This window comes from Scyliorhinus canicula, chromosome 17 (assembly GCF_902713615.1).
Source record: "Scyliorhinus canicula chromosome 17, sScyCan1.1, whole genome shotgun sequence".
NCBI lineage: Eukaryota > Metazoa > Chordata > Chondrichthyes > Carcharhiniformes > Scyliorhinidae > Scyliorhinus > Scyliorhinus canicula.
In genome coordinates this window covers 114,024,479-114,143,058 of record NC_052162.1, presented here as the reverse complement: position 1 = coordinate 114,143,058, position 118,580 = coordinate 114,024,479, and the positions used below count along the sequence as shown (strand labels likewise).

General features: G+C 46.8%; 6 protein-coding genes and 1 pseudogene across 13 annotated transcripts in view; 5 read left to right on the top strand and 2 right to left on the bottom strand.

Annotated features, from left to right (window-relative positions):
• The window catches only part of LOC119952145 (zinc finger protein 721-like), a 33,024-nt gene extending 30,357 nt beyond the window's left edge, over positions 1–2,667 (bottom strand). The window contains exon 1 of the mRNA XM_038775734.1: positions 900–2,667. Coding sequence (XP_038631662.1) covers positions 900–2,329 — 1,430 coding nt within the window. The 5' untranslated portion in view covers positions 2,330–2,667. The remainder of the gene's footprint in view (positions 1–899) is intronic.
• A 14,421-nt stretch (positions 2,668–17,088) lies between these two features.
• Positions 17,089–18,341, top strand: LOC119952207 (zinc finger protein 239-like). Its single transcript, XM_038775839.1, has one exon. It carries the CDS (start codon positions 17,278–17,280, stop codon positions 18,049–18,051), a length of 774 nt encoding a protein of 257 aa, XP_038631767.1. The 5' UTR covers positions 17,089–17,277; the 3' UTR covers positions 18,052–18,341.
• Positions 18,342–34,388: 16,047 nt separating this feature from the next.
• Positions 34,389–64,310, top strand: LOC119952150 (oocyte zinc finger protein XlCOF6-like). Its single transcript, XM_038775740.1, has 4 exons — positions 34,389–34,422; positions 41,234–42,634; positions 57,992–58,005; positions 63,245–64,310. Exons 2-4 carry the CDS (start codon positions 41,584–41,586, stop codon positions 64,280–64,282), a joined length of 2,103 nt encoding a protein of 700 aa, XP_038631668.1. The 5' UTR covers positions 34,389–34,422; positions 41,234–41,583; the 3' UTR covers positions 64,283–64,310.
• Positions 64,311–76,670: 12,360 nt separating this feature from the next.
• LOC119951536 lies at positions 76,671–100,875 on the bottom strand (annotated as a pseudogene).
• LOC119952230 (josephin-2-like) lies at positions 83,164–90,155 on the top strand. 2 transcript variants are annotated; one of them, XM_038775881.1, is made up of 2 exons: positions 83,164–83,501; positions 89,163–90,155. In XM_038775881.1, exon 2 carries the CDS (start codon positions 89,406–89,408, stop codon positions 89,979–89,981), a length of 576 nt encoding a protein of 191 aa, XP_038631809.1. In that variant the 5' UTR covers positions 83,164–83,501; positions 89,163–89,405; the 3' UTR covers positions 89,982–90,155. The 2 variants fall into 2 exon arrangements, with proteins under 2 accessions (XP_038631809.1, XP_038631810.1); XM_038775882.1 differs by lacking the exon at positions 83,164–83,501 and adding an exon at positions 83,506–83,597.
• Positions 100,876–100,879: 4 nt separating the features above from the next.
• On the top strand, positions 100,880–111,699 carry LOC119952210 (gastrula zinc finger protein XlCGF8.2DB-like). Of its 7 annotated transcripts, none has more exons than XR_005457779.1 (2): positions 100,880–101,238; positions 102,408–102,684. XR_005457779.1 is itself a non-coding variant. In XM_038775848.1 (2 exons), exon 2 carries the CDS (start codon positions 110,813–110,815, stop codon positions 111,569–111,571), a length of 759 nt encoding a protein of 252 aa, XP_038631776.1. In that variant the 5' UTR covers positions 100,880–101,238; positions 110,450–110,812; the 3' UTR covers positions 111,572–111,699. The 7 variants fall into 7 exon arrangements, 6 of the variants coding, with proteins under 6 accessions (XP_038631776.1, XP_038631778.1, XP_038631777.1 ...); XM_038775848.1 differs by lacking the exon at positions 102,408–102,684 and adding an exon at positions 110,450–111,699; XM_038775850.1 differs by lacking the exons at positions 100,880–101,238; positions 102,408–102,684 and adding exons at positions 106,085–106,179; positions 110,450–111,699.
• LOC119952236 (zinc finger protein 239-like) lies at positions 102,942–104,391 on the top strand (the record flags this gene model as incomplete). Its single annotated transcript, XM_038775889.1, has 1 exon — positions 102,942–104,391. A coding segment is annotated over one exon (600 nt), but the record flags the coding sequence as incomplete, so codon positions are not given.
• Positions 111,700–118,580: the final 6,881 nt, after the last annotated feature.

Genomic DNA, 118,580 nt, shown 5'->3' with positions numbered 1-118,580 from the left:
CGAGGAAGGAGAGCTTCCATGAGGATAGGCAACGATATCCACAAGGTATAGTTATTTCACAAGTGGGGTGCACCACAACAGATATCGGTTCATGGCGATCTTGGGTCTATTTTTCATCCAGGGGGGCCTGTTGTGGGAAAATATCGGGGCCCATGTTTTTCTATATATATATTTATTCACATGTCCATTCACATCTCCGTTTAATCACAGGATAAATGTACAAACGCACAAAGGCAAGTCATACCTCACTAGAAAATAGGACGGGTTAATTCAGACATCCTGGCAGGCAGCAATCAACACAGGCCATCTACACCCACAATGGCAAAAGTCTGAAAAACCCATTTGAATTAGCAAAACAATCAGGGAAACTGCACGGAGACAGACAGACTGCTCAGAAATCCATAAAGATGGTTATCTCCGGATGAACATAGATGGGAGGCTGTTAACACCACATCACAGTTAGAACAACCCTTTGAAATGCTAAATAGGGGCCAGAAATTGTCCGGAGATGCAATTATCAGGTCTGTTTATAACAATTCTGTAGCTAATGTGATTATACGAACCATCCAGTATTCAATAAACAAATCAATGTTAATATTAAGTTTACATATGTCCAACTATCTGTAGTCAGTAAAAACAAGTAACATATCAATAAGACATCGGACAGTACAATGTACAATGGGGGAGAGGCACAGACCTCGTTGGGATCTGCCGCATTCAGGCCCAAGCCTTGTAGTCCACATACATGTGAAACAAAGACCTTCCTTAAAGTCACCACAATCTCCAGGACTCAACGTTAATTCCCTCCAACACCAACTGTCAGAATGAGCAAAATGCCGTCCTGGATGTAACTGAAGCAGAAAACGGTAACAGCAACACAATCCAACCCCTGGAATCACTTGTGAAGTTGTTCGTGTCTGAGTAAGAGCCAGGAAACAGAGAATTCCTTCCCACACACAGAGCAGGTGAACGGCCTCTTCCAAAAGTGAACTTGCTGGTGTCTCTGCAGGGTGGATGAGTATCTGAATCCTTTCCCACACATGGAGCAGATGAATTGCTTCTCCCCAGTGTGAGCCCGCTGGTGTTTCTTCAGGCTGGATAATTGAATAAATCCCTTCCCACACTTAGAGCAGCTGAACGGACTCTTCCCAGTGTGAACTCGTTGGTGTCTCTGCAGTTTGATTGATTCACTGAATCCCTTCCCACACTGAGAGCAGCTGAACGGCCTTTCCCCAGTGTGAACTCGCTGGTGTGTCTGCAGGTTGGATAACTGAGTGAATCTCTTCTCACACTGAGAGCAGGTGAACGGCTTCTCCCCAGTGTGAATTCGCTGGTGTGTCTGCAGGCTGGAGGAATGACTGAATCCCTTCCCACACTGAGAGCAGGTGAACGGTTTCTCCCCAGTGTGAACACGCTGGTGTTTCTTCAGGCTGGATAACTCAGTGAATCCCTTCCCACACTGAGAGCAGGTGAACGGCCTTTCCCCAGTGTGAACTCGCTGGTGTGTCTGCAGGTTGAATAACAAAGTGAATCCCTTCCCACACTGAGAGCAGGTGAACGGCTTCTCCCCAGTATGAACTCGCTGGTGTGTCCGCAGGTTGGAGGAATCACTGAATCCCTTCCCACACTGGGAGCAGGTGAATGGTTTCTCCCCAGTGTGAACTCGCAGGTGTTTCTTCAGGCTGGATAACTCAGTGAATCCCTTCTCACACTGAGAGCAGGTGGAACGGCTTCTCCCCAGTGTGAATTCGATGGTGTGTCCGCAGTGTGACTGAATCTCTGAATCCCTTCCCACACTGAGAGCAGCTGAACGGCCTTTCCCCCAGTGTGAACTTGCTGGGTGTGTCCGCAGGTTGGATAACTGAGTGAATCTCTTTTTCACACTGAGAGCAGGTGAATGGCCTCTCCCCAGTGTGAACTCGCTGGTGTATCTGCAGGTTGGAGGAATCACCGAATCCCTTCCACACTGAGAGCAGGTGAACGGTTGCTCCCCAGTGTGAATTCGCTGGTGTTTCTTCAGGCCGGACAACTGAACGAATCGCTTCTCACACACAGAGCAGGTGAATGGCCTCTCCCCAGTGTGAACTCGCTGGTGTGTCTGCAGGTTGGAGGAATCACCGAATCCCTTCCCACACTGAGAGCAGGTGAACGGTTTCTCCCCAGTGTGAATTCGCTGGTGTGTTTTCAGGCCATATAACTGAACAAATTCCTTCCCACAACATGAAGCAGCGAACGGCCTCTCCCCAGTGTGAACGCATTGATGACGCTCCAGCTTCGATCGGGCACTGAATCTCTTCCCACAATCCCCACATTTCCACGGTTTCTGCATGTTTTGGGTCTCCTTGTGTCACTCCAGGTTGGACAATTGAAACCTTACCCACACACAGAACACGTGTACAGTCCCTCCCCGCTGTGAATGGTGCAATGTTTTTTTCAGGCTGTGTAACTGGTTGAAGCTCTTTCCACAGTCAGTGCTCTGGAACACTCTCACCTGCTTGTGTGTCCCAAGGAATCAAGTGATTCTGTCAGATCAAGACGTGACATTTGAGATTTCTGTCTGTAATTCCTCCTCTTCTAATATCCTGGAAAAACAATTTACAAAAGTCATCACTGTCAGTACAGGATAGAAATTCAGAACAGACAATTCTAGTTTCTCTGGAACATTCTTTCCTCTCTTATTCCCCAGAAGGTGTAAATCTCCATCCCACACACTCTCCCTCCATTCTCACTCTGCTGTATCTAATATTCACCCTCCCAATTCTCCTGAAGGTGCTGATTCAGGCTGATTGACCGATCCCTGCTCACTGCTTCCTGGCCGATATTAATTTACTGTCTCCTTAAACGTCAGCCACCTCCTGGGGAAACCAGAACCTTTCATTGTTTGAGAGCCTGAATCAGCCAATAGGAATCATTCTGCTCTGCGATGACGTCTCTGCATTGCAGTGCGCAGGCTCGGCGCAGGAGCCCCGCTGGGTCCCCACTCATTGTTGTGCCTCCTCGAGACAACGTTTCCAGGCAACCGGCTGACGTCTCCGGGCAGGGCGAGAAGACTCTCGCCCACCACCCTTCCCCCGCCGGGGCAAGCGACTGCGCATGTCCATGGGAGAGGGGGGGACTGAGCATGTGCGAGGGTGTGCCCACCACCTGACCGTCCAGCATTGGTGTTGACCAATGGAAAGAGCTGGACGACCGGAAGGACTCTGGTCCTGCAGCCAATGAGAGTGATTGTAGATTGAGCTTCACGTAGACTGAAACCTCCTCCTGTCTCCAACATCTGAGTAAAACACTGTATTTTCTCCCCCTTTCCATTTATTTTCTCATTCTCACCTTCAATTGGTCACTTGCAGCAACTGAAGGGAAACGAAGTGAATCCAGGGAGGGTGCAGACTCTGGAAAGCTTGGCCCAGGTCTCTCTCTCTCTCTCTCGTCCGTTGCTCCTTCAGCTTGACGCATTTATTTGTCTGTCCAAAATGATAGTCTCTTTCCTCATGTTCACAATTAAAGTGCTGGTTTCCCCAGGAGATGGCTGACATTTAAGGTGACAGTAAATTAATATTGGACAAAGATAATAATCATAATAATAATCTTTATTATTGTCACAAGTAGGCTTACATTATCACTGTAAGTTACTGTGGAAAGCCCCTAGTCGCCACAGTTCGGTGCCTGTTCGGGTACACTGAAGGAGAATTCAGAATGTCCAATTCACCCAACAAGCACGTCTTTCGGGACTGGTGAGAGGAATCCGGAGCACCCGGAGGAAACCCACACAGACATGGCGAGAAAGTGCAGACTCCACACAGACAGTGACCCAAGCTGGGAATCAAACCTGGGACCCTGGCGCTGAGAAGCACAGTGCTAAACACTGTGCTACTGTGCCACCCTGTATGATATGTCTAGTGTTGTTATATGGTGTACATTCGACATATTATTCAGGGTTCTGTAATAAAGCACATTTATTGTTATTTCCAGCTGTTTAATATAGTATAATAACTCCGTTATATATTTCCAATCATTGTTCCATCAGGTGGTTGTTAGACTCTGGCTTTCTCTTCTACAGGGACCAGTGTAGGGCGAGGGTCAGTGAATATTTTTACGGATGAGTTGGATAGATTTGTGATTGAAGAAGGTTATGGGGAACAGGTGGGAAAATGGAAAGAAAGCTGAGATGAGGAGGGATTTCTTCACTCGAGGATGTTGTGAAGCTTTGGAATTCTATACCCCAGAGGACTGTGGAGCCTCCATCAGCAAGTATTCCCAAGACAAAAATTGATAGGTTTCTGTTATAACCTGCCTGCTTACCATTGGCTGGGGACTAATGACAATCCCACAATCCTGTGGGAGTATGAGCTTCCCCAATGAGGGGGGCGGAGAAATCATTAGCAGACTCCCTGCATAAATAGAGCTGGCCAATTTGGAACCAGGGAGAGAGAGGAGTGAGCAGCAAGGGAAGTTGCTGCTGCTGCTGCTGCTGCTGCTGTTGTTGTTGTGTATATATATGTTATTGTAAATAAATTTTATTTCTTTGTATCCTGAAAACTCGTGCTGGATTCTTAATGGCCCTCACAAAAGTTTCTATATATTGAAGATATCAAAGAATATGGGGGATAGTGTGGGAAAATGGTGCTGAGGTAGATCGGTCAATGATCTCATTGAATGGTTGAGCAGGCTCGATGGGCCGAATGGCTGACTGCAACTCCGATTTGTTATGGTTTCTGTGTCCAGGACAGGAGCATGGATCTGTTAATCAGCCTGAATCAGCACCTTCAGGAGAATTGGGAGGGTGAATATTAGATACAGCAGAGTGAGAATGGAGGGAGAGTGTGTGGGATGGAGATTTACAGCTTTTGGGGAATGAGAGAGGAAAGAATGTTCCATTGTAAGTAGCGTTGTCTGTTCTGAATTTCGATCTTATGCTGACTGCAATGTCTTTTCCAAACAGTTTTACAGGATATTAGAAGAGGAGGAATTACAGACAGTTATCTCAAACATGTCTCGGTCTCACAGACTCACTCAATACATCGGGTCCTAAATGTCATTGGTCTTTGAATCCAGAAGGAGAATGTTTTACCGATCTGTTGACTTCAAAAGATTTTAACCATCAGTGTGACTGGAAAAGCACCGAGACACACACACACCCGAATGAGAGTGTTCCAGAGCACTGACGGTGGAAAGAGCTTTAACCAGTTATGCAGCCTGAAAAACATCACACCATTCACAGCAGGGAGAGACCGTACATGTGTTCTGTGTGTGGACGAGGCTTCAACTGATCGGAAAACCTGGAGAGACACAAGGAGTAACAAAACATGAAGAAGCCTTGGAAATGTGGGGACTGTGGGAAGGGATACAGAGTCCCATCTGTGCTGGAAACTCATCGACACATTCTCACTGGGGAGAGGCCGTTCACCTGCTCTGTGTGTGGGAAGGGATTCACTCATTTAGTCTGTCTGCAGTCACACCAGCGAGTTCGCACGAGGGAAACACTGTTCACTTGCTCTGTGTGGGAAAGGATTCAGTGATTCATCCAACCACCAGAGACACCAGCGAGTTCACACTGGGGTGAAGCCATTCACCTGCCCTTAGTGTGGGAAGGGATTTACTCAGTCATGCAACTTACAGATACACCAGCGAGTTCACACTGGGGAGAGGCCGTTCACCTGCCCTCAGTGTTGGAAGGGATTCATGTGATTATCCAGCCTGCAGTCACACCAGCGAATTCATACTGGGGAGAAGCGGTTCACCTGTGTTCAGTGTGGGAAGGGATTCAGTGATTCACCCACCCTGCAGACACATCAGCGAGTTCATACTGGGGAGAGGCCGTTCACCTGCTCTCACTGTGGGAAGGGATTCCCTGTTATCCAACCTGCAGAAGCATCAGCGAGTTCACACTGGGGAAAGGCCGCTCAGCTGCTCTCAGTGTGGGAAGGGATTCACTCCCTGCTGAGACACCAACAAGTTCACAAGTGATTACGGAGGCTGGATTCTGCTGTTCTTGTTTCTGCTTCAATTACAGCCAGGACGGCATTTGTTTCATTCTGACAGTTTCGGACATGAACTTCAAATTGCTAAAGGGCTGGTAGCAATGCTAAGCTTCCTTCTCAATGGTGCAGTAGTTTCTCTGGCACAGACATAATATATATTTTTAAAGTATGCCACCAACCTCTCTATTCCTGACTCACCATCCTGTAGTAACACTGCCCCTGCACCCAGGTCCCTAGTACCTGTGGCTATTCCAAAGGGTTTCGAAAAATCAGGTTTGCTTACCAGCACGACCCTCAGTTTTACAAACGCTGTTTGGCATCTGCTAAACATACCATTTTTGCTTGTTTCCACAATACATTTGTCAAAAATACCGCTGTGGTACTGAAGTCAAATACAAACTTTCTATAGAACCAGCACATGCCTAGGAACCTCATAATCTCCCGTTTTGTTTTGGGAATGGGGAAATCTAGTAACATCCTTACCTTGGCTCTTCTGGGCACCACTCACCCCTGTCCCACTACTTGCCCCAGCTTTGGCAAACTGGCTTTTGGCCAAAGTGATGACTAAATCGGCCAACTGCAGTTGTTTAAATGACCCCTCAAAGTGTCCTACATGCTCCTTCTGTGTGTCACTGTAAACTACCACGTTGTCCAAATAGACTACGCAGTTAGGCACGGGAGCAGTCACTTGGTACATCAGTCGCTGAAGTATAATTGGTGTGTTTTTAAATCAAAATGGCAATACTTTACACTGATATACTCCCCTTGGAGTCACAAAGGCAGATATCTCTTTAACCCTTGGGAGGTTTAAGGAACCTGCCAATAGCCCTTTAACAGGTTGATTTTTGAAAGGAGTGAGGCACTGCCTATCCTATCAATACAGTCCTCCAACCTGGGAATCGGATACAAATCCATTTCGTTGGTGGCATTTGTCTTCCACTAGTCTGTCCAGAACCGGTTGTCCCATCCGGCTTAGGTACAAACATGGCCGGCGACCATCAGCTATTCTACTCGGCTCAATTAAATGATTCTCCAACATGTGTTGGATTTCCGCTTCTATCTGAGCTGCTTTCTGTGGGTTCAGTCGATATGGATGGTGTTTTATTGTCACCCACACCTCCATCATGTTCAGTTAATGTAGTGCACCCCCCGTGTGTCCCGACCAATCTTCCTGTGTAGGATCCTTATGAGACCTTTGTGTTGCTCTCCTAAGTCTGCCACCTCAGTATCTAACTGTTCTGGTATTAGCGTATTTGTTAGTTGTACCACAGGAGGGTCGTTCTATCCCTCTAGAATGGAATCCTATATGTGGGCCCCACACTTCAGGAAAGATGTGAAGTTCACAGAGAGGGTGCAGAGGAGATTTATGAGAATGGCAGCAGGGATGAGGGATTTCAGTGAGTTGGAGAGACTGCAGCACCTGAATTTGTTCTTTTCAATCATAGATTCATTAGAATGGAGAAGGAGGCCATTCAGCCCATCGAATGTGATATGGGGAAGAAAGTGTTAATATGATTGGGATGCGTTGTAAAGTGGGTTATATTTATGAAAGCTGTGTCTCTCACTGTATTTTCCACCAGAACCATTAACCTGCACATCTGCCACTTGTTTTTTCATTCATGAGATGTGGGCATCGCTGGCTGAGCCGCATTTGTTGCCCATCCCTAATTGCCCTTGAACTGAGTGGCTGCAGTTAAGAGGCAACTACATTGCTGTGGGTCTGAAGTCCCAAGTAGGCCAAACTAGGTCAGCATGGCAGATTTCCTTCTCTTTTTAAAAAAAAATAATTTTTATTCAAATTTTCACAAAAAAGAAAACAATAACAGAAAATTCTAAGAACAATAAAAAACAGAACCCCCCCTCCCCCCGCCGTAAATACAAAAGAGAAGAAATTAACACCCGTCATTGGCAAAAAACAGACATTCAACCCAAAACAAAAACAAAAGAGACAACCCCCTCCCCCCCCCCCCCCCACCGGGTTGCTGCTGCTGCTGACCTTTTATTTTTACCGTTCTGCCAGGAGATCTAGGAATGGTTGCCATCTCCTGAACAACTCCTGCACTGATCCCCCCTTAGGGCAAAGTTCACCCTCTCCAATTTAATAAACCCCACCATATCATTGACCACGCTTGGGGGCCTCGCATCCTTCCACTGAAGAAGAATCCTCCGCCGGGCTACTAGGGATGTAAAGGCCAGAATGCTGGCCTCTTTCGCCTCCTGCACTCCCGGCTCCACTGCAACCCCAAATATTGCGAGTCCGCAGACTGGATTGACCCTGGATCCTACCACCCTCGATACCGTCCTTGCTACACCCTTCCAAAATTACCCCAGCGCTGGGCATGCCCAGAACATGTGGACATGGTTTGCTGGGTTCCCTGAGCACCTAATACACCTGTCCTCGGTCCCAAAAAAACGGCTCATCCTTGTCCCGGTCATATGAGCCCTATGCAGTACCTTAAACTGTATGAGGCTAAGCCTCGCACACAAAGAGGAGGAGTTCACCCTTTCTAGGGCATCCGCCCACGTCCCCTCCTCAATCTCCTCATCCAGCTCCTCCTCCCATTTATCTTTCAGCTCCTCCACCGAGGCCTCGTCTACCTCCTGCATCACCTGGTACACTTCCGAGATCCTCCCCTCTCCAACCCATACCCCCGAGAGCACCCTGTCCTGGACCCCACGCGGCAGCAGCAGGGGGAACCCCGCCACCTGCCGCCTGACAAACGCCGTTACTTACATGTACCTAAAGGTGTTCCCCGGGGGGAGCCTGAACTTCCCTTCCAGTTCACCCAGGCTCGCAAACTTCCCTTCTATGAACAGGTCCCCCAGCCTCCTGACACCTGCCCTGTGCCAACTCAGGAACCCACCATCAATTCTCCCCGGCACAAACCAGTGGTTCCCCCATATTGGGGACCCCATCGAGGCCCCCACCTCCCCCCTGTGCCGCCTCCATTGCCCCCAAATCTTGAGGGTAGCTGCCACCACCGGGCTCGTGGTATACCTCGTCGGAGGGAGCGGCAGCGGCGCCGTTGCAAGCGCTTCCAGGCTCGTACCCACACAGGATGCCATCTCCAGCCTCTTCCATGCCGCCCCCTCCCCGTCCATTACCCACTTGCACCATCGCTCCGTTGGCAGCCCAATAATACCCACAGAGGTTGGGCAACGCCAGCCCCCCCCCCCCCCCCCCCCCATCCCTGCCCCGCTCCAAGAACACCCGTCTCCCCTTGGAGTCCCGTGTGCCCACACAAACCCCGTAATGCTCCTGTTAACCCGCCTGAAAAAGGCATTCAAAATAAGGATGGGGAGGCACTGGAACAGGAACAGAAACCTCGGGAGCACCATAGATTTCCTTCTCTAAAGGACATTCGTGAACCAGATGGATCTTTACAACAATTAACAATTCCTTCATGGTCATCGATGACTTTTAATTCCAAATTTCAAATGAATTCAAATTTCACCATCTGCCGAACCTGGATTCCCACTGCATTACCCTGGGTCTCTGGAACTACTGTTTCCAAAATGTTTTGAGAGGGTGAAGTTCCTGTAGCTGATCAGCCTGAGCTGTTTCGCGTTGTCAGCTGACTAGCTGCAATTGTACTGTGTATAAATGTGTGTTCTTGTAACTACTCCTTGAGATGCTTGAGTTCACTGAAGCATTCCCCTGCATGTTTGTAATAAAGATTCAGCCAGCATTATCACATCGATGGATCAGCACCGAAGAGATCCAACTGGATGGAATTTTTCAGGCCAAGGCGAGGCTAGTGTCTCGGGGAATTGAAGAACCCTTAGGAGATAAAGAGGTCAGAGTGGACTCGCCCACAGTGGGGAAGGTCATTCTGAAATTTCTTTGGCCCTTTCGGGATGTTTTCTCGGGAATGTGAGCCAAGAAACATAAAAGCTGTGTTTGTGCTGGGGGATCGTCTCAAGGGGGCAGTGTTTCTGCAACCTCCTAAAAATGTGCCAGATGTAAAAGGAAGACTTTGGAAGTTAAATAAGTTTGTCGATGTTTTGAACGATGTTTCAGAGTGTATGGTACTTCTCAGATCAGTTTTGTTGAAGTCGGGTTAACTCTAGCTGAAGGCAGAAGCTGCCGTGCTTTATTGGTACCATGGCAGGAAACTCTCAGGCATCTTTATGATGCATGTTGATGGCTGCCTATGTGGTGGTACTAGTGAGTTCCAAAACAATGTTACTGACAGGATCATAGATCATAGAATTTACAGTGCAGAAGGAGGCCATTTGGCCCATTGAGTCTGCACCGGCTCCTGGAAAGAGCACCCCACCCAAAGTTAACACCTCCACCCTATCCCAGTAACCCCACCCAACACTAAGGGCAATTTTGGACACTAAGGGCAATTTATCATGTCCAATCCACCTAACTTGCACACCTTTGGACTGTGGGAGGAAACCGGAGCACCCGGAGGAAACCCACGCACACACGGGGAGGATGTGCAAACTCCGCACAGACAGTGACCCAAGCCGGAATCGAACCTGGGACCCTGGAGCTATGAAGCGATTGTGCTATCCGCAATGCTTCCGTGCTGCCCACTTTTTAAGATGTGGAGATGCCGGCGTTACCTGAAGAAGGAGCCGTGCTCCGAAAGCTCGTGTTTGAAACAAACCTGTTGGACTTTAACCTGGTGTTGTAAGACTTCGCACTTTTTAAGAGGCAATCACATTGTGGGTCTGGAGTCACTTGTAGAGACTAGACATCAGAACAACATTTAAGATTTGGAGTCAGACTTCTGGGACCTTTAAGTAAATTGGATTGGAAATCAGACAGTGTGTCACAGTCAATGGGGCCGGGGCCTCACAGAAAGATGAAGATGTTTCCAAAGCTGGGACTGAGCAGCTGCAAAGTTGAATTGGCCAATTGGATTGGCTGGGCCCACAGGCAAGGCCGGACTCAAGTTTTGATGTCTTCGAGCTGAGTTCTGTAATGAAACGTCCAAAGGTCGAGGACATTTAACGGGTGAAGAAAACATTAAAAAATACAAGATGAAGAAATGTGTGCTGAAATTTCCACCTTTGGGTGAGCTGAAGAATATAAAATGGATTGTTTTTAGTGATGCCTCTCACTGGTAAGAGCCTGTCTCAGTGTCTGTACACTGAGTGATGTTTAAACATCTCTTTCAGCAGAACAGACAAACATTTCTCATTCTAGACTCAAAGGTTGATGATGTTCAGCTTCGATGAATCGAGTGACTCTCACATCTTGACGTGATATTTGGTGAGAAATTTCTGTCTGTAAATCCTCCCCTTCTAATATCCTGTAAAAGGAGTTTACAAAAGCCATCACTGTTAGTGCAGGATACCCAAATGGAATGTGAAATTCGATCCTATTGTAAGATCTGGGTTTGGCTCCAATCTCAATTGTAATCCTCAAATCAATTACACGTCAGAATTTGTTGTGAAAGTTCCCTGAAAGGAACCTGCAGCTCCTGACTAGTTACAGACCATTCTGGGTACAAGAATGTTGTCACAGAATTTATTAAATTAATTATACAAAATCACAATAATTAACAAAGTCAGTGGATCAGTCAGTTCACTCTGGATCGCCAACTCTCGACTTCCGGGTCACTGTGGTGATGTCTCTTGTTCTGTTGACTGAAGTCTATCCTCTTACTTCATGTTGTGTTGTGTACCGAGCTCCAGAGAATTGTAGCTCATTAACCCTTTCCAGCAATTACCTCTACGCTTGATCGGGAGTAGCCTGTGGTTCTGATTGGCCCAAGAAGCCCATGATCAGTCCCTGATTGGTTAAATGGGGCACGATCAATGTCTGATTGGTCTCTAAAGGATATCGGTGACCTTGCTGATGTGTGATGTCACTTTCTCATTGTAATGTCACTTCCTCATGATTAATATTCGTCAGGCTCACCGTCCTAACTGATACCATAGAACCACTGAATCCTTACAGTGCTGAAAGAGGACATTCAGCCCATCAAGTCTCCACCGACCATCTAAAAGAACACCCTATCTAGGCCCACTCCCCACCCTATCCCCATAACCCCACCTAACCTGCACATCTTTGGACTGTTGGAGGAAACTGGAGCACCCGGAAAAAACCCATGCAGACACAGGGACAATGTGCAAACTTATCACAGACAGTAACACAAGCCAGACTTGAACCTGGGTCCCTGGTGCTGTAAAGAGGCTGTGCTAACCATTATGCCATCAGAGCACTGACTGAGAAAACATCGCACAATGGGGAAAGACTATACCCATGTTTTGTGTGTTGTTATGGGCCAGGGTTTAGAGAACACCAAAGTATATCATAGAGTTCGCCTGACCTACACCTTTTATTAGATTCTGGTTATGAGGAGCACAAGGGCCCACTTTCCAGGTGTTATGCAACGAAGATCTTTAAACAAAACAATGTTTATTCTATGAATTCAGTTTACATTTTATAAACTCACAGTAAACATCTTATCAACTACCAAAACAAATACTGCCCCAAAGATAGAGTACTCTATAGGCAACCCTTAATAACTTTCCTAACAACATCCATAAGCCAAACACCCTTTTTTCCGACAAAACTGTAGGTTTGAATTCCTTACAGAAAACAGGTATTACTTTGAAGTTATCAAGTGGTCTGGAGACATTCTTTAGCATGCAGAGAGACTAAAACGACACCTTCTTTGTTTGAATGCAACTCCCAACTGAAAACAAAACCAAAAAACTCAGAGCCACAAAACAGCTACCTGCTCAAAACGAAAGTAAAAGACAGAATCACAGCCCAGCTCCACCCACACAGTGACATCACTGCAGCCATTTGATAAAATTCACTTTTCTTAAAGGTACCCTCACATGACAGTGTGGACGTGGCTTCAGTGAATTGCTCACCTTGAGAGATACAAAGAGACACAACATGAAGAAACCATGGAAATGTTGGGACTGTGGGAAGGGATTCAGATTCCGTGTGTTGGAAATTCATCAATGCATTCACACTGAGGAGAGGTCGTTCACCCGCTCTCAATTTGGAAAGGGATTCACTGAAGATTTATCTGGGTGATTCTCACAGAAGGAACTGTTAAGGTATGAGGGCCAAGGTGTCTGTCGTAGATTGGGAACTTGCAATAAAGGTATGATGATGGACAGGCAATCGCAACCATTTAAGGAATCATTACATATTATCATCAAATATAGATTCCTTTAAGGGACGAAAATCCAACAGGAAAAGTGATGCAACCGTGACTAACAAGAATTTAAAAAAAAAAATTTAGATTACCCAATTATTTTTTCCAATTAAGGGGCAATTTAGCGTGGCCAATCCACCTACTCTGTACATTTTTGGGTTGTGGGGGCGAAACCCACGCAGACACGGGGAGAATGTGCAAACTCCACACAGACAGTGACCCAGAGCCGGGATCGAACCTGGGACCTCAGCGCCGTGAGGCGGTTGTGCTAACCACTAGGCCACCGTGCTGCCCCCTGACAAGAAAAATTAAAGATTCCATTAGATCAAAGGAAGAAGTTCATAAAGTGGCCAAAATAGTAGTAATGCCCAGCGTGAACATGTTGGTGCGTCAGCAGGATGGATGACAGAGTGAATCTCTTCCCACACACACCAAGCATATAAATGGCCTCTCCACCAGTGTGAACTTGCTGATGTATCCGCAGGGTAGACGTTTCACTGAATCCCTTCCCACACTGAGAGCAGCACCGATGAGATTCCAGCTCTGATGGACATCTGCATCCCTTCCCATAGTCCCCACATTTCCACCGCTTCCCCATGTATTTGGTCTCCTTCTGTCTCTCCAGGTTGGACAATCAGTTGAAGGCTCATCCACACACAGAACAACCACTATGAATGGTGTGGTTTTTTTCAGGCTGTGTAACTGGTTAAAGCTCTTTCCACAGTTAGTGCTCTGGAACACTCTCACTCGGGTGTGTGTGTGTCTCAGTGCTTTTCCAGTCACTTTGATGTTTAAAATCTTTTGAAGCCAACAGATCGGGCAAACACTTCTCCTTCTAGATTCAAAGAATTGAGTGTCAGACAGAGAAGTGACATTTGGGATTTCTGTCTGTAATTCCTCACCGTCTAATATCCTGGAACAATTTACAAAAGTCATCCAGTCAGTACATGACAGAAATACATAAACAGCCAATTCTAGTGTCTATGGAACATTTTTCCTCACTCATTCCCCAAAATCTGTAACTCTCCTTCCCACACACGCTCCCTCCATTCTCACTCTGCTGTATCTAATATTCACCCTCCCAATTCTCTTGAAGGTGCTGATTCAGGCTGATTGACAGATCCCTGCTCACTGCTTCCTGTCCTGGACACAGAGATCATAACAAATAGGAACTGCAGCCAGCCATTTGGTCCATCGAACCTGCTCAACCATTCAATGAGATCATTAGCCGATCTCCCTCAGAACTACTTTCCCACACTATCCCCCATATCCCTACCTATCTTCACAACCAATCAATCTGTGCCTTGATAACTGAGGCTTCACAGTCCTCTGGGGTAAAGAATTCCAAAGCTTAATCACATCATTGAATGAAGAAAAGCAAATTCCTACAGATCCTGGAATCTGAAACGAAAGAGAAAATGCTGAAAAATCTCAGCAAGTCTAGCAGCATCTGTAGGGAGAGAAAAGAGCTAATGTTTTGAGTCCGATGACTCTTTGTCAAAGCTGGCAAAGACAATTGAGTGAAGAAATCACTCATCTTAGCTTTCTCTCCATTTTCCTACCTGTTCCCCATAACGCTTCGCTCACATGTCAATCAGAAATCTGTCCAACTTTTCCTTGAATATATTCAGTGACCCCCCAGATTCCACTGGTCCCTTTGGAAGAGAAATCCAGAGATGAACAACCCTCTGAGGGAAGAGATGACTGGAAATATATAACATAGCTACAGCACAATATTACACAACTGGAAATAATAATGACTGTACTTTATTACAGAACCATAAATAATATATCTAATCTGTACCATCTAACACTTTTTTAAAATTAAGTTACGTGATGTCGGTGTCATTGGTTAGGCAAGCACATATTGCCCATTCCTAGTTCCCTTCAGAAAGTAGTGGTGAGTTGCCTTCCTAAACCACTGCAGTCCTTGAGTGTAGGTACACTCACTGTGTTGTTAGGGAGGGAGTTCCGGGCTGTTGCCCCAGCGACATTAAAGGATGGCGATATACTTCCAAATCAGATCTCGACATATCTCTGTTCGATGTTAATTGACTGTCCCCTTAAATGTCAGCCATCTCCTGGGGAAACGAGCCATTTAATTGTGGACATTGGGAAATAGGCCATCATTTTAGCCAGACAAATAAATGTGTCAAGCTGAGGGGGCAAAGGATGTCAATGTCTTTAAGAGAGAGAGAGACCTGGGCCAAGCTTTCCAGAGTCTGCACCCTCCCTGGATTCACTTCCTTTCCCTTCAGTTGCTGCAAGTAACCAATTGAAGGTCAGAATGAGAAAATAAATGGAAAGGGGGAGAAAAGCAAGTGTTTTACTCACAGATGGTGGAGACAGGAGGAAGTTTCAATCATTGTGAAGCTCCATCTTCATTCACTCAAAGTCCTCGCCATGATTGACTGCAGGACCAGCGTCTTCCGGTCCTCCCATTGGGCAAGACCTCAGCAGGAAGGTCAAGGGGTGGGTCCTCCTTGCACATGCGCAGCTTCCCCTCTCCTTTGGACATGCGCAGTCTCGAGCGGGGATAAAGGGAAATCACCGAGTGGCTTCTCGCTCTGGCCAGAGCGTCAGCCGGTTGCCTGGAAACCTTATCTCGAGCAGGTGTCAAGGGCGGCGACCCCGTGTCCGTGCGCCGGGCCTGCGCAGGTGACCCCGAAGAAGTCACCGCGAAACAGTGGTTCCTATTGGCTGATTCCGGCAGGGCTATCCTGTGACGTCACAAATCGGAAGTAGGACAATGAGTAACAGTTTAAAAGTTCCTCCTCTGGCAACATTTGGGAGGAATCAATGTTTCCCTTTTCCATTTCTTTTCTCATTCTGGGAGGATATTGGTGACTTGCAGCAACTGAAGGGAAAATAGGTGAATCCAGTCTGTATATTTTTAGTCCAGTAATATAGACATATGTCTGGCAGCCTGCAAGAAGATTTTCAGCTCTGTGTCCATGAAAGGAAGCAGTGAGCATGGATCTGTCAATCAGCACCTTCAGGAGAATTGGGACGATTAATATTAGAGACAGCAGAGTGAGAATGGAGAGAGAGTGTGTGGGATGGAGACTTACAGCTTTGGGGAATGAGAGAGGAAAATTGTTCCATAGAAACTAACATTTTTCTCAGTTTCTTTTCTGTACTGACAGTGATGACTTTTGTAAATCCATTTTACAGGATACTGGTAAGGGAGAATTTCAGACTGAAATCTCAAACCAGATGTCACATCAAGATCTGACAGTCACGCAATTTTTGCATGGTGAATATTATCCACCTTTGAAAGAAATCGCAAATGTCACGTCTGGGATCTGTCAGAGTCACTCGATTCCTTGGGACCTGAATTATCGGCCTTTGAATCTGGAAGGAGAAATGTTTGTCTGATCTGTCAGCTTCAAAGATTTTAAACATCAGTGTGACTGGAAAAGCACCGAGACACACACACACACACCCGAGTGAGAGTGTTGCAGAACACAAACTTTGAGGGGGGCACGGTAGCACAGTGGTTAGCACGGTTGCTTCACAACTCCAGGGTCCCAGGTTTGATTCCTGGCTTGGGTCACTATCTGTACGGAGTCTGCATGTTCTCCCCGTGTCTGCGTGGGTTTCCTCCGGGTGCTCCGGTTTCCTCCCACAGCCCAAAGATGTGCAAGTTAGGTGGATTGGCCATACTAAATACAGGGGCTGGTTTAGCAAACTGGGCTAAATCACTGGCTTTAGGGGCCTCACGGTAGCATGGTGGTTAGCATCAATGCTTCACAGCTCCAGGGTCCCAGGTTCGATTCCCGGCTGGGTCACTGTCTGTGTGGAGTCTGCACGTCCTCCCCGTGTGTGCGTGGGTTTCCTCCGGGTGCTCCGGTTTCCTCCCACAGTCCAAAAGATGTGCGGGTTAGGTGGATTGGCCATGCTAAATTGCCCGTAGTGTAAGGTTAATGGGGGGGATTGTTGGGTTACGGGTATACGGGTTACGTGGGTTTAAGTAGGGTGATCATTGCTCGGCACAACATCGAGGGCCGAAGGGCCTGTTCTGTGCTGTACTGTTCTATGTTCTATGTTCTAAAAGAACTTTAAACAGTCTGAAAAACATTGCACCATTCACAGTGGGAAGCGACTGTACCAGTCTTGTGTGTGTGGAGAAGGCTTAAACCGATCATCAAATTTGGAGAGGCATGGACATCTGCACCATGGAGAAACCTTGGAAATGTGGAGACTGTGGGAAGGGATTCAATTTCCCGTCAAAGCTGGAAATCCATCAACGCAGTCACACTGGGGAGAGGCCATTCAACTGCTCTCAATGTGGGAAGGGATTTCGTCAGTTATCCCACCTGCTGACACACCAGCGTGTTCACACTGGGGAGAAGCCGTTCACTTGCTCGGAGTGTGGAAAGGGATTCAGTGACATATCCACCCTGCAGCGACACCAGCGAGTCCACACTGGGGAGAGACCGTTCATCTGCTCTGAGTGTGGGAAGAGATTCATTCAGTCATCCCACCTACTGGAACACCAACGGGTTCACACTGGGGAAAGGCCGTTCACTTGCTCTGTGTGTGGAAAGGGATTCAGTAATTCATCTCACATGCTGACACATCAGCGAGTTCACACCGGGGAGAGGTCATTCACTTGCACTGTTTGTGGGAAAGCATTCTCTCGGTTATTCCACTTGCTGACACATCAGCGCGTTCACAGTGGGGAAAAGCCATTCACCTGCTCTCAGTGTGGGAGGGGATTCAGTGATTCATCCAATCTGCTGACACACCGACGAGTTCACACTGAGGAGAGACCATTCATCTGCTCCATGTGTGGAAAGCGTTTCAATCATTCAACAACTATGATGAGACACCAGCGAGTTCACACCGGTGAGAGACCGTTCCCCTGCTCCATGTGTGGGAAGAGATTCACTCTGTTATGTAACCTGCAGAGACACCAGCACATTCACGAGTGATGACAGGGGTGGATTCTGTTGTTATTGCTGCTGTTAATCACATCTAGTACTGAACTATGTTCATTCTGACACTTGGTGCAGTGGGAGGGTCGCAGGGTTTCTTTCTGCTGGACTGGCCGGTCTCATGACTTTGCTTCCTGTAGGCTGATGCTCTTTGAGCCTGGGAGAGCACATTTCCACTGAAATGATCCACAGAAGCTGATGAAGGACATTTATTTTATCCTGGATAATAAATAGTGTTGTTCCCACCACTACAGGTAGATCTAAAATAAATACATTTGTCTCTGTTCCATTGAGTCTACAGCACAGGGCCAGGTCAGTCGGCTCAATTGGTCTCTGTCAGTATTAATGCTCCACATGAGCCAAAGCCCACCCCTTTCCATCTCCCCCATCATAGAACATAGAACATAGAACGATACAGCGCAGTACAGGCCCTTCGGCCCTCGATGTTGCACGACATGGAAAAAATCTAAAGGCCATCTAACCTACACTATGCCTTTATCATCCATATGCTTATCCAATAAATTTTTAAATGCCCTCAATGTTGGCGTTTTCACTACTGTTGCAGGTAGGGCATTCCACGGCCTCACCACTCTTTGCGTAAAAAACCCACCTCTGACCTCTGTCCTATATCTATTACCCCTCAATTTAAGGCTATGTCCCCTCGTGCTAGCCACCTCCATCCGCGGGAGAAGGCTCTCGCTGTCCACCCTATCTAACCCTCTGATCATTTTGTATGCCTCTATTAAGTCACCTCTTAACCTTCTTCTCTCTAACGAAAACAACCTCAAGTCCATCAGCCTTTCCTCATAAGATTTTCCCTCCATACCAGGCAACATCCTGGTAAATCTCCTCTGCACCCGTTCCAAAGCTTCCACATCCTTCCTATAATGAGGCGACCAGAACTGTACGCAATACTCCAAATGCGGCCGTACTAGAGTTTTGTACAACTGCAACATGACCTCATGGCTCCGGAACTCAATCCCTCTACCAATAAAGGCCAACACACCATAGGCCTTCTTCACAACCCTATCAACCTGGGTGGCAACTTTCAGGGATCTATGTACATGGACACCGAGATCCCTCTGCTCATCCACACTACCAAGAATTTTACCATTAGCCAAATAGTCCGCATTTCTGTTATTCTTTCCAAAGTGAATCACCTCACACTTCTCCACATTAAACTCCATTTGCCACCTCTCAGCCCAGCTCTGCAGCTTATCTATGTCCCTCTGTAACCTGCAACATCCTTCCGCACTGTCTACAACTCCACCGACTTTAGTGTCGTCTGCAAATTTACTCACCCATCCTTCTGCGCCCTCCTCTAGGTCATTTATAAAAATGACAAACAGCAACGGCCCCAGAACAGATCCTTGTGGTACGCCACTCGTAACTGAACTCCATTCTGAACATTTCCCATCAACTACCACTCTCTGTCTTCTTTCAACTAGCCAATTTCTGATCCACATCTCTAAATCACCCTCAATCCCCAGCCTCCGTATTTTCTGCAATAGCCGACCGTGGGGAACCTTATCAAACGCTTTACTGAAATCCATATACACCACATCAACTGCTCTACCGTCGTCTACCTGTTCAGTCACCTTCTCAAAGAACTCGATAAGGTTTGTGAGGCATGACCTACCCTTCACAAAACCATGCTGACTGTCCCTAATCATATTATTCCTATCTAGATGATTATAAATCGTATATTTTATAATCCTCTCCAAGACTTTACCCACCACAGACGTTAGGCTCACCGGCCTATAGTTACCGGGGTTATCTCTACTCCCCTTCTTGAACAAAGGGACCACATTTGCTATCCTCCAGTCCTCTGGCACTATTCCTGTAGCCAATGATGACCTAAAAATCAAAGCCAAAGGCTCAGCAATCTCTTCCCTGGCTTCCCAGAGAATCCTAGGATAAATCCCATCCGGCCCCGGGGACTTATCTATTTTCACCTTGTCCAGAATTGCCAACACTTCTTCCCTACGCACCTCAATGCCATCTATTCTAATAGCCTGGGTCTCAGCATTCTCCTCCACAATATTATCTTTTTCTTGAGTGAATACTGACGAAAAGTATTCATTTAGTATCTCGCTTATCTCCTCAGCCTCCACACACAACTTCCCACCACTGTCCTTGACTGGCCCTACTCTTACCCTAATCATTCTTTTATTCCTGACATACCTATAGAAAGCTTTTGGGTTTTCCTTGATCCTACCTGCCAAAGACTTCTCATGTCCCCTCCTTGCTCGTCTCAGCTCTCTCTTTAGATCCTTCCTCGCTTCCTTGTAACTATCAAGCGCCCCAACTGAAACTTCATGCCTCATCTTCACATAGGCCTCCTTCTTCCTCTTAACAAGAGATTCCACTTCTTTGGTAAACCACGGTTCCCTCGCTCGACCCCTTCCTCCCTGCCTGACTGGTACGTACTTATCAAGAACATGCAATAGCTGTTCCTTGAACAAGCTCCACATATCCAGTGTGCCCAACCCTTGCAGCCTACTTCCCCAACCAACACATCCTAAGTCATGTCTAATGGCATCATAATTGCCCTTCCCCCAGCTATAACTCTTGCCCTGCGGGGTATACTTATCCCTTTCCATCACTAACGTAAAGGTCACCGAATTGTGGTCACTGTTTCCAAAGTGTTCACCTACCTCCAGATCTAACACCTGGCCTGGTTCATTACCCAAAACCAAATCCAATGTGGCCTCGCCTCTTGTTGGCCTGTCAACATATTGTGTCAGGAAACCCTCCTGCACACATTGTACAAAGAATGACCCATCTAATGTACTAGAACTATATCTTTTCCAGTCAATATTTGGAAAGTTAAAGTCTCCCATAACAACTACCCTGTCACTTTCGCTCTTTTCCAGAATCATCTTCGCCATCCTTTCCTCTACATCCCTAGAACTATTAGGTGGCCTATAGAAAACTCCCAACAGGGTGACCTCTCCTTTCCTGTTTCTAACCTCAGCCCATACTACCTCAGAAGAAGAGTCCCCATCTAGCATCCTTTCCGCCACCGTAATACTGTCCTTGACTAGCAGCGCCACACCTCCCCCTCTTTTGCCCCCTTCTCTGAGCTTACTAAAACACCTAAACCCCGGAACCTGCAACAACCATTCCTGTCCCTGCTCTATCCATGTCTCTGAAATGGCCACAACATCGAAGTCCCAGGTACCAACCCATGCTGCCAGTTCCCCTACCTTATTTCGTATACTCCTGGCATTGAAGTAGACACACTTCAAACCACCTACCTGAACACTGGCTCCCTCCTGCGAAGTCAAATCTGTGCTCCTGACCTCTATACTCTCAATCTCCCGTACCCCAAAACTACAATCCAGGTTCCCATGCCCCTGCTGAATTAGTTTAAACCCCCCCAAAGAGCACTAACAAATCTCCCCCCCAAGATATTGGTGCCCCTCAGGTTCAGATGTAGACCATCCTGTCTATAGAGGTCCCGCCTTCCCCAGAAAGAGCCCCAGTTATCCAGAAATCTGAATCCCTCCCGCCTGCACCATCCCTGTAGCCACGTGTTTAATTTCTCTCTCTCCCTATTCCTCATCTCACTATCACGTGGCACGGGCAACAACCCAGAGATAACAACTCTGTTTGTTCTCGCTCTGAGCTTCCATCCTAGCTCCCTAAAGGCCTGCCTGACATCCTTGTCCCCTTTCCTACCTATGTCGTTAGTGCCAATGTGGACTACGACTTGGGGCTGCTCCCCCTCCCCCTTAAGGACCCGGAAAACACGATCCGAGACATCACGTACCCTTGCACCTGGGAGGCAACATACCAAACGTGAGTCTCTCTCGCTCCCACAAAATCTCCTATCTGTGCCCCTGACTATTGAGTCACCAATTACTAATGTTCTACTCCTTTCCCCCCTTCCCTTCTGAGCAACAGGGACAGACTCCGTGCCAGAGGCCCGTACCCCATGGCTTACCTGTGGTAAGTCGTCCCCCCCACAAGTATCCAAAACGGTATACTTGTTACTCAGGGGAATGACCACAGGGGGTCCCTGCACTGACTGCTTCTTCCCAGTCCCTCTTACAGTTACCCATCTATCTCCAGTCTTTGGTGTAACTACTTCCCTGAAGCTCCTATCTATGACCCCCTCTGCCTCCCGAATGATCCGAAGTTCATCCAGCTCAAGCTCCAGGTCCCTAACACGGTTTTTGAGGAGCTGGAGTTGGGTGCACTTCCCACAGATGAAATCAGCAGGGACACTGACGGCGTCCCTCACCTCAAACATTCTGCAGGAGGAGCATTGTACTGCCTTCCCTGACATCACCTCTAGATTTAAAAAAAAACAAGAAAAAGAAAAAGAAAGTAAGAGCTTACCTGATATTACCTCAAACCCTGCTCCCGCTGAAAGGTAAGCAAATTTAAAGGCACTCACTCACCTTTACGACAGGCCCCTGCTCCCGCTTCCCAACCACCGTGGGGTGGGGGGGTTGGTTAGAGGAGGAGGTAGGGTGGGAAACACTCACAAAGTGTTTCGGGTTTAACTGTCACTTGCCAACAGCCTCTCCACAAACCACCTTCAACTTAGGCTGACCGCACTGCACGTATGCAAATTTCCACAGAACAGCTGATCAGTAGCTCTGCTCTGCTGCCCTCTGCTGGATGATCATCATCTCCTTCTATTCCTTTCTCCCTCATGTCTGTATCTAGCTTCCCCTTCAATGTATTCATGCTGTTCACCTCAACCACTCACTGTGGGAATGAGTTCCACATTCTCACCACTCACTGGGTAAAGAGGTTTCTCATCAAATCCTATTGGATTATGGAACCCCTGAAAATGGGTCGAAAATACATGCAGCATTTGAAACAAAAGGGTGAATCGTCAGCACTGATAAAGGTTAATGTCCTGATAGACATTACAGCAACTTAGTCAAAAGGTGACGAAGGCTGACATCTAAATGTTGAAAAGCTGTTGACAAATCGGAATGGCAGGAAGCTGAGAAAAGGTGACAGGATTGTAATAATAATCTTTATTAGTTTTGCAAGTAGGCTCAAATTAACACTGCAATAAAGTTACTGTGAAAATCCCCTTGTCGCCTGTTCAGGAACACTGAGGGAGAATTCAGAATGTCCAAGTCACCTAATAAGTACATCTTTCAGGATTTGTGGGAGGAAACCAGAGCACCCGGAGGAAACCCATGCAGACATGGGGAGAACGTGCAGACTCCGCACAGACAGTGACCCAAGCCAGGAATCGAACAACAGTGCGTGCCACCCATATCGCTGCTATTAATGCTAATCGCTTATTGTCATGAGTAGGCTTCAATGAAGTTACTGTGAAAAGTCCCGAGTCGCCACATTCTGGCACCTGTTCGGGGAGGCTGGTACGGGAATTGAACCCGCGCTGCTGGCCTTGTTCTGCATTACAAACCAGCTGTGTAGCCTACTGTCCTAAACCAGCCCCTATTAAGGGTGGCGTTAGTTCAGTACTGAGAGATCACCTTAGCTTGAAAGATCAGGATGTGGATTCAGTTTGGGTCATGATAAGAAATATTAAACATGTGAGGTCTCTTGTGGGAATACTTAATGGCCCTTCTAAGAGTGGGTACACTGTAGGTAGAGTGTATAGGAAGTAATACATGAGGCCTGATGATTGTCGTACGTTTCTTTCAAGGGTGGTGTTAATCTACATAGAATCATAGAATTTACAGTGCAGAAGAAGGCCATTTGTCCCATTGAGTCTGCACCAGCCCTTAGAAAGAGCACCCTACCTATGCCCACACCTCCACCCTATCCATACACCTCCACCCTAACCCCGTAACCCAACCTGACCTTTTTTGGACACTATGGGCAATTTAGCATGGCCAATTGACCTACCCTGCACGTCTTTGGACATACATGGGAGAATCTGATTCGCAAAACTTATCTGGAAAATGGGTTCACAGAGTCTTTCTGGAAAGTAGTGACATAGTGGTATTGTCGCTGGACTCGCATTCGAGAGACTAGAGTCATGCTCTGGAGACCCGGGTCTGAATACCACCGTGGTGGATGGTAACATTTGAATTCAATAAAAAAAGCTGGAATTAAACGTCTAAAGATAACTATGACGCCATTGTTGATTGTTGTAAAAACCTATCTGGTTCACTAATGTCCGTTAGGGAAGGAAATCTGTCATCCTTACCTGGTCTGGCCTCCATGTGAGTCCGGATCCACGGCAATGTGGTTGACTCTTTTTTAAATTTAAAGTGCCCAATTCTTTTTTTCCCAATTAAGGGGCAATTTAGCACGGCCAATCCACCTACTCTGCACATCTTTGTGTTGTGGGGGTGAGACCCACGCAGATACAGGGAGAATATGCAAATTGCACATGGACAGTGACCCAGGCCATGATCAAAACCCGGGTCCTCAGCGCCGTGAGGCAGCAGAGCTAACCACTGTGTCGCTGTGGCACCCATGTGATTGACTCTTAAATGGCCTCAGGATTGGGAAACAGATGCAGGCTCAGCCAGTGATGCCCACATCCCATGAACAATTAAAAAAACATTTCTGTGAGCCTACATTCTTGAACCAACCAGGGAGCTGGTCATCCTAGACCTGGTAATGTGAAACAAGACAGGATTAATCAATATCCTAATGGTGATGGAGCCTTTACGTAACAATGATCATAATGATCATGAATTGCACATTCAGTTTGAAAGTGACAAGCATCGGTCTAAGGCCAGTGTTTCAAACGTAAATCAAAGTATCTCGAAGGTTCTGAAGGGAGAGCTGGCTCAGGTGAACTGGGAAACTGGGTTAAAAGTTAGAACACCAGTGTTGCAGTGGCTGACTCTCAATAACTCTCAGCAAAGATTTATCCCAGTGAGGAAAAGCTTTTTGAGAAGAATGCATCATCCGTGGTTAAATAAGGAAGTCAAGAATTGGATTAAATTGGAAGAAACACCATCCAAATCTGCAAAGGTTCATGTTCACTTAAAGGCTGGAAAACGCTTACCCAGAGATCAGAGGCTGAATGCCCTTGACTGCTGAGGTGTTCCCGGACTGGAAGTGAACATTCCTGCCTGGTAAACTTTCTCCAAGGCGGCCTTCAGGACGCGTGACAACGCAGAATCGTCGAACAAAAACTTATAGCCGAGTTCCGCACACGCGAATACGGCCTCAACCGGGACCTTGGATTCATTTAAAAAAAAACATTTTATTAGAGTATTTGTAGTTTTTATAATCCTGACGATAACAGCGACATAAACACGATACATGAAACATTTCCATCCCCATGCTGATCTTCGCACCCCCAACAATGAAACAATAGCCAACCCCAAACCCCCCCCCCCTTCTAGATTTGTGCCTCTACTGGCATTTTAATTTTCTCTGAGAAAGTCGACGAACGGCTGCCACCTCCGGATGAACACTGACATTAACCCTCTCAGGGTGAACTTTATTTTCCCGACACTGAGAAACCCAGCCATGTCACTAACCCAGGTCTCTAGTTTTGGGGACTTCGAGTCTCTCCACATTAACAGAATCAGTCTCTGGCTACTGATGTGTTAGGCAGGCTGGGTCGACGTGGACTGCACTTGATGCAGTGTAGCGAGAGACAGACCTCCAACACTGGATAAGATGCAACACGATTTTATTTAACGCCTTAACTACTATACATGTTTAACTGTGGGTTAACACTATGCTGACTGAACTGGAGACCTAGTACTAGCCTGACCAGACTTACTAGCTACCGCATGGTGTTTGCACTGGCTAACGCTCACAAGCTTTGACTGTCTCAGAAGCTGGGTCCAGAGAGCGCGGGAAACCTAGTGCCCTCTGGCTTTATAGTGGTAGTGTTCTGTCTGGTGATTGGCTGCTCTGTTCTGTGTGTTTACTGGTCATCCTGTGTGTCAATCACTGCCTGTCTGCACTCCATTATATACATGGATGTATATTATGACAGCTACCAGGGAGGCAAAGGCCAAAACGTCAGCATCTCTTGCCCTCTGGACTCCCGGCTCTTCCGACACTCCAAAGATCGCCACCTCTGAAATTCTCATTACATTCACCCCCAACCGTCTGGCCTGGGCTTGCAAAATCCTACCAACTGTCCTGGTTTGAGACAATTCACATCTGAATCTGTGTGAATCTGTGATTATTCCTCTCTCCAGTTGCTCTGTTTGGACCTGGAAAGACTTAATTACCTGCAAACACTCACATTCAAAGTATCGTCCTGCATCATTGACTTTGTCCAAATATGGGTTTCTGGAACCCACCACTTCATTCACCCGAGGAAGGAGCTGCGCTCTGAAAGCTAGTGATTCAAAACAAACCTGTTGGACTTTAGCCTAGTGTCATAAGATTTCATGCTGTGCCTGCCCCTCCATTGGTTCTCCAATCCCTACTCGTCTCTCCCATGCCTCCCCTTTCCTGCCCACCCCACCCCCTGCGAAAAGCTTAGTTTTTCTCAAAAAAGTCAATGAACGGCTGCCACCTCCGAGCAAACCCCTGCAACATACCACACGAGGCAAATTACATTTTTTCGAGTCTGAGAAACCCTGCCATGTTGCTAACCCACACCCCCGGCTTCGGGGGCTCCGAGTCCCTCCAACCGAGTAAGATCCATCTCTGGGCCACCAGGGAGGTAAAGGCCAGGCCGTCGGCTTCTCTCATCTCCTGGGCTCCCGGGTCTTTCGTCATACCGAAGATCACCACCTCTGGATTCGGAACCACTGTGAGGCAGCACGGCAGCACAATGGGTAGCATTGTTACTTCACAGCGCCAGGGTCCCAGGTTCGATTCCGGCTTGGGTCACTGTCTGTGTGGAGTCGGCACGTTCTCCCTGTGTCTGCGTGGGTTTCCTCCTGGGTGCTCCGGTTTCCACCCACAAGTCCCGAAAATCGTGCTGTTAGGTGAATTGATCATTCTGAATTCTCCCTCAGTGTACCTGAACAGGCACTGGACTAGGGACTTTTCACAGTAACTTCATTGCAGTGTTAATGAAAGCCTACTTGTGACAATAAAGATTATTATTATAACCGTGCCGCCCATAAAGGAAAGAATAGCCCGTATGGGGATCAAACCCACGACCTTGGCGTTATTAACACCATGCTCTAATCAACTGAGCTAATCGGCCAGCTGCTGAGTATGTTAATAGCTGGGATCAGTTGGGAGTGTTTAATTTCTGTTTTAAAGATTATTGGAAAAATAAATCCTAGACAATAAAGGAATTGGAATAACTCACCTTTGTTGTAATTAACTGGAATATATCAATTTGGTTTCCACCTACATTCTAGCGAAAGTCAGGAAAGTGTAGATGAGATGAATGCGTTGTTCACTTTCTCTTGCCAATATTTCTATCCTTTGATGATTAACTTTTTTTTTCAAGCAAATCACAATTGAAAGCCCCAGACCTGACTGGAAATATCAACACCGTAACAGGGAAATAAGCAAAGATCTCGGGACCAACACACCCTTGGATCTTGTGATGAGATGATCTGAGAGTCACGGATGTGTAGCATGCTGTACGGACACTGGAGGGAGTGTGTGGATGGGGATTATTACATGTTCTGCAATTTATACGTGGAAGTTCACGGTGAAATGGACTGAAGACCGGGCCCCAAACACACACAGCTACTGGAGACACAGCAGGAGATGAAATGGTTAATGTGGCCAGGGGATTGAGACACCATTGTGACATCATCAAGACATTGACACACACTCCAGAGAGAAACTGACTTTAAAACAATCAGGATAGAATTAAACACACTGGACATGGGCAAAGTGGGAGTGAAATTAAAGCAATAATGGGACAATGAAGGGCTTGGGAGAAATAATACTGAGTAAGAACTGTCCACAAGTTGGATAGAGGTAAAGAGAGAATCTTTTACATCCATGTTTGATATGTTGCTTGAAGCATCTGTCCTAATGTGCCAGGAACTTGGAACTCACTGCGCTCCTTCAGGAGAAGAAAATATCAAGTACATGTTGTCCCAGGTGGAGCCAGAACAGAACGGAAAAATAACTGAGTGAGGGGTTGGAGAGATAGTTCTCTCCCTCCAGGTTGGACAATAAGATTCCTGGGGGGCTCCCTACTTTGGGTTTTGTTGCTAATGAGTGAACATTAAATTAAATTCTATGACTGGCTGTGGATTTATTTTGAATTTGATTGTTACATTTCTCCTGTTTTTATTCCTGTTGTGATTACGCTCTGGGTAGGGATGGCTGACAGGTGACAGGATGGGATATTGTGGTTTGGGTCTTCACTGACCAAATGTTTTATTGATCTGAAAGGTGTAAAAGGGACTAAACTCCAGCAGAAATCGAGCCGTGCTGAGAACAGACGACTTGCTGAGTGGGAACAGGGAGATAAACAGCTCCCAGAGGACAGAGAAAACAAGAGTGCCTGGAATCCTAGACAACACCTGGGTGTCAAGGCCACCATGTTTTCGCTGCTTGGCATGGGATGCTGACGGGGACGGAGCGTGGGGAAGACAATTGTTTGAGAGTTTGACGTGGCTTGGGCGGGTACAGATGGTTCAATGACAGGCTTTGTAATTGGTCTGTTCAAATGTTAGCTCAGCAATGATTGGGTTAAATCAGTCTCCATAGCCTTTGTGATGTAATAAAGTATAAGAAGGGATTCCCTGAGCACAGAGATTTGTTGAGGTTTTACATATTCCACTGACTGGGACCATGGCATCTGGGGCAGAGCAGGGAGCATTTACCTGGAGATGGTGCTTCTACCCAGAGTGTAATGGGAATGCTGCTGCACTTTGATATTACTGCTCAGACACAGGAACAGGCCATTCGGCCCCTCAAGCCCACTCCACCATTCAATAAGATCAGGGCTGATCTGATTGTGGTCTTAACTCCACTTTCCTTCCTCCACCCTTTCACTCCCTCGTCAATCGAGAATCTTTCACTCCCTCGTCAATCGAGAATCTATCAAATTCAATCTGAAAACATATTCACTGATCCTGCCTCCAGCACTCTCTGGAGAAAGAGAGATTCACAGACCCACGGCCCTCAGGAGTAAAATAATATTCTCATCCGTGTCTTAAATGGGACACCTCTAATCTTTAAGCTGTGTCCCCTAATTCTAGTCTCTCCTACAAGGGGAAACATTCTCTCAGCAATCTCTCTGTCAGTTCCACTCATGATCTGATTGAAACACACGAGATCCTCTCTCATTCTTCTAAACTGCAATGGATACAGGCCCAACCTGTCAAACCTTTCCTCAGAGGATAACCCCATCATTCCAGGAATCCGGGGAGTCAACCTCCTCTGAACCGCTTCTAATGCAATTATCCCATTTCTGAAATAAGGAGACCCAAACTGTACACAGTGCTCTAAATATGGTCTCACCAAGGCCCTGTACAACTGCAGCAAAACATCCCGACTTTTATATTCCAGTCCCTTTGCCATACACATAATATTCCATTGTGCTTCCCAAGTGATTTCAACTCACTCGATAAAGCCTGATTAAACTGTTTAAGGACTCGATCGAGCCGCTGGCTGTACCTATAAACTAACTTATTGTGATTCTTGTACAATGACACCCAGATCCTTCTGTACCTCATCGTTCTGCAATGTCTCACCATTTAAATGATATTGTTTTATTTAATCCTTCCTGCCAAAGTGGACAATTCACATTTTCCCACGTTATCCTCCATCTGTCAAGTTTTTGTCCATTCGCTTAACGTCCTTTGCAGACTCCTTATGTCCACTTCACAAATTACTTTCTGAACTTTCTTTGGATCATCAGAAAACTTAGCCGCCATACATTCAATCCCATCACCCAACTCATTAATAGATTGTAAATAGTTGAAGGCCCAGCACTGATCCCTGTGTCACTCCACTTGTCACATCTCACCAACCCAGAAATTACCCATTTATACCCCCTCTCTGCTTCCTGTTAGCTAACCAATCCTCTATCCATGCTGATATGTTAAACCCCCCCCCCCCCCCCCCCCCCCCCACCACCATGAGCTCCTATTTTGTGCAGTGACCTTTGATGTGGCCCCTTGGAAAATACCTTCTGAAAATCTAGATAAACCACATCTCCAGGTTCCCCTTTATTGACATTCCGTGTTACTTCCTCAAAGAGCCTGGATCAAATTAGTTCATCCCGGAATCTCATTTTGAAACATTGTGTGTCAAAATAAAAATCAAATCTCCACCCCTCTGGCTCCTTTACTAATTACCTTGGAGGGGCTCAGTCTCTGTTAAAGAGCCTGCCAACCCCTCTCACCCACTTTCCCCAAAGTGAATGAATTTAATCAGAAAAAGACAAAAAAAACAAATATTTTTAATGAAACAAGTTTATTAATGAAACAGAACATGGGTTAAAAAAAATCAGAAAATGACTTGAGGATCAAAGACAACCAGAGTAAAAGAATAACCAGAATAAAAACATGTTCACAATGTTCTAGACCCAAATGTTTCTCTTCAGCTTCCCGTATCCTGCTCCTGTGACTCCCACATTGGACACAGGAGCACTGAACCTGGGGGTCACGTCCCCATCAGCCCCAGTTACCCCACCGCCGAACCCTGATTGGTTGGGGATCCATTTTCCAGTCAGTCCTTCAGCACCTTCCTGTCTCTTTATTAGTGTCACACCCGTGGCAATTTCCCAACTGGAGCGCAGGTCCCAGCTAAATTCAGCCCTCCGCTCCATTGCCTGCCTGTCATTGACACGAGCAATAGAGACAGAAAGGTGCCGGAGGCTCAAATGGGAAGTCAAAACTTGTGGATTACGATCTCTGTAAAGATCAGTAACGAAGGGCAGCATGGTAGCATGGTGGTTAGCATAAATGTGTCACAGTCCCAGGTTCGATTCCCAGCTGGGTCACTGTCTGTGCGGAGTCTGCACGTCCTCCCCGTGTGTGCGTGGGTTTCCTCCGGGTGCTCCGGTTTCCTCCCACAGTCGAAAGATGTGCGGGTTAGGTGGATTGGCTATGCTAAATTGCCCTTAGTGTCCTAAAAAATAAGGTTAATGGGGGGGGGGGGGGGTTGTTGGGTTACTGGTATAGGGTGGATACGTTGACTTGAGTAGGGTGATCATTGCTCGGCACAACATCGAGGGCCGAAAGGCCTTGTTCTGTGCTGTACTGTTCTATATCTATAATATTTAAAATTCAAATTCCCAGTCAACAAATTAAAGGATCACATGACAAGAAGTCTTTATGACTTTTGCTGCAACAAACAAAATAGAATCAGCGTTAACTAACCACTATTTTTGAAGGAACCCTACAAAGTATAAAATATAACTTTTCCCTTTTACACAATCTAAAATCACTCCACAATTATTCTCTACTCTACCCTGGAAGTTGAAACTTAATTCTCTCAGAACCAGTCCAAAGTGATTATTCATTCCAGAGGTTTCCGTTCTTTTCTTTTCCCAATCTGCAGGCTTTAACCCCAGAACTGTCTTTCACAGTGAATGATTGACGAGCTATATTCTAATTCCTCATCATCAGTTTCTTGGTCCGCCTTTGCTGAATTCTAAAGAAGTTCCCAATCCTCAGGTTACTACACTCTTACCCACTTTCTGAACCTCTTCCTTTGAACTAATGTGAATCTTAAACTTTGCTTGCCACGTTTCCATCACATTTCCTGTGGATTTTTATTTCTAAAAGGAATTTATATTTGATGTAAATATGTAATAATATTTTAAATGCCAGCAATTGTCTATCTATTGTCACACTTTTTACTATAAGTTCCCAATGTGTCACAACTTGTCCCTCATACCTTGACAGTTGCCTTCTTTGAGAAACACCCAGATAAATTAAACAAAAGAATCATGTAACCACCATAGCCCATCTTCATGGCAATGTGGCTGCTTTGGAGGTTTCCAATCAGGAATGGGAACAAAATAACTTCCAACATCCAAATACCCTTTCAGTCTCTGGTCCTCGTGAAACTTGGAACCAGGTATTCACAACAAGGCCCAAAGAGCATCAGCCCACAGGAGGCAAAGTCGTGAGACCGGCCAGTCCAGCAGAAGGAAACCCTCCCACCATCCCCATTGACCAACTGACAGAATGAACACAATGCAGTCCTGGCTGTAATTAAGAGCAGAAATATTAACAACAGAATCCAACCCCTTGTTCACTTGTGAACTTGTTGATGTCTCAGCAGGTGCGATGAAACACAAAATCCCTTCCCACATTGAGAGCAGATGAAAGGCCTCTCCCCAGAGTGAACTCGTTGGTGGCTCCGTAGGTGGGATGGATGACTGAATTCCTTCCCACATTGAGAGCAGGCGAACGGCTTCTCCCCAGTGTGAACTCGCTGGTGTGTCTGCAGGCTGGATAACCGAGAGAATCCCTTCCCACAGTCAGAGCAGGTGAACGGCCTCTCCCCAGTGTGAACTCGCTGGTGAGAGATCAGTTCTCGAGAGCTTTTGAAGCCACTCCCACAGTCAGAGCATTTAAAGGGTCTCTCATTGGTGTGAGTGACACTGTGTCTCCGCAGGTTAAACAACTGAGTGAAACCCTTCCCACACACAGAGCAGGTGAACGGCCTCTCCCCGGTGTGACTGTGTCGATGGGTTTCAAGCACAGATGGGAACCTAAATCCCTTTCCACAGTCCCCACATTTCCACCGTTTCTCCATGTTGCTGGTGTCCTTGTGTCTCTCCAAGTCGGACAATCAGTTAAAGTCTCACACAGGATACAGGAACTTTCTCTCCCCGCTGTGAATGGTGTGATGTTTTTTCAGGTTGTGTATCTGGTTGAAGCTCTTTCCACAGTCAGTGCTCTGGAACACTCTCACTCGGGTGTGTGTGTGTCTCGGTGCTTTTCCAGTCACACTGATGTTTAAAATCTCTTGAAGCCGACAGAACAGACAAACGTTTGTTATTCTAGATTGACAGGCCAATGATATTCAGAACCCAATGAATCGAATTACTCTGTCAGATGTTGATGCAATGTTTCGTTTTGAGATTTCTGTCTGTAAACCTTCCTCTTCTAATATCCTGTAAAAGGAGTTTACAAAATGCCATCACCGTCAGTATAGGATAGAAATTCAGAACAGACAATTGTAGTTTCTCTGGAACATTTTTTCCTCTCTCATTCCCCAAAAGGTGTAAATCTCCATCCCACACACTCTCCCTCCATTCTCACTCTGCTGTATCTAATATTCACCCTCCCAATTCACCTGAAGGTGTTGATTCAGGCTGATTGACAGATCCCTGCTCACTGCTTCCTGTCCTGGACAGGTACCTGAAAATCTTCATGCAGGCTGCCAGACAGATATGTGTCTGTATTACTGGACTGAAAATGTTTTAATGTTTAGGATTGTTCCGGTTGGTTAAGATACAGGGGGTTGTGACTGATCATGTCCTTGAACTTGCTGCCTATGAGGGGAGTCAAGCAGAGATAATAATGAAATTGGATGAGTGCTGCAGGGTTACAGAATGGGACCCATTCGAGACTGACAGAATTGCCCAACAGACAGTCAGCATCAACTCAAAAGGCCCAATGGACTCCTCTTCTGTTATAAATCTGATTGGAAATATATAACGTAGCTACTGTACTACAGTCCAAAACAAGAATAATGAATGTATTTTATTTCATAACCATCAGTAATAATCTAATCTGTGTCATATAACACACAGTTGTGGTATTGTGTGAAGCAAATAATGGCATGATGGGAAAACTAGTCAAGTCTTCTTGGTACAAGTGAATTTAAACTGATGTCATATAACCTAAGGCACAGAATACACCGAGACAGCCTGTCTATGGGAACCGGGTGACTCTGAGAGTCTAGATAAGGCTTGGAGCTAGAAGTAGTCTTAATACATAACAAGCTGAACAACTATCTCTTCCTGTTCCTAAACAACTTCTTCCCTTTCTTAAAACAAAGACAAGATAATAATATGAAACTCAAGTCCCCTGGAGGTCAGCAAGGTGACGCCATTGTAACGATTATTACTTATGTTTTACTTTCAATCAAATTCCTGACCAAGCTGTATTCATGTTATCTTGATCCTATAATGTATAAGAATCGCCTTCTTTTCTGTACTATCGCAGACTTGGGACGGACTCCGCAGTTTGTAATTGACTGCCTTCCGACTCCAAGTATCAGCCATTTTCTGCTAGCAGTTCTAATTAGTGAATAAAGTTCAGTTTTGCTTATCTAATGAATGCTGTTTGAAGTTCTCTATCACAGTCAAGACGCGGGGAAAATATAAAATACAACATTTGGCGCTGCGAGAAAAAATCCAATATCCTGAAGTGAGCTTCCATGAGGGACTGAGAAAAAGTGATCAAAGCCATGACCGGAGTAAAGAGACAGACGCCGACACAAGGTAAGATTGACCTTGGTCTCTCTCTCTCTCGGATCTGTGCTGCGACCCCTCATCCCTGACGGAAGTAACTAAACAGGTGACGGTTCTCGAATCTAAATTTGACTGTGAGTACATTTTTTTGTGTAATTAGCAGCAGGTCAGGGACCTTGTTGATTTCGTTTTTCATCCGCATCAGATTTATACAGGCTGTCAATAAATTTGGGTCCGGGACCCTTTGATTAAGTTTTGGGGTCAGGGACCCTGTCAATAAGTTTTGGGGTCAGGGACCCTGTCAATATTTTTTTCGGGTCAGGGACCCTGTCAGTAATTTTTTGGGGTCGGGGACCCTCCAATTTGATTTGGTACCAGAAATTTTGTTTGAGCGTTTTTTTTGCCTGGGGCACATTTTACTGACATTATGCGACAAACTTTAGACAAAACTAGCGGCAACTCCCCTCTATTTTTCATGTGTTTAGAAACCTCGTCTCAAGAACGTAATATTCGAAGATTGGCTGCAGCGCTGCTTTAAACAATAAATTAGGTAACGATATCTGGCCACTAGGTTACACAGGGATCTTGGAACTTTGACAATAGCATTGATGCAGGAAAAAAAAGCAATCTGGAAAAAAAAAAATGCCGGTTTCAAATTGTTTAATTTTACAGTGGAAAGAAACAGTCCACTTAACGCAACGAACAATCACAATGAGTTGAAGAGATAACGCCTGCAAAAGAGATATTAATGAGTGTGTGAACGGTAAATTGAAAAATTGGGAGACTTTAAAATCGTAATCTGAACTTTGGGATAGAAAACAGTCAAAATGATAAAAAGCAATTCAGCAATAACAAATCTCCTGCCGGCAGAAAAGTAGGACTGGCCAATCAGATTATAGGAAAGGAGGATCGTCCCAGTTGCTCTGGCATGCCGATATTCCCATATTCAAGCGATACGGAAGACAAGGAGAATTTGAACCCTGGACCCCACCCTCATTTTGCGCTCCCCGATTTTACAATTCCACTTTCCCAAGTCCTGACTTCCACTTCTGATCCCATTACCAATGAAACTCCTGCTAACGTATCCCCCTTAGCAACACGCACTCGGTCACAGACGCAAGCCGTAAATATCGAACAACCCTTCTCTACGGAAAACATGATAATTGACTAAAAGGTATTGATTAAAAGGTCCACAATAAGGAAATTATAGAAGTGAAGTTAATGAGTTACCAATTTAGAAGCATGCTGGCAATAATGACTGGATTTTAACATTGTTTTTGAATGAAATTTAGTACATCAGATGATGTTAACTGACTACTGCTTGGAATGTTGTACTGGCCTTATTATGATAACAAGTGGTTCTTCTAAAGGACAACAATATGCATATTCGAATTGTTTTTAAACTAATGGCAAAACATTCATATTTCCTCTTGCAAATGTTCCCAAGCTTCCCAAAATGTTCCAAAGTTGTTCAGTTCACACTATATCAGTTTAAAAGAAAGTAACTTTACAAATAAGAGTAATTGAAATGTGAATAAGTTTTTAGATTGCGTGAAAAGACGTAAATGGCATCACGCCAAGTTCTCTACGCCTTAGATTCTGCAGGAAACATTAACCATTTCAGCAGACAGTTGGTCTTTTCTGAATTGACAAAAGAAATACATCTCAGAGAACAGCTAATACCTCTAAGATTAATCAGTGCAAATTGACTTAAATGGAATAACACAGATAAAGTTTTCGAAAGAGAATGAAAAATTTTTGTTCAAAATTTGTCCGCAAGGACAATGGCTGAATCCAAGAGAGAGAAAGAGAGACAGAGGAAGAGATTGAAGGAGAGAGAGAGAGCCAGCGACAAGAGACAGGAACTGTTAGAGAGAGCGAAAGAGAGCGAGTCAGGGAGAGGCAGAGATGGAGAGGTAGGCAGATAAAGAGAAAGAGCAACAAGAGTTCCAAAGACAGACAGAGTTATGTAGAGAGGGAGAGAGATAGATAAGAGAGAGAGGGAAAGAATTCATATTTCATTTTTCAGACTTTGACTTTAAAAATTATGTTTCAAGCTGTGATGATTTGAAAGAGGTAAAGAGATATCGATGCCAACATGGTCCTTGTTATTACCTGAAACCTTCGCGATAAAAGGTTCCCGTTAACTTTGTAAGGCAGTGCTTACCTGTAAATATGTATGTTAATTTTTGCGTGTTTGTTTGTTGTTTTTCTTTTTTTTTTTTTTTTTTTTTTGTTCTTTTTTCTCTCCTAACAATTTGTAATTTGTTCAATATAAAATATGAAAACTGAATAAAAACATTTATAAAAAAAAAAACTTTGTAAGGCAGGTGGCATAGAATCTTTACGGTGTCACCTTCGAGCTGTTAATTGGTTTGTACGGAGCACGATTACTCCATGATTTAAATTATAATCTCCTGCAGATGCGGATAACTCTGCTTAATAACACATAAACAGGGCAAAAAGCGTGCGGACCCTGACATAAAACATCATACACGTAATTTCCTTAATCAATTGTTAAAATTGTAATCGGAAGGACCATCTGGCATCAGATAAAGGGTGCAATGGGTAAAACTTTAGATACAACTTTTGAAAATGGCAGCGCACTGCAAACGCTGTGCGAACAATACTGGGGGGAACTAAAGACCTATCAACAGTGATAGAAACTCAACAAGTGATTTGGGAAAATAATAGGGGGTCAACTGCTAAAAAGTTAGTTGCTCTATGGAGGGAATATTGTCCAAAATTGAAGGATGCTTCCTTGTTAGCCAGCTGGCAGGATAAAGAATTAAAATTGGGTATAGAATTGACAGGTCTTGAAAACGGAATGCGCATTTTTCATTTCATTTTTCATATGGGAAAAGAACCAAGTTAGGCTATCCACCTTGATCAGAAAGGGGCTAAAACACTCCATTAGTTTTTGTTCAGGAATATCTGAGGATGACAAATCTCCCAAAATGAAAAAAGGGGAGCAAAGTCAATACAAGATTACGGTTAGGAACTTAACAATGGATTCTTGTCTAAAATAACTTCAGATCGTTTCAGGCTGTCCAGATAGACTCAGCGGTGGTTCAGTTCATTTGAAATAAAAAGAAATAATAAACATCCAGTAATGTCTCTTTCCAAAAAACTGGTTAAATAGCAAATATTGAAAATTGACTGAAATATGTCCCACTCGTGGCCTTCTCCCAGTCAGGATGTACAACAACTAACGACACATGACCTTATTAGGCAGACAGACACTGCAAATTCGGAGCGGTAATACAGTGCATTGATAATGGAATGTTTATAGAACTGTCTCAAATACGAGGTCACCAGCTGCAAGATTTAATAACTTCTGAGCCTGCGCCTGATTGCTCTCTGTTCTATGCTGGCAGCTAACGTTAACCCTGAGTACCACTGTTTAAAACACCCGATTGAGTCCAGATGAGAGAATATAGTGACCCAAGCCTTGATAACGGCATTACCATATCACCTATCCCGCAGGCCCAGCTTCGAAACTTTCCCCTATTCACTACTCCACAGTGGTGGTCGATTGATTTTGCTCCCTCACACTTTTCACCTCCCTTAGATATTCCCAATCCACATGTCACTCTTTGCTACGATCATACAGTATGCTCGCCCGATTTGGAGAGCATTTACCAAGACAAAAAAAGGGTCTGCCTTTCTTGTCGATTTACCCCACAGCCTATGGCGTCAGTCGAGACTTGTGTCACCCCACGTGACCCTTTCTGTCAATGAAGGCTACAATGCCAAGTCCTTGGGATTTCTGGCAGCTGCACTACGAGGACAAGCTGATCCTTTCCTTAATGATAGTCAAACCCTACCCGCAGGCACTTTAGAATATTTTAAACACCCATTTGTCCACATTGGCACACTGCACCATCATCATTCAACCCAATCTACGACTCCTGAACTACCCGCAGATTTATGGGCAGCCTCCAAACACAAAGTTGGTCTCACTAATGTCCCTCCTGTTGTTATTAGAATCAAACCTGATATGCCCTTACCCTCTATTTCACAGTATCCTTTGCGGCCCGAGGCTGAAGAAGGAGTCTCGGTTCTGATTCAATCGTTCCTTCAACAGGGAATTTTGATACCGTGCCAATCGCCCTGTAATACCCCGATTCTTCCAGTTCCTAAGATAGGAAGACCATCCGAATGGCGTTTGGTCACTCCCAGTTAGCGACATTAGCACCTCCTGGTGGCTCCACCATCATTCAATATGTTGATGACTTACTCCTTGCCAGCCCTGATTTCATCGCTAACAAGGTGACACCTTTTAGCTGCTCATCCGTCTCCATTCATGGGGATATGTTATCCCGCCCGCTAAAGTTCATAAAGGCCAACGACAAGTCAAATTTTTGGATGTCCTAATTAGTGCTACTGATCGCTCCCTTACTCAAGAACGCATTACTCCAAAACTGTAGACCCCATTTCCTACATCGCCCAAGCAGGTGCGAGCCTTTTTAGGATTAGTGAACTTTTGCAGACAATGGATTCCGAATGTTACTGTGCATACTAAAGAATTAACTCCGTACTCCTCTCAAAATGCTCCTCTTAAGTTTGAACTACCTGATTCAGCAAAGCGATCTTTTATTACTCTGAAAAATGCCCTGGCTATCGCCCCAGCACGAGGACAACCTATGTATGACAGACCTTTTCACCCAAATTATTACTGCTGTCCATTTGTTAGTCCAGGCAGCCTCTAATCTAACCCTTTACCAACCAGTACAAGTGCATACTTCACACTCTATCGTGGCTCTCCTAACGTCTCAGCAAACCCAGCATCTGACTCAAGCGCGATTGAGCCGCTATGAGGTTTCACTATAGCAAAACCCCTATCTCTCTTTTCATTATTGTTCAACCTTAAATCCTGCTGTGTTCCTCGAACAGCCCCCCGATAACCTTGAAGACCCACCACACGATTGTTTGCTTCGGAATCACTTCCTTTCCACACCTCACCCGGATTTAACAGACAGGCCTATTGATAATCCAGATCTAATTTTTTATGTTGATGGCAGTTCCTCCATTTCCCCATTTGGCGTCCCACAGTCGGGATATGCCGTGGTAACCGACACTGACGTGCAAGAAGCAGCAGCCTTCCAGACCCCTGTCTCTGCACAAAAAGCTGAGCTATTCGCCCTTACTCAAGCATGTATTTAGGCCACAGACAAAAGTACTAATGTTTACACTGATTCTAGGTATGCCTTTGGCGTGACCCATGATTTCGGCCGCCTCTGGCAACAGCGAGGTTTTCTCACCTCTGTGGGAACTCCCATTCAAAATGCACTTTGGGTTAAAAATCTCCTCGATACTATTCAGCTTCCCCATCAATTGGCAGTTATTAAATGCGTTGCGCACACAAAGGGTGACACTTCTGTTCAATTAGGAAATGCCCGTGCTGATTCAGCTGCTAAAACTGCAGCTTCATCAACCTCTTTAATTGTTCCCAGTGGGCCTAATCAGGCTCTAAACCAGGTACCTGCATTACGGACGACGGGCATGCCAGAGATAGCTGAAGTTCAAAATTTGCAGAGGGACGCCTCTGATTCTGAGCGAACACTATGGAAGTCAATGGGGTGTTCGCAGGATGGTCACGGGGTGACGACAGCGCCGAATATAATAATTCCTATTGGCTAATTCAGGCAGTGCCCCATTGTGATGTCACAGAGGAAGTGAAGGAAAATTCTCCCCAGGAGAAGCTGACATTTGAGGGGACAGCAAATTAATATCAGAGAAAAGCCCAGTGTTGTTACATGGTACAGATTAGATATATTATTGATGGTTCAGTAATAAAGTACATTTATTATTATTTGAAGTTGTGTAATATTGTACTGTGGCTACGTTATATATTTCCAGTCATCTCTTCTTTGTTCTTTAGAAAATAGGCGACAGTTTTAGATTGAGGATCTGGATTGGCGCAGGCTTGGAGGGCCGAAGGGCCTGTTCCTGTGCTGTAACTTTTCTTTGTTCTTTGTTCTTCTCTCAGAGGGTTGTTAGTCTCTGGGTTTCTCTTCCACAGGGACCAGTGGAGTCTGGGAGTCACTGAATATATTCACCGTTGAGTTGGCCAGATTTCTGATTGAGAGGGAGCCGAGGGTTATGGGGAATCAATAGGAAAATGGAGAGAAAGCTGAGAGGAGGAGGGATTTCTTCACTCGAGGATGTGGTGAAGCTTTGGAAATCTCTACCCCAGAGAACTGAGAAACCTCGGTGATCAAGTATTTTGAAGACAGAGATTGATAGATTTCTAGATACTCAAAATGTTAAGGGATATAGGGTAAATTGTGGAAAATGGTACAGAGGTAGATCAATCAATGATCTTATTGAATGGATAAGCAGGCTCGATGGGCTGAATGGCTGACTCCATCTATTTGTTATGATCTCTGAGTCCGGGACAGAAAGCAGTGAACACGGTAGCACAGTGGTTAGCACTGTTGTTTCACAGCTCCAGGGTCGTTTAAGGTTTGGGTCACTGTCTGTGCGGAGTCTGCACATTCTCCCCGAGTGTGCATGGGTTTCCTCCGAGTGCTCCGGTTTCCCCCCACAGTCCGAAGATGTGCAGGTTAGCTGGATTGGCCATACTAAATTGCCCTTGGTGTTCAAAAATGTTAGGTGGGGCTATGGGGATCGGGTGGAGGTGAGAGCTTGAGTAGGGTGCTCTTTCCAAGGACTGGTGCAGAATCGATGGGCCAAATGGCCTCCTTCTGCACTGTAATGCCTATGATTCTATGATCTGTCAATCAGCCTGAATCAGCACCTTCAGCAGAATTGGGAGGGTGAATATTAGATACAGCAGAGTGAGGATGGAGGGAGAGTGCGTGGGATGGAGATTTCCTGCTTTTCACAAATAAGAGAGAAAAGAATGTTCCAGAGAAACTAGAATTATCTGAATTTCTACCCTGTACTGACAGTGATGTATTTTGTCAATTCTTTTTTCAGGATATTAGATGATGACGAAGTAGAGACAGAAATCTCAAATGTCACGTCTCAATCCGACAGTCACTGAAATATTTGGCAACTTAATATGGTCAGACTTTGAATTAAGAAGGAGCAATGTTTGCCCGATCTGTCAGCTTCAAAAAATTTTAACCATCAGTGTGACTGGAAAAGCACAAAGACATATGGACACCCGAGTGAGATTGTTCCAGAGCACTGACTGTGGAAAGAGCTTTAACCAGTTCCACAGCCTGAAAAATCATTGGACTATTCACAGCCGGGAGAGACTGTACATGTGTCCTGTGTGTGGACGAGGCTTTAACTGATTGTAAAGACACAAGGACACTGGCACCATGGAGAAACCCTGGAAATGTGGGGACTGTGGAAAGGGATTCAGATGCCCGTCTGTGCTGGAGATTCATCGGCGCAGTCACACTGGGGAGAGGCCGTTCAGCTGCTCTCAGTGTGAAACGGCATTCACTCAATTATCCCACCTGCAGAGACACCAGCGAGTTCACACTGGGCAGACGCCATTCACCTGCTCTCAGTGTGGGAAGGGATTCACTCAGTTAGCTGATTTGCGGACACACCAGCGAGTTCACACTGGGGAGAGACCATTCACCTGCTCTGTGTGTGATAAGGGATTCATTCAGTTATCCCACCTGAGGACACACCAGCGAGTTCACACTGGGGAAAGGCCGTTCATCTGCTCTCAGTGTGGGAAGGGATTCATTCAGCTATCCCACCTGAGGACACACCAGCGAGTTCACACTGGGGAGAGGCCTTTCACCTGCTCTCAGTGTGAAAAGAGATTCACTCAGTTAGCCCACCTGCAGACACACCAGCGAGTTCACACTGGGGAGAGACCATTCACCTGCTCTCATTGTGATAAGGGATTCATTCAGTTATCCCACCTGAGGACACACCAGCAAGTTCACACTGGGGAAAGGCCGTTCATCTGCTCTCAGTGTGAGAAGGGATTCAGTAATTCCTCCCACTTGCGGACACACCAGCGAGTTCACACTGGGGAGAGGCCGTTCACCTGCTCTCAGTGTGAAAAGAGATTCACTCAGTTAGCTCACCTGCAGACACACCAGCGAGTTCACACTGGGGAAAGGCCGTTCATCTGCTCTCAGTGTGGGAAGGGATTCAGTCATTTTGTCACCCTGCAGACACATCAGCGAGTTCACACTGGGGAGAAGCCATTTACCTGCTCGCAGTGTGGGAAAGGATTCAGTGATTCATCCAACCTGCAGACACATCAGCGAGTTCACACTGGGGAGAGGCCTTTCACCTGCCCTCAGTGTGGGAAGGGATTCACTCAATTGTCCAGCCTGCAGACACACGAGCGAGTTCACACTGGGGAGAGGCCGTTCATCTGCTCCAAGTATGGGAAGGGATTTTGTGATTCATCCAACCTGCTGAGACACCAACAAGTTCACAAGTGATTACAGGGGTTGGATTCTGCTGTGATTGTTTCTGCTTTCAATTCAATGCAGCATTGCATTTCATTCACTTTGTCAGGTGGTCGATAGGGAGGGTCGGAGTGTTTTTTCCTGCTGGACTGGCCGTTCCCACGACTTTGCCTTCAGTGGGCTGATGCTCTTTGAGCCTTGTTAAAAATACTTGGTTTCAAATTTCACGAGGTTCACAGAGTGAGAGAGTGTTTGGAAGTGAAAAGATATTTAGTTTGCATTTCTGTTTGGAAGTACCCCGATGCGTGCCACATTGCCGTGAAGATGGGCTAAGGTGGTGATATGGTTTCTTTCCTTAATTGATATGGATGTTTCTCACAGAAGGAAACTGTTGAGGTATGAGGGGCAAGTTGTATGTGGCAGATTCGTTACTGCCAATAAAAGTTATGATGTTAGACAGGCAAGCACTAGCATTTAAGGATCTGTTACATATTTACATAAAATATAGATTCTATTAAGAAACAAAAATCCTATGGGAAAAGTGACGAAATGGTAGCTTCCAAGAAAAGTTAAAGATTCCATTAGATCAAAGAAAGAGGCTCATCAGGTGGCCACAATAGTAGTAACCTTTTTTTAATTATAAATTTAGAGTGCCCAATTCATCTTATTCCAATTGAGGGGCAATTTAGCGTGGTCAATCCACTTACCCTGCACATCTTTGGATTGTGGGGGTGAAACCCACGCAAACAAGGGGAAATGTGCAAACTCCACACAGACAGTCACCCAGAGTCGGGATGGAACCTGGGACCTCGGCGCCGCGAGGCAGCAGTGCTTAATACTGCGCCATCGTGCTGCCCTGCCAAAATAGTAGTAAGCCGGAAGATTGGGAACTTGTTTTCAAATTCAGCAAAGAAGGAGCAAGAAACTGATAAAGAGAAAGGAAAAGATTAGCAAAGGCCAATGTGGGTCCATTCCAGGCAGAGACAGGAAAGTTTATAATGGGGAATAGGGAAATGGCAGAGAAACTAAACAATGTGTGTCTGTCTTCACGGAGGAAGATACAGAAATCATCCCAAAAACACTAGAGAACCGAGGAGCTAGTGATCACGAGGAACTGAAAGTTATTAGGCTGAGTGAAAAAGCAGTGCTGGAGAAATTAACAGGATGGGAAGTCAATAAATCCCCAAAAAACTGATGCTCTACATCCTACAAGCACGTGTCCGTAGAATTGTTGGTTCCAACAATTTAATATACTCAGGAAACAGTCGAAGAAATCATGGAAGCAGCCCTCAAGCCCGGACGCCTAGAACTCGACCCAGAAGATGCAGAGGCTAAGGAATTTTTTTCCCACTGGCTGAGATGTTTTAAAGCCTACCTGACAGAAGCCAGCACTGCCGAAACAATGGAGGAACTAAAACTCAGCCTACTGCACGCGAGGGTAAGCCACAGAATCTCCACACAGCTAAATCCGGTCAGTTCTTACACCGCAGCGCTGGCAATATTGGACAAAATGTACGTTAGGCCCATTAACGAGGTTTATGCACGCCACGTGTTTACGACCCGCCGTCAGCGGCCTACAGAAATGCTAACCGAGTTTGTAAGGGAATTGAACAATCTTTCCAATGACTGTAATTATCAAGCCGTTACCGCGGCTGAACATAGGGAGCTTGCTGTGCGGGACGTTTTCGTGGCGGGCCTTAGGTCTAACTATGTGCGCCAAAGACTGCTAGAAAAGGGGGCCCAGGACTTAGACACTACTGTGGAGGCTGCTACCACTATGGAAGTTTCCTTCCACAGCCACACCTCGTTTCCCGCAGACCCCACGACCTCATCGTGGACCCCCGACCAACAGACCCCCCCAAGTCTGTGCCGCACGGCCCCCCAGCTACCGCGCTGCCAAAGCCAGTTACTCTGCTGCCCCAGCCAGCTACTCGGCTGCTTCAGCCTGCCATTTCTGTGGCCAAAGCACTGCCCGGCCCGTAACGCGACCTTCAGCAGCTGCGGGCGAAAAGGACACTATGCCAGAGTGTGTCTGGCGAAGAAAGCCCCAGCCTCTAACCCTCCCACGGCTCAAAGCACATGTTCCCTGAATTCACAGGCCTGCAGGCCCCGAAATGCTGCAGCCTGTATGCCGACTCCGTCTCCACCTGACATGTGCGACTCATGGGGGCGGCCATCTCGGCAATCCTCCTCCATGCGGCCGGCCATGTACGACTCATGGGGGCAGCCATCTCGGCAATCCTCCTCCATGCGGCCGGCCATGTGCGACTCATGGGGGCAGCCAGCTTGGCAATCCTCCTCCATGCGGCCGGCCATGTACGACTCATGGGGGCAGCCATCTTGGGATCCATCCCCTTCAAACTCTGAAACTCACCTCAACGACTACGAACTCAGAGGGCAGTCATCACGGGGCCACTCCAGCTCAGCTGATCAAGCCGCCGACTACCCGCAACTCAGCTCAGTCACCCTGGATCAATCCCGCCCCAAGCACCTACGAAGTTCGATGGCGGAGGTCCAGATCAACGGGTACAGCACGCCATGCCTCTTTGACTCCGGGAGCACCGAGAGCTTTATACATCCAGAGCTGGTAAGACGTTGTTCGCTTTCTATTTTTCCGGTGAGCCAAACTATCGCCCTCGCTTCGGGCTCCCACTCAGTCCAAATACAAGGACGCACCGTTGCTACGCTCACAATTCGAGGCGCTAGTTATTCTAAATTTAAACTTTATGTCCTGCCCGACCTCTGCGCGCCACTCTTATTAGGCCTGGATTTCCAGTGCAACCTCAAGAGCCTCACCCTCAGCTTCGGCGGGCCCCTGCCCCCACTCACTATCTGCAGCCTAACCACACTGCGCCTCTCCCCCCCTCCGCTCTTCGCCAATCTCACTCCAGATTGCAAGCCAGTAGCTACTCGCAGCAGGCGATACAGCCTACAGGATAAGGTCTTTATCCGATCGGAGGTCCAACGGCTGCTCAGTGAGGGGATCATAGAGGCCAGTAATAGTCCCTGGAGAGCTCAGGTGGTGGTCGTCAAGACCGGGGAAACATTTTGCATGGTCGTCGACTATAGCCAGACCATAAATCGCTTTAAGCTCCTAGACGCGTATCCCCTCCCCAGAATTGCAGACATGGTTAATCAGATCGGCCAATATCGGCTATTTTCCACGGTGGATCTGAAGTCTGCATACCACCAGCTCCCAATCCGCCCGGAGGACCGCCACTACACGGCATTCGAGGCCAATGGCCGCCTCTTCCATTTCCTCCGGGTCCCTTTCGGCGTCACTAACGGGGTTTCGGTGTTCCAACGAGCAATTGACCGAATGGTAGACCAGTACGGGCTGCGGGCCACATTTCCGTATCTGGACAATGTTACCATCTGCGGCTATGACCAGCAGGACCACGACGCCAACCTCCACCGTTTTCTCCAAACGGCACAGAAATTAAATCTCACTTATAACAAGGAGAAATGCGTTTTCCGCACAAACAGACTGGCCATCCTCGACTACGTCGTGCAGAACGGAGTCCTGAGCCCAGACCCGGACCGCATGCGCCCCCTCTTAGAACTCCCCCTCCCTCATTGCCCCAAGGCCCTCAAATGGTGCTTGGGGTTCTTCTCATACTACGCCCAGTGGGTCCCTCAATATGCGGACAAAGCACGCCCACTCTTTAAGGCCACACGATTTCCCTTGTCAGCTGAGGCACGCCAGGCCTTCAGCTGCATCAAGGAGGACATTGCCAAAGCAGCCATGCAGGCGGTGGATGAATCCACCCCCTTTCAGGTTGAGAGCGACGCCTCAGAGGTAGCTCTAGCAGCCACTTTAAATCAGGCAGGGAGGCCCGTTGCATTTTTCTCCCATACCCTATCCGCTTCAGAACTCCGACACTCCTCAGTCGAGAAGGAAGCACAAGCCATCGTGGAGGCTGTTCGTCACTGGAGGCACTACCTCGCAGGTAGGAGGTTCACCCTCATCACCGATCAACGATCGGTTGCCTTTATGTTTGACAACTCGCAAAGGGCAAAATAAAAAATGATAAAATCCTTCAGTGGAGGATCGAACTCTCCACCTATAGTTATGATATTAAATATCGACCGGGGTAGCTCAACGAGCCCTCGGATGCCCTATCCCGCGGGACATGCGCCAGTGCGCAGATCAGCCGTCTGAAAGCCATCCACGTTGATCTCTGCCATCCAGGGGTCACCCGGCTCGCCCACTACATCAGAGCCCAAAACCTGCCTTTCTCCAACAAGGAGGTAAAAGCGGTCACCAGGGACTGCCCGATCTGTGCAAACAGCACTTCTATAGACCAGACAGGGCCCACCTGGTCAAGGCTTCGAGGCCCTTTGAACGCCTTGCGATCGATTTCAAAGGGCCACTCCCCTCCACTAACAAGAACATTTATTTCCTCAACATCATTGACGAGTTCTCCCGATTCCTTTTTGCCATTCCATGCCCTGATATGACCTCCCACACAGTCATTAGGGCCCTGCATAGTGTCTTCACCCTGTTCGGTTTCCCCAGCTACGTGCACAGCGACCGGGGTTCGTCCTTTATGAGCGACGAACTGCGTCAGTACCTGCTCAACAAGGGCATCGCCTCGAGCAGGACTACCAGCTACAACCCCAGGGGGAACGGGCAGGTGGAGAGGGAGAACGCAACGGTCTGGAAGACTGTCCTACTGACCCTCCGGTCTAGAAAACTCCAAGTCTCCCAATGGCAAGAAGTCCTCCCAGACGTGCTCCACTCAATCAGATACCTCCTCTGTACAGCTACAAATCAAACCCCTCACGAGCGACTCTTCATTTTTTCTAGGAGAACTACCACGGGAGTCTCACTTCCGGCGTGGCTGAGGACACCAGGCCCGGTCCTCCTGAGGAAGCACGTCAGGGGGCACAAAACTGACCCCCTTGTTGAAAAGGTGCACCTCCTCCATTCCAACCCCCAGTACGCATTCGTGGAGTTCCCGGACGGTCGCCAGGACACAGTATCCCTTCGCGACCTGGCACCCGCTGGATCCAGCCCCCACCCCTGCTGAGGAACCCCTTACCCCGTTCCCTATGCTGCCGCCCCCTCGCGCCCCCATTTCTGCAAGCTCGCCCCACCGGTTCCACGCGCCAGAACCAGCCCACCCCTAGCGCCCCCAGTCTCCGGTCGAGCCAGAGGTGTATGAAGTTCGGACGAGACCCACCCCGGAGTCTGCCATCGTACCCCAGCTCTCAACACCCACACAGCCTCCGCAAGAGGCTGCAACGCCGGTGCTCCGCAGATCGAAAAGAACAATTCATCCACCGGACAGACTAACTCTGTGAGCCACCACCCCTGCTAGACTCGATTTTTTCACAGGGGGTGAATGTGGTGAATGTGGTTCACACCGGATTATATTCTGTATATACATGTGTCTGTATTGTAAGTGCAGTTGCACTACCTGTCCTCCAGGGGGAGTAGCTCTGGGAATGCTCGAGTTGTATGGGGCTTCTCCCTTGGCTCTGCCCAGGACTCCTCCCCCGGAAGCTGCTGTATAAAAGGTCAGTGCCTCATGGTCAGCCGGCCAGTTCACCGAAGGTTCAATGGCTAATAGGCTGGCTCTGTTGTAAGTATATTAAAACCGCTATTCTAATCCTACAAGCACGTGTCCGTAGAATTGTTGGTTCCAACACTCGCCTTTTGTGATTCATGCTCTTGGACACCCAAATCCCTCTGAATCTCAGAGCTCTGCAATCTCTCACCATTTAGATAATAAGATTTTATATTCTTCTGGCCAACATGGACCCACGTTATTCTCCATTTGGCAGATCTTATTCCACTCATTTAACATATAACTTTTTAACCTTATATCCCCTTCACAATTTACTTTCCTGACTATCTTTGTATCATTGGAACATAGGAGCAGGAGTTGGCCATTCAGCCCATCAAACCTGCTCCACCATTCAATACGATCATGGCTGATCATCCACTTCAATGCCTTTTCCCCCACACTATCCCCATATCTCTTTGTGTCATTGATATTTAGAAATCTGTCAGTCTCTGTTTTAAACACACTCAATGACTGAACTTCCACAGCCTCTGGTGTAGAGAATTCCAGAGATTCACAACTTGTAGATCTCTGTAGATCAAACCATTGCCCTGATCTATCCCCATATCCCTGTCAGTTTATTTCCCTCAAAAGCCCATCCAATTTCCTTTTGGAAACATTCCATAATCTCCGCTTCTAGCCCCCTCGTAGGAAGTGGCTTCCAGGTTTTTCACACTTTCTTCAAATGCAAACGAGTCTCAGAAAGAGGCCATCCTGCCTATTGTTCCCATGCTAGCTCTTTGAGTGAACTATCTGACTAGTTCCATCGGCCTGGTAAGTTTCTTTTCCCACAGAATCTGTCCAGTTCCCTTTTGAAAGTTGCAGTTGAATTGACTTCCTGCACCTTTGTCAGGCAGTGAATCCCAACAGCTTGTTCTGTTTTAAATCTAATAATTTCACAATATACTGTTTGGATTTTCACAGGGGATTTGAAATGGAGAGAAAGACATGGTTGTTGCACAAAATCAAGACTCAGTCTTTATGAGTGATCTTAATGAATGGGCAGAGTGTGAAATACCCAGGTTTGTGGTGCCATGGTGCCTGTCTGGCAGTGCCAAGGTGCACACGTTCTCGGGGGGGTGCCACCCTGCCCGATCCCAGACCACTCGGGGGCCTCCAATGGCCCGCCAATGAGGATAGGCCGGTTAGATTGGAAGCCGATTGGTGCGGTGCCTGATTTCAGACTCTCCTGCGATCTAACTGCTGCACTTGGATTCACGCCTTGCGCATCGTGGCCATTAGATCGTGCCCCAATTTTCATTTGCTGTAAAAATGTAAAAGCTTAATTGTGTATGTAAAGAATGTGCAATGAGGATAAATGTACTGGCAAGAGACCTTCAAGCTCTGATTAGCCTCAACATTTGAAACTGTATGAATAAGGGATTGTATAGAATCAGATAAAGGGATAGTATGAAACAGTTCTATTGTATTCCTGTCTGAGATAATGAGAGAAGGTGGTGTCAGTAATTGGGGATCCAATTCAATTAATCCAGTGACCAAATTGACCAATGGTCATGTTACAACAGCCCCAACTCTGACGTGAGGTAATGGTCACTTTGGGGATAAAAGTAGAGGTTCTGAAGGTCTTCCTTGCTGGCCAAGTACTGAAGATTCCCGAGGCCGAGTTCCAAGGAAATTACTGTCAAAGGAGCCAGACTTTCGAGGCTGAATTCCACAAGAATTACTGTCAAAGAAGGAGCCAGAGAGGGTTACGCTTCTACAGACTGATCACCCACATGAAGTTGTAAAAGTCAATGTCTTAAAGTTTCTTTGAATAAACTTTTGAAATTTAATATCAAGAGAATTCTGTCTTTGTCTTAATTGCCTTGTCTGAACCAAAGTGAATTTATTAAATGGTAAATTGGGAGTGGCTGAAATCAATAAAGTTCCACATAACAAGATCAGAAAACCTAAATCTTTAATTAAAAAATTTGCATTTCTATAGCGCCTTTCACAACCACAGGACGTCCCAAAGTGCTTTACAGCCAATGAAGTACTTTTGAAGTGCAGTCACTGTTGTAATGTCGGAAAAGCAGCAGCCAATTTACACACAGCAAGATCCCACACACAGCAATGTGATAATGAGCAGATGATGTGTTTTTAGTGATGTTGATTGAGGGATAAATATTGACCAGGACACCGGGGATAACTCCCCTGCCCTTCTTCAAAATAGTGGCTGTGGGAACTTTTACACCCACCTGAGAGGGGCAGACAGGGCCTCAGTTTAACATCTTATTTGGGTTGTTCTGCCTGTGCCCCAGTTGGGAAACTGCCATGGGCGTTGCACTAATAGAGAGACAGGAAGGTGCTGGAGGACTGACTGGGAAATAGGTTCCAACCAATTGTTATATCGGTCACTCAGAGCTAAAGAGAAACCCATCTCTTTAAATACATATACAGGGAAGAGGCTGCAATGAAATCTGTCCCTTTTAACCCGCACAAAAGCAGGAGGCTCAGATTCACAGGGTGCGGGAGGAGACCATTTGGCCCATCATGCCCCTGCTATCTCTTTGGAAGGACTCACTGATTCATCCAACTGCTCTCCTCTTTCCCCGCAGCCCTGCAAATTCTTACCTTTCAAGTGTTTACCCTTTGGAAAGATACTACTGAATCAGCTTTCAGGCAGATCAGAACAGCTCGCTGTGTCAAAAAATAAAATCTCATCTACCCGACTGGCTCCTTTGCCAATTACCTTGGAGCAGTCATTTTCAAATCCAATGGCACGACCCGTGGGTGGGTCCTGGGCGGGTATCGGGAGGGTCATGCCGTGGCGTTCCGGATCACGGGAATTTGTGCTCAATGGCGCAACCAGCTTTTAGAATGCCGGCTGTTCCCTGCGAAGGTGCCCCCTCAGCAGTGTGCAGGCCCGGAGCCCAGCGGGGTAGAACGCGGCCTCCTGATGTCAGTGCGCTGCTAAGGAGCAGAATTTTTTAAAATGGCTGGAGTCTTCTGTCTGGAGTGGTGGCAGACAGCAGGCCACACTGACATCACGTACTCTGGGCGCACGAGAGTGATTCCTCCATTTTGAACTCCAGGGCCTCTGGTGAACAACCCATGAAGAAGAAGCTGCGAACAGGAACAAAGCAGCTTAAAGATGATTACTTGAGGTATGTGTTATTTATTGTACCACTGCAAATCAGGATTCAAAGTGTGTTATATGCAGGGAAGCACTAGGAAATGAAAGTTTAAAACCCTCAAAACTTCAAAGACATTTGAAGACGAAACATGGCGAGTTTGAGGATAAATGTCTTCATTTTTTTCAATGGATGCAGTGAGATCTTAAATAATCTGCTGAAGTCATTGTCAGGAACGAAAGATTGAATAACAAAGCGAGTGAGATTGTGAGGACCAAGCAGGCTCACCTGTCACATTAAAGGTCAGTAAGAATAGTGGGTCGCGAAGGTCGGCCATTGAGAGTCACATGGGTCAGCCGACGTGGCCCGCAAAGATCGGCTGACATCGGTCGTAAAGTTCGGCCAATGTGGGTCACGATGATCGACCAGTTGGCAAAAATGGGTACTAAGTAAAACCGTTTGAAAAACACTGCCTTAGAGGGACTCACTTTTTGTTAAAGAGCCTGTCAACCCCACTTACCCGCTATCCTTAATGTGCATCAGTCTAATCAAGAAAAGTTAACAAAAATCAAATATTTTTCCTGATAAAAGTTTATTAATGAAACTGAACATGGTTATAAAAGGCAGAAAATGAGTTGAGGCTCAATGACAGACAACGTAAAAGGATATTTACAATGTTCTGGACCCAAATGCTTTCTCTTTAGCTCCTCTGTACCCTGTTCCTGTGACTCCCCACTTTGGGTGTAGGGCACATTCAGCCTGTTTGGGGATCGATGAGTATGGAAGCTCTACGTGTTTAGGTTTAGTGATGTCAGTACATTGTAAGACCATAAGACATAGGAGTTGAAGTAAGGCCATTCGGCCCATCGAGTCCACTCCGCCATTCAATCATGGCTGATGGGCATTTCAACTCCACCTACCAGCATTCTCCCCGTAGCCCTTAATTCCTCGCGACATCAAGAATTTATCTATCTCTGCCTTGAAGCCATTTAGCGTCCCGGCCTCCACTGCACTCCGCGGCAATGAATTCCACCGGCCCACCACTCTCTGGCTGAAGAAATGTCTCCGCATTTCTGTTCTGAATTTACTCCCTCTAATTCTAAGGCTGTGCCCACGGGTCCTCGTCTCCTCGCCTAACGGAAACAGTTTCTTTGCGTCCACCCTTTCTAAGCCATGTATTATCTTGTAAGTTTTTATTAGATCTCCCCTTAACCTTCTAAACTCCAATGAATACAATCCCAGGATCCTCAGCCGTTCCTCATATGTTAGACCCGCCATTCCAGGGATCATCCCTGTGAATCTCCGCTGGACACGCTCCAGTGCCAGTATGTCCATCCTGAGATGTGGGGCCCAAAACTGGACTCAGTACTCCAAATGGGGCCTAACCAGAGCCTTATAAAGGCTCAGTAGCACATCGCTGCTTTTATATTCCAACCCTCTTGAGATAAATGACAACATTGCATTTGCTTTCTTAATCACAGATTCAACCTGCATGTTTACCTTTAGGGAATCCTCGACTAGCACTCCCAGATCCCTTTGTACTTTGGCATTATGAATTTTCTCACCGTTTAGAAAGTAGTCTATGCTTGGATTCTTTTTTCCAAAGTGCAAGACCTCACATTTTCTCACGTTGAATTGCATCAGCCATTTCCTGCACCACTCTCCCAAACTGTCTTGATCCTTCTGCAGCCTCCCCACTTCCTCAGCACTACCTGCCTGACCACCTAACTTCGTATCATCGGCAAACTTCGCTAGAATGCCCCCAGTCCCTTCATCCAGATCATTAATATATATGGTGAACAGCTGCGGCCCCAACACTGAACCCTGTGGGACACCGCTGGTCACTGGCTGCCATTCCGAAAAAGAACCTTTTATCCCAACTCTCTGCCTTCTGTCAGACAGCCAATCCTCAACCCATGCCAGTAGCTCACCTCGAACACCATGGGCCCTCACCTTACTCAGCAGCCTCCTGTGTGGCACCTTATCAAAGGCCTTTTGGAAATCCAGATAGACCACATCCACTGGGTTCCCCTGGTCTAACCTACTTGTCACCTCCTCAAAGAATTCTAACAGGTTCGTCAGGCACGACCTCCCCTTACTAAATCCATGTTGACTTGTTCTAATCCGACCCTGCTCTTCCAAGAATTTAGAAATCTCATCCTTAACGATCGATTCTAGAATTTAACCAACAACCGAGGTTAGGCTAATTGGCCTATAATTTTCCATCTTTTGTCTTGATCCTTTCTTGAACAAGGGGGTTACAACAGCGATCTTCCAATCGTCCGGGACTTTCCCTGACTCCAGTGATTTTTGAAAGATCTCAACCAACGCTTCCGCTATTTCTTCAGCCACTTCCCTCAGAACTCTAGGATGTAGCCCATCGGGGCCAGGAGATTTGTCAATTTTAAGACCTTTTAGCTTCCCCACACTGGGTTGATCTGGAGATGGGGGAGGCGCGGGACCAGCGCCCGCTCTGGCGCCTGGATGTGGGGCTGCTGGCTGATGAGGAGGTGTGTAGGAGGGTCCGGGGAAGTATTGAGGGGTATCTTGATATCAATGATACGGGGGAGGTCCGGGTGGGGATGGTCTGGGAGGCTCTGAAAGCAGTGATCCGGGGGGAGCTGATCTCTATTCGGGCCCATAGGGAAAGGAGGGAGAGGAAGGAGAGGGAGAGACTGGTGGGGGAGCTCCTGGATGTGGACAGGAGATACGCGGAGGCACCGGAGGAGGGGTTGCTGGGGGAACGGCGCAGTTTGCAGGCCAAATTTGACTTGTTGACCACCAGAAAGGCGGAGACACAGTGGAGGACGTCGCAGGGCACGGTATATGAGTATGGGGAGAAGGCGAGCAGGATGTTGGCGCATCAGCTCCGCAGGCGAGATGCGGCTAGGGAAATTGGTGGAGTGACGGATAGGGGTGGGAATGTAGTGCAGAAGGGGACAGAAGTAAATGGGGTATTTAGGGACTTCTACGAGGAACTGTACCGGTCAGAACCTCCGATGGGGAGAGGGGGGATGGAGAGCTTCATGAACAGGCTACAGTTCCCAAGGGTTCAAGAGGAGCTGGTAGAGGGGCTGGGGGCGCCGATAGAGTTGGAGGAGCTAGTCAGGGGGATTGGACAAATGCAGTCAGGTAAGGCGCCGGGACCGGACGGGTTCCCGGTGGAATTTTATAAAAAGTATGCGGATCTGGTGGGCCCCCTGTTGGTGCGAGCTTTCAATGAGGCATGGGGGGGGGGGGGGGGGGGCTTTGCCCCCGACGATGTCGTGGGCACTGATCTCTCTGATCCTAAAGCGGGATAAGGACCCCTTGCAGTGTGGATCATACAGGCCTATCTCGCTCCTCAATGTTGACGCTAAGTTGCTGGCGAAGATCCTGGCCACCAGGATAGAGGACTGTGTGCCAGGGGTGATACACGAGGATCAGACAGGATTTGTCAAGGGACGGCAGCTCAACACGAATGTGCGGAGACTGCTAAATGTTATTATGATGCCGGCAGTGGAGGGGGAGGCGGAGATAGTGGTGGCGCTGGATGCGGAGAAAGCGTTTGATAGAGTTGAGTGGGGGTACCTGTGGGAGGTGCTAGAGCGGTTCGGATTCGGGGAGGGATTCATCAAATGGGTGAGGCTGCTCTACGCGGCTCCGATGGCGAGTGTAGTTACAAATGGAAGGAGATCGGAGTACTTTAGGCTCTACCGTGGGACCAGGCAGGGGTGCCCCCTGTCCCCCTTGCTCTTTGCACTGGCGATTGAACCTTTGGCTATGGCGTTGAGGGAGTCAGGGAGATGGAGGGGTCTGGTGCGGGGTGGGGAGGAACATCGTGTATCGCTGTATGCGGACGACCTGCTGTTGTATGTGGCGGATCCAGAAGGGGGAATGCCGGGGGTGATGGAGCTGTTAGCGGAATTTGGGGGCTTCTCGGGCTACAAGTTAAATTTAGGCAAGAGTGAGGTATTTGTAGTACACCCGGGTGATCAGGAGGAGGGAATCGGGAGACTCCCATTTAAGAGGGCAGTGAGAGTTTCAGATACCTGGGGGTGCAGGTGGCCAGGAGTTGGGGGACTGTCCATAAGCTTAATTTTACCAGGCTGGTGGAGCAGATGGAAGAGGAATTTAAAAGGTGGGACATGGTGCCGCTATGGTTGGCGGGTAGAGTGCAGTCCGTCAAAATGACGGTTCTCCCGAGGTTCTTGTTCCTTTTTCAGTGTTTGCCCATCTTTATCCCTAGGGCCTTTTTTAGAAGGGTTACGAGCAGCATCATGAGCTTTGTTTGGGCGCATGGGACCCCGAGGGTGAAGAGGGTCTTCTTAGAGCGGGGTAGAGATGGGGGGGGCTGGCGTTACCCAATCTCTCTGGGTATTATTGGGCGGCCAATGTGTCGATGGTGCGCAAGTGGGTAATGGAGGGGGAGGGGGCAGCATGGAAACGGATGGAGAGGGCGTCCTGTGGAGATACAAGCCTGGGGGCCCTGGTAACGGCGCCGTGGCCGCTCCCTCCTACGAGGTATACCACGAGTCCGGTGGTGGCGGCTACCCTCAAGATTTGGGGGCAGTGGAGACGACATAGGGGAGAAGTGGGGGGCTCGATGGAGGCTCCGGTAAGGGGGAACCATAGGTTCGTCCCCGGGAACATTGATGGGGGATTTCAGGGTTGGTACAGAGCGGGCGTCAGACAGCTGAGGGACCTGTTTATTGATGGGAGGTTTGCGAGCCTGGGGGAGTTGGAGGAGAAATTTGGGCTCCCCCGGGGAACATGTTCAGGTATCTGCAGGTAAAGGCATATGACTATGTTTGTTTATTTAATTTAAATTTATTTTGAAGTTCTTTTGTTGTTCATTGGGGTTGGGGGGGTGGGGGATGGGATACATGCGTCGATACGGTCTGGGGATGGTACGGTTATTATGGGTTATTTTGTTGCATTTCATTGTTTGTCGTTATGTTTTATATTTTCTGTAAAAAATTCCAATAAAAATTATATTTAAAAAAAAAAAGACCTTTTAGCTTTTTTAGCAACATCTCTTTTGTAATGGCAACCATACGTAGTCACTAAAAAGAGTGGTGATTCCATGGAGAATAGTTGGAGTCAGCCACTTTATCATAATTGGCTGTTAGACTTCACCTCATTGACACATTTGTGTCTTTAATAATTTGTACTGTACATAAGCTCGGTGATGAAATATCTTCAATAGCATCTCCCTTTAAGTGTCAGATACTCTAACGTAGCTTTAGATTTGGATAACAGCTTTCAGGGCCACTGGATTTCTCAATGAGCTTTCCAGCCAATGATGTACTTTCTGAAGTGCAGTCACTGTTGTGCAGGAAACGTGGCAGCAAATTTTGGCAAAACAAGATGGGAACATAGGAACAGGAGTATGCCATTCAGCTCTTTGAACCTGCTGCCCAATTCTATAAGATCATTGCTAATCTGGCTGAGATCTCAACTCCACTTTCCTGTCTCACCCCCATAACCCTTGTCTCCTTTGTCAATAATCTGTCTAACTCTGCCCTGAATATATTCAATGACCCAGCCCCACTGTTCTCTGATGAAGAGAATTCCACAGACTAAACACCGTCTGTGAGAAATACATTCTCCTCAATCACCTGCTGAATGGTGGATCTCATTTTGGTGAACTATGTCTCCTGGTTCTAGTCTCTCTCATATTTGGAAACATCCACCTAATTTCCACCCTATTGAATCACCTTAGGATTGTAAATGTTTCAATAATATTACCTCTCCTTCCTCTGAACTCCAGTGGCTATGGACGTAACATGTTCCACCTTTCTGTATAAGAGAAGCCCTTCATCCTGAGAATGAGTCGAGTGATCCTTCTCTGAACTGCTGTTAACACAATTACATTTTTGTGTTTTAAACAAAGTGAAGAAATAGTGCACAATATTGCAGATGTGGTCTCACCAAGGCCCTGCACAGCTGTAACTTTTGTTTCCCTTGTGGGAAACATGAATTTTTCAGTTGTTTTCCTAATCACTTAATGTACCTTCATATTAACATTTTGTGATTCCTGCACCAGGACACCCAGATCCCTCTGTAACACTGAGTAATGAAATCGCTCTCCATTTAAATAGAATTGTGTTTCTCTATTCTTCTTGCCAAAGTGAACACATTCAAATTTCCCCACATTATATTCCATCTGCAAATTGTTGCCCACTCACTTAACCTGTCTGTATCTGTGTGTAATCTTCCTACAACCTATTGACAGTTAACAAAATCCCACAAACAGCAGGAGGATAATAATGTTCTGTTTTTGTGATGTTGATTGAGGGATATATATTGACCCACAAATAGCGAACGTGAGCTGGATTTAGACTGTCGGAGACAGGTTAGTTTTACCCTACTTAACTCCACTGCTCTTCTTCAAAAAGAATGATGTGGGATATTTTACATTCACCAAAGGAGAAAAATGGGACAACAGTTTCACACATCATTTGAAAGATGGCACCTCCAAAAGAGCAGCACTCCCTCAGCACTGCACTAGAGGGCAGCTATGAGTTTTGATTGAGAAATGAACCCAGAACATAGCAAAATACAGCACAGAACAGGCCCTTAGGCCCACGATGTTGTGCCGAACTTTTATCCTAGATTAAGAGCAAATTAATCTACACCCCCTCATTCTACTATAATCCATGTACCTATCCAATAGCCACTTGAAGGTCCCTTATGTTTCCGACTCAACTACTTCCACAGCCAGTGCATTCCATGCCCCCACTACTCTCTGGGTAAAGAACCTATCTCTGACATCCCCCCCCCCCCCCCCCCCCCCCCTATATCTACCACTATTCATCTTAAATTTATATCCTTTGGAACTCAGAGGCAGGAGTGTTATCCACTGAGCCCTGACTGACAGTGAAGGTGAAGAAGACTGGGAGGAAACATAAAGGGCAGCACGGTAGCATTGTGGATAGCACAATGGCTTCACGGCGCCAGGGTCCCAGATTCGATTCCGGCTTGGGCCACTGTCTGTGCGGAGTCTGTACATCCTCCCCGTGTGTGCGTGGGTTTCCTCCGGGTGCTCCGGTTTCCTCACACAGTCCGCAGGTTAGGTGGATTGGCCATGATAAATTGCCCTTAGTGTCCAAAATTGCCCTTAGTGTTGGGTGGGGTTACTGGGTTATTGGGATAGGGTGGAGGTGTTGAACTTGGGTAGGGTGCTCTTTCCAAGAGCCGGTGCAGACTCGATGGGCCGAATGGCCTCCTTCTGCACTGTAAATTCTATGATATGTGGAGCATCAAAACCATCACAGACCAGGTGGACCTTATGGCATGTTTATTTGATGTCCATTCTATGTCATTTCAATCAGTGGAAGATTTCCGACTTGGAATTGTTGATTTCACACCAATGCATTTGTTTGGGTGCGATGCTGAAAGTGAACTGTTTTATTGTAAAATAATTTCAGCTGAGAGTTCCTGAATGAATGTGGAAAGATCACAAACAGCAGTTCTTAAAGAGACACTGATCACCCAGCAATCAGCAGACACAACTGAATTACAGGAAGGACAGGACACAGTGTGTGCAATTCAAATGTGGTTCATTTGACCTGAATCCAGAATTTTAAACTCCATCTCAGTGACAGGAGTCTCTAACATCAGCAAAAATAAGTCCCAACCTTCAGGATCAATAAGGTTTGGGACAGCAACAACAGCAGAATCACTCTTTGTCTGAAGTAGGCTCTCATTAACACGGCAATGGGGCAGCACGGTGGCACAGTGGTTAGCATTGCCGCCTCATGGCACCGTGGTCCCAGGTTCGATTCCGGATCTGGGTCACTGTCCATGCGGAGTTTACACGTTCTCCCCGTGTTTGCGTGTGTTTCGCCCCCACAACCCAAAGATGTGCAGTCCAGGTGGATTGGCCATACAAAATTGCAACTTAATTGGAAAAACTGAATTGGGTACTTTAAATTTAAAAAACAACACAGTAATAAAGTTGTACTGTGAAACTCCCCGAGTCGCCACATTCCGACGCATGTTAGGGGACACAGAAGGAGAATTCAGAATGTTCAATTCACCTAACAGCAAGTCTTTCAGGCATTCTAGAACGAGAGGTAATAGTCTGAGGATAAGATGGGCAGCATGGTAGCACAGTGGTTAGCACAGTTGCTTCACATCTCCAGGATCCCAGGTTAGATTCCGGCTTGGGTCACTGGCTGTGTGGAGTCTGCACGTCCTCCCCGTGTCTGCGTAGGTTTTGTACAGGTGCTCCGGTTTCCTCCCACACTCCAAAAATGTGCAGGTTAGGTAGATTAGCCATGATAAACAATGGATTGGCCATGATAAATTGCCCTTAGTGTCCAAAAAGGTTAAGTGGGTTACAGGGATGGGGTGGAGGCCTGGGCTGGGTGGAGTGCTCTTTCCAGGGGCTGGTGCAGACTCGATGGGTTGAATTCCCTCCTTCTGCACTATAAATTCTATGATTCCACCGGGTGCTTCGGTTTCCTCCCACAAGCCCTGAAAGACGTGCTGTTAGATCATTTGGACATTCTGAATTCTCCCTCTGTGTGCCTGAACAGGCGCCAAAATGTGGAGCTTGGGGCTTTTCACAGTAACTTCATTGCAGGGTTAATGTAAGCCTACTTGTGACAATAAAGATTATTTAAAATAAGAGGTAACAAATTCTGAAGAGTTGAGGAGAAACTGCTTCTCCCAAAGGGCTGTGAATCTGTGGAATTCACTACCCCAGAGTGCGGTGGAGCTGGGACACTGAATAAATTTAAGGAGGAATTAGACACTTTATACTCGATGGGCCAAATGGCCTAACTCTGCTCCTGTATCTTATGACCTTCTGAAAGGGGGAGACATTGATTTGCTCCCAGATGTTGCCCAGAGGAGGAAGTTTTAGTCTGAAACTCATTGTCCAACCTCCACATTGTGACATCACAAAGGAACTCGTCCTCTAAATCAGCCAATAGGAATAAATCCGCTCCGCGGTGACATCTCTGCTCAGCGCGCGCAGATGCGGAAGCCCCGCCCCCAACCACAGTTCCCTTCCTCCACACATCTTCGAGACAAGGTTTCCAGGCAACCGGCTGACAGTTGCGGCCGTCGATGATCTCCTCCTCCCCTGACCCGGAACTGCGCATGTCTCAGGAAAGGGAAAGCTGCGCATGTGCAGAGGAGCTCACTGCCGCTGACCTTACGGCTGAGGTGTTGACCAATTGGAAGATTGGAGGACCGGAAGGACTCTTCTCCTCCGCCAATCAGAGCTCCCCCATTGTCTCAATGCGGAAGCTGGATATGGAGGTTTGTGCCGAGCAAAGCTGTTGTTCCCAAACCCTGAATGAGCTTGAGCTGCACACAGACTGAATCTTCCTCCTGCCTCCAAGATCTGTGAGTAAAACACTTTCTTTTCTCCCTTTCCATTTATTTTATCATTCTGACTTTCAATTGGTGACTTGCAGCAACTGAAGGGAAAGGAAGTGAATCCAGGGAGGGTGCAGACTCTGGAAAGCTTGGCCCAGGTCTCTCTCTCAAAGACATTGACATCTTTTGCTCCCTCAGCTTGACACATTTATTTGTCTGGCTAAAATGATGGTCTCTTTCCTAATGTTCACATTTAAAGGGCTGGTTTCCCCAGGAGATGGTTGACATTAAAGGGAACAGTAAACAGGACAAATCACACACAACCAATTACTTCCCTGTCGGAATACTCTCAACCATCAGCAAAGTGCTGGATGGAGTCATTAACTGCGCCATCAAGCAGTACTTACTTAGCAAAACCTGCTCACGGACGTTCAGTTTGGGTCCCACCCGGGCCAGTCAGCTCCTGACCTCATTACAGCCTTGGTTCAAACATGGACAAAAGAGCTGAATGCCAGAGGTGAGGTGTGAGTGACTGCCCTTGGTTTCAAGACAGCATTTGACCGACTATGGCATCAAGGAGCCCCAGCTAAACTGGAGTCAGTGGGAATCGGGGAAAACTCCCCGCTGGTTGGAGTCATACCTGGCACAAAGGAAGATGGTTGTGGTGGTTGGAGGTGAATCATCTCAGCTCCAGGAGTTCCTCAGGGCACACTCCTAGGCTCAACTATTTTAGTTGCTTCATCAATGACCTCCCTTTTATCATGAGGTGAGAAGTGGGGATGTTTGTGGATGACTGCACAATGTTCAGCACCATTCGTAACTCCTCAGATAATGAAGCTGTCCATGTCCAAATGCAGCATTCCCTGCACAGTATCCAGATGTTGGCTGATAAGTGGCAAGTTATATTTGTGCTACGCAAGTGCCAGGCAATGACCATCTCCTATAAAGGAGGATCTAACAACCGCCCCTTGACATTCAGTGGCATTAGCATCGCTGAATCCCCCACAACCAACATCCTGAGAGTTACCATTGATAAGAAACTGAACTGGACTAGCCATATTCATACTGTGGTAGGGCAGGCCAAAGACTACAGCGAGTAACGGACCTTCTGACCCCCGAAGCCTGTCCACCATATACAAGGCACAAGTCGGATGTGTAATTGAGTAATCACTACTTGCATGATTGAGTGCAGCTCCAGCAACACTCAAGATGCTGTCCTACACCATCCAGAACAAAGCAGCCTGCTTGACTGCTCCCCATTCCACAAATATTCACACCCTCCGCCAACGGCGAACTGTGGCAGCCGTACATACCATCTACAATGTGTACTGCAGTAACTCACCAAGGTTCCTCAGATAGCACCTTCCAAACCCATGACCACTACTATTTAGAAGGACAAGAGCAGCAGATACCTGGGAATCCTACTACCTGGAGGTTCAGCAACACATCACTCACCAGACGGACTTGGAAATATATGGCCCTTCCTTCATTGTTGCTGGGGCGACATCCTGGAACTCCTTCCCTGACAGCACAGGGGATGTACCTACAACTCGAGGACTGCAGCAGTTCAAAAAGGCAACTCATCACTGCCTTCTGAAGGGTAACTGGGGATGGGCAATAAATGCTGGCAGAACCAGCGACTCTCACAACCTGTTAATGATTTTAAAAATTTTTTATATTGGACAGAGATATATGGAATGTATTATATATATTATTGATGGTTCTGTAATAAAATACATCCACTATTATTTCTAGTTTTGTAATATAGTACTGTACCTACATTATATCACCCCATCTCTAATCAATAAATATACTTAGATGGAGAGTCTCAGCTCTTGTACAGGTTGTAGTGAGTTTAGATTTGTTGATCAGCATCAATCAACACCTTACTAAGAATTGGGCGGGAAAGGAAGTGAATACATTCTGTATATTATGCACATTTATTGTCCAGTAACAGAGACATATATCTGTCTGGCAGTCTCTGTGTCCAGGACAAGAAGCAGTGAGCATGGATCTGTCAATCAGCCTGATTCAGTGCCTTCAGGAGAATTGGGAGGGTGAATATTAGATACAGCAGAGTGAGAATGGAGGGAGAGTGTGTGGGATGGAGATTTAGAGCATTTGAGGGAAAGAGAGAGAGCTAACAATGTTCGATAGAAACTAGAATTGTCGGTTCTGAATTTCTGTCCTGTACTGACAGTGATAATGTTTGTAAAATATTTTTGCAGGAAGTTAGAACAAGAAGAGTTTGAGGCCAATATCTCAAACTAAATATCACGTCAAGAACTGACTGAGTCACTCAAATCTTGGGAGTCGAATATCATCGGCATTTGAATCTAGAAGGAGAGCTGTTTGTCTATTCTGTCTGCTTCAAGAGATTTTAAACATCAGTGTGTCTGGAAAAGCACCGAGACACACACACACCCGAGTGAGAGTGTTCCAGAGCACTGACTGTGGAAAGAGCTTTAACCAGTTACACAGCCTGATAAAATACTACACCATTCACAGCAGGGAGAGACTGTACACGTGTTCTGTATGTGGATGAGGCTTCAACTGATCATGAGATGCAAGATCACCCGGACCATGGAGAAACCATGGAAATGTGAGGACTGTGGGATGGGATTCACAGCCCTGTGCCAGCTGGAAAGTCATCAACACAGTCACACTGGAGAGAGGCCTTTCCCCTGCTCTCAGTGTGAAAAGGGATTCACTGTCATTGGCAACCTGCGGAGACATGAACGAGTTCACACTGGGGAGAGGCCATTCACCTGCTCTGATTGTGGGAAGGGATTCACTCATTTAACCAACCTGCAGAACCACCAGCGAGTTCACACCGGGGAGAGGCCATTCGTCTGCTCTGTGTGTGATAAGGGATTCACTCGGTTATTCCACCTGCGGACACACCAGCGATATCACACCGGGGAGAAGCCGTTCATCTGCTCTGTGTGTGATAAGGGATTCGCTCAGTTATCCGACCTGAAGAGACACCAGAGCTCTCCCACCAGGGCGAGGCCATTCATCTGCTCTGTGTGTGATAAGGGATTCACTCAGTTATCCAACCTGCAGAGACACCAGCGAGTTCACACTGGGGAGAGGCCATTCATCTGCTCAGTGTGTGATAAAGGATTCATTCAGTTATCCTACCTTCATAGACACCAGCGACTTCACACTGGGGAGAGGCCATTCATCTGCTCTGTATGTGATAAGGGATTCACTCAGTTATCCAACCTGCAGTCACACCAGCGAGTTCACACTGGGGAGAGGCCATTCATCTGCTTCGTGTGTGATAAGGGATTCGCTCGGTTATCCAACCTGCAGAACCACCAGCGAGTTCACACTGGGGAGAGGCCATTCATCTGTTCCGTGTGTGATAAGGGATTCGCTCGGTTATCCTACCTGAAGAGACACCAGAACGTTCACACTGGGGAGAAGCCATTCATCTGCTCTGTGTGTGATAAAGGATTCACTCAATCATCCAGCCTGCTGAAACACAATGTCACTCACGCCAAGAGCAGAGCCTTTAAATGCTCTGACTGCAGGAGGGGTTTCAAAAGCTCTCAGCTACTGATGTCCCACCAGCGCATTCACTCTGAGGAGAGACCATTCAGCTGCTCTCACTGCACAAAGCGCTTTAGAACCTCATCCAACCTGATCAAACACGAGCGAGGTCATACCTAACAATGAAGCAGAATACCCGGAGGCCTTGTTCACCGTGGCCGGGGACTTTAACCAGGCCAACCTCGAGTGTACAGCCAAAATTCCACCACCACATCTCCTGTCCCAACAGGGGCCCCAACATCCTTGACCACTGCTACACAAACAGCAGATGCGCCTCTCAATCCATCCCCCAACCGCACTTCATAAAATCGGACCACAAGATGGATCTCCTTCTCCTGGCATACAAGCAGAAACGTAACAGGAGAATTCGGTTAAGAATGTCGTGCAAATGCTGGTCTGAGGTAACAGAAGAGCTCCTACGCGACTGCTTGGAGTCAGTGGACTGGTCCATATTCAAGAATTCAGCAGCCAACCGAAACGAGTTTTCCAGCACCATCACAGACTTCATCAGCAAGTATGTAGAAGATTGTGTGTCAAAGAAAGTAATATCTATGTTACTCAACCAGAAACCATGGTTTAATCAGGTGATTCACTCCGTACTGAAGGCCAGGTCTGAGGCAGTCAAGACAGGTGACCCTGACCTAGACAAGAAATCTAGGTACGACCTCCACAAAGCCAACAGGGACGTCAAGAAACAATACCAGAATAAGCTAGAGTCACAGACTAATGACATGGACTCTGGTCGGTTGAGGCAAGGATTCAACAACATAATGAGCTGCAAAGCCGAAAAGAATCTTTGGCAACAGGGCACCCCTCCCCGACAAATTCAATGCATTCTCTGTTCACTTCAACAGGAAACCAACAAACCTTTGACAACTGCCCCAGCAACCTTGGACACACAAACCTGTGACATACCAACCGTCACAGCCTCCAAAGTCAGGTTGGCCTTCTTGAAAGTGAACCCTCGGTAAGCGGCAGGTCCTGACGGGATCCCTCGTCCTGCACCCAGATACTGTGCGGACCAACTGGCGGATGTGTTTCCGGACATCCTCAACCTCTCCCTACTCCGTTCCGAGATTCCCACCTGCTTCAAGAAGACCACCATCCATACCGGTGGCAAAGGAGAACCAGGCAACATGCCTCAACGACTACCATCCGGTGGCCTTGGCATCGATCATTATGATGTGCTTCGAGAGGTTGGCCATGAGGCACTTCAACTCCACACTCCCAGAGTGCCTTGATCCACTGCAATTCGCATACCGCCGCAACCGGTCCACCGCAGACGCCATGGCCCTACCTGTCCACCGCAGACACCATGGCCCTACCTGTCCACCGGAGACGCCATGGCCCTACCTGTCCACCGCAGACGCCACGGCCCTACCTGTCCACCGCAGACACCATGGCCCTACCTGTCCACCGCAGACGCCATGGCCCTACCTGTCCACCGCAGACACCATGGCCCTACCTGTCCACCGGAGACACCATGGCCCTACCTGTCCCCCGCAGACGCCATGGCCCTACCTGTCCACCGGAGACACCATGGCCCTACCTGTTCACCGCAGACGCCATGGCCCTACCTGTCCACCGCAGACACCATGGCCCTACCTGTCCACCGCAGAAGCCATGGCCCTACCTGCCCACCGCAGACGCCATGGCCCTAAATGTCCACCGCAGACGCCATGGCCCTACCTGTCCACCGCAGACGCCATGGCCCTACCTGTCCCCTGCAGACGCCATGGCCCTACCTGTCCCCCGCAGACACCATGGCCCTACCTGTCCACCGCAGACGCCATGGCCCTACCTGTCCACCGCAGACGCCATGGCCCTACCTGTCCACCGCAGACGCCATGGCCCTACCTGTCCACCGCAGACGCCATGGCCCTGCCTGTCCACCGCAGACGCCATGGCCCTACCTGTCCACCGCAGATGCCATGGCCCTACCTGTCCACCGCAGACGCCATGGCCCTACCTGTCCACCGCAGACACCATGGCCCTACCTGTCCACCGCAGACACCATGGCCCTACCTGTCCACCGCAGACACCATGGCCCTACCTGTCCACCGCAGACACCATGGCCCTACCTGTCCACCGCAGACACCATTGCCCTACCTGTCCACCGCAGACACCATGGCCCTACCTGTCCACCGCAGACGCCATGGCCCTACCTGTCCACCGCAGACACCACCGCCATCTCCCTGACCCTACACTCATTCCTGGAGCATCTCGACAACAAGGACTCCTATGTCAGACTTCTATTCATTAACTACAGCTCTGTCTTCAACTCCATAATCCCAGCCAAGCTCATGTCAAAACCTAGGACTTGGCTCCTCCCCCTGCAACTGGATCATCGACTTCCTGATACATAAACCACAATCAGTAAGGATAAACAACAATGCCTCCTCCTTTGCGATAGTCCTCAATACCGGTGCCCTACAATATTCCCTGTACACACACGACTGTGTGGCAAAATTTGGCTCCCGCTCCATGTTTGCCGATGACACGACTGCAGTGGGTCAGATCTCAAACAACGATGAGTCAGAGTACAGGAGGGAGATAGAGAACCTAGTGGCATGGTGTAATGACAATAATCTCTCCCTCAATGTCAGCAAAACTAAGGAGGTGGTCATTAACTTCAGGAAGTAAAATATCTTACACACCCCTGTCTGCAGCACAGCTTGGTATGGCAACTGCTCGGCCCAAGACCGTAAGAAACTACAGAGAGTCGTGAACACTGCCCAGTCCTTCACATGAACCTGCCTCCCATCCATTGATTCTGTCATGGCTGATATGTTCCCAGTGCCCCATTCTATCCCTGCAGTCCTGCAATTTAGTTCCCTCAAATATCAATCCAATTTCCGTTTGAAATCCTCTCTTGTCTTCATTTCCACACAACACCTCCCCCTCACAGGTGGCGAGTTCTAGTTCATTACCATTCGCCGCATTAAACTATTTCCCCACCCCCCCGCCCCTCCAACTCGATTTTCAAATTTGCTGATGACACCAACGTAGTGGGTCGGATCTCAAACAATGACGAGACAGAGTACAGGAATGAGATAGAGAATCTTGGTGAACTGGTGCGACGACCATAATCTCTCCCTCAATGTCAACAAAATGAAGGAGATTGTCATCGACTTCAGGAAGCGTAGTGGAGAACATGCCCCTGTCTACATCAATAGGAACGAAGTAGAAAGGGTCGGGAACTTCAAGTTTTTAGGTGTCCATATCACCAACAACCTGTCCTGATCCCCCCCATCCCGACACTATAGTTAAGAAAGACCACCAACGACTCTACTTTCTCAGAAGACTAAGGAAATTTGTCATGTCAGCTACGACTCTCACCAACATTTACAGATGCACCATAGAAAGCATTCTTTATGGTTGTATCACAGCGTGGTATGGATCCTGCTCGGCCTAAGACTGCAAGAAATTACAAAAGGTCGTGAATGTAGCCAAATCCATCACACAAACCAGCCTCTCATCCATTGACTCTGTCTACAATTCCTGCTGTCTCGGAAAGGCAGCCAGCATAATTAAGGACCCCACGCATCTTGGACATACTTTCTTCCACCTTCTTCCGTCAGGAAAAAAGTTTGAGGTCACGTACCAACCGACTCAAGACAGCTTCTTCCCTCCTGCGATCAGACTTTGGACCTACCTCGTATTAAGTTGATCTTTTCTCTACACCCTAGCTATAACTGTAATATTATATTCTGCAGTCTCGGCTTCCTTTCCTATGTACGGTATGTGTTGTCTGTAAAGCATGCAAGAAACAATACTTTTCACTGTATACTAATACATGTGACAATAATAAATCAAATCAAATAAACCTGTCATAATCTTGTCCACCTCTCTCAAATCTCCCCTCGACCTCCTTTGCTCCAAGGTGAACAATCCCAGCCTGACCTGAACAAACAAACAGAATATGTTAATACCTGGGATCGGACGGGAATGTTTAATTTCTGTTTGAAAGATACTGGGAATATTGTCCTGGACAGTAAATGATTGGAATGTTTACCTTGGGTGTGGTTGAATGGAATATATCAATCTGGTATCCACCTACGCTCTAGTGAAAGTCTGGAATGTGTAGTTGGGATGAATAAATTGATCACTTTCTCTTGGAAATATTAACATGCTTTTCAAAAAAGATTAGAGGACCCAATTATTTTTTTCCAATTAAGGGGCAATTTAGCGTGGCCAATCTACCTACCCTGCACATCTTTTGGGTTGTCGGGTGAGACCCACGCAGACACGGTGGGATGTGCAAACTCCTCACAGACAGTGACCTGGGGCCGGGATCGAACCCGGGTCTTCGGCACCATAAGGTAGCAGTGCTAACCACTGTGCCACCCAGATATATTTACACCCTGGCCAATGAACTTTGTTTTTAAGAAACCCACATTTGAAAGCCTGGCCACAACATGAAATATCAGCATCATAACAGGGCAGATCAGAAAGACAGACACTCACTTTGATATTTTCATCAGAGCATCTGAGAGTTAAGTATATGTGACATGATTTTGGGATCCCGGTGTGGGTGTGCAGTTGTGATTTGTTACATGTGAAAAATAACAAGCAAAAATTCATGGTGAAATGGACTGAAGACCGGGTCCCAAACACACACAGCTACTGGAGACACAGCAGGAGATGAAATGGTTAATGTGGCCAGGGGATTGAGACACCATTGTGACATCATCAAGACATTGACACACACTCCAGAGAGAAACTGACATTAAAACAATCCGGATAGAATTAAACACACTGGACATTGGGGTGAGCAGGTGAGTGCCTTATTACATTATTATTTTTCTTTTTCTTATTTGTTAACCAGAACTAGGTTGAAAAAGACTATAGCAGAGGTATCCAAGTTTGTTTTTTTTTTTAAACTGAAATTTATACAAAGTAATAAATTAATTAACTAATCGGAGATGGCTGGGCAGGTGATGTGCTGTAGCTGTATGATGTGGGAGCTGGCTGTTCCCCTTGTGAATGGCAATGACCACATCTGCAGCAAGTGTTGGTTGCTGGAAGAACTCCGGCTCAGAGTTGATGATCTGGAATCTGAGCTTCAAACACTGCGGCACATCCAGGAGGGGGAGAGTTACCTGGACACTTTGTTTCAGGAGGCAGTCACACCTGGGAGATTAAGTAATTCACATTCAGTAAGTGATCAGGGACTTCAGAGTGTGACTGTTAGTGAGGCAGGCAGGGGGAACCTGAGTTCAGGAGTGCAGGAGCCTCAGCCCTTGACCTTGTCCAACAGGTATGAGACTCTTGCTCCCTGTATGGATGAGGAAAAGGGCTCTGGACAGGATGAGCCAGCTGACTACGGTACCATGGTGCAGAAGGCCATTCAAGAGGGGGGAGTAAAAAGACAAGTAGTTGTTATAGGGGATTCTATAATTAGGGGGACAGATAGTATCCTATGCAAGCCGGATCGGGAGTCTCGCATGGTGTGTTGCCTGCCCGGTGCCAGGGTGCAGGACATCTCTGACCGGCTTGAAAGGATATTGGAGCGGGAGGGGGAAGATCCAGTTGTTGTGGTCCACGTTGGGACTAACAACATAGGTAAAGCTAGGGTGGAGGACCCGTTCGGGGACTATCAACCACTAGGAAGAAAATTGAAATACAGGTCCTCAAGGGTCATAATCTCCGGATTACTGCCCGAGCCACGTGCCAATTGGCATAGGGACAAGAAAATTAGGGAAGTAAACACGTGGCTAAGGGATTGGTGTGGGAAAGAGGGATTCCACTTCATGGGACATTGGCATCAGTTTTGGAACCGGGGGGATCTGTATCGTTGGGACGGTCTCCACCTGAACCGATCTGGAACCAGTGTTCTAGCGAAGAGGATAAATAGGGTGGTCAGTAGGACTTTAAACTTCTGAGTTGGGGGGAAGGGAAAGTGAAAGCGACAGGGAGCATGGAGTTAAATGGCAAGATACTCAGGAGGATAACATGTAGGCAGGTGGATTTAAGCTTGAGGCAGACTAGGAATTCAACAAAAAGGAAGGATAACTTTGGACATCTTAGGACTTCCAATATCTGTAATGATAAGAAAGTTAGCATTAAGGCACTTTACCTGAATGCTCGTAGCATTTGTAACAAAGTAGACGAACTAATGGCACAGATCATCGTGAATGATTATGATGTGGTAGGCATCACAGAGACATGGCTGCAGGGGGTTCAGGACTGGCAGTTAAACATCCAAGGATATACAACCTATCGAAAAGACAGGGAGGTGGGCCGAGGGGGTGGGGTTGCCTTGTTAGTTAAGAACAAAATTAAATCTTATGGCACTAAACGACATAGGGTCGGATGATGTGGAGTCTGTGTGGGTAGAATTGAGGAACCACAAAGGCAAAAAAACCATAATGGGAGTTATGTACAGACCTCCTAACAGTGGTCAGGACCAGGGGCGCAACATGTACCGGGAAATAGAAAAGGCATGTCAGAAAGGCAAGGTCACGGTGATCATGGGGGACTTCAATATGCAGGTGGATTGGGTAAATAACGTAGCCAGTGGATCCAAAGAAAAGGAATTCATGGAATGCTTACAAGATGGCTTTTTGGAACAGCTTGTCATGGAGCCCACAAGGGAGCAGGCTATTCTGGACCTAGTGCTATGTAATGAACCAGACTTTATAAAAGATCTTAAAGTAAGGGAACACTTAGGAAGCAGTGATCATAATATGGTTGAGTTCAGTCTGCAGTTTGAAAGAGAGAAGGCAAAATCAGATGTAACGGTGTTACAGTTAAATAAAGGTAATTACGAGGGCATGAGAGAGGAACTGGCGAAAATCGACTGGAAGCAGACCCTAGTGGGGAAGACAGCAGAGCAAAAATGGCAGGAGTTTGTATGCATAATTGAGGACACTGTACAGAGGTTCATCCCCAAGAAAAGAAAGATTATCCGGGGAGGGATTAGACAGCCATGGCTGACAAAGGAGGTCAGGAAATGTATCAAAGAAAAAGAGAGATCCTATAAAGTGGCCAAAAGCACTGGGAAATCAGAAGATTGGGAAGGCTACAAAAACAAACAGAGGTTAACAAAGAGACAAATAAGGAAGGAGAGGATCAAATATGAAGGCAGGCTAGCCAGTAATATCAGAAATGATAGTAAAAGTTTCTTTCAATACATAAGAAACAAACGACAGGCCAAAAGTAGACATTGGGCCAATTCAAACTGATTCCGGAAGGCTAGTGATGGGAGACGAGGAAATGGCTGGAGAACTTAATAAGTACTTTGCGTCTGTCTTCACAGTGGAAGACATGAGTAATATCCCAAAAATTATAGAGGGTCAGGGGGCTGAGTTGAGTATGGTTGCCATTACAAAAGAGATGGTGCTAAAAAAGCTAAAAGGTCTTAAAATTGACAAATCTCCTGGCCCCAATGGGCTACACCCTAGAGTTCTGAGGGAGGTGGCTGAAGAAATAGCGGAAGCGTTGGTTGAGATCTTTCAAAAATCACTGGAGTCAGGGAAAGTCCCGAACGATTGGAAGATCGCTGTTGTAACCCCCTTGTTCAAGAAAGGATCAAGGCAAAAGATGGAAAATTATAGGCCAATTAGCCTAACCTCGGTTGTTGGTAAAATTCTAGAATCGATCGTTAAGGATGAGATTTCTAAATTCTTGGAAGAGCAGGGTCGGATTAGAACAAGTCAACATGGATTTAGTAAGGGGAGGTCGTGCCTGACGAACCTGTTAGAATTCTTTGAGGAGGTGACAAGTAGGTTAGACCAGGGAAACCCAGTGGATGTGGTCTATCTGGATTTCCAAAAGCCTTTGATAAGGTGCCACACAGGAGGCTGCTGAGTAAGGTGAGGGCCCATGGTGTTCGAGGTGAGCTACTGGCATGGGTTGAGGATTGGCTGTCTGACAGAAGGCAGAGAGTTGGGATAAAAGGTTCTTTTTCGGAATGGCAGCCGGTGACCAGCGGTGTCCCACAGGGTTCAGTGTTGGAGCCGCAGCTGTTCACCATATATATTAATGATCTGGATGAAGGGACTGGGGGCATTCTAGCGAAGTTTGCCGATGATACACAGTTAGGTGGTCAGGCAGGTAGTGCTGAGGAAGTGGGGAGGCGGCAGAAGGATCTAGACAGTTTAGGAGAGTGGTGCAGGAAATGGCTGATGCAATTCAACGTGAGAAAATGTGAGGTCTTGCACTTTGGAAAAAAGAATCCAAGCATAGACTACTTTCTAAACGGTGAGAAAATTCATAATGCCAAAGTACAAAGGGATCTGGGAGTGCTAGTCGAGGATTCCCTAAAGGTAAACATGCAGGTTGAATCTGTGATTAAGAAAGCGAATGCAATGTTGTCATTTATCTCAAGAGGGTTGGAATATAAAAGCAGCGATGTGCTACTGAGCCTTTATAAGGCTCTGATTAGGCCCCATTTGGAGTACTGTGTCCAGTTTTGGGCCCCACATCTCAGGAAGGACATACTGGCACTGGAGCGTGTCCAGCGGAAATTCACACGGATGATCCCTGGAATGGCGGGTCTAACATATGATGATCGGCTGAGGATCCTGGGATTGTATTCATTGGAGTTTAGAAGGTTAAGGGGAGATCTAATAGAAACTTACAAGATAATACATGGCTTAGAAAGGGTGGACGCAAATAAACTGTTTCCGTTAGGCGAGGAGACGAGGACCCGTGGGCACAGCCTTAGAATTAGAGGGGGTAAATTCAGAACAGAAATGCGGAGACATTTCTTCAGCCAGAGTGTGGTGGGCCTGTGGAATTCATTGCCGCGGAGTGCAGTGGAGGCCGGGACGCTAAATGGCTTCAAGGCAGAGATAGATAAATTCTTGATGTCGCGAGGAATTAAGGGCTACGGGGAGAATGCTGGTAGGTGGAGTTGAAATGCCCATCAGCCATGATTGAATGGCGGAGTGGACTCGATGGGCCGAATAGCCTTACTTCCACTCCTATGTATTATGGTCATGGGCAAAGTGGGAGTGAAATTAAAGTGATAATGGGACAATGAAGGGCTTGGGATAAATAATACTGAGTAAGAACTGTCCACAAAGAGAGAGCTGGAGAATCTTTTACATCCATGCTTGATCTGTTCCTTGAAGCATCTTTCCTAATGTACCAGTAACCTAGAACTCACGGTGTTCCATCAGGAGAAGAAAAGATGGAGATGTTAACCCAGGCGGAACCAGAACAGAAATGGGAAAATAAAAAAGTGACATTGAGTGAGGGGGTCAGAAAGACTCCTCCCCCACCCTCTTGCTGTGGACTGTAAGATTCCTGGGGGACTCCCTGCTTCAGGTTTTCTTGCTAATTAGTAAACATTAAATTAAATTCTATGACTGCCTGTGGATTTATTTTGAATTTGATTGTTACACTTCTGTTTTTATTCCTGTTGTGATTACGCTCTGGGTAAGGATGGTTGACAGATGACAGGATGGGAAATTGTGGTTTGGGTCTTCCCTGACCAAATATTTTATTGATCCGTAAGGGTGTAAAAGGGACCAAACTCCAGCAGAAATCGAGCAGAGCTGAGAACAGACGACTTGCTGTGTGGGAACAGGGAGATAAACAGCTCCCAGAGGACAGAGAAAACAAGAGTGCCTGGAATCCTAGACAACACCTGGGTGTCAAGGCCACCATGTTTTCACTGCTTGGCATGGGAATACTAACTCCCTGTACCGGGGACGGAGCGTGGGGAAGTCAATTGTTTGAGAGTTTGATGTGGCTTGGGCGGGTACAGATGGTTCAATGACAGGTTTTGTAATTGGTCCATGTGTAAGGAATCTTTTTTAAATCCTTGTCTGATCCATGTGTCCCTTCCTATTACTGTCTTGCTGGCTGCTGCACCATTGCAGATTCTGAGTTTGAACTACACACTTTGGAAACCCCCAGCTGCAAGCTGTTAGTTGAACAGGCCAAAGGGATTTCCCTCTGTGCTGTATGGTAGGGTCTGTGATGTCATTTTGATGGACTTGGCCAGCAGTCAATCAGTTCTTCGAAAATTCCGAGATTTACTTCATTCTGATTGGTGGAACCCTTCAGAAACTTCTGAAGGGAATGCTAGGAGAAGAAGCAATCTCCATTTTAATTCACTTCTATTTAGACCTAGAAGGCAGCACACAGCAAGTCTGGACTCTCTCTATTACCTCTCTGTCTGGTGATTTAAAATGCTTCCAGCCCGCCAGGAATATTGATAAGTCCGCGAGACCTGATATTCGCCATCCCAGAATGTTGAAAGAGTTTGCTATAGAGATTACGGATACATCGGTGATCATCTTCCACAATTCTATAGATTCTGGAATGGTTCCTGCAGATTGAAAGGCAGCAAATGTCACCCCACTGTTCAGGGAGGGAGAGAGAAAACAGTGAACTACAAACCTGTTAGCCTGACATCAGTATTGGGAAAATGCCAGAATCTATTATAAAGGATGTGATAAATGGACACCTCGATAATAATAATTAACATGGATTTACAATATGGAGATGCCGGCGTTGAACTGGGGTGGGCACAGTAAGAAGTCTTACAACACCAGGTTAAAGTCCAACAGGTTTGTTTCGAATCACTAGCTTTCGGAGCACAGCTCCTTCCTCAGGTGAAGGAGCTTCTTCCTCACCTGAGGAAGGAACTGCAGTCAGAAAGCTAGGATTCAAAACAAACCTGTTGGATTTTAACCTGGTGTTGTAAGACTTCTTAACATGGATTTAGGAATAGGTAATCATGTTTGATGAACCTTTTGGAGTTTTTGAGCATATTATTAACAGAATTGATAAAGGGGAGTCTGTGGATGTGGCACACTTGGATTTTCAGAAGGTTTATGATAATCAGGAGGTTAGTCAGCAAAATGAAAACACATGGGAGAGGAGGTAATATACTGGCACGGAGTGAGGATTGGCTAACAGGCAGAAAACAGAGAGGAGGAATAAATGGGTCATTCTCACCTTGGCAGGTTGGGACTAGTGGGTACCACAAGGATCAGTACTTGGGTCCCAGCTGTTCACAGTTTATACAATGATTTGGATGTGGGGACTAAACGTAATATTACCAAGTTCACGGATGACACAAAATTAGGTGGGAATGTGTGTTGTGAGGAAGATGTAAAACGGCTACAGGAGGATTTGGACAGACTCAGTGAGTGGGCAAGGACATGGCAGATGGAATATAATGTGGAAAAATGTAAGATTATCACTTTGGCAGAAGGAACCAATGAGCAGAGTATTTCTGAAATGGTCAGAGATTAGAAAGTGTAGATGTACAAAGGGACCTGGGTGTCCTGTCAATAAGTCACTGAAGGCTTACAGGTGCAGCAAGTTATTAGGAAGGCTGATGGGATGTTGGCCTTTATCACAAGCGGATTTGAGTACAGGAGTAGTGAAGACTTGCTTCAATAGTATAGAACCTTGGTTAGACCACAGCTGGAGTACTGTGTGCAGTTTTACTGCCCTTACCTTAGGAAAGGTATTATTGCCACAGAGGGAGGGCAATGAAGGTTCACCAGACTTGTTCTGGGGATGGGAGGTGTTGTGTCCATAAAACCTCAGACACTTTGACCAGTTTATTAATCAAATGTTTTACCCAGGTATCTTTACTGACCAGGTAAACAAAGGACAATGGAGTGTATAAATCACATAACTTTATTCCACAAGCAGTAAAACAGTTACCCTTAAATTATCCCACTAATTACAGGCCCAAGATTCTCAATAGTACCCGAGCCCATGGACTCATTCGAGCTGCAGGTTAGATTCTGTATCTCAATCTCCTCGGGGTCCTCTTCCGAGAAGATGGGTCTCGCCGCTGCTTCTTTCCGTCTTTGGGCAGTCGTCTCGATTACCTCTGCGTGGAGTCTTCACTGCTGGGCGGTCCAAGGGTTCGATCATTATACCCTTTCTGTGTCCTTCCAGAATGTTCTCTGACCCCAGCCGATGAGGTCACAGGGTGAGTGTGGCACCACCCAATGGGGTTACTAATGGCCACTCAGCAGGACACCGGGAATCTGTCCACCGGAGTCCATTTCCCGGTGCATTGTTTGTTATGTAACTTTGTCTATTCAAAACAATCAATCGATGAATAGAGCCAATTATCTCTTGATTGGTGATTGATAGAGCAGAGCAGCTCCAGACATGTGCTGGCAGCTTGTCGGAGTTCAGTGTATTCAGGCTGGTTGCTGGAGCTGCTGTGGCTCCATTTAAAATGGCCAATTTTTAATTTAAAGTGTTTAATTTTATCGAGTCTAAAATACAGGCCACTGCACATTTTACCAGAGAACTGTCCTATGGTGAGACATTGGGGAAACTGGGCCTGTATTCACAGTTGTCTGTGCTAGATTGGGAAATTACAATAAAAGCTATGACGATAGACAGGCAATCACAAGTATTTGTGGAATTGTTACATATTTACATAAAATATAGACTCCCTTAATAAACAAAAATCCAACAGAAGTTTTGCAACCGTGGCTGACAAGCAAAGTTAAAGATTGCATTAGATCAAAGGAAGAGGTTCATAAAGTGGCCAAAATCATAGTAAACCTGAGAATTAGGAACTTGGTCCTCCTTTGCTGAAAACCAAACCAAGAGACTGATAAAGAAAGAGAAAATAGAATAATGTGAGCAAACAGGCGAGAAACATAAAACGACAGGAAAAGCTTCTATAGGAATGTGTAAAGGAAAAGATTAGCAAAGACCAATGTGGGTCCATTCCAGGCAGAGACAGGAGAGTTTATAATGGGGAATAAGGAAATGGCAGAGAAACTAAACAATGTGTGTCTGTCTTCACGGAGGAAGATACAGAAATTTTCCCCAAACATGAGAACACCAAGGGACTGGTGAGAATGAGGAACTGAAAGAGATTGGTAATCGTGAAAAACTAGTACTGGAGAAATTAATGTGGTTAAAAATTAATAAATGTTTTTTTTCATGTATGGAATGATCTGTTTGAACTGTATGTAGAACAATACATTTCACTGTACCTCGGTACACATGGCAATAAAAAAATTAACCCAAAATGCCCAAAAGCTGATGCTCTACATCCCAGAGTGTTGAAAGAGGCGGCTGGAGAGATAGTGGATACATTGGTGATCATCTTTCAAAATTCTCTAGATTGGAAGGTGGTAAATGTAAGCCCGTTATTTAAGGAGGGAGAAAGAAAACAGGGAACCATAGACCACAGAGGATGGCAGGACTGTCCTATGAATAGAGATTGGGGAAACTGGGCCTGTATTCACTAGAGTTTTGAAGAATGAGAGGTGATCGGCACAGGCTCGAAGGGCCTGTTCCTGTGCTGTACTTGTCTTTGTCCTTTTATATCACCGAAACGTAAGATACTGAAAGGAATAGACAGGGTGGGCGCAGGTGAGATGTTTCCCCTGTTGGAGAGTCTGGAACCAGGGGACACAATTTCAAAATAAGGGGGAAGCCATTTCAGACGGGTCTCGGAGGAGACATTTCTTTACTCAGAGGGTTGTGAATCTTTGGAATTCTCTACCCCAGAGGGCTGTGGGAGCTCAGTCATTGAGTGTGTTTAAAGCAGAAACTGACAGATTTCTAAATACCAATAACACAAAGGGATATGGGGATAATGTGGGGGAAATGGCATTGAAGTGGATGATCAGCCATGATTGTATTGAATGGTGGAGCAGGCTTGACGGGCTGAATGGCCAACTCCTGCTCCTATGTTCCAATGATACAAAGATATGTAGGAAAGTAAATTGTGAAGAGGACATAATGAGGTTACAAAAGGATATAGATAGGTTAAGTGAGTGGGAAAAGATCTGCCCAATCGAATATTATGTGGGAAAATGTGACATTACCCAGTTTGGCAAAAAAGAATGAAAAAGCTTATTATCTAAATGGTGAGAGATTGCAGAACTCTGAGATTCAGAGGGATCTGGGTGTCCAAGAGCATGAATCACAAAAGGTGAGTATACAGGTACATTAAGTAATTAGGAAAGCTAATAGAATGTTATTGTTTACGGTGAGGGGAATTGAATACAAATGTAGGGAGGTTATGCTTCAGTTATACAGGACATTGGTGAGACCACATCTGGAGCACTGTGTACAGTATTGCTCTCATTTAAGGAATGATGTCAATGTGTTGGAAGCAGTTCAGAGAAGGTTTACTGGAAGGTTTACCTGGAATTGGAGGCTGGTCTTATGAGGAATGATTGGACAGGCTGGGTTGGTGTCCGATGGAGTTTAGGTGACTTGATTGAAAATTGATATAAGATCCTGAGGGGCCTTGACAGGGTGGATGTGGAAAGGATGTTTCCTCTTGTGGGAGAATCTAGAAATTGGAGTCACTTTAAAAGTTAAAACTTGCCCATTTAAGGCAGAGGAGAACTTTTTCTCTCCAAGGATCTTTGGAACTCTCTTCCTCAAAGGGCAGTGGAAGCAGAGTCTTTGAATATTTTTCAGGCAGAGCTGGATACATTCTTGCCAAGTAAGAAGGTGAAAGGTTATCATGGGGTCAGCAGGGGTGTGGAGGTGAGGTTCAAGTCAGGTCAGCCGGTAACTTATTGAATGGTGGAGCAGGCTCGAGGGGCCGAGTGGCCTACTCCTGCTCCTAATTCATATGTTATCACATTCTTTATAATAGATTGTAGCATTTTCCCTGCAACTGATGTCAGGCTAATGGGTCTGTGGTTCCCCGTTTTCTCTCTCTCCTTAAATAGTGGGGTTACATTTACCACCTTCCAATCTGCAGGAACCATTCCAGAATCTATAGAATTTAAAAAGATGATCGCCAATGTATCCACTATCTCTGCAGCCGCCTCTTTCAACACTCTGGGATGTAGAGAATCAGCTTATGGGGATTTATTAACTTTCAATCCCATCTATTTCTCCAGTGCTACTTTTTCACTAATACGAATCTCTTTCAGTTCCTCGTGCTCACTGGTCCCTTGGTTCTCTTGTGTTTTTGGGACAATTTCTGTATCTTCCTCCGTGAAGACAGACACACATTGTTTAGTTTCTCTGCCATTTCCTTATTCCCCATTATAAACTCTCCTGTCTCCTGGAATGGACCCACATTGGTCTTTGCTAATCTTTCCCTTTTCACATTCCTATAGGAGCTTTTCCAGCCGGTTTTTATGTTTCTCCCCAGTTTGCTCTCATATTCTATTTTCTCTTGATCAGTTTCTTGGTGCTCCTTTGCTGAATTCTAAAACAAGTTCCCAATCCTCAGGCTTACAGCCATTTGGGCCACTTTATTAGCCTTTTCCTTTGATCTAATGGAACCTTTAGCTTTTCTTCTTCGCCACGGTTGCATCACTTTTCCTGTCTCAGAATCCCTGAGAGAGAAAGAGAAGAGAGAACGAAATGCAGTCCTGGATGTAATTGAAGCAGAAACAATAACAGCAGAATCCATCACTGTAATCAATTGTGAACTTGTTGGTGTCTCTGCAGGTTGGATGAATCACTGAATTTCTTCCCACACTGAGAGCAGGTAAATGGCTTCTCCCCAGTGTGAACTCGCTGGTGTGTCTGCAGGCTGCTTGACTGAGTGAATCCCTTCCCACACTGAGAGCAGGTAAATGGCTTCTCCCCAGTGTGAACTCGCTGGTGTGTCTGCAGGCTGCTTGACTGAGTGAATCCCTTCCCACACTGGGAGCAGGTGAATGGCCTTTCCCCAGTGTGAACTCGCTGGTGTTTCCTCAGATTACATAACTGAGTGAATCCCTTCCCACACTGAGAGCAGGTGAACGGCCTCTCCCCAGTGTGAAGGCGGCGGTGTTTCTGCAGGCTGGATAAGTGAGTGAATCCCTTCGCACACTGAGAGCAGGTGAATGGTTTCTCCCCAGTGTGAATTCGCTGGTGTGACTTCAGGCTGAATAACGCAGTGAATCCCTTCCCACACTGAGAACAGGTGAATGGCTTCTCCCCAGTGTGAACTCGCTGGTGTTTCCTCAGATTGAATACCTCAGTGAATCTCTTTCCACACTGAGAGCAGGTGAACGGCCTCTCCCCAGTGTGAAGCCGCTGGTGTTTCTGCAGGTGGGATAATTGAGTGAATCCCTTCACACACTGAGAGCAGGTGAACGGCCTCTCCCCAGTGTGACTGCGTCGGTGAACTTCCAGCAGAGATGGGACTCTGTATCCCTTCCCACAGTCCCCACATTTCCATCGTTTCTCCATGTTTTAGGTCAACTCGTGTCTCTCCATGTTGGACAATCAGTTGAAGCCTCGTCCACACACAGAACACGTGTACGGTCTCTCCCCGCTGTGAATGGTGCGATGTTTTTTCAGGCTGTGTAACTGTTTAAAGCTCTTTACACAGTCAGTGCTCTGGAACACTCTCACTCGGGTGTGTGTGTGACTCGGTGCTTTTCCAGTCACATTGGTGTTTAAACTTTGTTGAAGTCAACAGGTCGGGCAAACATTTCTCATAGATTTAATGGTCGATGAACCAAGTGACTCTATCAGATCCAGACGTGATGTTTGAGATTTCTGTCTGTAAATCCTATCCTTTCACATCCTGTAAAAGGAGTTTACAAAAGACATCACAGTCAGTACAGGATAGAAATTTAGAACAGATTATTTTAATTTCTCAGGAACATTCTTTCCTCTCTCATTCCCCAAAAGCTGTAAATCTCCATCCCACACACTCTCCCTCCATTCTCACTCTGCTGTATCTAATATTCACCCTCCCAATTCTCCTGAAGGTGCTGATTCAGGCTGATTGACAGATCCATGCTCACTGCTCCCTGTCCTAGACACAGAGACCATAACAAATAACAACAGAGCTACAGTTGGCCATTCAGCCCATCAAGACTACTTGACCATTCAATGAGATCATTGGCTAATCTACCTCAGCACCATTTTTCCACACTATCCCCCATATCCCTCGATATCTTCAATATAGAGAAACCTATCAATCTCGGTCTAAAAATACTTGATGACTGAGGCTCCACAGTCCTCTGGGGTAGAGAATCCCAAAGCTTCAGCACAATGTCTTTAAATTCATTGCCAGGGGCAGCACGGTAGCACTGCTACCCCTCAGTGCCGATGACCTGAGTTCGATCCCGGCGCCAAGTCACCGTTCATGTGGAGTCTGCACATTCTCCCTGTGCCAGCGTGGGTCTCACCTCCACAATGTAAATCGATGTGCAGAGTCGGTGAATTGGCCACGCTAAATTGCCTCTTAATTGAAAAAAAAAGAATTGGGTACTCTAAATTTAAATTTTGTTTGAAGGACAATTACGTTTCGGAGCCAGATATGTAATTAAAGCATCATAAAAAGTGTGGGCTAATGTAATGTTGTTTGGATGAAGGGGATTCCCTGTGGAGTTAATTAGATTTCAGCTTGGTGAGATGATGTCAGTACTGGGAGGAGCCAAGCTTGAATGATGAGGGCCTTGAGCCTTGGGCAAGGTGCTAAACAGCTTAAAGCTAGCACGCATGGCAGAGAAAGTTTTTTAAAAATGCAAATAGTTGAAATAGACGAAGATAGAAACAGCGTAACGTTCTTTTTAGACTTTGAGCAGAATGCAACATGTGTTTTTTGAAATGTTTGGCAGTCTTGGGCATGATGCGAAGTCGCGGTTTTAAATGTAACACATCTATTTTGTTAAACATGAGACAATGCTTTGTAATTGACATGCGCTGGAGAGACGGATTAAAATGTTTAAAGTCTCGGAACGGCAGTTGCAAATAACACCGTAAGAAGTCTTACAACACCAGGTTAAAGTCCAACATGTTTGTTTCAAACACTAGCTTTCGGAGCACTGCTCCTTCCTCAGGTGAATTCAGAAGACCATTCGGCCCATCGAGTCTGCACCGGCTCCTGGAAAGAGCACCCCACTTAAGCCCACACCTCCACCCTATCCCCGTAAACTAGTAACCCCACGTAACCGGAGGGCAATTTAGCATGTCCAATCTATCTAACCTGCACATCTTTGGGCTGAGAGGAAACTGGAGCACCTGGAGGAAACCCATGCAGGCACAGTGAGAACATGCAGACTCCACACAGACAGTGACCCAAGGTGGGAATCGAACCTAGGACCCTGGGGCTGTGAAGCAACTGTGCTAACCACTGTGCTAGCATGCCGTCCCTGTCTGATGCATTGTTTAAAGTATGGGACTCCTTCACAAATACATAGGTTCCAATTTGACTGACTTGCTCCTCCTGAGCTTTCCATGAGTGAATTCAATTTAATTTAGGCTGGGAGTAGGGCACAGTGGTTAATGCTGCCAAATCAGCGCGAGGGACCCAGGTTCAATTCCAGCCTTGGGTTGCTGTCCGTGTGGAGTTTGCATATTCTCCTTGTGTCTTTGTGTGTTTCTTCCGGGTTCTCCGGTTTCCTCCCACTGCTCAAAGATGTGCAGCTAAAGTGGATTGGTCACAATAAATTGCCCCTTAGTGTCCAAGATGTTTAGGTTAGGTGGGTTGACCATGATCAATACACCGGGTTACGAAGATAGGATGGGGAGTGGGCCTCAGTGAAGGGCTATTTCTGAGTCTCAGTGCAGACTTGAGGGGCGAATGGCCTTCTACACTATAGGAATTCTACGTCATTATGTTATGTTATTCATTTTAATTTGATTTTGCTATTCGTCTGGTTGTAATATTCGTCTCTCCTTAAATATCAGCCATCTCCTGGGGAAACCAGCCCTTTGATTGTGAACATTAGGAAAGAGACCATCCTTTTAGCCAGACAAATAAATGTGTCAAGCTGAGGGAGCAAAGGATGTCAATGTCTTTAAGAGAGAGAGAGACCTGGGCCAAGCTTTCCAGAGTCTGCACCCTCCCTGGATTCACTTCCTTTCCCTTCAGTTGCTGCAAGTGACCAATTGACGGTCAGAATGAGAAAAGAAATGGAAAGGGGGAGAAAAGAAAGTGTTTTACTCACAGATGTTAGAGACAGGAGGAGGTTTCAGTCTGTGTGAGGTCCCAGGTTTCTTCATTGTCCAGCTTCCGCATTCAGACAACGGGGAAGCTGATTGGATGGGGAAGAGAGTCCTTCCGGTTCACCAACTCTTCCAATTGGTCAACAACTTTCCTGCGCACGCATCAGAATCTGCGGTGACGTCGCCGGGTTCCGGCGCGCGGGCACAGCAGCTCCGCCCCACTCATTGTTCCCCCTCCTCCAGACAAGGTTTCGAGGCAACCGGAAGACAGCTCCGGCCAGAGTGAGAAGCCTCTCGGTGATTTCCCCTCCCCCCGGCCCGGGACTGCGCATATCCAAGAGAGAGGAGAGAGTGCGTATGTGTGAGGGAAAGTCCACCCCCTGACCTTCCAGCTGAGGTGTTGACCAATGGGAAGAGATAGGACCGGAAGGACTCTGCACCTCCAGCCAATCAACGCGCGTGCTTTGTGTGAATGGAGATTGAGCTTCACATCGACTGAACTCTCCTCCTGTCTCCAACATCTGTGAGTAAAACACTTTTTTTCTCATTCTCACCTTTATTTGGTCACTTGCAGCAACTGGAGGGGAAGGAAGTGAATGCAAGTGCACATTCTGGAAAGGTTGGTCCAGGTCTCTCTCTCTCTTAAAGACATTGACATTCTTTGCTCCCTCAGCGTGACACATTTATTTGCCGAGACTCTCTCTGAAGCTCAAATACGACAACTATAAACCATCCATGAGCCCTGCCCAGCCTGTAATATAACGGGGCCAGTTTCGCTCAGTTGTTTGGACAGCTGGTTTGTGATGCAGAACAAGGCTTCAATTCCCAGCTGAGGTTATTCATGAAGGCACCACCTTCTCAACCTTGTCTCTTGCCCGAGGTTTGTTGATCCTCAGGTTAAATCATCACCAGTCAGATATACCCCTAAAAGGGGAAAGCAGCCTGTGGTCATCTGGGACCTTGGCGACTTTACCCTTCATCTAACAATTGAATCCACTCGATATAATCCTCACTCAATCCGAAGCCTCGAACCATATGCACCAGATAATTCGACTCGAGCGAAAGCTTTCTCTGCATCGAAGGAGATCACCAGCCCATCCACTGTGTATTTCTGAAAAGCCTGAATCACATTCAGCAACCTTCCAACATTGTTACTGGAAAGTCTTCCCCCCCACCGCACACGATTGTTAGAAGGATGTCCTCCAGCCTTCTCGGCAAAACTTTAGATCGTAATTTGAAGTCAAGCTTCAAAAGAGATATTGGCCAATAAGAGGCACACTCTTCTGGGTCCTTCAGAATCAAAGAGACAGTAGCCTCCCGAAGAGTCGATGACAGCATCCCTGAGTCAAAAAAGTGACAATACAGACCCATCAATGTGTCCAACAACAAATCCTCAAGCCCCCGATAAAACTCACACCCACAGCCATCCGGTCCCGGTGCTTTATCCGGCTACAGTTCCTTCATGGCCTTTGAAACCTCTTCCCTAGAAAGGGGAGCATTAAGAGGCCCACATTGGCTTTCTGAGGCCTCTGAAAGCTTCAGGGACGAGAATAAATGCTCCATATCCAGCAACACTTCAGAGACTTTATAATCCTGCTTAGAATTCCCCAAATCCCTGTTTACCTCCTCTGTCTTCACAACCCTCCCCCATGCCGTACAGGGGGAATTGTTCCAATGTCGAACATTTTCTTTGTCAGACAGGTCAAGTATTTGTTCGGTTTATTCCCAAACTCGTACAAAGTCTGCCTCACAAACCTTTCTCGACCTGCTGCATCAATAGGGAGTCCAAAGCCACTCTTGCTGCATTAACCTCCTTCAGCAATAGCTTATTCGAGATCTCCTTATAATTCTGCCCAGCCTTCTTGAAACATACCCCCAGACGTTGCTGGTTCTTCAGCATCCGAGCATAAACTTTACATGTCTCCCATAAAATGGAGGGGGAAATACCAGGGGTCGCGTTAACCCAAAGGAAGAACTCAAACTCATTCTTAAAATGCTTCATAAATGAAGTATCGTTGATCAGAGTGACAGCAAACCTCCACATTCTCAACCTGGGGATGAACGCTCGAGTAGAAATTCCAGAGAAACGGGGATGGTCCACAATCGATGTTCACTACGGTGCAAGAGGACACCAGGTGTCGGATCGACCTTGAGATAAAAATGTTGTTGATTCTATTATGACATTGATTAGGGACATCGATTATGACATAGTGGCTGTTTAGCACAGGGCTAAATCGCTGGTTTTGAAAGCAGACCAAAGCAGGCCAGCAGCACGGTCCGATTCCCATAACAGCCTCCCTGAACAGGCACCAGAATGTAGCGACTAGGGGCTTTTCACAGTAACTTCATTTGAAGCCTACTTGTGACAATAAGCGATTTTCATTTTTATTTGGATTGGATGGATTGGATTGGATTTGTTTATTGTCACGTGTACCGAGGTACAGTGAAAAGTATTTTTCTGCAAGCAGCTCAACAGATCATTCAGTACATGGGAAGAAAAGGGAATTGAACAGAATTCAAGAAAATACATGAGAATACATAATAGGGCAACACAAGATATACAATGTAACTACATAAGCATTGGCATCGGATGAAGCAGACAGGGTGTAGTGTTAATGAGGACAGTCCATAAAAGGGTCATTTAGGAGTCTGGTGACAGTGGGGAAGAAGCTGTTTTTGAGTCTGTTCGTCCGTGTTCTCAGACTTCTGAATCTCCTGCCCGATGGAAGAAGTTGGAAAAGTGAGTAAGCCGGGTGGGAGGGATCCTTGATTATGCTGCCTGCTTTCCCCCGGCAGCGGGAGGTGTAGATGGAATCAATGGATGGGAGGCAGGTTCGTGTGATGGACTGGGCGGTATTCACGACTCTCTGAAGTTCCTTGCGGTCCTGGGCCGAGCAGTTGCCATACCAGGCTGTGATGCAGCCCGAGAGGATGCTCTCTATAGTGCATCTGTAAAAGTTGGTAAGAGTTAATGTGGACATGCCAAATTTCCTTAGTTTCCTGAGGAAGTAAAGGCGCTGTTGTGCTTTCTTGGTGATAGCGTCGACATGAGTGGACCAGGATAGATTTTTGGTGATGTGCACCCCTAGGAATTTGAAACTGCTCACCATCTCTACCTCGGCTCCGTTGATGCTGACAGGGGTGTGTACAGTACTATGCTTCCTGAAGTCGATGACCAGCTCTTTAGTTTTGCTGGCATTAAGGGAGAGATTGTTGTCGTTGCACCACTCCACTAAGTTCTCTATCTCCCTCCTGTATTCAGACTCGTCGTTGTTCGAGATCCAGCCCACTATGGTCGTATCGTCAGCAAACTTGTAGATGGAGTTGGAACCAAGTTTTGCCATGCAGTCGTGTGTGTACAGGGAGTAGAGTAGGGGGCTAAGTACGCAGCCTTGCGGGGCACCGGTGTTGAGGACTATTGTGGAGGAGGTGTTGGTGTTCATTCTTACTGACTGTGGTCTGTTGGTCAGAAAGTCAAGGATCCAGTTGCAGAGCGGAGAGCCAAGTCCTAGGTTTTGGAGCTTTGATATGAGCTTGGCTGGGATTATGGTGTTGAAGGCGGAGCTGTAGTCAATAAATAAGAGTCTGATGTAGGAGTCCTTGTTTTCGAGATGCTCTAGGGATGAGTGTAGGGCCAGGGAAATGGCGTCTGATGTGGACCGGTTGCGACGGTATGCGAATTGAAGTGGATCAAGGCGTTCCGGGAGTATGGAGGTGATGCGCTTCATGATGAGTATCTCAAAGCACTTCATTACAACTGACGTCAGGGCCACCGGGCGGTAGTCATTGAGGCACGTTGCCTGGTTCTTCTTTGGTACCGGTATGATGGTGGTCTTCTTGAAGCAGGTGGGGACCTCGGAGTGGAGTAGGGATAGGTTAAAGATGTCTGTGAAGACCTCTGCCAGCTGGTCCGCGCAGGTTCTGAGTGCACGACCAGGGATCCCGTCCGGGCCCATCGCCTTCCGTGGGTTCACTTTCAGGAAGGCCGATCTGACTTCGGAAACGGTGATGGTGGGTATGGGTGAATTATGGGTTGCTGGGGCACTCGATAGCGGGTTGTTGGTTACCTGCTCAAACCGAGCATAGAATGCGTTAAGTTCATCGGGGAGGGGTGCACTGCTGCCAGAGATACTGCTCGGCTTCGCTTTGTAGCCCGTTATGTTGCTTAGTCCTTGCCACAACCGCCGAGAGTCTGTCTGTGACTCTAGCTTAGTTTGATATTCTCTCTTGGCATCTCGGATGGCTGGTGCAAAGTTCTCCAAACATCCAAATAACCCACCTCCTCGCAAGTAAACGCCAACGGCCTAGCTTGCAGCATGAGGTGGTGGATGGGGGGGGAGGGGGGTTCCTGGTAACCGGAAGCATATCTACCAGCGGATTTAAGGGACAGTTGAAGTCACCAACCACAAAAGAGTTTGTTGAAACTAACTCTGCAAAATTCGCAAAAGCCTTAGTAATGAACTCCGGGGAGTAATTCGGGGGTCCATAAACATTCATTATTGAAACAACATCTCCATGCACCGAACCTCGAATGATCACATATCCACCTTCTTTGTCCTTGGTGTAGGTTTCAATCTGAAAAGTGATATTTTCATTAATAAGGATTGCCACATCCCTGCTACTTGATGAAAAGGAGGCGAAAAAAACCTGCCCCACCCAATCCCCCCTCAATTTAAAGTGTTTCTCATCCAGATGAGTTTCCTGTAATAAAGCTATGTCGACTTTCTCCTTAAGAAAGGAGAGGATAACCATAGATTTGAGCCAGGGAAGTGGGATTGGAAATTTTTGGAGATGGAATTGGAAAGGAATTAGGACACGAAAAGGTTTATTTCTTGGGAGTCTTTTTGCAGGATTGAAGGAGCTGGGAGCGAAGTATAGGCTGGAGCAGGGGGAAATATTTAGATGTATGTAGGTTCGAGACTTTGCCAGAAAGGAGATTCAGAGCTTCCCAGTTGAGCCGGCTTCCACGTTGCTGGAGGAGGTGCTGACGACAGGGGGACTGGAGAAAGGATAGTATTGGCGGTTTATGGGGCTATATTGGAGGAGGAGAAGGCGCCTTGTGTGTTTCTGTTTGCCGTATGTATTGTTCTCATGTATGCAATGATCTGCCTGAACTGTACGCAGAACAATACTTTTCACTGTATCTCGGTACACGTGACAATAAACAAATCCAATCCTTACCATTGAGGTGATAGTATTTCTAATCAGTAAGGCTACTCCACCCCCTCTGCCATATTCTCTGTCCCTCCTGTAAACTTTATAACTGGTATATTTGGTACCCAGTCCAGACCATCCTGCTGCTTGTTTTTGGAACTGTGTTGAATTCCCCTGGGGCCTTTCCCTCCCCCTCCATTTGTTTGTTTAAAGTTCTTGCGACCTCCCTATTTATCCTTTCCGTGTGGACACTGGTCTCAGATCGGTTCAGGTGGAGATTGTCCTAACGGTACAGATCCCTCCTGTCCCAATACTGATGCCAGTGCCCCATGAAATGGAACCCCTCTTTCCTGCACCACTCCTTTAGCCACGTGTTTACTTCCCTAATTTTCTCATCCCTATGCCAAATTTGCATGTGGCTCGGGGAATAATCCAGAGATTATAACCCTTGGGAACCTGTTCTTTAATTTTGTTCCCAGTTCCTGATATTCCCAAACCGGTCCTCTTTCCGAGTCTTGCTGATGTTGTTTGTCCCAACCTGGACCACAGCAACTGGATCCTCCCCCTCCCTCTCCAATATCCTTTCAAGCCGGTTAGAGATGCCCCTCACCCTGGCACCGGGCAGGCAACATACCCTGTGGGACTCTCGGTCCTGCTTCCAAAGGATGTTATCAGTTCCCCTAATTATAGAATCCCCGACAACTACCACTTCCTCCCCTCCGCTTGAATGGCCTCCTGTACCAGGGTGCAGTGGTCAGCCAGCTCATCCTTCCTACAGTCACTGCTCCGATATCCTGCCCCTCCGAGTCCACTCCCTGGCGACTCGGCTGTGAATCCCTGAGATAAGGTTTCTGTCCTCACAGCTCCGAAACTCCGTCCCTCCGAGTCCCTGGAGACTAGGTTTGGGGAATAGGTATTGGAGACGAGGGATTGGGGAATGAGAGGAAAGAATGTTCCATAGGAACTGGAATTCTCTGTTCTGAATTTCTATCCTGTACCGAGTGTTGACTTTTGTAAACTCCTTTTACAGACATTACAAGAGGAGGAATTACGGACAAAAATCTCAATTGTCACGTCTCGGTCTTACAGAGTCACTCGATACCTTGGGATCTGAGTATCATTGGCCTTTGAATCTAGAAGGAGAAATGTTTGCCCAATCTGTCGGCATCAAAAGATTTTAACCATCAGTGTGACTGGAAAAGCACCGAGACACACACACCCGAGTGAGAGTGTCCCAGAGACTGTGGAAAGAGCTCTCTCCGGGTGTGTGGGGATGTCAGAGCCCCCCCTGGGTGTGGGGATGTCGGAGTCCTCCCCTCCGCTGTACCACGAGCGGCAGCGCCTGGAACTCTGCGCCCTCCACGCCCTTAACAACCTCCTGCAGCAGCCGCTCTTCACCCAGCAGCAGCTAGATGGGCTGAGCGACCAGCTGGCTCCCAACTGTCTGGTGAATCCACATCGCAGCTTGTTAGGAACCGGGAACTATGATGTCAACGTCCTCATGGCCGCCTTGCTAACTCAAGGTCTGGCTGCGATTTGGTGGGATAAACGCAAGTGGCTCAGCAGCTTGGTGCTGAGCCGGGTTCATGGCTTCATCCTCAACATTCCCTCCAACATGACGCTGGGCTTTGTCTCGCTCCCCATCCAGCGCAAGCACTGGGTGGCAGTCAGGCAAATCAACGGGGCCTACTACAACCTGGACTCCAAGCTAAAGGCCCCGGTTCCAATCGGGAATGAGGAGGAACTGAGGAAGTTCCTGCAGGACCAGATTGCCCAGGATCCCTGTGAGTTGCTGCTGGTGGTGCCGAGGGAGGTGGAGGAGGACGGAAGCTGGCTGCTCGCTCCCTGAACGCGAGAGGCGGGAGATCGGACAGCGGGCGTGGGGAGGGGGGAAGGTCTCGCCGCCGATGGCTTCCTGACTCAGACCTCCAGCTGTGACGGATTAAGCCAGCGCGCTGGGGAGGTGGAAAAAATAATTGGAAACTAAATTTATTAAAAAAAGAACTTGAAATGTTTAAACGGACAATATCAGCAGGACTTTTATTGAATCACTGCCTCTATCATTTCCTATATTGCTCCATCAACACATAGTTTAAGTTAATTGAACTAAGTTCATTTCAGACTGAAACAAATGGGAATGGGGTTTAATACAGAATATTATGCAATGTTGCTTGATGGTACAGTTAGAACTCAGCTCAATTCCTCGAGGTCACTCTCTCATTGGGAATATCACATCATTAAATAAAAGAATGACACCAATCACTGGGGAAAAAAAGATGCAAAAAGCAGCGGCGAAGAAGGGAGGAAACGTGGGTTCACCGTTGAATGAGAGGACTAGCTAACTAAAGTTGGCTAGTGAACGGAGGTGAGGTGAGAGGAGGGCTGTGGACATTGGAGCCTGATTAGCAGGTTTCGATGGGTCTTCATGCCGAGCAAGGCAGGGGGAAGGGATCGATACAGGGAGACTTTTTTTTCAGAGGAAGTGCAGGGGGGGATTCTGGGAGGGGGTGGAAGGGGTTCGAAGTTAATGGATAGGGGTGGGTCAGACTCATGGGGCAGGGCCCGGTGGTATGATGATGGTGGATCAGAAGGGTAGGGGGGAGTGAGAGACCCTCAGTTAGGATAGTCAATTGGAACGTGAGGGGGTTGGGAGGTCCAGTCAAGAGGTCACGGGTGCTTGCGCATCTTAAAGGTTTGAAAGCTGATGTAACAATGCTGCAGGAGACTCACCTGAGGGTGAAAGACCAGGTGAGACTTAAAAAGGGCTGGGTTAGCCAAGTGTTTCACTCTGGATTTGACAGAGGGCTCGAGGGATAGCGGTAATGGTCAGCAAAAGGGTACGATTCCAGATGGAGAAGGTGGTGGCAGATCAGGGGGGTAGGTATGTGATTGTGACAGGGGCACTGGAGGGGAGGTTAGTGGTGTTAGTAAGTGTGTACAGTCCCAATTGGGTCAATGTGGGATTCGCAAAGAAGGTGTTTGGGGCCATTCCCGACTTGGACACACACAAACTGATAGTGGGGGAGGACTGGGCCAGGGAAGTGGGATGGAAATTTTCGGAAATGGGAAGAGAAGGGGATTAAGACATTAAAAGATTTGTTTCTTAGGGGTCGGTTTGCAGGACTGAAGGAGCTGGAAGTGAAGTAGGGCAGGAGCAGGGAGAAATGTTTAGATCCATGCAGGTTCGGGATTTTGCCAAGAAGGAGATACAGAGCTTCCTGGTGGAGCCGGCCTCCACATTGCTGGAGGAGGTGCTGACGACAAGGGGACTGGAGAAAGGGGTAGTGCCAGCAGTCTAAGGAGCGATTTTGGATGAGGAGAAAGCACCACTGGAAGGGATCAAAGCAAAGTGGGAGGAAGAGTTGGGAGAGGTTATAGAGGAGGGGGTCTGGTGTGAGGTGCTCCGGAAAGTGAATGCCTCCACCTCGTGTGCGAGGGTGGGGCTGATACAGCGGAAGGTGGTGTCCAGAGCACACCTCAGGGGGGGCGAGGATAAGCCGATTCTTTGAAGGAGTAGAAGATTTGTGTGAACGTTGCCTGGGGGTTGGGGGGGGGGGGGGGGGGTCCACAGGTCCGCTAATCACATTCATATGTGTTGGTCCTGTCCAAAGCTAGGGGAGTACTGGAAGGAGGTGTTTAGGGTAATTTCCAAGGTGGTGCATGTGAAGCTGGACCCGGGTCCCCGGGAGGCCATATTCGGGGTGTCGGACTGGCCAGGGTTGGAAACGGGTGCGGAGGCAGATGTTGTAGCCTTCGCCTCGTTGATCGCCCGAAGGCAGATCCTGATGGGTTGGAGAGCAGCCTCTCCAGCCTGTGCCCTGGTGTGGCAGGGGGACCTGCTGGAATTCTTGACTCTTGAGAAGGTTAAGTTTGAACTGAGGGGAAGGACGGAGGCATTCTACAAGTCATGGGCATTATTCATTATGCACTTTCAAGAACTGGATAACATCAAACATTAGTTGTGGATGGGTGAGTGGGAGAGTTGTGGGGGAGGGGGGCTGTGTATTAAGGGTGACTATGGGTAATCACTGATTCCTTTTTGTCATTTGTTTATGTGAACATGCGGGCTGATGTTTGGGGGTTGGTGGGTGGATGGGATCGTTGTTATTGTTATGGGGATTGATATACCTGTTGCTAATTATTGTTTATTGTTGGTTGGTGTAAATTCGGCAGAAAATGTGAAAAAGGAGATTAAAAATATATTTTTTCAAAACACTGCAATGAAGTTGCTGTGAAAATCTCCTCGTCGCCACATTCCGGAGCCTGTTCGGGTACAGAGGGAGAATTCAGAATTTCCAAATTACCTAACAAGCATGTCTTTGGGAATTGTGGGAGGAAACCGGAGCGCCCGGAGGAAACCCACGCAGACACGGGGAGAACGTGCAGATTCCACATAGACAGTGACCCAAGCCAGGAATCGAACCTGGGACCCTGGTGCTGTGAAGCAACAGTGCTAATCACTGTGGTACCGTGCTACCCTAACAGCCAATCCTGACAAAGTGGCTGTCTCCAGCTATTCTACATGGAATCACTTCTCTTTTCAGTGACTACAATGTACTGACATCATCAAACCTAAACACGTAGAGCTTTCATACTCATCAATTCTCAAACAGGCTGAATGTGCCCTGGTGGCCAAAGTGGGGAGTCACAGGAACAGGTTACAGAGGAGCCAAAGAGAAAACATTTGGGTCCAGAACATTGTGAACAGCCATTCACTCTGGTTGTCTCTGATCCTCAAGACATTTTTTGCTTTTTCTTAAAACCATGTTCTGTCTCATTAATAAACTTTTATCAGGAAAAATATTAGATTTTTCTGGACTTTTCATGATTAGATTTCTGTATTTTAGGGAAAGTGGGTGAGAGGGGTTGGCAGGCTCTGTACTGTTAAAAATGGGAAGTCAAAACTTTTGTCTCTGAACCATCACTTCAACATTTGCCAGTCAAATTCATGTTATTTATACTGGGGTTTTATGATTAGATTTCTGCACTGGAGGCAAAGGGTGGGGGTTTAAAGGGTAACTTTCCATTTCTAACTTTGTATTGTCTATAGTATCAGCCGTAGCTCAGTGGGCAGCTCTCTCATATCTGGGGCAACAGGTTGTGGGATCAAATCCCAGTCCAGAGACCTGAGGACAAAAATCACATCCAACATTCCTGGTCCCAGCACTGAGGGAGTGCCTTCTTTCAAATAAGATGTTAAACTGAGGCCCTGTCTGCCCCTCTCAGGTGGGTGTAAAAGTTCCCACAGCCACTATTTTGAAGAAGAGCAGGGGAGTTATCCCGGGTGTCCTGGTCAATATTTATCCGTCAATCAGCAGCACTAAAAACAGATCATCTGCTCAATATCACATTGCTGTGTGTGGGATCTTGCTGTGTGTAAATTGGCTGCTGCGTTTCCTACATTACAACAGTGACTACACTTCAAAAGTACTTCATTGGCTGTAAAGCACTTTGGGACGTCCTGTGGTTGTGAAAGGCGCTATAGAAATGCCAGTTTGTAAATTGAAGATTTCTGTTATCTGATCTTATTATCTGGAACTTAATTGATTTCAGCCACATTTTTCACTCCCAAGGTTGGGAGTCTTTGGAACTCTCTTCCTCAAAGGGCAGTGGAAGCAGAGTCTTTGAATATTTTCAAGGCAGATCTGGATAGAATCCTGTTCATGAAAGGTTATCGGGGAGGAGGGTCGGCAGGAATACCACAAGAAATAGGAACAGGAGTTGACCATTCGGCCCTTCGAGCCTGCCCCGCCATTCAATCATGGCTGATCCAACATTTATCTTGTCCACTTTCCTGCCCTTTCCCTGTAATGCTTGATTCTCTCGCTGATCAAGAATCTATCTCAGCCTGAAATATGGACAAGGACTCTGTCCCCACAGCTCTCAGTTCCAAAGACTCACAACCCTCAGTGAAGAAATTTCTTCTCATCTCAGTCTACTTTATTCTGGTCCACAGCTGCAGCAAGACTTATACTCCAACCCCCTTGGAATCAGGGCCAACATTCCATTAGCTTCCTGATTACCTGCTGCACCTGTCTGCTAGCTTCCTGTGTTTCCTGCACAAGTTCCCCCGAGTCCCTTTGTGTTGCAGCTTTCGGCAGTTTTTCACCATTTAAATAATACTGTTCTTTCGTTCTCTCTTCCAAAATGAACAACTTCACATTTTCCCACATTATGCTCCATTTTCCAACTTTTTGTCCACTTGCTTAACCTCTCAATATCTCTTTGCAAACTGTTTGTATCCCCCTCACAACTTGCCTTTCCACCTATTTTTGTGTTGTCTGCACTTTGGGCACAGCGTTCGCTTCGACCTCCCAAGTCATTATGAGATATTATAAACAGTTGTGGTCCCAGAACTGATCCCTGTAGAGCCCCACTGGTTACAGTTGTAGTTTCCTGTCCATCAGCCAATTCTCTTCCTTCCCAACATACGTGCTCCAACACCATGGGCTCTTATAACTTAACCTTTAGTGAAGTACCTTGTTGAATGCCTTCCGAAAGTCCAAATACAACACATCTGCTGGTTTCCCCTCTGTCCACTCAAGTTGTGATAAATTAATCAGACACGGTTTCCCTTTCATAAAGCCAGGCTGACTCTGCTTATTATGATTTTCCAAATGTGTTGGTATTACTTACTTCGTAATTGATTCCAAAATGTTTCCAACAATAAAGGTCAGGCTAATCGGTCTATATTTACCTACTTTTTGTATAGGGGTATCACATTGGCAGTTCTCCAATCCTCCGGTACTTCTCCAGAATCGAAGAATTTTTGGAAAATTATAACCAATGCATCCACTGTCTCTGTCGCCATTTCTTTAGGATCCTAAGATGCAAGCATCAGGGCCGGGAACATAGCTGCCTTTAGCCCCATTAGTTTGTCTAACATGATTTGTCCAGTTTTAATTCCTCCCCCCTGTTCTTTAGCATTAATGGGATGTTCAAAGCCTCTTCAACCATAAAGACAGATGCAAAATATCTGTTTAACTCCTCTGCCACTTCCTTGTTCCCCATAACTATCTCCCAGATTTATTTTCTAAGGGGCCTGTGTGGAGTTGAGGTTACAATCAGTTCAGCCGGGAACTTACTGAATGGTGGAGCAGGCTCGAGGGGCCGAGTGGCCTATTCCTGCTCCTAATTCATATGTTATCACATCCTTTATAATAGATTGTAGCATTTTCCCTCCTACTGATGTCAGGCTAATGAGTCTGTGGTTCCCCGTTTTCTCTCTCTCCTTAAATAGTGGGGTTACATTTACCACCTTCCAATCCGCAGGAACCATTCCAGAATCTATAGAATTTTGAAAGATGATCACCAATGTATCCACTATCTCTACAGCCGCCTCTTTCAACACTCTGGGATGTAGACCATCAGCTTTTGGGGATTTATTCATTTTTAATCCAAAATATTCTCCAGTCCTACTTTTTCACTCATGCTCACAATTGTGAGAACCCCTTGGTTCTCTCGTGTTTTTGGGACAATTTCTGTATCTTCCTCCATGAAGACAGACACACATTGTTTAGTTTCTCTGCCATTTCCTTATTCCCCATTATAAACTCTCCTGTCTCTGCCTGGAATGGACCCACATTGGTCTTTGCTAATCTTTTCCTTTTCACATTCCTATAGGAGCTTTTCCAGTCGGTTTTTATGTTTCTCGCCAGTTTGCTCTCATATTCTATTTTCTCTTCATCAGTTTCTTGGTCCTCCTTTCCTGAATTCTAAAACAAGTTCCCAATCCTCAGGGTTACCACTATTTTGGCCACTTTATGAGCCTCTTCCTTGGATCTAATGGAATCTGTAACTTTTCTTGTTAGCTACGGTTGCATCACCTTTTCCTGTTGGATTTTTGATTCTTAAAGGAATTTATATCTGAGCAGCTGTGAAAATGAACGAAATGCAGTGCTGGATATAACTGAGAGCAGAAACAATAACAGAAGCTAACTCCTACCATCAATTGTGAACCTTTTGGTGTCTCAGTAGGTGGGAAGAATTACTGCATCACTTTTCCTGTGGATTTTTGTTCCTGAAAGGAATGTGTATTTGTTGCAAATATGTAATAAATCCTTAAATGCTGGCAGATGTCTGTTTATTGACTAATCTTTTGTTGCAATTTCCCAATCTCCCACAGACAACCTGTCTCTCATACCTCAACAGTTTCCTTCTTTGAGAAACACCCAGAAAAATTAAACAAAGAACCATGTAACCACTATAGCCCATCTTCATGGCAACGTGGCATGCTTTAGGGGGTTCCAAACAGAAATGGGAACTAAATATCTTCCAACTTCCAACATACTTCCATTCTGTGATCCTTGTGAAATTGGAAACCACGTATTCGCAACAAAGCTCAAAGAGCAACAGCCCACTGGAGGAAACGTTGCGAGACCAGTCGTTCCAGCAGAAAGAAACCCCGACCATCCGTATTGAGCAACTGACAGGATTAATACATTGCAGTTCCAATGTAATTGAGAGCAGAAAAAATAACAGCAGAATCCAATCCCTGCAATCATTTGTGAACTTGTTGGTGTCTCAGTAGTTGTGATGAAACACAAAATGTGTTCCCACATTGAGAGCAGATGAACGGCCTCTCCCCTGTGGGAACTCGCCGGTGTCTCCGCAGGTAAATGGATCACTCAATGCCTCCTCTAATCGGAGCAGGTGAATGGCCTCTCCCCGTGTGAACTCGCTGATGTCTCTGCAGGCTGGATGAATGTCGGAATCCTTTCCCACAATGAGAGCAGGTGAATGGCTTCTGCCCAGTGTGAATTCGCTGGTGACTCTTCAAGTGGGATAACTGAGTGAATCCAATACCACACTGAGAGCAGATGAACGGCTTCTCCCCAGTGTGAAATCGCTCATGTCTCCACAGGGTGGATGAATGTCTGAATCCCTTCCCACACTGAGAACAGATGAACGGCCTCTCCCCTGTGTGAACCCGCTGGTGTATCTTCAGGCTGGATAACTGAGCGAATCCCTTCCCACACTGAGAGCAGGTGAACGGCCTCTCCCCAGTGTGAATTCGCTGGTGTGTCCGCAGGGTGGATAAATCTCTGAATTCCTTCCCACACTGAGAGCAGGTGAACGGTCTCTCCCCAGTGTGAACTCGCTGGTGTGCCTGCAGGTGGGGTGCCTGAGTAAATCCTTTCCCACACTGAGAGCAGGTGAATGGCTTCTCCCCAGTGTGGATTCGCTGATGTGACTTCAGGCTAAATAACGCAGTGAATTCCTTCCCACACTGAGAGCAGGTGAATGGCTTCTCCCCGGTGTGAACCCGCTGGTGTGTCTTCAGGTTGGATACCTGAGTGAATCCCTTCCCACACTGAGAGCAGGTGAATGGCTTTTTCCCCAGTGTGAACCCGTTGGTGTGACTTCAGGCTAGATAACACAGTGAATCCCTTCTCACACTGAGAGCAGGTGAACGGTCTCTCCCCAGTATGAATTCGCTGATGTGACTTCAGGGTGGATGAATGTCTAAATCCCTTCTTACACTGAGAGCAGGTAAACGGCTTCTCCCCAGTGTGAACTCTTTCATGTGACTTCAGGCTGGATAATTCAGTGAATCCCTTCCCACACACAGAGCAGGTAAATGGCCTCTCCCCAGTGTGACTGCGTCGATGAATCTCCAGCTTAGATCGGACTCTGAATCTCTTCCCACAGACTTCACATTTCCACGATTTCTCCATGTTTTGGGTCTCGTCGTAACTCTCCAGATCAGACAATCAGTCGAAGCCTTGACCACACACAGAACACGTGTACGGTCTCTCCCCGCTGTGAATGGTGTGATGTTTTTTCAGGCTGTGTAACTGGTTAAAGCTCTTTCCACAGTCAGTGCTCTGGAACACTCTCACTCGGGTGTGTCTGTCTCGGTGCTTTTCCAGTCACACTGATGTTTAAAATCGTCTGAAGCGAACGGAACAGACAAACATTTCTCCTCCCTTCTCGATTCAAAGGCCGATGATATTCAGGCCCCGATGAACCGAGCGACTCTGGCAGATCGAGATGTGACTTTTGAGATTTCTGTCTGTAATTCCTCCTCTTCTAATATCCTGTAAAAACAATTTACAAAAGACATCATTGTCAGTAAAGGATAGAAACTCAGAACAGACAATTTTAATTCCTCTGGAACATTTTATCCTCTCTCACTCCGCAAAAGCTGTAAATCTCCATCCCACACACTCTCCCTCCATTCTCACCCTGCTCCACAACGAGTGAAGAACTCCCTCCTCATCTCAGCTTTGCCTCCATTTTCCTGCCTGTTATCCATAACCCTGGACTCCCTGGTCATCAGAAATCTGTCTGGGTGGGAACCATGTGATGCGGCGCAGGAGTAGCTGCTTTCCCGCAGGTTCTGATGCCACTCACCTAGAATCCGTCATTTATCCTGATTGCTCGGCACTCATCTACCTGATCCTTGAATTAATATTTGTTGTCATGTCTCTGGAAGACATCGGGATTAGGAAAGGTAAGATTAAGAAATCTGTTGATAAAAGAGCGGAGGCAGATTCAGTGGGGGTGCAGCCGCCTTTTCAACATGGCGGCCTGACCCTTGGGAGGTCTCTCGACCCCGCGCTCTCCGGGACTCTCTCGGAGGTGGCGAAGATGATGATTGCCGACATTCTCCGTGTTATTGACCAGAGGCTGAGTGAGCTGACTCAATATCTCTGAGCTCATGAGGCCGAGCTGTAAAACACCATGAAGAGGCTCATTGATCCCGAGGCTGCGAGGGAGACCGGGAAAGTGAAGGATGGGGAGGGAATATGGTCTTGGACCCGACGGGTGAGAATGGGGTGTTTCGGGACTTCTATAGCAAGCTGTACGGGTCGGAACCCCCAGCCGGGGCGGAGGCGATGAGGCGGATTTTAGAGGGGTTGGAGATCCCGAAGGTGGAAGAGGAGCTGGTGGAGGCCCTGGGGACCCAATTGCACTGGTAGAAGCATCCTTCACTTTCCCGGTCTCCCTCGCAGTCTCCTGCTTCCTCAACTGGTGCACTAGCATCCTGCTCGCCTTCTCCCTGTACTCATACACCACCCCACTCACCCTTCTCAACTGCCCCACCGCCTTTCCCATAGATAGAGGCCTGATGGATCTCTGTGTCTATTCGGAACCCTGGATATCCGTTATCCCTTCTTAGTTCCCAAATAACAGAGGTCAAGTCTGTGCTTTTTGGCAAAGTTCAGTTGAACTGTATTTGTCAGCTTGTGTCACTGGTAAACTTTATTTGTCAACATAAGATTAGGTCAGATTGATTGTCTTTAGTGAACACAGGAGTTGAGTTTAGAACATACAGGGCAGAAGGAGCCCATTTAAGCCCTCACTTCCACCCTATCCCCGTAACCCAATAACCTCTCCTAACCTTTTTTTGGTCACTAAGGGCAATTTATCATGGCCAATCCACTGAACCTGCACATCTTTGGACTGTGGGAGGAAACCGGACCACCCGGTGGGAACCCATGCACACATGGGGAGAACGTGCAGACTCCGAACAGACAGTGACCCAGCAGGGAATCGAACCTGGAACTCTGGTGCTGTGAAGCCACACTGCTAATCACTGGTGCTACCATGCTGCCCAATTTCATTCAATTACAAATTGTAATACACAGAATAAAATGACTGAGTGATTTAAAAAAAAAGAAAGATGGTGATTTAGCAAAAACAAGTAAAGGAAATAGGTTTCAGAAAGAGATAGATAGAGGTACTGAAGGTGATGCTATCGGGCAAGGCCCCTGGCCTGGAGGGGTAGCGGTGAAATTTTATAAGAAATTCTCAGGGGTAATGGGGCCGGTGCTGCTAAGGGATTTTAACAAGGCAAGGAAGCTGGGAGTGCTCCCCCAACGTTGTCACAGGCTTCGATATCCCTCATTTTGAAGCAGGAAAAGGACCCAGAACAATGTGAGTCATAGAGACCGATCTCCCTGCTAAATGTAGATGCTATTGGCTAAGATCTTGGCCTCGAGAATAGAGGATTGTGTCCCAGGGGTGATAGGGGATGACTAGAGGGGTTTGTGAAGGGGAGGCATCTGGCAGCCAACATCAGGAGGCTACTCAATGTGATCATGATACCTCCAGAGGGACGAGAGGTAGAGGTGGTAGTCGCCATGGATGCAGAAAAGGCCTTTGATCGAGTGGAGTGGGACTATTTGTGGGAGGTTCTGGGGCGGTTTGGATTTGGACAATGTTTTGTGGACTGGGTCCGGTTGTTATACCAGGCACTGGTGTCCTGTGTACAGACAAACCTGTTGCGTTCACATTATTTCAGGCTGCACTGGGGGACAAGGCCCACTCTCGCTACTGCTCTTTGCCATGGCTATAGAACCAGTGGCAATGGCACTGAGAACATCAGGGGATTTTGGGATGGTGGACATTATGAAAGAGACCATCCTTTAACCAGACAAATAAATGTGTCAAGGTGAGGGAGCAAAGGATGTCAATGTCTTTGAGAGAGAGAGACCTGGGCCAAGCTTTCCAGAGGGTGCCTCCCTGCAATGACTTCCTTTCCCTTCAGTTGCTGCAAGTGACCAATTGAAGGTGAGAATGAGAAAAGAAATGAAAAGGGGGAGAAATGAAAGTGTTTTACTCACAGATGTTGGAGAGAGGAGGAGGTTTCAGTTTGTGTGAAGCTCAATCTTCATCCACAGATAGCCCGCGCTGCTTGGTTGGAGGAGAAGAGTCCTTCCGGTCCCAACTCTTCCCATTGGCCAATACTTCAGCAGGCATGTCAGGGGAAGGGCGTTCCCTCGCACACGCGCAGCCTCTCCTCCCTCTTGGGCATGCGCAGTCCCGGGCCGGGGGGAGGGGAGATCACCGAGCGGCTTCTCGCTCTGGCCGGAGCTGTCAGCCGGTTGCCTGGAAACCTTGTCTGGAGGAGGGGAAACAATGAGTGGGGCAGAGCTGCTGTGTCCGCGCGCCGGGCCTGCGCACTGGAATCCTGAGACGTCACCGCGGATTCCTCTGCGTGCGCAGGAAAGTTGTTGACCAATGGGAAGAGTTGGTGAACCGGAAGGATTCTCTTCCGCCATCCAATCAGCTCCCCCCGTTGTCTGAATGCGGAAGCTGTACAATGAGGAAACCTGGGACCTCACACAGACTGAAAACTCTTCCTGTCTCCAACATCAGTGAGTAAAACAATTTATTTTCTCATTCTCACCTTCAATTAGTGACTTGCAGCAACTGAAGGGAAAGGAAGTGAATCCAGGGAGGGTGTAGACTCTGGAAAGCTTGGCTCGGGTCTCTCTCTTCAAGACATTGACATCCTTTGCTCCCTCAGCTTGACACATTTATTTGTCTGGCTAAAAGGATGGTCTCTTTCCTAATGTTCACAATTAGAGGGCTGCTTTCAAACCATCCCTCCAAATCCTTGTCCTTCAAGGATTTAGCGAAGACCAAGGCAGTAGTCGGATTATTGAAAGAATTGACGGAGTTGTCTGATGCAATTTTCAGGGTCACAGGATAAAGCGACATAATTCACTGTAAGGTGAGGTGGGAGCCAGGTCCCACCTCACCATACCCGTCTCCAGGACCCTCTGGTGATCTTTCAAGTTGTAGAAGTGAATGATTACAGGCCTGGGATGAAAACTATCCCTCGGCGTCAAAGACAGGATCCGATGCCCTTTCTAATTTGAAACACCCAGGCTTCACATCCAGATGGAGAAAACGTGGCAGCCAATCCTCGAAGAACCTAACGGGAGCCTTACCCTCCACACCTTCCGGCAGGCCGACGACTAGGATGTTCTTTCTCTGACCCTCGGTTCTCCAGGAGTCCACCACACCACTCAGCTGGTTTTCCAAGGATTAAATTCTTGCCTCTGCCGAGGAGGCATCTTGCTCAACATTCAGGATTCTCTCCTCGGGATCATCGAATCTCTTCATGGTGTTTTACAGCTCGGCTTCATGAGCTCACAGATATTGAGTCAACTCACTCAGCCTCTGGTCACTAACACGGAGAATGTCGCTGACATCGATCGGCCAATGATCCCACAGAATAAACGAGCAGGGTCGATGAGCTGAATGGCCGTCTGCAGCTCCTATTTGTTATGATCTGTGTGTCCAGGACACGAAGCTGTGAGCATAGATCTGTCAATCAGCCTGTATCAACACCTTCAGGAGAATTGGGAGGGGGAATATTAGATACAGCAGAGTGAGAATGGAGGGAGGGTGTGTGGGATGGAGATTTACAGCTTTTGTGGAACAAGAGAGGAAAGAATGTTCTCTAGGAACTAGAATTGTCTGTTATGAATTTCTAACCTGTACTGACAGTGATGTCTTTTGTAAATTGTCTTTACAGGATATTAGAAGAGGAGGAATTACAGACAGAAATCTCGACCACCAGCTCTCAATCTGACTGAGTCTCTCAATTCCTTGGAACTGAATATCACCGGACATTGAATCTGGAAGGAGTAATGTTTGTCTTTTCTGTCGGCTTCAAAAAATGTTAGCCATCAGTGTGACTGGAAAAGCACCGACACACACACACACTACTGAGTGAGAGTGTTCCAGAGCACTGACTGTGGAAAGAGATTTAACTAGTTACACAGCCTGAAAAAACATCACACCATTCACAGTGGGGGGAGGCTGTACACGTGTTCTGTGTGTGGACGAGGTTTCAACTGATCGACAAACCTGGAGAGACACGAGGACACCCCCCACCCTGGAGAAACGGTGGAAATGTCGGGAATGTGGGAAGGGATTCAGGGCTCCATCTCAGCTGGAAGCTCATCGACGCATTCACACCGGGGAGAGGCCGTTCACCTGCTCTGTGTGCGGGAAGGGATTCATTCAGTTATCCGCCCTGCAGACACACCAGCAAGTTCACACCGGGGAGAGGCCGTTCATCTGCTCTCAGTGTGGGAAGGGATTCACTCGGTTCGGTAACCTGAAGATGCATCAGCGAGTTCACACTGGGGAAAGGCCGTTCATCTGCTCTCAGTGTGGGAAGGGATTCACTCGGTTCGACAACCTGCGGATACATCAGCGAGTTCACACTGGGGTGAGGCCGTTCACCTGCTCTCAGTGTGAGAAGGGATTCACTACTTCATCAAGCCTGCTGAAACACCAGCAAGTTCACAGTGGGGAGAGGCCGTTCACCTGCTCTCAGTGTGAGAAGGGATTCACTACTTCATCGAGCTTGCTGTCACACCAGCGTGTTCACACTGGGGAGAAGCCGTTCACCTGCTCTCAGTGTGGGAACAGATTCACTCAATCGTCCGACCTGCAGAAACACCAGCGAATTCACACTGGGGAGAAACCGTTCACCTGCTTTCAGTGTGAAAAGGGATTCGCTCGGTTATCCAACCTGCGGATACATCAGCGAGTTCACACTGGGGAGAAGCCGTTCACTTGCTCTCGGTGTGGGAAGGGATTCACTCAATCATCCCACCTGCAGACGCACCAACGAGTTCACACAGGGGAGAAGCCGTAACCTGTTCTTAGTGAGAGAAGGGATTCAGATATCCATACACCCTGCGGGAACACTAGCGAGTTCACACCTGGAAGAAGCCATTCACCTACTCTGAGCAGGGGAGACATTCAATGATCCGGAGACACTAGCAAGTTAATTCTGGGGAGAGGCCATTCATCTGCTCTCAATGTGGGGAGACCTATCACTGATAAGTCTATTTTCTTCCAGATGTGAATAGATCCTATCCCTCAGTATCTTCTCCAACAGTTTGCCTACCACTGACATCAAGCTCACAGGTCTATAATTCCCTGGATTATCCCTGCTACCCTTCTTAAACAAAGGGACAACATTATCAGTTCATCTGCTCTCAACGTGGGGAGGGGTTTTGTGATTCATCACAGCTGTTCTGACTGCAACAAGTTCACAATAAATTCCAGATGTTGGCTCCGTTGTTATTGTTTCTGCTCTCACTGACATCCAAGATTGCATTTTGTTCATTCTGACATCTGGTGAATGGTGATGATTGGAGGGTTTCTTTCTGCTGGACTGGCCGGTCTAACACCTCTGCCTCTGGTGGGCTGACCATTTTTGAGCCTTGTTGCGATTACCTGGTTCCAAGTTTGACGAGGAGCACAGAATGAAAAGGTGTTTGCATGTTGGAAGATATTTAGTTCCCAAAGCAGCCACATTGCCATGAAGATGGGCTATGGTGGTTACAGGGTTCTTTTGCCTAATTTATCTGGGTGTTTCTTGCAGAAGGAAACTGTCATGGTATGAGGGGCAAGTTGTCTGTGGTAGATTGGGAAATTACAATAAACATATCACTGAAAGTGGCAACGCAGGACGATAAACAAAATGAAATGAAAATAGCTTACTGTCACAAGTAGGCTTCAAATGAAGTTACTGTGAAAAGCCCATGGTCGCCACATTCCGGCGCCTGTTCGGGGAAGCTATTACGGGAATCGAACCATGCTGCTGGCCTGCTTGGTCTGCTTTCAAAGCCAACGATTTAGCCCTGTGCTAAACAGCCTCTCAGGTCACTAAGAAGGCAGACGGCATGCTTGTCGTCATTGGTCGGGGCATTGAGTATAAAAATTGGCAAGTCATGCTGCAGCTGTACAGAACCTTAGTTAGGCCACGTGGAATATTGCCTACAATTCTGGTCACCACATTCCCAAAAGGATGTGGAGGCTTTGGAGAGAGTACAGAGGAGGTTTACCAGGATGTTGCCTGGCCTGGAGGGTATTAGCTGTCAGGAGAGGTTGGATAAACTCGGATTGTTTTCACTCGAGCGACGGAGGTTGAGGGACAACCTGATAAAAGTTTACAAAGTTATGAGTGGCATGGACAGAGTGGATAGTCAGAAGCTTTTTCCCAGGTTGGAAAAGTCAATTACCAGGTGCCACAGGTTTAAGGTGCGAGGGGCAAAGTTTTTAAAAACATTTTATTGAGGCATTTATGCTTTTATAACAATAAGCGATACAAATATAAACATAGTTTAGTGCGTAAACATCCCTCCATCTCCCACTGCTCCCGCTTACTCTGGACACAAAATAGCTGAACTCCCCCCCATCTCATCACCCCCCTCCCCTTTATTGCCTCTGCTGACAGTTTAGTTTTATCTGAAGAAGTCAATAAACGGCTAGAGAGAAGAGGGAGAGAGAGACAGCCCCCCCCCCCCCCCCCCCCCCCAACCACACTCAGGGGATCCCGGATATGGTGGTGTCGAGAGTAGGAGTAAGGGAGGGAAGGTTTCCGAGATCTACAAGGAACTGATGAAGTGGGAGGGAGCCCCGAGGGAGGTGAAGCAAAAGTGGGATGAAGAGCTGGGTGGGGAGTTGGAGGCCGGATTATGGGAGGAGGCCCTGAGGCGAGTCAATGCATCCTCGTCCTGTGCCAGGCTCAGCCTAATACAATTCAAGGTGGTCCATAGAGCGCACAGGGCGGGGGTGCAGATCAGCAGATTCTTTGAGGGGCTGGAAGACAGTTGTGGGCGCTGTGTGGGGGGACCTGTGAACCATGTTTATTTGTTCTGGGCATGTCCGAGGCTGAGAGGTTTCTGGCAGGGGTTTGCTGACCTCCTGTCAGAAGTATTAAAGGCGAAGGTGGTACCGAGTCCAGAGGTGGCGATCTTTGAAGTGTGGGAAGATCCAGGAGCCCATGGGGTGGAGAGGCCGATGTTCTGGCCTTTGCCTCTCTGGTGGCCCAGAGACGGATCCTACTGGGATGGAGGGACTCGGAACCCCCGAAGTTTGGAAAATCAAGTTCACCTTGAGGGGATCGTTACAGGGGTTTGCCGCTCATTGACGTCTTCAAGAAAAAGTAAGCTGTGAGCAGGGGTGGGGCATGGGGGTTTGAGTAAGGTTAGGAACACCAGTGGAAAGGGAGGCTGGGGAAGGAGGTCCTGTTTGTGTAAGCCATGTTGGCTGGGGTTTGTTACTGGATGGGTGTGCTGTTTTGTTCCTTTTGATACCTGATGGTTAAAATTGTTACAATTATAAATGCTTTAATAAAATATTTTCTTAAAAAAAGAAACTACGGTTCTTCTTTCTACTGATTCCAGCTCCGACAACAGGTCACAGCATCTTCAGCCCTCAGCTCTGTTATTGGGCTGTCATTGACATGAGCCATGATGTGGAGATGCCGGCGTTGGACTGGGGTGAGCACAACTGGGGTTACAACACCAGGTTAAAGTCCAACAGGTTTGTTTCAAACACGAGCTTTTGGAGCACAGATTCACCTGAGGAAGGAGCTGCGCTCCGAAAGCTCGTGTTTGAAACAAACCTGTTGGATTTAACCTGGTGTCGTAAGACTTCTTACTGTGATTGACATGAGCAACAGAGAGACAGCAAGTTGCCTGAGGATTAAATGGGAAGTTGAAACTTGTGGCTCTAAACCAACTGTGCAAGATCTGTCAAGATCAGTAATTTAAAAAAATAAATTGTAAACCCAGTGAACAAATTAATGAGTCATAAGACAAAAACTTCAAGTTTTATGACTTTTCCTGCAACATACAAACTAGAAACAACACTGCCTAAACACTATTTTTATAAAGAATGCATTCATTAAACTATAAATAGGATGTTGCCCTTTTACTTTGAACACAATCAAAAATCGCACTCCATGGTAACGTCGCTGAAGTGGTCACTCAATTCCCTTGGAACCAGTCCAATGTGACTCTTCGTTCCTGTGTTTACTTCCATTCTATTCCTTTGCCTGACTGGCAACCCTTAATCCCAGAAGTGTCTTGCAGTGATGGTTCTCCTGATGATATTCAGGTCCTGATATAATAATAATCTTAATTGTCACAAGTAGGCTTACATTAACACTTTAGAATTAGAACAGTACAGCACAGAACAGGCCCTTCGGCCCTCGATGTTGTGCCGAGCAATGATCACCCTACTCAAGCCCACGTATACCTATCCCAGTAACCCAACAACCCCCATTAACCTTATTTTTTAGGACACTAAGGGCAATTTAGCCTGGCCAATCCACCTAACCCGCACATCTTTGGACTGTGGGAGGAAACCGGAGCACCCGGAGGAAACCCACGCACACACGGGGAGGATGTGCAGACTCCGCACAGACAGTGACCCAGCCGGGAATCGAACCTGGGACCCTGGAGCTGTGAAGCATTTATGCTAACCACCATGCTACCGTGTTGCCCAACACTGCAATGAAGTTGCCAGGAAAAGCCCAAAGTCGCCACATTCCGGCGCCTGTTTGGGTAGAGGGAGAATTCAGAATGTCCAAATTACCTAACAGCACATCTTTCGGGACTTGTGGGAGGAAACCCACACACATGTGGAGAACGTGCAGACTCCGCACAGACAGTGACCCAAGCCGGGAATCGAACCTGGCACCCTGGTGCTGTAAAGCAACAGTGCTAACCACCATGCCGCTCATAACCAAGTGACTCTTCCAAATCCTGAAGTCTTTTTTTCTGCAAATCATCATCTAATATCGTGTAAAAGGTATTCACAAATGGAAATTAAGAACAGACAGTTCTAGTTCCTGTGAAACATTCTTTCCTCAAAAGCTGTAAATCGCCATCCAACACTCTCCCCCTCCATCTCACTCTGCTGTATCTAATATTCACCCTCCCAATTCTCTGAAGGTGCTGATTCAGGCTGATTGACAGATCCCTGCTCACTGCTTCCTATACTGGACAGAGGCCTGAAATTCTCCATGCAGACTGCCAGACAGAAATATGTCTATATTACTGAACTAAAAATGTGTGCAACATACAGATTGGATTCACTTCCTTTCTCTTCAGTTGCTGCAAGTCACCAATGTCCCCTCAGAATGAGAAAATAAATGGAAAGATAAAGTAGACTTGGAGCAGCTGCTGCCTCTTGCGGGGCATTCCAGAATGAGAGGTAACAGTCTTACGATAAGCGGTAGCAAATTCAAAACAGTTATAATTTTAAAATAAATTCAGTGTACCCAACTATTTTTTTAACAATTAAGGTGCAATTTAGTGTGGCCAATCCACCTACTCTGCACATCTTTGGGTTGTGGGGGTGAAACCTACACAGACACGGGGAGAAAGTGCAAATTCCAGACAGTATGTGGAGATGTCGGCGTTGGACTGGGGTGAGCACAGTAAGAAGTCTTACAACACCAGGATTCACCTGAGGAAGGAGCAGTGCTCCAAAAGCTCGTGTTTGAAACAAATCTGTTGGACTTTAACCTGGTGTTGTAAGACTTCTTACTGTGCACACAGACAGTAACCCAGGGCCGGGATTGAACCCAGGTCCTCAGTGCCGTAGACAGCAGTGCTAACCACTGGCCAACGTGCTGCCCTATTCAAAACAGAGTTGAGGAGAAACTGCTTCTCCCAAGGGCTGTGAATCTGTGGAATTCACGACCCCAGAGTGAGGTGGAGCTGGGACAGTGAGTAAGTTTAGGGAGGAGTTAGACAGGTTTTTAATCGGTTTGAAGGATTATACTTGATGGGTGAAATGGCCTAATTCTGCTCCTATATCTTATGACCTTCTGAAAGGGGGAGACATTGATTTGCTCCCAGATGTTGCCCAGAGGAGGAAGTTTTAGTCTGAAACTCATTGTCCAACCTCCACATTGTGACATCACAAAGGAGCTCGTCCTCTGAATCAACCAATAGGAATAAATCCGTTCCGCAGTGACGTTATGCATTTGAGCCCACCGGCGCGGTGCGCGGACACGGGAGCTCCGCCCCCGCCCTTTATTCCCCTCCCCCAGCACATTGTCAAGTCGGTTTCCATGCAACCGGCTGACAGTTCCGGCCGTTGTTGCCCCCCCCCCCCCCCCAGACCCGGGACTGCGCATGTCCAAGGGGAGGAGAAGTTGCGCATGTGCCGGGGAGCTCACTTCTGCTGACCTTACTGCTGAGGATTGACCAATGGGAAGATAGGAAAACCGGAAGGACTCTGTTCCTCCGCCAATCAGAGCTCCCCCATTTTCTCAATGCGGAAGCTGGACATGGAGGTTTGTGCCGAGCAAAGCTGTTGTTCCCCCAACCCTGAGTGAGCTTGAGCTGCACACAGACTTAAACCTCCTCCTGTCTCCAACATCTGTGAGTAAAACACTTTCTTTCCTCGCCCTTTCCATTTCTTTTCTAATTCTCACCTTCAATTGGTCACTTCCAGCAACTGAAGAGAAAGGAAGTGAATTCAGGGAGGGTGCAAACTCTGCAAAGCTTGGCCCAGGTCTCTCTCTCTTAAAGACATTAACATCCTTTGCTCCCTCAGTTTGACACATTTATTTGTCAGGCTAAAAGGATGGTCTCTTTCCTAATGTTAACAATTACAGGGCTGGTTTCCCCAGGAGATGGCTGACATTTAAGGAGACAGTAAACAGGACAAATGCAACCCAGCCAATTTGTCGCCCTTTCAGTCTACTCTCTATCATCAGCAAAGTGTTGGAAGGAGTCGTGAATAGTGCCATCAAGTGGCACTTACTCAGCAATAACCTGCTCACGGATGCTCAGTTTGGGTTCTGCCAGGGTCACTCAGCTCCTGACCTCGTTGCAGTCTGGGTTGAAACATGGACATGAATGCCAGAGGTGAGGTGAGAGTGACTGCCCTTGACGTCAAGGCAGCATTTGACCGAGTATGGAAACCACGAGCCTCAGCCACACTGTAATCGGACAGTTATGTCCACTGTTGTTATATGGAATATATTAGATATATTATTGATGGTTTTGTAATAAAATACATATATATTTCTAGTTTAGTCATATAGTACTGTACCTACATTATATATTTCCAGTCGTACAATCATTGCAGCACTGACAGAATCCATTTGTTAACTCGAGTCAATGCTGACTCTCTGTACAGCAATCCAGTCAGTCCTATTCCTCCTCAATATCCCGGTTCCCCTGCAAGTTTATTTTCTTCAATTTCATTTTGAATTATTGGTCATCTCAACTTCCACAACTCCACAACCATTGTGGGCAGTGAGTTCCTCAAAATGATCACTCTGTGACGAAATAAAATTCTTCCTCAGAATCTCCCCATTTCTAATCAGTAAATATACTACAATGGAGATTCTCTACTGTACAGGTTGTAATGAGTTTAGATTTGTTGATCAGCATCAATCAGCACCTTCATAAGAATTGGGAGGGGAAAGAAGTGAATCCAGTCCGTATATTGCACACATTTTTCGTCCAGTAACATAGGCCGAGATCAGTCTGGCAGCCTTTGTGTCCAGGACAGGAAGCGGTCAGCTTGGATCTGTCAATCAGCCTGATTCAGCATCTTCAGGAGAATTGGGAGGGTGAATATTAGATACAGCAGAGTGAGAATCAAGGGAGAGTGTGTGAAATGGACATTAGGGAATTTGAGGGAAAGACAGAGAGGAAAGAATATTCAACAGAAACTAGAATTGTTTGTTCTGAATTTCTATCCTGTACTGACAGTGATGACTTTTGTAAAATCTTTTTGCAGGAAGTTAGAATGAGAGGTGTTTGAGGCCGATATATCAAACTAAACATCACGTCAAGAACTGACTGAGTCACTCAATTCTTGGGAACCGAATATCATCCGCCTTTGAATCTAGAAGGAGAGCTGTTTGTCTATTCTGTCTGCTTCAAGAGATTTCAAACATCAGTGTGACTGGAAAAGCACCGAGACACACAAACCTGCGTGAGAGTATTCCAGAGCACTGACTGTGGAAAGAGCTTTAACCAGTGACGCAGCCTGAAAAGAAATCACACCATTCACAGCAGGGAGAGACTGTAACCGTGTTCTGAGTGTGGACGAGGTTTCAACTGATCGTCCAACGCCGTGAGACTCAAGATCACCTGGACCATGGAGAAACCATGGAAATGTGAGGATTGTGAGAAGGGATTCAAAGGCCCGTACGGGCTGGAAAGGCATCAACGCAGTCACACTGGAGAGAGGCCGTTCACCTGTTCTGTATGTGGGAAGGGATTCGCAGCCCCACATGAGCTGGAAAGGCATCAACGGAGTCACAGTGGAGAGAAGCCATTCATCTGCTCCCAGTGTGGAAAAGGATTCACTGATATCGGCAACCTGCGGAGACACGAGCGAGTTCACACTGGGGAGAGGTCGTTCATCTGCTCGGACTGTGGGAAGGAATTCACTCGGTTATCCCACCTGCAGAAACACCATCGAGTTCACACTGGGGAGAGTCCATTCACCTGCACTGTGTGTGGGAAAGGATTCATTCAGTTACCCAAGCTGCTGGTCCACAATCGAGTTCACACCGGGGAGAGGCCATTCATCTGCACTGTGTGTGACAAGGGATTCACTCGGTTAGCCCACCTGAAGACACACCAGCGAGTTCACACCGGGGAGAAGCCATTCACCTGCACTGTGTGTGGGAAGGGATTCAGTCAATTATCCAACCTGCTGAGCCACAATGCCAATCACACCAATGAGAGACCTTTTAAATGCTCTGACTGTGGGAATGGGTTTAAAAGCTCTCAGGTACTGATGTCCCACCAGCGCATTCACAGTGAGGAGAGACCGTTCAGCTGCTCTCACTGCACAAAGAGCTTTAGAACCTCATCCAACCTGATGAAACACGAGCGAGGTCACACCTAACAATAAAGCAGAATACCCGGAGGCCTTGTTCATCGTGGCCGGGGACTTTAACCAGGCCAACCTCGAGTGTACTGCCAAAATTCCACCACCACATCTCCTGTCCCAACAGGGGCCCCGACATCCTTGACCACTGCTACACAAACATCAAGGGCACCTCTCGATCCACCCCCCCCAAACCGCACTTCGGAAAATCGGACCACAAGATGGATCTCCTTCTCCTGGCATACAAGCAGAAACTGAATGGGAGAATCCGGTTAAGAAGGTTGTGCAATGCTGGTCGCGGCAAAGGAAGAGCTCCTACGCGACTGCTTGGAGTCAGTGGACTGGTCCATATTCAAGAACTCAGCAGGCCAACCTAAACGGGTTTGCCAGCACCATCACAGACTTCATCAGCAAGTGTGTAGAAGATTGTGTGACAAAGAAGGTAGTATGTATGTTACCCAACCAGAAACCATGGTTTAATCGGGAGATTCACTCCGTACTGAAGGCCAGGTCTGAGGCATTCAAGACAGGCGACCCTGACCTATGCAAGAAATCTAGGTACGACCACCACAAAGCCAACAGGGACGTCAAGAGAGAATACCAAACTAACCTCGAGTCACAGACCAATGACATGGACTCTCATCAATTAAGGCAAGGCTTCAACAACATAATGAGCTGCAAAGCCGAGAAGAATCTTCGGCCACCCCTCCCTGACAAATTCAATGCATTCTATGTTCACTTCAACAGGAAACCAACAAACCTTTGTCAACTGCCCCAGCTACCTTGGACACACCCATACCAACCGGAACAGCCTCCAAAGTCAGATCGGCCTTCTTGAAAGTGAACCCTCGGTAAGCGGCAGGTCCTGATGGGATCCCTGGTCGTGCACCCAAATACTGTGCGGAACAACTGGCGGACGTGTTTCTGGACATCCTCAACCTCTCCCTACTCCGTTCCGAGATTCCCACCTGCTTCAAGAAGACCACCATCCATACCGGTGCCAAAGGAAAACCAGGCAACGTGCCTCAACGACTACCATCCGGTGGCCTTGGCATCGATCATTATGATGAGCTTCGAGACGTTGGCCGTGAGACACTTCAACTCCAGACTCCCAGAGTGCCTTGATCCACTACAATTCACATCCCACTGCAACCGGTCCACTGCAGACACCATGGCCCTACCTGTCCCCCGCAGACACCATGGCCCTACCTGTCCACCGCAGACGCCACCTCCATCTCCCTGGCCCAACACTCATTCCTAGAGCATCTCGACAACAAGGACTCCTCTGTCAGACTTCTATTAAGTAACTACAGCTCTGCCTTCAACTCCATAATCCCAGCCAAGCTCATATCAAAACTCCAAAACTGAGAACATACCCCTGTCTACATCAATGGGAACGAAGTAGGAAGGGTCGAGAACTTTAAGTTTTTAGGTTTAAAGATCACCAACAGCCTGTCTTGGTCCCCCCATGCCAACACTATAGTTATGAAAGCCCACCAATGACTCTACTTTCTCAGAAGACTAAGGAAATTTGGCATGTCAGCTACGACTCTCAACAACTTTACAGATGCACCATAGAAAGCATTCTTTCTGGTTGTATCACAGCTTGGTATGAAGCCTGCTCTGTCCAAGACCGCAGGAAACTACAAAAGGTCGTGAATGTAGCCCAATCCATCACGCAAACCAGCTTCCCATCCATTGACTCTGTCTAGAATTCCCCCACGCACCTCAGACATACTTTCTTCCACGTTCTTCCGTCAGGAAAAAGATACAAAAGTTTGAGGTCACGTACCAACCGACTCAAGAACAGCTTCTTCCCTACTGTCATCAGACTTTTTAATGGACCTACCTCATATTAAGTTGATCTTTTCTCTACACCCTAGCTAATACTGTAACATTATATTCTGCAGTCTCTCCTTCCTTTCCTATGTACGGCATTGTTTGTACAGCATGCAAGAAACAATACTTTTCACTGTATACCAATACATGTGACAATAATAAATCTAATCAAATAAACTTGCCATAATCTTGTCCACCTCTCTCAAATCTCCCCTCAACCTCCTTTGCTCCAAGGTGAACAATCCCAGCCTGACCTGAACAAACAAACAGAATATGTTAATACCTGGGATCGGACGGGAATGTTTAATTTCTGTTTGAAAGATACTGGGAATATTGTCCTGGACAATAAATGATTGGAATGTTTACCTTGGATGTGGTTGAATGGAATATATCAATCTGGCATCCTCCTACGTTCTAGTGAAAGTCTGGAATGTGTGGATAGGATGAATAAGTTGATCACTATCTCTTGGAAATATTTACATGCTTTTAAAAAGAAATTTAGAGGACCCAATTATTTTTTTCCAATAAAGGGGCAATTTAGCATGGCCAATCTACCTACCCTGCACATCTTTTGGGTTGTGGGGGTGAGACCCATGCAGACACGGGGAGAATGTGTAAACTCCTCACAGACAGTGACCTGGGGCCGGGATCGAACCCGGGTCCTCGGCGTATTGAGGTAGCAGTGCTAACCACTGTGCCACCGTGCCTCACAGATATATTTAAATCCTGGCCCATGAACTTTATTTTAAAGAAATCACATTTGAAAGCCCAGATACTACATGAAATATCAGCACCATAACAGGGGAGATAAAGACCGACACTCACTTGATCTTTTCATCAGAGCATCTGAGAGTTAAGAATATGTGACATGATTTTGGGATCCCGGTGTGGGTGTGCAGTTGTGATCTGTTACGTGTGAAAAATAACAAGGCTAAATTCATGGTGAAATGGACTGAAGACCGGGTCCCAAACACACACAGCTACTGGAGACACAGCAGGAGATGAAATGGTTAATGTGGCCAGGGGATTGAGACACCATTGTGACATCATCAAGACATTGACACACACTCCAGAGAGAAACTGACTTTAAAACAATCCGGATAGAATTAAACACACTGGACATGGGCAAAGTGGGAGTGAAATTAAAGCGATAATGGGCTATGAAGGGCTTGGGAGAAATAATACTGAGTAAGAGCTGTCCACAAAGAGAGAGCTGGAAAATCTTATATCCATGTTTGATCTGTTCTTCGAGGCACCTGTCCCAATGTACCAGTAACCTGGAACTCACGGTGTTCCATCAGGAGAAGAGAAGATGGAGTAGATGTTACCCCAAGTGGAGAAGAAAAGAAGTGGGAAATAATGAAGTGACATTGAGTGAGGGTCAGAAAAACTCCCCCCCCCCCCCCCCCCCAGAGGTGTGGACTATACGAATCATGGTGGACTCCCTACTTCAGGTTTCTTGCTAACGAGTGAACGTTAAATTAAATTCTATGACTGGCTGTGAATTTATTTTGAATTTGATTGTTATACTGCTCCTGTTTTTATTCCTGTTGTGATTACGCTCTGGGTAAGGATGGTTGACACGTGACAGGATGGGAAATTATGGTTTGGGTCTTCACTGACCAAATGTTTTATTGATCCGAAAGTGTAAAAGGGACCAAACTCCAGCAGAAATCGAGCAGAGCTGAGAACAGACGACTTGCTGTGTGGGAACAGGGAGATAAACAGCTCCCAGAGGACAGAGAAAACAAGAGTGCCTGGAATCCTAGACAACACCTGGGTGTCAAGGCCACAATGTTTTCATTGCTTGACATGGGAATGCTGACTCCCTGTACCGGAGACGGAGCGTGGGGAAGACAATTGTTTGAGAGTTTGACGTAGCTTGGGCGGGTACAATGGTTCAATGATCGGCTTTGTAATTGGTCCATTCAATGTTAGCTCAGCAATGATTGGGTTAAATCAGTCTCCATAGACTCTGTGATGTAATAAAGTATAAGAAGTGTTTTCCCGAGCAGAGAGATTTGTTGAGGTTTTACACATTCCATTGACTGGGACCATGGCATCTGGGGCAGAGCAGGGAGCATTTACCTGGAGATGGTGCTTCTACCCAGAGTGTAATGGGAATGCTGCTGCACTTTGATATTACTGCTCAGATACAGGAGCAGGCCATTCGGCCCCTCGAGCCTGCTCCACCATTCAATAAGATCAGGGCTGATCTGATTGTGGTCTTAACTCCACTTTCCTTCCTCCACCCTTTCACTCCCTCGTCAATCAAGAATCTATCAAATTCAATCCAAAATCATATTCACTGACCCTGCCTCCAGCATTCATGGGAAAGAGAGATTCACAGATCCACAGCCCTCAGGAGAAAAGCAATATTCTCATCCATCTTTTAAATTGGAAGACTCCCTAATGTTTAAGCAGCGTTCCCGAATTCTAGTCTCTGCCACAAGGGGAAACATTCTCTCAGCAATCTCTCTGTCAATTCCACTCATGGTCTTATTGAAACACATGAGATCCTCTCTCCTTCTTCTAAACTGCAATGGATACAGGCCCAACCTGTCAAACCTTTCCTCAGAAGATAACCCCCTCATTCCAGGAATCCGGGGAGTCAACCTCCTCTGAACTGCTTCTAATGAATTATCTAATTTCTGAAATAAGGAGACCCAAACAGTACACAGTGCTCTAAATATGGTCTCACCAAGGCCCTGTTCAACTGCAGCAAAACATCCTGACTTTTATATTCCAGTCCCTTTGCCATACACATAATATTCCATTGTGCTTCCCAAGTGATTTCAACTCACTTGATAAAGCCTGATTAAACTGTTTAAGGACTCGATCAAGCCACTGGCTGTACCTGCAAACTAACTTATTGTGATTCTTGTACACCGTCACCCAGATCCCTCTGTACCTCATCGTTCTGCAATGTCTCACCATTTAAATCATATTGTTTTATTTAATGCTTCCTGCCAAAGTGGACAATTCACATTTTCCCACGTTATCCTCCATCTGTCAAGTTTTTGTCCATTCACTTAAGGTCCTTTGCAGAACCCTTATGTCCACTTCACAAATTACTTTCTGAACTCTCTTTGCATCATCAGAAAATGTAGCCGCCATACATTCAATCCCATCACCCAACTCATTAATATAGATTGTAAATAGTTGAGGGCCCAGCACTGATCCCTGTGACATTCCACTTGTCACATCTCACCAACCCAGAAATTACCCATTTATACCCCCTCTCTGCTTCCTGTTAGCTAACCAATCCTCTATCCATGCTGATATGTTTAAACCTCCCCCTCCCCCCCCCCCCCCCCCCCATGAGCTCCTATTTTGTGCAGTGACCTTTGATGTGGCCCCTTGAAAATACCTTCTGGAAATCTAGATAAACCACATCTCCAGGTTCTCCTTTATTGACATTCCTTGTTACTTCCTCAAAGAGTCTGGATCAATTCGTTAATCCCTGAATCTCATTTTGAAACATTATGTGTCAAAATAAAAATCAAATCTCCACCCCTCTGGCTCCTTTACTAATTACCTTAGAGGGGCTCACTCTCTGTTAAAGAGCCTGCCAACTCCTCTCATCCACTTTCCCCAAAGTGAATGAATTTAATCAGAAAAAGACAAAAAAAAACAAATAATTTTAATGAAACAAGTTTATTAATGAAGCAGAACATGGGTTAAAAAAACAAAATCAGAAAGTGACTTGAGGATCAAAGACAACCAGAGTAAAAGAATAACCAGAATAAAAACATGTTCACAATGTTCTAGACCCAAATGTTTCTCTTCAGCTCCCTGTACCCTGCTCCTGTGACTCCCCACATTGGACACAGGAGCACTGAACCTGGGGGTCACGTCCCCATCAGCCCAGTTACCCCACCGCCGAACCCTGATTGGTTGGGGGTCCATTTTCCAGTCAGTCCTTCAGCACCTTCCTGTCTCTTTATTAGTGTCACACCCGTGGCAATTTCTCAACTGAAGCGCAGGTCCCAGCTAAATTCAGCCCTCCGCTCCATTGCCTGGCTGTCATTGACACGAGCAATAGAGACAGAAAGGTGCCCGAGGGTCAAATGGGAAGTCAAAACTTGTGGATTAGGATCTCTGTAAAGATCAGTAACTAATATAAAAAAAAATCAAATTCCCAGTCAACAAATTAAAGGATCACATGACAAGACATCTTTATGACTTTTGCTGCAACAAACAAAATAGAATCAACATTAACTAAATACTATTTTTGAAGGAAACCTACAAAGTATAAAATATAACTTTCCCTTTTATACAATCTAAAATCACTCCACAATTATTCTCTACTCTACCCCGGAAGTTGAAACTTAATTGTCTCAGAACCAGTCCAAAGTGATTATTCATTCCAGAGGTTTCCGTTCTTTTCTTTTCCCAATCTGCAGGCTTTAACCCCAGAACTGTCTTTCACAGTGAATGATTGGCAAGCTGCCAGAAAACCAAGAGTCGGCATAAATAGGTCATTTTCTGGTTGGCAAGATGCAACGAGCGATGTGTCGCAGGGATTGGTGCTGGGACTGAAGGTCTGATCATTATGTTTGTTAATAGTGTGGGCAAAAAGGAAAAGGAGGTGGTGCTGCACCAATAACAAGGATGATGTCAGTACGTAAGGGAGGATCTCAGATCAGGAATACAAAATGTGGAAACTGTTTGGGTGGAGCTAAGAAACAGCAGAGAGCAGCAAATATTGGTAAGAGTTGTTTACAGACTACCAAACAACAGTGGCTGTGTGTGGGCAGTAAAAGCTTCTATATGTACGTAAAAAGGAAATATTTGGCTAAGACAAACGTGGGTCCATTACAGGGAGAGACAGGAGAATTTATAGTAGTGGGAATAGAGAAATGGCAGAGTATCGCCATTTTAAAAATTAAATTTAGAGTACCCAATTATTTTTCCCAATTAAGGGGCCATTTAGTGTGGTCAATCCACCTACCTGCACATCTTTGGGTTGAGGGTGTGAGACCCATGCAGACACGGGGGAGAATGTGCAAACTCCACATGGACAGTGACCGAGGCCAGGATCGAACCCGGGTCTCAGCGCCGTAGGCCTGCAGAGCTACTAACCACGCAGCACCAGTATATTACCTCCTATCTCCATGTGCTTCATTTTGCTAACTAACCTCCTGTGGGGAGTGTTACCAAAGAACATCTGAAACTCAAGTGTGTC

Coding starts and splice junctions, on each gene's coding strand:
- LOC119952207 (XM_038775839.1), top strand. CDS start 17,278: ATGGACATCTGCACCATGGAGAAACCTTGGAAATGTGGAGACTGTGGG.
- LOC119952150 (XM_038775740.1), top strand. CDS start 41,584: ATGGAGAAACCCTGGAAATGTGGGGACTGTGGAAAGGGATTCAGATGC.
- LOC119952230 (XM_038775881.1), top strand. CDS start 89,406: ATGTCAGAGCCCCCCCTGGGTGTGGGGATGTCGGAGTCCTCCCCTCCG.
- LOC119952210 (XM_038775848.1), top strand. CDS start 110,813: ATGGAGAAACCATGGAAATGTGAGGATTGTGAGAAGGGATTCAAAGGC.